The sequence below is a fragment of the Cuculus canorus genome, chromosome 1 (genome assembly GCF_017976375.1).
Source record: "Cuculus canorus isolate bCucCan1 chromosome 1, bCucCan1.pri, whole genome shotgun sequence".
In the NCBI taxonomy this organism is placed as follows: Eukaryota; Metazoa; Chordata; class Aves; order Cuculiformes; family Cuculidae; genus Cuculus; species Cuculus canorus.
This window is the reverse complement of record NC_071401.1, coordinates 49104124-49223041: the sequence shown is the minus strand read 5'-3', so window position 1 is coordinate 49223041 and position 118918 is coordinate 49104124. Positions and strand designations below refer to the sequence as shown.

General features: G+C 38.5%; 2 protein-coding genes and 1 long non-coding RNA gene across 8 annotated transcripts; 1 reads left to right on the top strand and 2 right to left on the bottom strand.

Moving 5' to 3' along the window:
• Nucleotides 1-32568: 32568 nt before the first annotated feature.
• Nucleotides 32569-44720, bottom strand: LOC128850337 (uncharacterized). Its single transcript, XR_008447652.1, has 4 exons — nt 44587-44720; nt 43261-43380; nt 35464-35533; nt 32569-32656 (listed from the first exon to the last, which is right to left on the bottom strand). It is a non-coding gene; the product is annotated as an uncharacterized LOC128850337 (long non-coding RNA).
• A 7222-nt stretch (nt 44721-51942) lies between these two features.
• On the top strand, nt 51943-106653 carry TPP2 (tripeptidyl peptidase 2). Of its 4 annotated transcripts, XR_008449214.1 has the most exons (31): nt 51943-52198; nt 59314-59442; nt 60551-60646; nt 61057-61161; nt 61801-61925; nt 62650-62813; nt 64086-64240; nt 65200-65276; nt 65754-65881; nt 67631-67730; nt 69821-69969; nt 70105-70220; nt 71794-71962; nt 73916-74073; nt 75401-75477; nt 76353-76459; nt 77264-77418; nt 78558-78674; nt 80168-80268; nt 82247-82343; nt 82575-82712; nt 84463-84707; nt 84912-84990; nt 86872-86910; nt 93389-93540; nt 93632-93728; nt 94625-94755; nt 96143-96350; nt 103304-103394; nt 105158-105277; nt 105739-106653. XR_008449214.1 is itself a non-coding variant. In XM_054063157.1 (30 exons), the coding sequence occupies exons 1-30, from the start codon at nt 52037-52039 to the stop codon at nt 105826-105828; spliced, it is 3786 nt and encodes a 1261-aa protein (XP_053919132.1). In that variant the 5' UTR covers nt 51944-52036; the 3' UTR covers nt 105829-106653. The 4 variants fall into 4 exon arrangements, 3 of the variants coding, with proteins under 3 accessions (XP_053919148.1, XP_053919132.1, XP_053919138.1); XM_054063157.1 differs by lacking the exon at nt 103304-103394 and having other exon boundaries at nt 51944-52198; XM_054063163.1 differs by lacking the exons at nt 86872-86910; nt 103304-103394 and having other exon boundaries at nt 51945-52198.
• A 152-nt stretch (nt 106654-106805) lies between these two features.
• On the bottom strand, nt 106806-114387 carry METTL21C (methyltransferase 21C, AARS1 lysine). Of its 3 annotated transcripts, none has more exons than XM_054063197.1 (5): nt 114292-114387; nt 110601-110773; nt 109299-109441; nt 107706-107823; nt 106806-107399 (listed from the first exon to the last, which is right to left on the bottom strand). In XM_054063197.1, exons 2-5 carry the CDS (start codon nt 110761-110763, stop codon nt 107005-107007), a joined length of 819 nt encoding a protein of 272 aa, XP_053919172.1. In that variant the 5' UTR covers nt 110764-110773; nt 114292-114387; the 3' UTR covers nt 106806-107004. The 3 variants fall into 3 exon arrangements, with proteins under 3 accessions (XP_053919172.1, XP_053919157.1, XP_009563405.2); XM_054063182.1 differs by lacking the exon at nt 114292-114387 and adding an exon at nt 114055-114209; XM_009565110.2 differs by lacking the exon at nt 114292-114387 and adding an exon at nt 114055-114208 and having other exon boundaries at nt 110622-110773.
• Between the last annotated feature and the right edge of the window lie 4531 nt (nt 114388-118918).

Sequence of the window (118918 nt, the reverse complement as noted above, 5' to 3'; positions counted from 1 at the left end):
GTCCTCCATGTGCTTTAGCATAGCTTCTAGGAGGATTTGTTCCATGATCTTCCCAGGCACAGAGTTGGGACTGACAGGTCAGTAGTTCTCAAGGTCGTGTTTTCTACCCTTTTTAAAAGGTCATTGAGTCCAACCCCTCCGATCATGGTCAGGGACCTCTTTCACTAAAATCCCATCCAACCCAGGAAACGGGCATCCACAACTAATCTGTGATAGTCTAGGGAGTAAAGTAACCCAGGTAACTAATATTGTGGAGAAGGTATCCAGCTATGGATGCTGAGGGTTAAAACACCGATCAGAGTTGCTTGTGACTAAGCTGGACCTGAATGATACATGAGATTGCTCAGGAACAGAGTTCCTTTGACTTTGACCTTAGTGTTACGAGCTTATTAAGAATCCCCCTTGAAATAAAAGGTTTCCCTTGGGAAGCTTCCAATGCATATAACACAATTGTTCTTGATTCTCTCTGGTTTGCCCTCCCCAGAAGCACCTGTCATGGGCTCTGTCAACCTTCTGATGCTACAGTCATTCACATAAATTGAGTTTCTTATTATTTCGTAGAAAGCTAAATATTGGCGGAGATTGGGGTGATATAATTAAATGTGTACTCTTATGACAAATCATAACCCCATTCATCCCCACATTTTTCCACCCATGTGATTTTTGTGAGTTTCTGCTTCAGGGAAACTAAATTCATTTTTCTCTATGGTCACTCAGAAAAGCAGCAAAATGAGGTATCTTGGAAGTCTGTGTTTTAGCTATGGAGATTATCGCCTGTGTTATCAGCAAATCTGATAAACCTGACCCCAAAGTTTACCTGTGTCCCAGAAGACCCTGGAGAAGTTTGATGAGCTGTATTTAGCCTTCAGCTAGTGCCAGGAAGACAAGTTACTGTTTTCTTATCTGGTATCCTACACAAGAAAAGATAGGTCAGAAACTCAATTTTTTTCTGTCTGTGCTCTATTCTTGTCTCATGGGAGAATGATATTCTCTTCTTTGTCCTCTCCTTACTTTTATGCAGAGTCTTTCTGTCTCAGCAGGTTCTGACACAGATGGAACCTTTACGAGAACAACTGCAAAGTAAATATGTTGAGTCTTCCCTGAGCTGCAAAATTTTTCCTCTTGTTCATCTTTCTGGAAATCACAAGATGATGTAGAATTAACTTTTACTTTTTAAGTTATTGAAAGAAATACTTGTGTGCAACAGCTCTTTTAGGAAATGTTTAGCTCAGACATAAATCCAGAAAGCCCTTAATTCCTTCAGTTACTGGTTCAAAAGTGCCTTCCCTCTGGTCTTCTTGAGAGACTCTTTCCTCTGAGGAAGTGTGTGCATCAGTGGAGGAATCTTCCCTGACTGTCTCCAGCTTTTCCTTTCAGTGCAGGGTCTCCACTCCTGAACTTTTGCCTCTCTACTCAAAAATCTTTTTCCTTCTACAGTTTCCCATATTCTTTCTGAAAACTGAATTTGTTTCTGATACATGCTGCTGTGCCATATGGACAGCGGGAAATGTGCAGAGCAGCTATGTTTTTAAGAGCCTGAAGGTATTCTGACTTGGCTTATGCTGGTATATCATCTCTTAGGTAATGATGTCAAGGATTTGCTCTGGGAAAACAGTATGTACAGTCCCAAAAGAATGCCGTAATGTGGTTTTACAAGAAACAGGACACAGACCTTTTGGATCCATTTGAGGAGGTTTTGAGTGAAGAACTCTTCATTTCTTCACCATCTTCAAAGGAGTGAGCGACAATTTATGTTGATAAAACAAGTTGATAGTGCTTTTGCAAGAAGTCTCACTTCATCATGTGGATTTTCCATTTTTCTTGGAGGACCTGAAGCTTGAGTTGTCTGACACTGGTGAATGTAGAGAATTACCACATGTCATTTCATTTGGGCACTGTTTGACTCCTTACATTCTTAACTTCCCTGACAGCCAGTTCAACAAGCATCAACAAGATATAAAAGAAGTTGGACCCAAACTGTGAATTATTTCAGTTACGTGTCTTTCTATATTTAATAGTATTCAAACTGGAAAAAAGATCCATTTAAGAAGACTGGAGCTTAAAAAAATGCAATGAAGAAGTTATAAATGGCTTAAATGAAACCACGCTTATATGAAACATGAACAGTAGGACATCACATTTTCTGATGAATGAATGAATGAATTTTGATCACTTCATAGTTTTTGCCTTTCCACTAAGAGTATGTGTGTGCATTTTGGCATGAGGCCATCTTCCCTGTTGTAGCTACTGACAGGAACACCAAATCATGCCTTTCTGTGAGTTCAAAAGGAGTGACAACCCTGACTGTCACGTGACCTTCAGAAGGTGGATAGTGGGGAGGAGAAGACAAACTAGAAGGACATAGTTTAGCATTTTGTTTTATTTTACTTATTTAAACTACATTTCTGGCTTCATGGACCAAATTTCTCCAGGGGTAGAGGGGAAAAAAAATAACTGATCCACAACTTTCATATCTTCTGCCTCTGGTGGAATTAACATAGCAATTTGAGTGTTCCAGCCACTGTGACTAACCATAATTCTTTTCTAATGCATTCTTGTATTAGATATTCATTCACTCTTCTTTTGTTTATTCGTTAAAAAATAAACTAAGCCTGAAAATGTTTGAACCAGTTTGATATTGATGTTGGATCAGGCTTCAGTTTTGGTATTTATCATTCATTCAATGAAATGGAACTTTTTAAAGACAGTTAATAGATCACTTTGTCAGCTGAAAAGTGAACCACCAGAAGAAGAATAGGAGTGGTAAAAAGGCTTTTTAAAATACATTGTACATATTCTGTGACTTTCTGTGAAAACTATGGAGGGAACACTTTCAGTCAGTCTCCTTCAAACCATTGCTGCTTGTCCTCTGAAACTTTTTATGTGGCTACAGATTCTAGCACAAAATATATGTGGATATGCCAAGCTGAAAGGTAAACGTGGCTTTTTGTTCTCACTGGTCTATCTGGATAAACCCAGTACATTGTACTGGAAATACCTGCAGGACCCACAGTTCACCTCTACAGATTAGTGTGAAAAGATGTATATATCTTGAACTACCAGAACAATGTGGCATTTCTAACAAATAATGAGTGATATAATGGCCACTTTACTTAAACATTTGTCTACATGCTGAACATTCAAAGGATTAAGTAGCAGTATGAATCTAGAGACTGCCCCTGAGATGGTCATGTAGACCTCATCTGGTCATGCAGGCAGATAATGTGATGACACCAGGGAGTGAGCCAGGACCCCTGAGCTCAGAGGTACACCTGCATCTTCCTGTGTGGGCACAGTTTTGTTCTTACAAGGTCCCCCTTAAGGATTTCTGCACAAGCAAAGCCCAAACTGGATCTTTGCTTAGAACCTAAATATGGACTCCACTCCCTAGTCTAGCCCAGATGCGAGTTTGAATCCTATTGCTCGATTTCTGCTAACGATATCATGATACAGTGATGTAACAGTCTCTCATGAGCGCCTTGAAAACTTAATCCTAAATTTGCATCTCCTCTTGAAGTAAAACACTCCATCTGTGTGAGGAAGCGATTCAGTATGAATTCAATATTATTGCTTAAATTTCCTTATATGACCCAAAATATGCAAATTCAACAGATGCAAATATTGCAAGAGTGTGGAATGTCTTTTGTGACTGTTATTAACCTAAGTAATTACATCATGCAGTGAAGCTAATTTATTCAACATTCACAGTAGTGGACAATGGGTATCTTTTGTGTGTGATGGCTGGTAATGAAGTATAGCGCCTTTAGTAATCAATTTTTTTACATCAGTGACTGGTTTTGAGCATGTGATTGAGTGTGCAATATTCACTTTAGCGTTTTCAGCAATTTGACCCAAAGCCTGATGTTGTTATTTTGTATCAGTTGAAAAAGCAATTTCATTTTACCAAAATTTTTGACAATTACAGGATGTCCAACACATGCAGGACAAAGACAGGACAAAATTAGAACTGTAGCCCTTTTTGGGTACAGGGTTCTTTCAATTGCACTGTCATCAATATTCAGCACTTCAACGTTGTGGTTTGCTTGGTTGTTGTGTTTTGATGACTTTATAAAGCCCAAACTGCACTTTTAAATCCTGAAGGAGGCATCAAACACAGAGCCAACATGAGGAACTTAGTAAGGTTTTGTCAATGCACTCCTGAGTGAGGTATTAGAGCAAAGTGACTCCACTTATTTCTCCACTTCAAGAAGCTGTTTCTGACTACAATCAAGCAGAATTGTGCCAGTTAGTCTTCTTGAAGTCTGGGGCTTATAGACATTCTGGCAGAGGTGTGTGTGTGCTTCATCCCTTTGAGGAGAGTACTGGAGAAAAACATAGATGCTTACAGTCTAATTCTCATTTACAATAAGGCCCCCTCACAATGACATAGCTGTCAATACAGGGCGTTAAAGCATGATGAAGGTACAGCCTTATACCCTGTCATGCCATAAAAATGGAATTTCCAGATCCTTGCCCTGGTGGGCAAATGAATCCAAATAGCATTCACCACACTTGCATGACTAGCCTTGTCATCTCTACAGTAAATCTTCACCCCATAAAGGAAAGGATGGGTTTTAAATTCCACTGAACTTAATACAAAGGTCTCTGTAGAGCATAAAAAGCTAAGGCCCTGATCCTGCAAACATTTCCCTGTTTGGGGCATTTTATTTCATTTATTCCCTTCTATTCTTCATCTGCCACAACAGCTTCTTTTTAGGGTTTTTCACATATCAGTCTCTCACGGGAAAGGCAGGGTCTTGGTTTTGAGACTGCTCAACACAAGCCCAGCTCTCAGATCTTCACTACAATAAACCTTCAGGTATTACACACATCTAGTGTTGCCATTATGGAAACATGGTCAGATGATTCGCACAACTAGAGTGCTGCAATGGATGGCTATAAACTCTTCAGATGGGATAGGCAAGGAAGGACAGGCGGTGAGATAGCTCTGTATGTTACGGAGTGTTTGGATTGTCTGGAGCTTAATGATGGCAATGAAAGGGTTGAGTGTTTATGTGTAAGGATCAGGAGGAAGGCCTACAAGACAGGTATCATGATGGGAGTCTGTTACAGACCACCCAACCAGGATGAGGAGGCAGACAAGTTGTTCTGTAAGCAGCTGGGAGAAATCTTACAATCACCAGTCCTTGTTCTCATGAGGGACTTCAACCTACCAGATGTCTGCTGGAAATACCATACAGCAGAGAGGAAACAGCCTAGGAAGTTCCTTGAATGTGTGGCAGATAACCTCCTGACACAGCTAGTGGATGAGTCAACTAGGGAAGGTGCCCTACTGGATCTGTTTTTTGCACGCATAGAAGGACTGCTGTGGGTGATGTGATGGTTGGATGCTGTCGTGAAAAGATAGTTTTCAATTCTTGGAGAGGTGAGGAGGCAGGTCAGCAGAACTGCCACCTTGGACTACTGGAGGGCAGACTTTGGCCTATTTAGGAACCTTGTAAACAGAGTCCCTTGGGAGGCCGTCCTGAGGGGCAATGGAGTCCAGAAGGGCTGGACATTCTTCAAGGAGGACGTCTTAACAGTGCAGGAGCAGGGCATCCCCATGGGCTAAAAGACAAGCTAGTGGGGAAGAAGACCAGCCTAGCAGAACAGAGTGCTTTGTCTGGAACTCAGGAAAATAAAAGAGAGTTTATGACCTTTGGAAGAAGGGTCAGGCAACTCAGGGGGACTACAAGGATGTTTCAAGCCTATGTAGAAAGAAAACAAGAAGGACCAATGCCCAAACAGAACTTAATCTGGCTATTTCTGTAAAAGACAATAAAAATGTTTCTATAAATGCATTAGTAGTAAAGGACAATTAAAATGTTTCTATAAATATATTAGTAGCAAAAGGAGGGCTGAGGAGAATCTCCATCCTTTATTGGATGTGGGGCAAAACAGAGTGACAAAGAATGAGGAGAAGGCTGACATGCTTAATGCATTCTTTGCCTCAGGCTTTAGTAGTGAGACCAGTTGTTCTCCAGGAACCCAACCCTATGAGCTTGAAAACAGGAATAAGGAGCAGAATGGAGCCCCCATAATCCAAAAGGAAATGGTTAGCAACCTGCCACAACTTAGACACACCAAGTCTATGGCACCGGATGGGATCCACCCAAGGGTACTGTGGGAGCTGGCAGAAGTGCTCACCAAGCACTTTACATCATTTATCAACAGTCCTGGCTAGCTGAGGAGGTCCCAGTTGAATGGAGGTTAGCTTATCTGACAACTATCTACAAGAAGGGCCAGAAGGAGGATCCAGGGAACTACAGACCTGTAAGCCTGACCTCAGTACTAGGGAAGATTATGGGATTGATCATCTTTAGTGCCATCACATGGCACTTAGAGGACAACGAGGTGATCAGACCCGGTCAGCATGGGTTTAGGAAAGGCAGGTCCTACTTGACTAACCTGCAAGGAGACCCTGTCAGTAGATGGGGGAAAGCCTGTGGACGTTGTCTACCTAAACTTTAGTAAAGCCTTTGACACCATTCCCCACAGCATTCTCCTGGAGAAACTGGCTGCTCATGGCTTGATCAGGTGTCCTCTTCTCTGGGCAAGAATCTGTCTGAATGGCGGGGCTCAAAGACTTGTGGTGAGTGGAGTTATATCTTGCTGGTGGCTGGCTACAACTGGTGTCCCCCAGGTCTCAGTTATGGGGCTGGTTCTAGTTAATATCTTTAGCAATGATGCAGATGGGGGTGTCAAGTGCACTCTCAGTAAGTTTGTACACAACACCAGGCTGTGTGGGAGTGCTGATCTGCTTGAGGGAAGGAAAGCTAGATGGGTCGAGGGCAATGGTATGAGGTTCAACAGGGCCAAGTGACCCCATACAGTGCTGCAGGCTTGGGGAAGAGTGCCTGGAAAGCTGCCCAGCAGAAAAGGACCTGGGGGTGCTGGGCAACAGCTGGCTGAACCTGAGCCAGCTGTGTGCCCAGGTGGCATAGAAGGCAAACAACATCCTGGCTTTTATGAGAAATAGTGTGTCCAGCAATACTACAGAAGTGATCGTGCTCCTGTACTCAGCACTGATGGGGCTGCAGCCTGAATACTGTGTTCAGGTTTAGGCCATTCATTACAAGATATTGAGTGCTGGAACATGTCTAAAGAAGGGCAACAAAGCTGGTGAAGGATCTAGAGTACAAGTTTCCTGAGGAGCAGTTGAGGAGATTGGGGGGAGACCTTATTGCTCTCTACAAATACCTGAAAGGCAGTTGTTGCAAGGTGAGTACTGGTCTCTTCTCCCAAGTAACAAGTGATAGGACAAGAGGAAATGGCCTCAGTTTGCACCAAGGGATGTTTAGACTGAGTATTAGGAAAAGTTTCTTCACCAAAAGGGTTGTCAAGCATTGGAGCAGGCTGCCCAGGGAAGTGGCTGAGTCACCATCCCTGGATGTATTTAAAAGATGGGGAGATGTTGTGTCTAGGGGTATGACTTTGTGGTGGATTTGCCAGTGCCAAGTTAATGGTTGTACTCAATGATCTTAAAGGTCTTTTACAACCTAAACAATTCTATGATTCCATGATTCTGTGACCTGGTTTTGCCTTTCTCCGAAGTCCTTGGGAGAGAAAAGTAATGAGCATTCCTACTCACTTATATAAGCGTATGGTCTTCTCCATACATTTTTTCTTTCTCTCTCTGTTCCCTCCAAACTGGTATCAACCATGCTCATTGATTTGTTATGTCAAGTTAGGATGTAAGCTGTTCCAAGCCCATGTGCCAGATTTTGTGCTTATATAACATCTGACTCCAGGATGCCCTGTGCAATGGGTCCCAAATCCATATTAGAGCTACTGATATGTGCTGCTGCATACAGATAATAACAGTATTAGCAATAGTCATAAGAACATATGATTAGTGCTGCATTTTTGTTTGTATACTGTAAACTACACAACTGTGGGTTTTTTCTATGAAAAAGCTGTGTGATTTCAGCAGCAGTGTAGGCTGATTTCATGAGTAGGTAGTACAAGAGCAAATTCACCACAGAGTCCTGATCATCCAGCAAACCTTTTGCTTTTGGTTCCCATGACATGACTCCTTTGTAAGGATATGAATTTTCTAAATACCTGTTTTCAAGGAATAGCTCCTTTTAATGAGGTAAGGCTGATGTGAAAAAATATAATAGTGCGTTATGCAAACACAAAGCTTTAGTCAAGTTTTCAAGTGCATTGTATAGCCTTGATTTCATTCCATATTTCTAGAGCCTGTGTATTCTCCGGAATGCTTCCTCCAACCAAAGAAGTAAGAATAAAAACACTTCCCTTTGGCATTAGTTATTCTATTTCTTTTCAGAAAAGAGCAGTAGTCTTAGTAGTGTTCATGCTCTGCTATTAAGGGCTAAGAAACCTTTTCCTTAATTATATTTTTCAGACAATGCCTTCATTTCACATTTCCCAAGGCAGATAATGCCACGTTGCAACACATCAAATCCTGGCACACCAGCCACATACCTCATTATCCCAGGTCATGGGATGGAATACAAGAAGCCTGGTATAAATGGATGTCGTGAAGCACAATGTAGGATGTCAGGAATGAGTCTTTTGACATGCAGTATTTTCTGCAAAGTGCAGCATCTTCTCTTAACTCTCCAGCATCTAAAGGCAACAAACTGAAAGCACGTGCAAAAGCATAAAGAACTCCAGACCATGCTAACTTTCTCCTTTTTAAAATCTTCAAAATAGAGGTAATTACCTAATTAAAGTTGCTAGCAGAAATGTTTCAATATAATAGGATCTCAGATAATAGGAGTCTCTTTCTGATTCACATCACTCAGGATCCAGGCCATTCAGCTTTGAGAGACATGATCTCTCTCCCTCTGGAAACCATCAAAGTCAATGATGCATCTTAATTGTTTATACAGGAAAATTTGGCCTTACTTCAGGAGGATTACTTTGTTAGACACATAAAACGTATGTACAAGCAAATTGCTAAATTAGGCAGACTTGATACAATCCTCCCTTTTTCTTCTTGCGTTGGAAGCTTCTTGGCCTCATTAATGACTAATTTATTTAATGTATGAAAATAGTTTACTTTTAAAAAATACAAACTCTAAAAAATTATTTTATTATGTAAGAACAGAATCCAATTATTTTAGTAAATTAATCAAGATATCTGTTAGTCATTTTAAAAAAAAAAAAACATAGCTAAAACTTCCTGCAATCTGAATGAAAGCAGGAATTCATTTTGCAACCAGAATCCATTTTAAGCATTTACACAGCCTCTAGCCATTAGGACACACATAACAGGGGGACTGAACTGTAATAAATGAAAATAGCTTATTCTTTGGGAAACAGAAAAGCTATTAGCTTTACCAGGAAAAAAAAAATGAAGTAGGGCTCCTCCATCTCATGTTCTATTCATCAGCCTTTCATCACCTCTAGCATTCTTGGGGCATATTTCTATGGTGTTGTCCCCAGACTTGAAATGCGTCCTAATATTTTGACTGTACATGTAATATTCTGTATCCTGTAAACAGTATTTATTCTTGCAAGGAGATGCAATTCAGGGGCAGGAGGTTTTTTTAATTATACCAACAAAACTGAGGAAGAAAAGGATCACCCAGAGTGTGATCCTACTCTAAGTGTAAAAGTATTTTGCACAAGAACCTCCAAAGTGCCATTTCAGCTTGAATGGGCTTATATTTTTTAAGCTGTTTCACTGGAGCCTGAAGTACACAAATGGAAGCAAATTTTAAAATACTTTTGCTTTTCAGCCTTTTATGTAGCTATTACATGAATTATTTAAATCTTTTCGGTAAAATGGAGGAGAGTGGAGAGGGTTCACTTGCTGTTTCATCCTCTCCGTTGAAGGGAGATGAAACCCCCTCCCAAAACAAAAGTGCAGTCTTTTTGCAGATGTGTGACAGACAAATGTAAAGCTCAGTAAATGCTGCAGTTACATGCCCATTTGCATGCTGTTTTGTCCTGAAACAAACACATTTGAGCTGCTTTAAGTCTGCTTCATCTTGCAAGGTCAGAATCCATGCAGGCAGTGATGCTCTTGGCAATCACTATACTGATTCTAGTGCCACATTCCCCTCAACCCCAATATGGGAGAAGGGCTTGTGCCTTGTACTCTGGTTCTTCCAGGTTCTTCACTGGGGACTGACCTGAGGTTGGAGGAGCTGTCAGAGCATCTCTGAGCCGTAGCAGGCTCCTGAGCTGCACACAGTGCTCTCTACGTGCAGCACTGAGTCAGGCACTTCGGGATTACGAAGTATTATATCAATAGAAGAGGACTGTGTGCACACAGTATGAGTCTGTTTGTCTCCCTTAAGATTTACTGGTGTGACTCATGATTGGCTTTCTCTGTGCCATAAACGGGATAATTGAAGTACTTTTCCAGTGGTCAATTTAACATACTTTATATCCAACAGCAAGATGACAAGAATGGCAATTATACTCCCACATACATTTTATAATTTTTAATCTCCATGGGCAGAATATATGCTCGTTTTCTAAATGTATGGCAGTTTACAAGTGCGTACCACAATGCTGCGCTTTCCCCATGGCTCACATAGGATTTCAGTGGTTGGAATGAGTTCAACTCTGCCTCTGCGTTTCTTGAGCCACGTTGGCAGAGAGTTAAGGTAAGTAAAGAAAAGAAACAGCAGTAGAGTAAGTGACATGAAGGGACATATGGAAAGAAAATGTTATTATTGACAAAGCAAGAGAAAAAGATAAAGTGCAGAATGTTACTTGGTGGATAGCTGAAAGATCTGAACCTGAGATGAGGGATAAGTGATGAGGACAGACAGATGAAGTGCAAGACAGTGAAGTCAACTACTTGGGCTGGTGCAGAGAAGAAATGAGAGGGCATTGTGAAGCATGTGCTGTGCAGAAATGAAAGGCTGAAGGTGTCCTGCCACCTTCCTTTTCATTACGTTACTTGTTGCAGAGGACCAGCCTCACAGGAGATGCAAGCAATAGTCCTCACTCCAGAATTGGGCAGCCCCAGTCAGACCTACAGGCATTCTCACAGCAGAACAGTGTTCACTGTCTTTGTGAGAGGTCTCAGCAGCCAAATTTGTAGTGATGACAACACACTTGGGGGTCAGTCAGCCTTGTCACATAGAAGGTGTATCTGATGATTGAGATGTTGCTTTAGGTCCCTGCTAAGAAAGTAAAAGGGGAAAGAGCAACAGCCCTTGTTGTAAGAGTAAGACTTATAGCTGTGTAAGGAATTGTGTAGAAGGACTGTCTGTTGGAAATGCAAGGCTCTGTCAGATCCTCAGGAAAATGAAGAGGATAAGAGGAGTCAAGCTGCTGTACAAGCAGAAACAGCCATGGGTCACATTGCTGCTTTAGACAGAGATGGTATGACCACTCAAAAATTACATGCTCACAAAATGCCTAACAAGGGACTTACAGCTTCCATGGAAGAGAAGTAGTAGGCTATCAATGAAAAATTTGTATAAAAAAAGATATTTTTTTATACTAGACTATGTTACATGAGCCACTGTTCAAAGTGAAAGATCATGTCTGACTGCCCGAAGGATGTCTGCTGATGGCCAAAGAGAGTGGGCAGAAAAATTTTAGAGTAAACATCCTGGGAAAACAGCACAGCCATCAGGGAGTGGCAACATCCTCTTCTTTACCACATGGCCCCTAAGCTGGACAAAGACCATGGGGATGGGCTCTGAAAGAGAAGTTTCACGCCCTGTGCTGCTAAAGTGCGTGACCAACTGCTGCAAGCTGTCGCACTGATTGCCTGAAGAGAGTAACTCTTTGTCATTTAGGGAATAACCTCAGTTTCTGCAGCAGGGACATGACTGTGACACCATCTGAGACTAAAAGCATCTAGAAATAAAACTTTTTTCAGGGGTGACTTCCCTCCCTAGTGTTAACTTGCTGCTTAAGTTACAAACACTGCAGTCTATAAAGTACAATTCTGATATAACTCAGTTTGAGCGAGACTACACAAAATGTGAGAGGGACTTGAATTTGAACTGATTCCTTTGGGTCGCTGATAAAAGAATCAGATCTGGGCTTGCCTTTTTCCACAGTTTTTCAACATTGCCCAGTGAAACAACACACACATGCACTTTAAACTCTTCTCAAAACTGTTATTTGGGTACAGAAAATGGCAGTTTACCCTAGTGGAGTGGTGTGCTGGTGTAGGCATACAGCTTTGGCTTGAATGAGAGTCCATTGAGACCCAGATCCAGACTCTGTGCAGAACAAACTTTCTGTGACTGCCAAATCTTCCTCCCAAAAAAGGGTCTGTCCTGTGTCAGCACAATTCACATGAAGCATGGATGTTAATGAGAGTTTTATACAGGAGCTTCGCCCAGTGGCATTATGGCAGCTTGCTCATTATGTATTAAAATAAGGACAGAGGACTTTTATTTTAGAAGTGTATATTAATATCCTTTGAAATACCTAACTAGAAAATATTTTTTTACAGCTAGATGGAGTGATTATAGTACTTTAAAAATCAATCACTGTTCCCCTTTTAAAAGGTTCTTTGCATTTACTAAACTGATGAATAGCCTAATTAAATTCAAACGAAGTAAGAAAAAAAACAAGTTCAGAAACTGAAGCATGCTGAAGTGCTATTTTGGGGAACACAAAATATGACTATGTCAAAAGCCTGTTTGGTAAAGCAGCATGTGATGAAAATTGTTTTACTCAAATGAGGCTGTTCCCTTTCTAGATGTCATAAAGATTTTGAATGAAGAACAGTAGTGCTGTTCTTTCCAGTTTGGAGTTCCTGTCACCTTTTTCACTTTCAGTAGTGATGTAAAACAGGAGGAAATTATAAATTCAGTAGTACTGCTTTTCATTTTTATGGAATTATGGATGCATAATTATCTTACCGTCCAGGCAGAGCAGAATTCTGTTGTGCATGGCACTGTGCAGAGCATAAAAAGGGCTGAGTTACTTTACTGTGTAAAACAGGCATGACAAAAAGAAAAAAATTCTTCTCCTCCCTTGAACTGGGAGATTTAAGGAATACAACTACATAGCTACAACTAAGATATTTTAATTTTTGTATCGTTAATTGCATAATAATGTATATTTATTATCTATTAATATTTATATCTATGATATAACAGAAGGGTATTACATTTGCTTATTCTAAACTTCTGGCAAAGTCTTCTTTTAGTTTCTTAGGCTTATTTACTTTTTAAATACTACAGCAGGAGTTAATATTTCCTTAAAGATAGTCAGTGGAGTGAATACTTCCTAAAAGATGGTCAATGAATCTTCTGTATGAGAAGTTGCTTCATCTGGTCCTTGGACATTGGAGAACCAAACGCTCTTTTCTTCAAAAGGATCTGTTGTTTGCCCATCCTCCATGCGAGGGTAGTAGGGATCAGTTGTGCTCAAAATTTTGAACTGTTCTCTCAGTTTAAGTGAAGTAAAAGAAACACAAGAGACAAAGAGTATTAGGGCTGTTATTTTTATCCAAAATTTGAAAAGGCTGGCTGCAAAAGAAGAGTTTTAGGGAGAGGTAATGATAGAGAAGAAAATATGATTGTAATTAGAAAAAACGTACCAAGCAGGCAAATAGAGAAAAGGTCCAGAAAGAAGCTTGAGTAGGTGAGAGATGGAGTTGAACTAGGGCTCAGGGGCAAGTGAAAAGGTGAAAGAAATAGGAAGCAGCATATAACTCAGAATAAGGGAAGGAAGTCAAAGGACTGGAAAAAATGAGAACTGCAGACAGACATGAAGTGCCATGTCTAAGAAACATAGAGAGGGAATTGCTAGCAATGAGCTTATCAAAGCAGCCCAATGAGAGAGAAAGGGAGGAAATAGCAGGCATGGAAGAGGAAAATCCTGCTCTATGCTGGCCCTAAGTGTGGAGTACTGCCATTCAAAGTGTAACTGCAAAAACAGGAAAAGAAGGGGTAGGTGGCAGCTAATGTGAGGAAAGGGACAAAGCAATAGAGGAGGACACTGAGCTACAGTGATCAATCTGTGTTTTTTAAACACTGTGCTCATTGAAATGTAGGTTGAGTTTTCTTCAAACTGTCAGGTTTTGAGGTATGTTCAGGCTTACCCTTTGCCTTAGAGAAGAAAGAATGAGAGATTACTCTGATTTTCTAGTTATAGATCAATGCTTTAGAGAAATTGATAGAAGAATTTCAAGTAAAAAGAAAACTACCAGCAGCGGCTTTACTTGTTTGGATTTCCTTTTTCTAGTACATACTGGAATTTGACATTACTTTCTCTTTTCTTCCAGATGCCTTAGGACACCCTTTTTTTACAATAGTGTCACCAGAAGGTTTGGATTGACTCCTGCTACTGACTAAATTGGAAAATGAAGGCTTCTGGGGTAGATAAGCTTATAAGTAGCTCCATAAAATTTCTACTTGTCTCTTTTTTTCTATTATATGGAGGTTATCAGACAGCCAAAGTTCAGTCACTCCCGAGTGCAGTTCACAGCTCAAGAATATACAGGTGCCAGAAGAATTTATTGTGGAGCGGCACAGCCTGATTTCAGTGTAAGAATAGTCCATCCGATGAAAAATTCATAGCATAAAAGTTCAAGTTTCTGAAAAACCTCTCACAATGAAAAGTTGAAACTTGTGATAAATTTAATAGGTAGGTTTGCTAACATTTTTGTTTTGTGAAATAATTTGTCTGGAAAAAATACCAGTCTATTCATCATTTTATTTAGACATTACAGTTATAAGTTAAAATCTCCTTTTTCTTCTTCTTAGGCTAGTGCTAACGCATCCTTCTACCACTAACTCCTGGCAAATGGCCATTAAGTAGTAAGGACAATTGCATGTTTGGTCATCTGAATGCTGGAAAACTTTAGAATCTGGTTTTGCTCCTGTATGCTGAGCCGGGGTTTGCAAAGCAGTAACAGGATGATTATCATTGCCTAATACTGCTTTGTGCTGATCCCTCAGGGTGCCTCAAGTATGTGCAAGCAAAATATATGTTCTGCTTTTCCATGTTTAACTTTAAAAGGTATGTCCTGGTTGGCAAAACTGATTCTGTGTTCCTATGCTTTCCTTTTCTTTTGGCTTGCTTCATTTGTAAAATCTCTGTGAATAAGACATAAGTGCTTCAGTTTCAGGCATATGAAGGTATCACCCAAGGTGCCCAGTTCCATCACAACACTTATTCAGCCCTCGAATGGAAAGAGCCTCATCCCTCTTGACTCCCTTGAACTGCACACTGCTGGGAGCAACAGCATAGAACTGCAAAACCATCTAGCAGCGATGTTTCATTGGATATTTGTCTGGATATTTGGACCTCTAGGTTTCTGAATGTTCGTTACTACTTTACCTTGTATTGAATGTAATTTTATTTTTTTAAAAAAACAAGGCTATGTTTAAACACTACTATAGCTACCAAACAACCATCTTGATGCAGGTGGGAGAGTTTACATACTGATGGTATGTTCTGTTATTTGTACCAGAGCTGGACCTGTGCCAGGGGACAAGCAGGGGAGGCAGGAGCAAAGGGCGACAGTGGGGCAGGACCCAGACCCACCCAGACAGACCCACAGCACCCAAAAAAGAGGAGCAGACTGGGTCCAAAGATGATCACGTGGGTCAGCTGAGAATCTTGATGGCCAGTACAGTTCACAGGAACAAGGCAGTGCTAAGGTCAAGATGGGAAGCCAAGCCAGCACAGAAAGGCCAGGCTTAAAGCAGTACAAGACTGAGCACTACCTCTCCTGTTGCGTAGCTGAGGAAGGGATGGGGGACTGAACTTAAAGCTTAGCTTAAGCCTGGGTTTAAAAGCAAGTGCCAAGTTAAGGGACACATAGGACCAACCTCTCTGACCCAGCTTTTTCCCAGCCATCAGCTCCCGGGTGACAGACCTGGGCCTTACTAAGGCTGACTTGAGTATGGGCAGCCAAACCCAAGGCAGATAAGAAGAGAAGGTGGAAGAAGTTGCAAAGAGTATTCATGCCTGCAGGGCCATGAGTTAGATAATGATTCAGAGAAGCTCCCTAACTGCCTAAATCAAGGAAAGTACTGTGGCATCCTGCGATTCCTGCCCTGCCTTTTCTTCCAGTGGAAACCAGCCTGTGGGCAGGGAATGGAGGAAACCCAGCCAGAACAGTACAGACATGGCTGGGATAAGGGACCATCCTCCAGGAGCTCGAGGACAACTGGCCTTTATTGCTTAGGCATAGATATCAACAAGAAAAGTGGTATAAGTGTCCACTAATTTTAGTGCCCAGCCTAAGACAACCAGATTTTTTTATTTCAAATTTATTACTGTTTTGCAGCCCATGCCACACAGGTATTGGGGCCAGTTTTATAAGAGTTAATGTGAGCATCTTTTGGAAAGAGTTCGGAGTGCTAGCACCACAGTGCCTGTTTTGGGATCTCAATCCAGCATCTGTTTCTAAAGTGAAGCCATCACACTCATTTTGGGGGACTCAGAGAATCCTGCAGTTCCATCTAACCAGCACTTAGCACAGATCACATCTTCAGTCACTGCAATGATCAAACTCTATTGTCTCTGCTGTAAAACTGAGCATGTTTGGTAATTTTCTAAATCGTTTTGTGCAGATCCTCATGGGAGAGAAAAGGTAAACCCTGCCAGTAAACTCGAAGCTTCTTCTTTATAGAGCTCTTCAAGAAAATGCTTTTAATAGTGTAAAGACAAAGAGCTTGTACACAGTCTCATTTTTACCTGAAATCTTGTAAGAAACTACAAATTCCCACCCTGGGAAAAACATTAGCCTAGAAGTTTGGTTGATCTTTGGCAATGTTTCAAATAACTGGAAACGGTCATCTAATGAAATGTGTCAAGCAAATTGAACTATAGGAGGGACTGTCAGCTCTGCCTACGATTTCTTATACTCATCTCCTATTGGAGATATCACTATATAAAAATCTTAAAATGTGATTAGCATGAACACTGCACCCTTCCTAATAGTTTTCCTTATCTGAGCCTGATAATTGTCCATTACATCATCATTACTGCAGTTAATCATACCTACCTTTCTTCACAGGTTTGCTTTCTTTTCAGCTAAGTTTTACCTCAAGTAACAGCTCTCTTTAGTGGTGTTGCCTTGAAGAACATCCTACTTTGCTTCTGGCTTCTTGGGAGATGCATATAACATAGAGGTATTGAACTAAATCCAGGAGGAAATGCAGTAAGAGCATTTACCACTACTTGAGTTACCCTTCTGCAGGTACCTAGCTTTTAAGTGTCTGAAGATAGATGAAATTAATCCCATCCCAGCTGGAGTTATTCACTACTACCCTTCTTACTATCAGATGAAGGACAACAAGACCAAGCAATTCCTAAAATCTTCACCTTTATTTCCAAGTGTCATTTGTCATTCTCCAAGAGCAGTGAGGATACTATCCTGAACTCAAATTCAAAGTAGGCAAATTCGAATCTGTGCAATCAAATAAACAGAAGATTAATAGTCCAGTCATATCTGCCAACTCTGGCGTCTAACCAAGTCTGAATGGTATGTTGACATGCAAGGTCATAGCATCACCTATTTTTTATTTAGAATCCTCTTGAAAAATTAAGGTTGTGGTTTCCCTCTAATTCAGTCTAAGAATTTCTCATTTTTTATCACTTTACAGAACCAAACCTTGTGGCTCTGAGGAAATATCAGCTGTCCGCTTCTCAACATGTTACGTATGGATTCTTATAAAGTTGTTGGCTCTTGTCCCCACTGGAGAAACCCTTCACTTGCATTCTTCAGGAAGAGTCTGATAAATAACAGAAAGTGCTTCTATCCCATCAGCTCTTCCAACTGCTTCAAGCCGTATGAAGCATTCTCCTTCTGTTTCTCCCACCTTTGATTTTGGAAACACTAAACTATTTATTGTTCAGCAAGAAGCCACAGCTTGTCTTCATCTTCTGATCCTTTTTTCTGTATCTCATGCTGCTATAAATAGTTCCAGACTGTCAGTGTGACTCTTCTTCAAAGCTTCTCCAAGCTTATGGAGGATGATTCTGACACAAGTTTTGTCAGTTGCTCAGTTGTCTCCAGGGATCCTAGCATTACCACTGCCCACAGCAATTCCAGGGTTATCAATTCATTTTATTCTAAAATAGACACCTAGGACACATAAAAATGCCAAGGACCTCATTCAACTATAACACTTGGGAAAGCTGGAAGCAGCAGCAGAGGCACTGGCAGCTGTAGGCTCATAACCTCTAGGAAGACAACATTGTTCCAGTAATTCTTGCTTCATATTCAGAGGGTTTTCATCTAAACCATACAGGCTCAAGCTGTTGATTTTTATATCGATATTTAAATAAAGTTACAATTCTAGAGAATTTTATAGCCTTGTTTGGAAGAACTGAAGTCAGAAAGGAGCTGTTTCGTCAAGTCTTACATATTTAGTGGCTGACATCTACTATATTTAGCTTGTGTACTGAAGAGCAGATAGCTGATTATACAACAAATTGAACATTTGGGGGCCTCTTTGCAATGAGCAGGGCATTCAGCACCCTGATTACAACCGTAAACAGTTAATAATTATTGTAATAAGGACTGTTGTCATTAATCTAGCATTAAACTTCTGAGATTTTGAAAGCATTTTACAAAATAATAGAGACTTGTAACACTGCTGTGAGTTAATTAAGACCTGACATCCTTTTTTTTTTTTCTGAACTGAGGATTAAGTGCCCCATCTGGAAAGGAATATAGATGATACTGGCTCAGGTTTCCATTTTAGCATTAATAATATTGATAACATTTAATTAAGTGTTTAAACTTGTGTAAAATTACGTGCTTTAATATCATAGCTGCAAAGTTATACTAAGGTACTGTTGGTCAGACTTTTCCAGAGCCTTCTCTTGCTATTTATACTGAAGGCACAAATAACTCAAGTATTAATGAACTTATAAATCCTGCTAGTGTAACATCTGTTACATGTAAATGTGTGAGAAAAAAAAAAGGAAGGTTGAGAGAAAAATTCATGCAACAGAAAGCCATTCTTTTTTTCAATCCCTAGTTAATGTTGAACCAGCAATGTAAGTATCAGGCATAAGGAATTTTTTTTAGGAATTGTATTTTTGTCAGTGTTTACTTTCATGTCGTTGGTACTTTCCAAAGATTACTGAGAAAATGGATGGCACCAGGACTTCGAGATCTGAAGAAATTTTCCCAAATACACAGGCCTTTCATCTCCCAGCACTCTCCTCTAAAAGTTAAACCCTCTCCCTCCAATGAGAGAATGAAACAGATTTCTGAAGATTCATGACTGTGCTATATAACTCCACAAGTAAATCAGGAAAGATGCTGCACGAGAAATAAACATCTTATACTTTCTTGTTTTCCCCGAAGTGCTAATTATGACTTCTATTTGTTCTTCTTTTTGTGATTAATCTTCTCATCATTTAATAAGTTGCCATGGTATAAGAATGACTTTGACTGGTTAACTGTTCAGTAAATTGGCTGTTGTTAGTCAGCAGCATTTCTTAATACTATGTTTGTGCACATAGCTGTAGGTGAATTGCCAAAGTCATACAAGTCAACAGGAAAACCTGCAGTTCTTCTTCCTAATTTCACCAAAAAAAAAAAAACACCAGTATTCAGGTTTTAAATAGAGTAAAATTCAACAAAAATGTCTGTAGCTGATTCTATTGACTTGTTGTTTGGTTCATTCATGCTTATGCCATGTGTGGGCATAGTCATGATAAGCCTTCCAATGTTCACCCATTTAAAAAACACAAAAATTACTGTTGGTTAATTAATATATATTTCATCATCTGCTGAATTGACAGCTCTCAGGAGCTGGCTTAGTTTATATTCTGTGTTCCCTAGGGGATCACACATAACCTATGCATTAACACATATTGGATGCAACAAAGCAGGTTGTTTTTATCTGAAACAAGCTGTGTTTGGCATAGCGTATGCAAAATAAATTGATTAGTTTTGTTTTTCTTCTGAAAAAAAGATGAAGTTTCACTTACTTTCTCTGATGTATTGGTATTTTGATGGAACTTTTAATGTATTACTTTATACATTCTTTTCTCTTTTAATAAACACACTGACATTCTAACAACTGTGACAAACAATAAATTCAGATTTAGTAGAACTTCAATTGTTTCTTCTTCAAACACTGATATTCCATGATTTTGTTGCAAGCCACCCTTCCAAAGGAAAATTATATCAGAGCTAAAGAGTGATAAAGAGAACTGCCTAGTTTCCACGTGATGCTATCCCACCTTAACTCAAGCACATAACATCACCTTACTGGGCAGTAAGAGGCAAAGGCATTGTCCACCAAATGAATGATAAACCACTACAGAACTCCTGTCCCTTCAGCTTTCCAGTCTCATTCAGTCTCAAAGAAAAAGAGGTTCTTTTCTTTCCTTCTGTAGCTGTTTCTACACTTTGGTTGGTAGAGTGTGCATTTTTCCCTAATAGCAGCTCTTGGGATTTGGAGAATGATGGACTAGTTCACCGATTAGTTTCCTCAGCTTTAATATCTGTGTTTTCCCTGATTAGCCAAGGGAAGGCAGCAGATACAATGGCTGAAATCCTGACTGCTGTGTGATGCTAATTGTGAAGTTGACATAGACACCAGCTCAGATCAGAAACATGTACTGAAGTGTTGGTCTCCACGCTCAGATTCAGCCAGACACTGTAACTGTCTGATGGCTCAGCTGATGATGAGCGTGATGCAATACGATTTAACTTGGCCCACTGTGAAGAAGGATAGCAGCAAGTTGTTTCCCATGCAGTCGTCACGGTCTAGGAACATATGCAGCAATTGGATCCTATGTCTAAGCCTGGTGAAGAAAGTCAAGAAGAAAGTTCTAACATAGAACAGCTTGGCTATAGGGAGCTGGGGAGGGAAGAGAGAATATTTTGTTGCAGTCACAATGTGTTTGGAGTATTGTTAGAAGTGTTTGGCATTCCACACTTGGCTTCTGATCCACGTCGTCCCAAATATGTTCAAAGGCTTAAAAGTTTTAGTTAAACCCTTTAATTTAAATTACTGAGCACTGAGAGTGTTAAGAATTACTGAGTGACGACTCTATCGCTTATGATGGACTGGTCAGTTACCAGTTAGTGATAGCAAGAGATTTATATTGCACCAGTATATAAGTTAGCTAGAAAACCATGGATTATCATATCAATCCATTTGAGAAGTCACTATCTCTGAGTCTTGCTGAAATTAAAACTCGGCTTTGCATAGCCATCTGGCATATAAGCACCAACAGATCCATAAACTTTCCTTGTTTCTGGATTACTTTTATTAGTCAATTCTTAGGCTCTTAGAGATCTCTCAACACACATGTTAATTAAGACAGATTACCACAGTTTAGTATCTTCTCACTCATCCTTCCATTTTTCATCTAGTAGGTCTGTTACGAAAAGAACTATATTACTTTTAATCTTTTGTTCTATTTTAACCTAGCACAACCCACTGCCTTTTGTTCACACGTGTGGCAGAATGTCACTATGGTAATAACTGTGCTATTTTTTTAAGCTTTTTAATGGTATGCTAACATTTGTTAGAAGCTAGAGATTTCGTTGGGGTAATATTTCTCACATCTGCAGCATATTGTCCACTGAGGTTTGTACTGTTTATTCAATTTCTGATTATAATTCCAGACCTAAATTTTATTTGTTCTCCTTGGCTTTCACTGAATGAACTAAATTTGTGTGTTTGTATTCTTTATGTATAATTTTCCTTAAGACACTCTGTGAAAATCACTATGTAAGCACAATTTGTGCTGCATGGTGTTATTAAGTATTCTCTTTTAAGTTGTACAGTGAAAGAACTGTATAATTCATTTTGTTGTTGCTTCCCAAACAAATATATTTTGCTAAAATATTTTTGATCAAAAATAGATGCGTCATGTAGCTACTTCCCACTGATTTTAAACTGAACACAAACAGCATAGGCTAGAGGATTTTCGAAAGAGGTGTTCATCTAGTGTATTTTCTTTGGGTTGAATCTAAAAAGGTTTCCACTGGTAAAACACTGTTTCAAAGCTACCACATGTAATTTCCTATGCCAGCATTCCTATAAAGGTCTTAATGTCAGATTATCAATAACAGAATCATAGAATCACTAGGTTGGAAGGGACCCACTGGATCGTCGAGTCCAACCATAATAAGAATGTATACTTCACAGCTGAGATATGCAAATCAATCTCCATTCTTTCACTTTGAATTTTAATATAATACAGATCATCGTATAGAGAACCACGGTATTCAGTAGTGCCTAAAAAAATTCTGCTGGTGAGAAGGCAATATGAGAACTGCTATTTAAAATTTAAAAAATCCCATTTTTACATGAGCCCAGGAGGTAATTATGCACTGCTACTTCACAGTTCACCACAACAGTCGTGAATAGTGAATGTCTGCCTCTGACTGTGGCTGAGTTTCTATGCAGATTTTAACCAACCTGCTCTTCCACAGTAATCATCATTGGGGCAATAGACAGAGAGATTTGCTGTACCGGTATATTTCATGGTGTAAAACATTGTGGTTTGTTTGGAGGACAGTTTTTACAGAAGTGCCTTTAATGCTCTGCAGAAGGGTAGCTTTATTTATGGAGATGCAGCCAAATTTTACTCTCAAATCTACATTACAAGCTTCAATTTAATTTCATAGTATTCACAAATGCATATACAATCTGGTCTAATTTCATAATGCCATAGCTTACATTGACAAAAAAAAAAAAGTTCCAATTCAAATAAATCCTATTCATTCCCTTCTTTAATAAGTATTAAATTTGAATCAAAACAACACTGAAACAGAAAATTTGATGTGGAGTTGAGTTCCACTGGATGAGATAAAGGTGCTGAGTCAAATCCAAATGGAAATACCCTTCAAAGCTGACAAGTGAAATTTAGAACTAGATCTGAGTTTATGTGACTCAAACCAGTCTTTAACAGTTGAATTACCAAGTTACAACGGTTCTTTAGTTATTCACGTATCCAGGGCACAGCAAAACTTGAGAACATTTCCTAAGCTCTACGATAGTCCAATTTTGATATGTCTTTAAAGGAATCATCATCTTTCTAAGTCACTGAGGTACAATAGCATTTCTTCTGCTCTTGTCACTGGCTCTTTATGTCAGTTTCTCTCTGGCTCACCACTCTTCAATGTCCTACCCTGCCTACTCTGCAGACTTTGCTTTCCTCAGTCAACATACTGCTGGCATATATGTTTATTTTTCTTGCTTTTCTGGAACATCCCTTCCTGAGAGACCTCTTTTGCCCAGTATTCTCTGTAAACACTCTGTTATATACTTGTAGCTTCTTAAACTTACATCTAATCTCCTACACAAATATTGGGGGGGGGGGGGGGGGGGGGGCGGGGAGGCTGGTAAGATGGGCAGAGATTTAGGCTAAGTAACTCAGAAACCAGACTTGTGCTTTAAATGTCTGTTCCTAGTTCATCACTCCTTGTAAATTGGGTAAGTCTCCTGTATAGCTAATGGAGTGAAGAGTGTGCTTTTGAAAACCTTTAGTGGGAGTCCCTATCTGCCTAAATTTTAAGTGCAAGTAAAAAGCCTAAATTAGGCACACTATATATTACATACTGTGACTCCCTGGATGCAGAGATGAGATATTGTTTGGGTCTGTACTTCCTTAGCTTAAGGATACTAAAATTGAATTTTCTTTCTTCCTATCTCATTTTTATGTTATTGTCATTGACATTTCAGATGTACTTGCAGTAATTCAGATTTCCAGCTGCACAGTTCCCTGACCTCTCTTATAATGCTTGTGGGCAGCTTTATTTTTCTAACATCCTTCAAAATCCATCCTTTTCTTTACATCTCAACCAGCAAAATCTTGTCATTTTTTTTTTTTTCATTTTTGCCAAGGTTAAAGGATCCTGCTTATCCTCCAGTCTCTCTCATTGAACATTTCCTTCTTAAAATTTTTCAGCTTGCAACACTCATTCAATTCTGCTCTAAATTACAACTTACATGAGTTCTAAGATCCTCAGCTGAGTCCTTATCTGTTGCAAAATCAAGCATTAACTCTGCTTTCTGCTGTTGGGAGAACCCATGCTAAGTTGATGCATGACTGTGGTTCTTCTCTTTTGAGTATCCTTCTGCCCTTGTACTCCCTCTCTGTTCTCTGTCCATTTTCCTTTTTTGTTTCTTTCTTTGCCTCTTCTCCCTCATTTGGAGGTTTTTGATGTAGCTCTGGCTTAAGGTGGTAGAGGTGGGGACAATGCAGAACATATGACAGTAGGTTCCTGTTCTCAGTTGGCCTCTTCCTCTTCCCATTGATTATGGAAGGAGGCAATGACAGCAAGCCTCTTGGGCCAGTGATCTGCACTTTTTTCTCCTACACGCTTGCCTCTGCCTAGTGATTTTCTTGTAATGAATTAAGGAACACCTGTCCTCATAACTCCTTCTTATCCAAAGCCTATTTCTCTTGTCTTCAGTCTTCCAATGCAACAATGATTCCCTTGGTTATTGCCTAGTGGATTGAGGCAATGGTATCTTCAGGCTGTATTGCTATGGAGAGCAGAAGAATTTATCCTTTTCAGTCTGAAGGATATTGGCAACTGTGGCACTTGTACAAAATGTTCTCATGTGCAGGGAGTGCTTGCTTCAAATTATATTTTTCACATAGCTTTTATTTTTTCAAGTAAAATTTATTTTTAATATCAAAACATTCATGTCAGGAGATGGGTTTTAACCCTCCTTGGTTTTATGTTTAAATTGCACTGAGAGTAATATTTCAATTAAAATATTCATCTTAGACTTGAATGACAGAGAAAATATTAATGAGGGATTCTGCACCACAGAGACTGAAACAATCTTTACAGAACACATTTTTTGTCCTGCTCACTTGAACAGTGAATGGTTATGCTACCTGTCTGCGAACTGCACTTTTTGTCCTAATTATACTTTGAGTTCCCACAGGACAGAAGACATCCATTCATTCTAGCATGTGCCAGTTGTAGTGGACTTCCATTCCACATGAAATAGTATGAGCTGATCAGTCATTTTCCCACAGAAATTCATTGGACTTCTATGCATCTACTACCATGTCTCACAGACCAAAAATTCTGGCCTTGTTAAATTTGTATTCTGTCTAGAATACTTTTGACAGGAAAAAGCAGTAGAAGACTAGTTACCTGCTTCTTCCTTTCCATTCACAAAAATCACCACTTTCTCTCTACAGATGTGTATCACTAGCTCAATAGGGAGAAAGAGGTCAATCCAGTGTTTATATTCAAGGTTAAAGGTTAACATAAAAAGAACAAGACAGGGGACAGCTTGTGGATGTGGTGGGCTCCATGATGTCAGACTGTTGAGAGGACTCGGGGAAGGATCAGAGAGCAGATGCCTAACTGTACAAAAGCAGGTAGTTTTTAACAGTCCTGTCTCCCTGCAAGACAGTTTTAAGGCCAACATAGTCTGTGCATCTTCATGTCCTGAAGATGCTCTTGGAAATCATCCTACAAGATGTCACAGATACAGCTCATACAGTTCTCCTTCACTATTTCACCTTTAAATAAATGTCTTTCTCCTCAGAAGTAAAATCTGGTGGAGTCTAAATATTTTGAATTTTGATGCTATGCAAATGTAACTGAATGCTTTTTCCATACTTACAGATCAGTTCTTAGGAGAAGATGCTATGTATCCTCACAGAGGAAAAGTATGTCTGTCTACAGTCAAGCAAAGAAGAGGGAAAATAAAGCAATAAGCAACTTTTGTTCCTGCCATGCGGAGTTGTTTCAGATGTCAATCAGCAATCAGTTACTGCTCTCCAGTTAGGGCACTTGTGGTTGAAGAAGTTTTAACCTTAGACTTTACAATTAAAAGAAACTAAAAGCCAACAGTGCTACTCAAATTTTGTTTCAGAACAAGTAACTTGACAGTCAAATTTGTTTTTTAGGGAACTGATGCAGCTATAGTCAAAACCTGACAGAAAAGTTTGTTACACTCAGATTTTATAACATGCTAGAGTACACAGGATTTTGACTGGCAGCTTCTCAGGGAGTCAGTCTTACCATCCTTGTACAGTGAAAAGCATGTTAGCAGCAGGGCACAGTAAATGGTACATGAGCCAATATGCAATAAAACCTGTTCAGAATTGTTGATGCTACTTGAAAACAGGTGATGTAAAAACAGCTTCAGCTTTTCTTTGTTTGATTGATTTATAAGAACATTAGACCTAACTTAGAACGTTAAACCTACTTAGAGTATCTAAATTCTATTAAACTATAACTATAAACTATATAAATTCTATATATTATATTATAACTAAACTATATATTATAACTATATATTATAACTATATATTAAAACTATATATTATATATTAAAACTATATATTATAACTATAAACTATATAAATTCTATTAAACTAAAATCTATTAAACTATAATAACTTTTTTCCTGAGATGTTAAATTTTCATTACTTTTTCTGATTTTCAGTTTAACATATCTTTGATTTTGTAATGTTTTGTCTTGTAGAAGCCTCATATTTCTTCTGCTTTATTGTCACTTTTTTGACTGTTTGTACTTCAGGTACATCCAACAAAATATCTATGCTATACTGAGGAGGCCAGAATTCGGCACAGTATTCATGCTAGGGACCTACTACTATTCAAAATAACATAGTTTTTAATGCATATTTTTCTGTGTTCTTCTGCATACTGGCCCTTATATCTTTACACAGGCAAGTTAGTCTTTTCCGAGCAGTGTACTTTGCAAAATGACAAATAGTCAGACCTTTCTATTCATCACCGAACTGGCACCACTTTAACGCATAGGTTCTGTAGTTGAATGTAATTAAGATATGCATTATTGATGTGTCTCTGCAAGAAAAGAAGCAGCAGAAATGTATCTTTGTCATCAGGATCAATCTGAATATGATGGCATCTGTGGTTGTTAGTTTTATCTCATATCTTATGAGAGCAGTTCTGTTTTAATTAGCTATCTGAGGTAGCTCCTTCTTCTGTTCATTTAACAGACTTCTCTGGTTTCCCTACTAGGATTTCTGTGTTCACTTTTCTCATTAATCTCCCTTTACGTAATCTAATAGTAACTTCATTTTCTCTCCATGAATTACCACAGTCTTTCTCTGTTCATTTAAACTTAATGTAGTCTACTTTCCTTTATTCATTTTTTAACTATGAGCTCTTAATTACTGTTTCCTTAAAACCATGCTCCTCCTTTCCTAACAGCTACAACTCTGATATTTCCAGAACTTTTACCTTGTGAAACATCTGGAAAGCTAGGTCATTCCATATTTGAAGGCTTCCAGCTGCAGGCTGACAGCTTCCTTTCTTTGCTTTCTCAAGCACTTCAGGACTACCTAGAAGACTATGCTGGTCTCAAGGCTCATTGCAATCCATAATCCATTCTACCAGTAACATAAACGTCATGATGTCGAAGACCATTGCCTTTCAATGAAGAACTGAGATGCAGAAATGACAGCCTGTTCATGCAAGTTCATGGCAGAACTTGGAGACAGCAGGCAATGTAATGCCTTTACCACCAAACCACCTCAGCCCTGTAGCTGGTAATACTGAGTCATGGTTATCAGTCACAGAGGAGTACAGATGATTCAGAGGTTCATTAATGAAGAACTCTGACGTAGTCAGAGGCTGTACTAATTAGGTTCAGCATTACAGCAAGAAGATTAAAGAATCTTGTTGTTTCCTTTTGTTTGCTTGTATTATAATTGCTGCTCTGCACTACAGCAGCTTTCCATGCAAAGAGATTAATTTCTAGGTGCTACCACCTATTACATTACCCTTTAATGTAACTCTCCAGTGACATTTTTAAAAGATTTATACACATTTTATATGTACCAGCTTATTTTTCAAATGGAAGATGTAGAGGAAAATCTTAAAAGACACATCTGTACTGGCAGCCTTGCAGAAGACATTGTATTTGAGGAGTCGGTGATCTTGAACCGGCCACATCTGCTCTGTTAGGGCTTCTACTTAGAAGCCCCTTATGTTATTAATACAATCTGCAACTTATAACATAGGTTCAGGACAGGTAAACTGTATGTGGATCAAGGGGTAGTATGTATTGATCCTGAGTAGGAGAGCGCTGTTCGTTGAGGAGAAAGTGAGCCGCATCACGGTTAATCTGAGCAGGCACATGCCAGTCCTGCTCTGGGCTGCGCATCCAGCATTGCCTTCAGGCTGTGTTGTGCTGCATATGCCCGTTGGCGGCAGAGTAAGTTCAGCCAGCTCATCCTATCAGGAGACCGTACAGGCAACTCCTACCTGATGCCAGCCATCATACCAGCTGCCTGGCCTTGACTTCATCTGAAAGAGTAGCAAGAAGTTCTCATGTAAGTATCCTTTAGGAATAGAGCTGTTTTCTTGTATACAGTATAATTCTTCTACTGTACAATAGCTCGAACGGCCATAAAAGTGAGAGCTGATTTCCACAGACAGGAACTGCTCTGAGCAGTAGTCCAAAGGAAAATCCATCTGGGCTAGGTCTAACACTTCACAAATGCAGGTGCACAGCATCTGAAGGGACATAACATTTACTCACTATCTATATTGCTCTTCTTATTTTGTTTTACTAAAGCAGTTATCTTATTAAGACTTTTGTTGTCAGACTTTCTTATTGAGATCCAGGAAGACCCCTACACAGAGGCTCACCCTCTCTCACACCCTCCCCCAGAACAACCACTCCATGACTCCCCTTACTGCTCCTGCACTGTGCAAAGTCACTAAGGCTATCAATTACTAACCTGATTTTTAAAAGGTAGCTGAAGAGTGAAAGCTGAAAGAAAAAAAAAAGAAGAGAGTGAAGCAGTTTCCAGTACCTGAATTCAGTACTTCTCTCAGAATTACGTATTGTTTTCTATGGTCACTGTCTATAAAAAACAGTGTTTTCATTCATATGGCTTAATAACAGGGGACAAAGTGATACAGGGGAGGAAATAAAATTTATGATATTTTTATTGCTAACATATTACTCGGAGCTTGGAAAACCAGCACCTGAGAACTTCTAATTCTTAGGCAAGAAATTTAGTGGGGTGTCTATATGCTTCGAATAACATTTAGATTTCTCATGCAAAAAGTCAGATGATGACATGATTAAATCATGGAAGCATAAATCAGGATTCTCATCCAGGTGACTTTCATAAGAAACTTTAATTAAACTTTGATTAGATGTAGATTCAAGAGAAGTATTTTTGTCTTGTCAATACACTTCTATGTTCAACTGTTTGCTTACTGTCTAATCATTTTTGAACTTACCAGTCAATTTCAAATTTGACAGACTGGTCGAGGTCTTAAATATATCAGGCATAAGGCAAAGCAATGACCGAGTAGAAGAGGGTCCCAACTGAGCACTGCCATGAAAGGCAAGAGCTCAGACTAAGCTAGGAGTATAGTCTGCTGCAGTGAGGGATGGGAGGACAAAAGCTGAGGTGAGAAAAATAGAGCTCTTGTTTCTTCGTAGAATTGAGAAAACCAGAATGCACAAGTTCTGCTGCTAAGAGAACTATTTGCTTTTTCCTCTCTCTTTTTTTTTTAATCATTATGTTGTATAAGAGATGGAAATGTTTCTGTCCATTTTAATCAGTCCATAAAGTCAGTTAAGTTGTATCCTGTTTTCAGCAGCTGTTGGAACAAGAAAAGCATTTTTACAATTACAGAATTACCCATCCACAGTGGGACCCCTATTCCCATATCTTCTCAGTTAATAGCTGTAGCTTGGCCTGAACATGGCTTTCACATCTCTTCTCTTTTCTTGGTTGGCTTTCTGGAAGCTAAAGGAATTCACTACTACTCTGAGTACCTGCTTGTGTGTGCAGGTGTGTCACATGCCCACGAAGAACCATCGAACCCACTGGCTGTTTTTAGCAAAACCTGAAAAAATAGGAGAATTGTGATAAACTGTGAAAATTGGTAGTTCTGGAAAGGGACTTAAATTAATGTTCCCACTGAGACAAGGTCTGGCAAAATTCAGCTGCAATACAGCCAGTTCGGCAACAGTCCCGGAGCCAGCCTGCGCACAGAGTGGTACAGTAGTGTTGCCTCTGGCAAATCAGCATCCTGGGCTGAGGAGTTAGGGCTAGGGTATATTGGGGAAAAGCAGATAAGGGGACAAAGGATACAGTAAATCGGATGGATTACTGCTTACAATCAACTTGCTTCAGAGTCAATTGCTTCCATAATAAGAATAAAAAAGTACAGAAGACTCATAATTTTCATGACAGTCTCCTCATGTTAGCTATTCTGGGGGGAAGGAAGAAAAAGCTCCCTGGCATCAGGAGAAAGTTTGTACAGAATATTTACAGGGTGTGACTTCATTGTACTAGAAGAAGCTTTAACCAAAATGACTGAAGTATTTATGAATTTTTTAATGCATGTAAACCAGAGTAGTTTAATTACATATAAAAAAAGGATTGCATAACCTCCATAAAGTGTTGAATATTTAATCTCAGGCTAAGGAAACTAGAGTGCTCCATTAGTTGAAAAAGCGCTTGAGAATGTGTGAAAGTGGTATGTGAGAGTGTCTGTATGTATGTTAGGTCAGGAATGCATGCATACATTTATACATACATGTGTAAATATATGTAGGAGAGGAGAGAAAATAGCTATAGGCAGTATAATATTGGGAGGAGTAGGTTGTATCTTACTGAGAGGAAAGAGGTATTTATAGAGAAACATACTATCAACTTTCATTATAAAATCTTATTTTAATAGTATACTAATTTTGACTTGAAGTATTGTTTTGCCTTCAGTCTTGCCTTTGATTTCCTTTGAAGAAAAAAGGGAACGCTTATGTAAAGACTGAATAACATTCATAAATTCTTATCTGAATATCAGGATGTTAAACAATACCCTGTTTGTAATATTTGGCATTTGCCTAAGATGTCTTTGTTTTTATGCAATCAGCTTGCTGCTGAATGTTCAAACTCCTTGTGGCTATTGGAAGAAAACAAGATTTAATTTAGCGAAGTACTTATTGTTAATTTGTTAGATAATTTGGTCTCCAAAGATACTATTCACTCAGTCGTTTATTTTGCTCCTGGCTTCTGCAAAAGCACACTATAAAACATATGACTTCTCCTAATTACAGTTCAGAGACAGCATATACTACATTCCCTGCACCTCAGGATTACAGGTTCACACCTTCCAGAGAGCAGGGATCTGAAATGAGTTCAGCCCCCATGTTGGGTAAAGGTAAGTTTGACTGTTCAGCCACAGTTGGTGAAGCAAGAATGTCCCTCTCTCAGTAGGTACTGAAAACTGCAGTTAATACATTAGTTTTATTCATTTGTCCTTGCCGTGTCACAGAATCACAGAATCACAGAATCACAAGGTTGGAAAGGACCCATTGGATCATCGAGTCCAACCATTCCTAACACTCCCTAAACCATGTCCCTAAGTACTTCATCCACCCGTTCCTTAAACACCTCCAGGGAAGGCGACTCGACCACCTCCCTGGGCAGCCTGTTCCAGTACCCAATGACTCTTACTGTGAAGAATTTTTTTCTGATATCCAACCTGAACCTCCCCTGACAGAGCTTCAGGCCATTCCCTCTAGTCCTGTCCCCTGTCACTTGGACACCTAGGTTATCTCATTAACAGCATGTAAGGGTTTAATCATTTAAAGCAATTCCATATCTAGCCCTTAGAAAGTATAACACTGCTTTTCTCACCTGTCACAGACCTGGAGCCAAGGTCAGCTCTGAGATAGATAGCAGCATTTTAGTGAGGTCCAGAAACAAAGGGACAATGTTCCTTGTAGGCACCCGGTCCAGAAGACAAGAAAGATCTGCCCAGGCACAAAGATCACTGCTGCAATGTGGCAGAGGAGAGCTGGTAAGGAAGATGTTCAGCACTGTTGTTGCTTACAAGGCAAACTGCAGTTTGTTTCCTCTGTCCAACCACCTAATAAACCCATCTGTTCTCCCATGTATCTTCCCTTAATGGCAGAGCAACTTATGGGGTAGGAGCCTGGGACAAGTTTCATGCTACAGGCAATGAAAAATCTCTCTCCAGGAGCCATGTGGCCAAAAAAAAATCAGTTTCATAAAAAAAAAAAAAAAAAAAAGACATTTTTAACTAGAGGTCTGTAAATATCCAGGGAAAGGATTAAGACAATAAACAGTTGGTCTTTGACATTTCCCTGTGAACATAAAGAGGTCTGACAAGCAGCCGCTCTCCTCTTCCTCTGGCAAATCACACTGCTGCTTTTGCTGTCTCCTCTTTGATTTAGTCTGAGCTGTGCACAGTGCTCCTTCACATGCTCTTCAGTCGTATGCCACCAGCTGTTTGCTGTCCTGAGCTCCTCACTTGGAAGGCTTGAGGCTGACCTGCCCGTCCCGTGTTAGTGTGTGACATTTCCTCCACTGTGAGTGGGATGAACAGCAAGCAGGCCCAGTTGAGCCCACTAAGCCCATCCATTTCACACTGCAGGAAAGCCCATGCTAAGCAGCAGTAGAGGCCCAAGCTTTCCCCTTTAACATGCCTCAAAACTCCTCAAAATCCTGAGCCTTCAAGTCATGTTGGCATGGTGCAGATGCAAGACAGGCTCAGGTCCAAAATGATGTAAAGCCACATTGAAACACAGGATCAACTTAACCTTGTAATCCAGTATGAGTTTTATTTCATTTGACAAGTTTAAAGAAGGTTTTTAATGAATTTTGGCATGGGACTTAGTCACAGAGGCAAACTTTTACAAGGTAATCCAGTAAGCCATCAGTGTACTTGAGCAGCAGAAACTTGCTTTTCTTCCTTGGTGAGACAGCAGGAATTGTAGCTTTCAGGGCTCTTGTTCAGCACCTGCCATATAAACACACCGGACATCTCAGCAACAACAGTATCTCATTTGTCTTCAGTGGTTCACCCCTGTGTTATGGTGCGCAGACAGTTGCCCTGGATATAATGACTTGTCACCACCAAAAAGGAGAAGATTTGCTTCTCTGTCCTTCTCCCTTCCCACAATAATAAAAAAACCCAACCCAAAACAACCAGAAATAAAAAAAAAAAAACCCTCTAGTTTTTCTTGTGCTGGAATAACAAACCAAATTAGTTTCCAAAAGCTCAGCAGGAGTATGTATGCAGGAGAAGGCAGCAAGGCAGCAAGAAAAAGAAGCTAAACCTCTGATTTGACGGCAGTGGATTTTAAATTTGTTCACCCCATCCTATGAAAACTAAGTTGTGAATGTAGAGAGGTGAGTAGCTTCTACCCTAGTGACTTTAAAATGGATCTTACCTAGCTAGAGTCCAAGGCAAATCAACCAACAATTCACTGCATTCATTTAAAAAGCTTATTGATATTGCTCAAGGCAAAGTGCATCCACACTTCAGGACTGGTTTGTTAGTGCCTCACCCTATAGAATCATAGAATAGTTTGGGTTAGAAGGGATCTTAAAGACCATCTAGTTCCAAGCCCTCTGCCATGGGCAGGGACATCCCACAAAATCAGGCTGCCCAAGGCCCCATCCAACCTGGCCTTGAACACCCCCAGGGATGGGGCAGCCACATCTTCCCTTGGCAACCTGTTCCAGCCCCTCACCACTCTCATGGTGAAGAAATTCTTCCTAATGTCTAGTCTAAATCTGCCCCTCTCCAGTTTACACCTGTTCCCCCTCATCCTGTCACCACAAGCCTTTATGAATAGCCCTTCCCCAACTTTCCTGTAGGCCCCCTTCAGGTATTGGAAGGTCGCTATAAGGACTCCTCAAAGCCTTCTCAGCCTGTCCTTGTAGGGAAGGTGCTCCAGCCCTCCGATCAACTTTGTAGCCCTCCTCTGGACCCGTTCCAACAGCTCCATATCCTTCTTACATTAAGAATTCCAGAACCAGGACGTGGTATTCCAGATGAGGTCTCACAAGAGAGGAATAGGGAGGCAGAATCACCTCCCTCGCCCTGCTGGCCACGCTTCTTTTGATGCAGCCCAGGATACAGTTGGCCTTCTGGGCTGTGAGCGCACATTGGCAGCTCATGTCAAGCTTCTCATTGACCAGCACCCCCAAGTCCTTCTCTGCAGGGCTGCTCTCAATCACATCATGCCCTATTCGGGAGTTGAATTGAATTTGGGGATTGCCCTGACCCAGGTACAGGACCTTACATGTGGCCTTGTTGAACCTCAAGAGGTTCTCACAGGCCCACTTCTCCAGTCTGTCCAGGTCCCTCTGGATCACATCCCGTCCTTCCGGTGTGGCAACTGCACCACTCATCTTGGTGTCATCTGCATGAGGAATACACCCTCAACATCATTTCTCCAAAATGGATGCTTTTAACTCTGTTTTTGTTAGGAAAAATATAGCTTTATCAATCCTGCTTATCACCTAGAAGATATAATTTCACTCAATGGATTTTAGCTGTTCCCACAACTTCTCTAGTCAGATTTTCAAGAGATTTTCCATCTTTGTTTACTTACTGTCCTCTTTCTCCTAATCCTTTTCTTTGCTGTCATATAACAAGGCAGAATGCTATCAGTTAGTCAAATTGCAGTTCAGATGACACTCTACCAGCCAGAAGAAAGAAGAGGAATTAGAGGCTGGTCCAGACGCATGCCAATACCTAATTAATTAATATCCTGTGAAATGCTGTGAGATTTTTGGAGAGTAAGGGTAGAGAGCAGAAGGGAGGGTGCTAATATATGTCAGTGATCATTTTTTCCAATAGTATCCGAAGGAAGTTACTGATGCTCCTGTATTTGAGTATTTTGAAAACTGTTACGGGTAGAGCATTTTTCTGTCTCTAAGCATTTTCCATTTCTATGACACTGCCAGGAAACACTTCAAAGTTAATTAGAGAATATTTGTAAAACGCTTTGAATATTCAAGTGCTGTGGTACCAAGGTATTATTGACTATAATCCTGATGAATTAGGGAGGAAGTTTAGACTGCAGCAGCACCAAGCAGGCATTAGTGCCAGGCTGGCTTACAGATCTGGGTGGGGAGAAGATGGATTCAGAGCTGTATTTCGAATTCACCTGAGACAGGTGAGAAGCAAGAAGAGGAGCTGGCAATCCTAGACATGCCAAACCAGCAGTTGCTGGAATGGCTCACAGATATAATTCTCCCTGACTACAGATTCCTAAACAGAAATCTTTGCAGCACAGCATTGTTAGTTACCAGTTCCTAATTGAGAGGAACAACCATCAGCATCCTCTTTGCTACACTGTTCCACTCCCTTTTCATATAGAGGATGAAGAACTTAGACCTTTTGGTGTATGACACTTTCCCACTGACTCTTGAATGTTACATACAGAGCACCTCACACATTCCCAGCCTGAAGGGAATGGCTTCTCTCCTGGGGATTCTGTTGAGTTGAGCTTTTCAGCTCAGTCTTGTTTCTTACCTTTCCACAAGCACAAGACTGGAAGTGACAAGAACTCTGTAATGTTTTTGATGTTTTCTTGATAATTTGCCATCATCCTGAGTTACATGAATAAAACTCAGCAATGGGCTGCAACTCACTGAGAGAAAGAAACTGGAAGGCTTCTGGGTGGATGCATTCCCAGTATTATTCCTCCCTGGTTGTGCTGCTAAGCTGGGCTACGTAAGTTTGAAGGAGCTGAAATTGAGACTGGGGGAAAAGCAGTTTCTTATAGCAGTCTGCTGGTCAATAATGTTCACCTTTCCCAAAAGACATGGTTCCTTTGAAATCCCTCCAGCTTGGTATGGCTTGGACTGGAGATCTGGTGACCTGCAACATTAAATTTTGAAAAACAGTTGATTTCTGTCATTTCCTTTTATTCTTAAAAGAACCGGGGAGATTCTTCATTCACTTGGAGTATTCTGTGAAAATAGTGATTGGTAGCTAACACCAGCCTGCACAAATGTGTCTTACTATGTGTATAATAGACTCACAATCCATGGGAGTTTTGACTGGCTTGCAGTTTTTAAAATCAGGCCTTTTCTTTTCAGTGAACACAAAATACATAACTTTAGGTGTCAAATGACAGTACGTAGAAATCCATTTTACTGCACAGCTTGATGTAATTTTCTAGCCCTTCTTATCCTCTGCCATTGATCTCATCAATTTCTGGAAAATTCAGAGAAGCTTCTCTTAAAGCACCTTAAAGACATCAGAGGCAATTGTATATTTTATATAAACAATGAGACAAGGTGAAAAGAACAAGCAAGGCTGAACACTGTTAACATCAGGACAATTGCCACTAGTTTTCATGGTATATGAAGTTACCTAGACTCTTGTAGGTGATGAGCATTGCCAAAATTTTCATGCTTAATATTAAAAGACAACAAATTGAATATTACATATGCCAGAGTGACTGAAAAAGAATCACACCAGAGGTCTGAAGGTTAGGGAACATGCATTTAACATCTGTTAGTTAATTCTACAAGTTTTCTCAGGGCGCAGGCAAGCAGAATGCCCACACTGATCTCTGGCAGGCTCCACTTGACTAAGAGGCATCATGACTGTATGGTGCAAGCTGGACAGCTGCTACATGCCCATGCTTCAGCTTTGAGCCATGAATCCACAGGCTGAAATCTGAGTGTTTGAACAGGAAAGTTGCAGTTCTTAGGCTCTACAACGCAGACGGTCAGTGCTTTGTTTTAATTCCTGAGCTGCTTCAACTGACTGCTGAAGTTTTACTGCTCCATGTAATGAGCCCTGGATATTGTAAATGACCACCAGTTGTTGAATAATTCATTCAGGCCTTTTGACACTGTTCACAGATAGGAAGCTGTCCTGGGTGGCAAATCACTTTAGTTTCAGTAGGGCTTCAAAAGGTTTACTCATAGGACTGAGAAATACTACGGGAAGTGCTGGCAGTGAAACTTGAACTTGCTGGCAGGAAAGGAAAAAATCCCAATTCGGCAGCAGACTTCACAGCACACAGGGCTGGAAGATCTTCAACAGGACACTTGGGGGGAAAAAAAAAAAGAAAGCAGCTTCAAGCAAGCTCATAAAATGGAGAAAGAAACTATTGATTTTATCAACAGGTGAATAACAGCATTTCTTTTTCGTCCACATTTCTGCTCAGCAGTGAACACTAAGACCTTGTATCATGCAGAAAGGAGTGACTCCTTCCCCTCTAGGGTACAGCTGTTGCAATGTAACTACTTATCTCTCCTGCAGGATGCTATTTAACCCTATGAATGTCAGGGTTTCATTTTTAGACAACTAAGAATACCAACGCAACAGTAGCTCAAGCTGCCAGCCAGAATCCTGTCAGATCGAATTGCACCACATAGGAAATAACTTGAATGAGTTTACACAAAGGGGTTTGCATCAACGGTACTTTCATTGGAGGATGTATATAGGAAAGAGAAGGCAGGCAAACCTACTGTAGCGTGAGCCTAGGAAACCCAAAGCATTATTATTCCAAGAGACTGCTGCTCTCATCTCTTGACAGAAGGTGGAAACCATCCCTTCTCTTCAGTCTTTTACTTTGTTGTAAATTGTTGTTGAATCACCAGATACTACCCTTCTCCATGCTTATACTCACTGAAACTTGGACCCCAAATATGGGGAAGCTCTGTCTATCATCCATGCCTAATGGACAACATGTCAGGGCCTGAATACCTTCCTGGGAAGGTCTGGTGTCTGTTGTGGCTCTACCACACTGTAGGGATTCCCACCACGAGGTTTCCTGGAGTAAGTGGCAGTGGTCCCATTCAACAACAATTTCTGTCACCACCAGTTTATTGCTGGTTGCTGCCTGTGGAACTCCAGTTGCCAGAACTCTCTTCTTTGTCAGTGGCATCACCTACAAAAGCCATCACTTTCCAAATTCTTTCATTTTATTTTAGAAAGAAATAACTGCAAGAACCTCCTGCCTGCATCTTTGCCACAAAAAGGGAGATAGCCTTTGATAGCCTATTTTTGCTCCACTGCACTTTCAAGGCCACAGCAACTATTTCCAGGGTCTCCCTCCCCTAGACATATTTACCATAATTCTCTCATTCAGATATTTCCAAATAATGATAGAAAAGTCATACAATAGTGTGACTTGTCACCATATGTATGTATGTATGAGAACATAGTTATATATATAAACTTGTATCTATAAATGGTGTATACATTTAATATATATACGTATATACATATGGGGCATACTTTAGGAAAATGTCCTAAACTATTACTTAAGTCTATGGCAAGTAAGTCCTAGGCAACCCAGTCAACAAAACTTCTCAGGTAAAGGCAGATTATTGCATTCTTCCCTACCTGAAGTTTATCAGGAGTTTAAAAGAACAGCTGGACACCTTCCTCCTTCCCAAAGGAAAATGAATGGTAACCTACTCTGCAAAGAGTCACATTACAGTCTTACATCTGCTTCAGAAAGAGAGCCTCATATTTCACTATTTGATGCCAAGAGTCCACCAAAAAGTTCGAAACTTCTATTAAAGCTGTAATGAAATTGACACTGAGAACGCTGCACTCCCGGAGCAATGAGGAAAAGTGAAATCTAGGGTTTTTTTCATGTTTATCTCTCTGTTTTCATTAATACACTAATTTGTCACAATCTATTCCAGTAACCTTCTCATGAATTACTATTGACACATTGAGCCATGTGTATACATACATATATTTTTAATGACAAAACTACCATAATGACTCAAATATTTTCAGCATGCTAGTAATGGTTTCACTATTTAATCACACTCCATTTCATATCAAATAACCTGTTAGTATAATTTTATAAGAAGCATAAATAACAAACGTATAGCTTAAAGAAAAACCTGGGCCAAACATGAGTGTTTCTGAGACTGTTAGACTAAAACTCTCTTTTTCTTTGTGTGAAAAAACAGTAGAATTATATATTTTCCAGTAAGGGGTCTTGCAAATCATTTTGGGAGCCATGTTCTAGTATGTAATCTGTGACATCTACCACTCTGCATTGCAATCTTCCAGATTGCTACACAAATACTAATTCTAAGGCAGTCAGTTGATCTATATTTTAGTCTTTTGAAAATTATTAAGAAATAGGCATGTATCAAACTAGCAATTACTTGCCCTTATGATACTTACATCCTACTTTTTAAGCTTATTTGTACTGTACAATTTTATTTGTTACATAAATGTTATTATTTTGTTTAATGCCATTTTACAAGGCTTTCAATAGTAAGATAAGCAATACACTTTTTAATTTGACTGGAGCAGGCTGTATAAACAGAACTTCTTCTTCATTCCTTCATATTACGTATACTGGTTAAAATGACAAACTAAGAGCAGCCACGCTGGCTTAGGTCACTTCAGCCCATCACTTGTCCATGGCAGTAAGTAGGAGAGGATCCTCAAGGAAGCATCTAGGAATGGGACAAACATTTAGGATGCTTCCCCTGTTCAATATGCTCTCCAACTTTTTGTGTCTTTTACACTTAGTGGTTTGTAAGCATTTAATAACTGCCACTTGGATAAGAACGAACCCATACATTTTTAGTAGCCACAACATCTCATGAAAATGGATCTTACAGTTTAATTACACTGTGTGTAAAGATATACATCCAGTTTCATCTGCTGTCAGCTAGGTTTCGTACTGGAAGATACAGTAATTCCTATTCACATCATCATGCTACTCCATTTAGACTTCTAACTTATCACCTTCATTTCACTCTTTTCCAGATTACAACCAGAGTCCCGCTTTGCTGAGAAATCCATGAATTTGCTCTCCTTTTAGCTCTTCTCTGAACTTTTTCCAGTTCTGCTTTCTCATTTCTCGTGTCTGGATGCTTTTTGTGTTCTTCCCTTTTTGAGAGTAAGCATGTAGAACTGCATGTAATGAACCATGAAGTTGTGGCATAATGATGTTCTCTCTTATTCTCTCTATCTTCTGCTAATAACTCTTAATATTTAATTTGGGGTTTTTTTTTCAGAGATTCATAGAATAGTTTGGGTTGGAAGGGACCTGAAAGCCCATCCAGTTCCAACACCCCTGCCATGGGTAGGGACTCCTCCCACCAGATCAGGCTGCCCAAGGCCCCATCCAATCTGGCCTTGAACACCTCCAGGGATGGGGCAGCCACAACTTCCCTGGGCAACCTGTGCCAGTGCCTCACCATCCTCATAGTGGAGAAATTCTTCCTTTGACCTCTGTCAGCTTGAGTATTGACCTCTGTATATGTATAAATATGTATCTTTATATAAGATAAAACCTTCTTTTGCCCTCATTTCCCTGAATGATTAAGTATTATTTGAAAACTTTTACATTGCCACATCCTCTTCACCAGGCATATGCACATGTCCCAGCACAGATTGATGCAGAAATCACTTATGACTCCCCATCATTTAAAGAGCTGAAAACTTATTTCTGTGTTGTGTTTCCTACTCCAACCAATTACTTGAACCCAAGCCATCAGCATCCCCCGAGATGGCCACCAGCACCCAAGGTTGCATCAGCAGGAGCACAGCTGGGAGATCAGGTATGCATTGGTCAGCCCCCTCTCCTCAGAACTCACTAGACAACACCTAGATACTGTGGCCAGTTTGGGCCTCCTCAGAACACGATAGACATTGATAAACTGCAGCAAGTTCAGCAGTGGTCAGGGCTGGAGCAGCGCCCTCGAGAAAATCCTGGAGCAGGGGGCTTATCCAGGCTCAGGCAGAGACGGCTTTGGGGACTTCAGACAGAGGTGCAATTTTTAAAAGAAATGCTGAATATTCAATGTATGGAATTAGGGACACAATACTAGAAACCTGTAGTGTTATTCCACATCATTTTTAATGGACTAAAACTATCAGCAATGAATGATGTTCCAATTGTGTTTACATAGAGCAATAGTCACATCTAGTGGTCATAAAGTTAATTATTTCTATATACTTAGCGTAGCTAATCTGAAAGCATTTTGTACATTTGTACATTTTGTACTATTATTTTCTATTTAAATTGTATGCATCTTAATAAGATTTGAAATATCCACCTAAGGAAGATGCACATGCATCTGTGTTAAAATATATACTTGATAATTCTGAATGATGATAGAGCAAAAATGCTACACTAACACGCAGAAGAAGAAGAAATACAGAAGGCATTTAAAGATATTCATAAGGGTAAGGAAAAATTTTTAGTTAGGCATGGGATGATGCTATTTATGAATCCAGTCAAGCGTGATGTAAAATAGTAATATAATCAGAAATATCAAGGACTTGAGGTTTTTATACCTTTGAAAGCAAAAGCACCATCTTGAGGCTTGCTGTATATGACAGCAAGCAGACAATGTTTTATTAAACTAGCCCTTCAGAGCACATTAGAACATATGGACGAAAACCTTTCTTCTCTTGTCTAGCCTGGATAAGTTGCTCATCTTGGGAAGAGAGATCTACCTGGGAAAAGAAGAGCTAACCTTCCTTCCTGAAGATCAGATAGGGGCTCCATTGCCACCACTCGAAAGTACTTCAGAGAAGCCATACTGATTTCCCCAGCTCCCTCAGTCCAGCCACCTTCCATAGTACCCAGCCTTCCTGACTCCTCCATGCAGGGTCACCAGTGCCTTAATTCCCAACGAGGAATGATCAGCAGCATCCAGTCCTTGAGTTCATCAACCAAAAGATAGAATAGGGCACTAGGTATGGAAAAGGGATAGCTCTGCTCCCAGCTGACACAGTTGCTAACAAGAGTCAGCCAACCCAGAAAGTGATGGGGGTAAGTCCAGCCATACAGATACATGGAGCATGGAATCATTTGCTCTCTCACCAACCTGGATGCAGTTTACCCTGCACACCACACAGAACAACACTGCATGGTCAGGTCTCCTTCCTAAGCCTGAGGACAGACCTTCCAGGAAAGGTCTGTGATGCCCACTGGCTTTCACATCAGCATAAGTTGAATTCTTTTGGACTACATCATGTGTCTTGAGACTCCTTTCCCTACCTTTCCTCTGCCTTATGATGAACTGATCAGTATCACCACAAATGGAGAACGTAAGTATGTGTAAACTACTTGAGGATTTGGATAATGCATCCAGAGTACATGTTCATGCTACAACACTGCAAGTACTCCTGTAGGGTGCAGTTCCATACAAACCAGCTACCTCACACTGAGAATGCTATCCTGCTCTTCTGGCAGCTGGAAATAAACCATTGAATGAGCATAAGGCAATCAAAGTCCTTCCACTGTTCCTGGGATCTCTGCTTTACTCCACAAGTTTGAGGAGAGGCTTACTTTATGGGTCAAAAACAAAGAGAAAAGTTATGAATCACAGAGTATCTATTAATAAGATCGATGTAGAAATAAAATGAGACATGCCAATGTGCATTTGCCAGCACTAAAGGCACCCAGACTTGTCTAATTTACTTTTTTATCTAGCTTCATTCAAAGATTACATAGAAGTAATTGCCATCTTCAGTAGCAAGTATGGCACTAGTTCAATCTGTTGTTGATAGCTCTTTTCTTAACAAAAGATTGAGGAAAGAAAGGTTGTTCTTTTTAGGCTTGCTGAATTTGATACAACAATTAAGAGAGTTTGCCACTGTTGGCATCAATACAAGAAGCAGATGTGCGTTGAGGTGCAGAGATACTTCCTGAAACCTGCTGCAGGCCTACTGACCGCTGTAATTACTTGTATTTATTTATTCTGTGACATAAGACTGCACTGAAGAATAAAGCCACATGGGATACACACAAACAAGGCAGGCTCAGCAAGTAGTTTTTGCTGTATTGTTTGTAGTTGTTTCTTTTTCTCTGTTTGAAGGCATAGCACTACATCCATGATAAAGACACAGTGGACGGAATACAGCCAGAGATGTCATTTGTCTTGACTTTTCCTGTGTGAATATGGTCATGAATCACAACAGCTGTCTAAGGCACTTGAGCTTTTCACAGTCTTTGGTTGAGCTCCACTATTATGAAGCCATATTTAAAAAGTTCATTTTACACTTTATTACACAGGACTGACGCTAGCTGAAACAATGCATAGAAAAAGAAAACTGCTTAATTTTTTTAAGGATGTCCAACATTTTTTTACCTGATCTTACAAAGAGTGGAGAGGCTATGAGGTGTAGGATATATTTCTGCCTCTCAGTTATTTTGTCCTTGGTTTATAAGGTGAAGCCTTGGCTTCATACACTGTATTTTTCAGTTCAGCTTTCAGGCTTTGTCCTTTCCTATAAGAGCTGCACACCTGTACTCTGAGCCATGAAGGCCAACAAACAAGTTGATCCTGGCTATCTCAAATTCAGGATATTCTTTACCACAGCATTAAGAAACACAAACAATTTCTAGGTCTGAATATCTGCTGCCCTCAAGAGGAGAACTTTAACAAATACCTAATTCTTGACATTCCTGTATTAAAAGCAATAACTGAGGAGGTGAGGAGTGGGGTTTTTTTATGTTTTGCAAAACGAAAACACATCCCAGTCAATATATGTTCAGCTGACTGTCTTTAAAGAGTTTGAAGAGTCTGAAACACTTAGCTTTAAAGCTATTTCTATTATTAAATTAGATAAAAGAAAACTCATATACTACGTACCTGTAACCCCACCACTGCCAACATATAGTTCCAAGTGGAGAGTAAATGGGTGTTTGGAAGGCAGATCCATGTACGGCTACTAAATAGACAAGCCCCATCAGGTTCAGGAAGTTCTCTGAGCTGAAAATCGTAGAAATTTAGGATATTACTACAAATATCATTTGTGTTTGCCTAGATCTTACTCCTCTCTTGGTGTCTGCTAATGGGCCTCACTGTGAAATCGAAAACTGGATTGGATAGATTCATCAGTCACTCAGGTTCTGAAATCTAGTCTTCAGGTATTGCTTAAGTAACCTAGAGAATGTCTCTGAGGAGCCCAGTGTCCTCATTGTCTCCTGGAAAGATCTGTGCAGCTCTTCAAAAAAGGTGTTTCCTGGAAGCATTCAAAAGTGTTCCAGTACATTCTCAGTGGCTTGTTCTTTTAGCAAAACTCTAGCAATAGATTTACAAATGTATTTGAAATTCCTGTTTAGGCATACCTTTGTCTTTCTGGGAAAACTGAAGAGTAACAACAAATGAAAAAGAAACCAACCCTGAATTAGACAGCAACTTAAGAAAAATGAAGTGAAAAAAGGGATAGTTCGATTATTTAAGCTTAAAAACAGTCTAAATAGTTTCAGGTATCATTCAAGCCCTCTTTTGCAAAATATTTTCCTTAATTGCTACATGTTCTTTTAGTGTTGTACTGCTCAAGAAATTATATTAAAGGCTCATATACCATACACAGTTGTACAGAGATTGTGCCTGTGATACTGTTTAACTAATGGGAACCTTAACAGAATATGTTGTACCAGATGTCTGCACCTGTGTACGAAACACTGGAGGTTCAGACAACAGTATCATAAAAGTCAAGAACAGTATAGGTTATGCTATTGTCACCCACTGGAAAACAGAAAACAAAAGGCCATTATCTTGTACATGACCTTGTCATTTTCTCCTGTGCTTCCTTTTCTCTTGTCAAACCAGGTTGTCACGTAACTGTCTGAATGACCCTGAAGAGAGAACAGCAATATCCTTGCTGAAGGTTAGTAATGTGTTCAAGTAGCCATCAAATAAAAAAATTCAGGAAATTACTTACAAGATATAAAAAGTTGCTACATGTTGTAACTAGCTTGTAAGAGGATAGTAGCTGCCTCTGGTCTAAAATGGAAGTGAAATTCTACTGGGTATTTGCACCACTACATAGTGCACAACAACAAAGAAAGATTTAAGTGGAGGATATATATGGCCATCACTATCCTCAAGGCAAGAGCTGTTCCTGCTCAGAGAGATTTCTCACAAAAGACACCTCTTACATCAGAGGAAATTCAAAGTTACTTCTCTTACCTTAATGCAGATTTCTTTTTCTTTTCTTTCTGCCAATGGGAAGTATTGAATTGATTCCTTGTTTTGCTTTGCTTGTGTGCAACGGCTTTTGCTTTACCTATTACACTGTTTTTATCTCAGTTCACCGTTTTTCTCTTTCACCCTTCTGATTCTCTCTCCCAATCCAGCAGGGGGAGATGAGCCAGCAGCTCTGTCATGCTTAGTTGCCAGGCAGGGTTAAACCAGGTCAAAGTACAACTTGCACAAGAGTATTAGAATTCATAAATTTAAAAAGAAACAAAGCTGTGGTGTCTTACAAAATTCGACTAATTAAAAGCCTAAAAACCCCAAAGAGATCTTCATCTAACAAAATAAACACTGTTGCAATGCTGACTGCTTTGGCAATCACCCTATTAATGCAGTAGTCCTGTGATTGCAGAAATTTAATACAGCAAAACGTGGTGTGAAACGACATGGTAAAAGACGGTGATACTTACATTAAACAAAACCAGGTTTTGTCATTTACATTCGTTATCTCGTAGATTGTTCTCCTGCACTCACACGTTTACCTGCAGCAAGGTGTGTGTGTCCCAGTGGTCTGGCCAATTTAATTTATATATGACACGGTGGACAAGGGACATCAGCTATCAGCTCCTAACTAAGCCCCTTGGATTCCTCTGGCTAAGAATGGGGTTTAGACGTAAGTTTAATTAGGTTTCATATTTCATACTAGATTTCCTGATTTGTAGATACTTTATTATACAGGATTTTGATTTAGCAGAGTGATAAAGCAATGTACTAAAATCACAAGTGCACTATAGCAATTGCAATACACAGTTGGACCACAACACAAACCCAATTGCCATTACCAGTCCCTATATGCTCAGTGGTATGACACTGGGCATCCCAGTCTCCAGGGAGGAATACGTGAGTTGAAAACAGCTCATGACATTTGCTCTCTTCATAGTTCATTTTCTTGATTGTTCAGCTTTTATACTTCTAGGTTCAGCTGAGTCGCCTACACACTTCCCCACCCATGCTGTTTCTCTGCCCTAATTACCCCAGGCAAGGCTGTTTACACAACTGAAAACCCCACTGGTGCAGCTGGATATCTAAAACAAAGGTCACTCTCAAAACCCTTTGTGTTGAGATAAGATCAGCTTGCCTTATGATAGTTGGTGGTCCTTCCTTATATTATTCCTTGAGCTCACCATCACCCATCTCCTCTGAGCTTTCCTTGTGTCTGTTGTCACAGAGTGCAATTCCCTTCTTTATTTCTTCCTACACCAAACAAAAGCAAACTTGGAAGACATTTGTTAGTTACATCAAACATGAAAGGTATGCCATTTGTGTTTGTGCCTCTGTTCTGAAGGAAAGACATCTTAAAAAAAACAACCCTGCTAATAATTTTGCCAGAGAATAATACTAGATGCTTCATCTTTAACCAGTAGTGAACTTCAGCTGCAACTTTTGCTGAGGCCAGTGTCTTGCTAAGTGAATCCTACCTTCTTAAATTTTCAGGGCTAATGAGTTCTTTTGAGCAGCATTATTGAGAAAGTGTTTAAAGTGATAAAAGAACAACAGTCCATATGGATATAATTTCAGACAATTTTTAGCAATTTTGTAAATGACAGCATAGTCTAAAACCATCAGCTGGGCCTCAAGAGTCTGTGGCAGAAAACAATAAGAACTTATTAATTTTAGCTTCTGCTGACTCTGACAGGCATATTTGAAATGTGATTATGTTGGAGACTAGCAGCCAGCTGTTGTTGACTAATGATCTCATAATTTTATATGTATCAAATGATCTTATTTTATATTTATCAAGGGAGGAACATGGCAAACTGACCCAGCCAGGCACATAACTTTATAAAGACAAAGCTGGAGATACACTTTCCAGGAAGGAAGATTCATTATGAAAACTAAAAGATGAGTATGTGTTTTTCTCTGTATGAAGAAAGAGTGTCAAGATGCTCACTGCACAGATCTGATAACTTTATCCACGCTGAAGTGTTTTGTACTAATGACAGAAAAAAGCATTAGGATTGAATCTTCTCTGAAAATCTTTGTGAAATGGATCCACAAAAAAAAAAATTTGCTTTTAGCTCCCCAGGCACTTTGTGGAAGTCTTAGTACAGGACCTGGTAACCAAAATGTAAATCCAGATGCCCTGCGAGATCGTGCTGTGTACCATGTGAAGAGGCCAGGGCTCCCCGGGCAGCACCACAGACCCATGACCTGTTTAACCAGGGAGTGCCATGCTGTGAAGGACAATCTCCACTCTGCACCAGCACAAGCATGACAAAGGTTGCACAGGAACCTATCTCAGACAAAAGTTCCCAGCTGCTCTCATGGGATAGTTTTCAATCAGATTTATTCCTTGATGTGCTCCACCATGAAGCCACACCAGTACAAGTGACTGGGGAAGCAGAAGAACAAAAATGAGTGGCCAAGGATCAGGCTGGGAAGGAGTAGAAAACTGTTCCTTCTGGAGGACTTGTGTTGATTCACACTTACATGAGAATGAGAGCCAGTGCGAATGGAAGGGAGAGACACAGCAATGGCAGGAATTAGACACATCTTGATGTCCACTTCATTCAAGGATCACCTATCCCCATTATAACCTACCAGTTAAATACCAAAGCTAGACCCCTCTTACAAGAGTGGGAATAAAGAGGAGTTTCTAAAGAACACCCCAGTAACTAATGAAATCACTCAGAATACTGAAGTGCCTCCCATGCCTAACGTGATTTGATCAAACACCTCCTCTCCTGGTCTAACTGGTAGGCTCATTCCTCCTCTCAACATGTTGTAACTGAGGCAGGGTTGAAAGAAGACATGAGTGGGTGAAATCTGTAACCTGGTGACTAAGGTAATTGCTTGCAACTGAAATTTAAGAAGTTCTTGTGCTCAACTCCAACTGATACTTTGCATAGAATAATTTGGTGTTAATTAAAGAAAGAATGAAATCACTAGTACTTCTCCATCCATGCCAGTGCCTGCGCTAGTAAGATATTAGTTCATGTTGTCTCCTGTTCATTTTGGGATGCTTCCATGCAAAACAGAAAAGCCTGACTCAGAGAGAACCCTGCAGCAGCTAGAGCATTTAGTTTCCAGAAAGATGCAAGCTCAGACAGAAGAGAGATTTGAATCCCAGCATCCGACTTTGGGTGTAAGGAGGGAAGATGGAGCAAGTATCCTCAACCTTCTTATCTGAAGTGTATTAGGGCTGCACGTGAAATCAAAGGGGATTGTCAGCTCGGCTCTGCATCCTGACAAGCCTGTTATAAGCAAGGTGGGGAATTGCACAGCGCTGTCAAGACTGAAGCAGCCTTGCTGGTTCTCAGAAGCAGACCTAGAAGCACATCCGCTTTTGGAGTATCTAGAGCTCAATCCAGGTGGAGCATCTTATGACCATGGAAATCTAGCCACCTGTAGACATTTAGATGTTGCCAGGCCTAAAGTGTACTTCACAGGAGAGGAGTGATTGTTAGGGAAGATGAGCAGCCCTGGTTTGAAAATCAGAGTCCTGAGACACGGCAGCAGTGGCTTACTCTTCCTTTGGCTCAGTCCCAAGATTCAGATACAAACAGCTGAAATGGTTCATAACATGGAGATGTGAATCTACTCAACACAGCAAACCTAAATGCACTGCTGTACAAATTTAAGATCCCAGGAGAGGCTAAATCATTACTGTAATGAGCAAACTATATTGTCTCATGAAGTTTTGTGACAAATTCTTCTGAGTTTTCCAGATGGCAACTTCACTTTTGCCTTTACTTTTGTGGAACAGCAATAGTATTCCTCAGAGAAAAATAAAGCTTTATTTATTGCAACTCAGAAACTTAGACATGGTAAGGAAAATCAACATTGGAACATGCATATTATCATTATAAAATAAATACATTATGGATTTGTTGTAACAAGCTCTATTATCAAACTAAAAGTGAGAAATCTGAGAAGCTCAGAATTAAATGTAGAATTCCACACATTTCAATGTCTTCAGATCTGCTAAGGCTCGGTAAGATGCACAACCTTAACCTTAACCCTGTATCCTAACATGACAATTATACCCATATAATTAATACAATAGGGTTATGTTTCAAAGACTGTAACTGAAATTAGGTTTTCTTTCTTCTCTCATGGTATTGCTTTAAAGTCTGTTAAAAGATGTTTGGCACACCTTCCTCAAATCCTGATTTTTCCTGCAGAACCTGCCTTGCAACTTGGCAGTGCACACCACTGAGTTATACGTATCTGTATAATTAATATACCTTCTAATGAGATGAATTGCTTGTGGTATAACTCTTAAAACCAACGCAACAGAGCAGAGCAGAACTTTTCAGGGTCAGTAATAAATGTTTCCAAATTGGAATATACAGCTTGTTTATTGAATGGGATGCAAAACATTTTGAGAATATGATGTAGTTTAATGTCTTAAAATATACTAGGAATAGGATATATTAGAATTCTGTTGATCTGAGCGTGCTACCAGAAATGCAGGCATCTCCCACTGAGATGCATTGGCAGTTTAGGAAAACTAAACTCAAATGGGCAGTGAATTCGATATTAAACAAGATATTAATCAAGACCATGTTGGACGAGGCCTTGAGCAATGTGATCTAGCAGAAGGTGTCCCTGCCCGTGGTAGAGGGTTTTGAACTAGATGATCTTTAAGGTCCATTCTAACCTAAACCACCCTATGATTCTACAAAGTGGATAAACACCTTGTCAGAATAATTCTCTCCCCTGTAGTAAAACAAGTCAAGGCTTTACACAATTCTAAAAAATGTGAATATGTCTGTCAGACACCAGTGGTATTCTAAGAAAGTTAAGCACATGGTATCTAAACATCAATACGTAAAATTTTGACTGATGATTGAAAGCGAAAGAGGGAAGCAGCTTGAGTTATACAGTAAGCACGTATGGTTCAGCTTTGGCTTTTTTTTTTATATAATATGCATTTTTAAGGCAGTGCTCTTCAGATTTATTTTGATACTTCACTTGCATAAAAAAATCTCTAGATCTCTAAAGCCGCTGATGAGCCAATGGTAGCTCCCAAAATGAGGAAAATGCATAATGTATCAGTATTTGCCAGCACACCCCCTCCCCTTTCTCCTAAGAAAGATCAAATGCCAGATTTCATTCAATGAAGATCAATGTGGGACAAACATTGAGTAAATAATCTCATCAGACCTATGAAACAAATAAATTAGAAAATAGAAATAAAAATTATCAAAATCTGAAAATAGAAAAATTCTCAAAATTCAAACAAAACCCTTGCATTACAGTGACTATGTTAATGGATCCAGACAAATTTTACCTTTTTTCCCCACAATGTAACTCTCTGAACAGAAACTTGCCTGAAGAAAGCAAAGTCATGCCCAAGTGACTAAGCAGTCTGTACCCACACCGCCGGTTAAAATGCCTAAAAAGCCATGCGTCAGACACTGCATAAACAAGACAACTTTGTACATGAAGCTCTCCATATATTTGGTTTCAGATATTCCACAGTTTGGCACTCTTTGCAAGATTGTATGTGACCACAAAGGCTAGAAAAAAACTTTAAAACCTCTCTTTTCCTTTAACTGCTTCACCACAAATTTTATTTGGAGCTCCCCATAGCCTTCATAGAATCGCAGTTTGTCCCGAGTTGGAAGGGACTCCAAGGACCATGGAGTCCAACTCCTATCCCTGCATAAGACAACCCCAACATTCCCACCATGTGTCTGAGGATGTTGTCCAAATGCTTCTTGACTATTGTCAGGCTTGGCACCATGACTACTTCCCTGGGGAGCCTGTTCTAGTGCTCCACCACCATGTGGACGAAGACCCTTTTGCTAATATTCAACCTAACACATCCCCATCCCTGAAAATCTTCCCGCCATTCCCTCGGGTCCTCTCAGTGGTCATCAGAGAGAAGGGATCAGCACAAGCTCCTCCTCCTCCCCTCGTGAGGGCTTCATATTTTTTCCCTTTGCTGAACAGCTGCGTGAGCATCAAACCACTATGCAGCTCATTACAAAAGCCACAGTGATGGAGGTACAAGGCTTCCGCAGCCACTGCACCCACACAAGGCATTTTCATTCCAGACAATGAATCGGCAAATTAATAAATAGACACTAAAATAGAATCATAGAATGGTTTGGGTCGGAAGGGAACTTAGAAGTTCCAACCCTCCTGCCATGGGCAGGGACACCTCCCACTAGACCAGGCTGCTCAAGGCCCCATCTAAACTGGCCTTGAACACCCCCAGGGATGGGGCATCCACAACTTCCCCTGGCAACCTGTGCCAGTGCCTCATCACCCTCATCGTGAAGAATTTCTTCCTAATGTCTAGTTTAAATCCTCCCCCTTCCAATTTATAGCCATCCTCCCTCAACTTATCACTACATTCCCTTGTAAAAAGTCCCTCCCCAGGTTCCCTATAGCCCCTTCAGGTACTGGAAGCTCGCTATAGGTTCTCCTCCGAGCCTTCTCCAGGCTGAACAACCCCAACTCTCTCAGCCTGTCCTCGTAGCAGAGGTGCTCCAGCCCTCTGACCATCTTCATGGCCTCCTCTGGACCCGTTCTAACAGCTCCATATCCTTCTTAGGCTGAGGATTCCAGAACTGGACCCAATACGGCAGGTGGGGTCTCACAAGAGCGGAGCAGAGAGGCAGAATCGTCTCCCTTGACCCTCTGAGAAGTAAAGAAATACAAAATATTTAATATTTAAACTTCTAAAATATTAGAAGTAAACATCCACACATCGTTTCTCTTTATTATTTGGAAGATTTGGTGCACACCCATGCTGCAGCACTGGCATGTTCACCCAGCCATGCCTGAGAAAGGAAGGGATGGAGGAGAGGAGGGAGGGAAGGAGGGAGGGAGGAAAAGAAGAAAAGAGAAGAAAGGAGAGAGGAAAAGAGGAAAGGGGGAGGAAAAGAGGAGAGGAAGGAGGGAAAGCAGAAAGGGGAAGAAGGAAGGGAAGAAGGAAAAGGGGAAGGGGGAGGGAAGGGGGAGGGAAGGGGGGGAAGGGGGAGGGAAGGAGGGAGGAAAGAGGAAGGGAGGAAAGAGGAAGGGAGGAAAGAGGAAGGGAGGAAAGAGGAAGGGAGGAAAGACGGGAGAGAGGAAAGGGGGAGGAAAGGAGAGTAAGAAGGGGGAAAGAAGGAGAAAAGGAGGTAAAGAAGGAGAAAAGGAGGGAAAGAGGGAGAAAAGGAAGGAAAGAAGGCGGGAGGGAGGGAAAGAGGGAGGAGAGGAGCGTGTCTCGGCACGCCTCCCCGCGTGCCGCCCCCGCCGCGCGCCCCGTGCCCGTGCTGCCCGGCGGCAGCCTCCGGCGCCGCGGGAGGGGGCGCGCACGGCGCATGCGCTTGCCCTCGGCCACGCCCACCCCCACCGTCCCCTGCTAACCCCCCCCCGCCCTCGTGCGGGAGCAGCCGGTCGCGCTCTGGTCTCGCGCGGCCCCGCGCTCCCCCTGCCCTGCCCCGCCATGGCGGCCGCCGCTGAGGAGCCTTTCCCTTTGCATGGCCTCCTGCCCAAGAAGGAGACCGGCGCCGCCGCTTTCCTCGCCCGCTTTCCCGACTACGACGGGCGGGGGGTGCTGCTGGCCGTGCTGGATACCGGCGTGGACCCGGGAGCGCCGGGCATGCAGGTAACAGGCGGTGGGGAGGCCCTGAGTCACGGCCTTGGGCCCTCAGGCGGGGGCTGGGCCCTGCTGGGCTGCCCCGTGGCGGGACGGGGGAGAGGAAGCTCTCGGAATGGGTCCAGAGGAGGCTACAGGGGTGATCAGAGGGCTGGAGCACCTCCCATATGAGGACAGGCTGAGAGAGTTGGGCTTGCTCATCCTGGAGAAGAGAACGCTCTGAGGAGACCTTCCAGTACCTGAAGGGGCTACTGGAAAGCTGGAGAGGAACTTTACAATGGCATGTAGTGATAAGATGAGGGGGAATGGTTTTTAATTAGAAGGAAGAAGTTTTAGATTAGACATTAAGAAGAAAGAAATTTTTCATGATGAGAGTGGTGAGGCACTGGCACAGGTTGCCCAGGGAAGTTGTGGTTGCCTCATCCCTGGAGGTGTTCAAGGCCAGGTTGGATGGGGCCTTGGGCAGCCTGATCTGGTGGTAGGTGCCCCTGCCCATGGCAGGGGAGTTGGAACTGGATGATTTTTAAGGTCCCTTCCAACCCAAACCATTCTATGACTCTTACCAATGTGAGGCCAGGGCAATTGTGTGATAGTGGCCACGGCCCCCAGCGGCCCGAGGTGTTGGCAAGAGGAGAGAAGGCCTCGAATGGCTGTCCTGCGGAGTTGGCGTTGTGCCTGTGTCTGTTTGGTTATCGTTCCCGCTGGGTGCACTGTCAACGTGAGTGTCGACTCCAGCGCAGAAGGACAGGGGGTACTCCGGTAGGCAGGGGTTCCACATCAGTCATCTTGGGTGTTTATAATAGAACCGCTATCTTAGAAAAGACCTTTGAGATCATCAAGTCCAACGTACTTGTTCACTACTTAACCATATCCCTATGCACTTCATCTCCCCATCTTTTAAATACCTCCAGGTATGGTGACTCAGTCACTCTCCTTGGGCAGCCTGTGGCAGTGCCTCATAACCCTTTCGGTGAGGAAAGTTTTATTGATGTCCAATCGGAATCTGGCATATCTCCCAGGCTATTCCCTCTCGTCCTATCGCCTATCACTTTGGAGAAGAGACCAATGCCCACCTCACTGAAGTCTCCTTTCAGCTAGTTATAGATTGTGATGAGATTCCCCTCAGCCTCTTTTTCTCGAGGCTAAACAACTCCAGTTCCCTCAGCCACTCCTTACAAGTCTTGTTCTACAGCCCCTTCACCATCTTCATTGCTCTTCTCTGGACACCTCCAGGACCTCAGTGTCTGTCTTATCTGCTTTTAAGCTGTTTACAGACACTTTATGGCACTTAAATCTGTCTTCATTGGTGTAGAACTTATTATGAAAGGATACTTTGTGGTTTTGTTAAACTATGGCATTACCTCAGCTAAGTAGCTAGGGGCTACAAACAGCCGCTTATGTCTTTTACATGAGAAGTGTATTTCTGGCAAAATTTGCATACCTCTCTCAGTGTGCTTTTCCTGTCTTGTATTGCAATAACAATCTGTATCAAACTTGGTTCTGCCAGCTTTTTCTTAATCAGCTGACCTAGTGATTACTATTACAGTCTTGATCTCAGTGTTGTAGACTTCTGTGTCTTGTCTCTTAATGTTTCTTTATCATGCAAGTTTATTTGGCCTTTCATGTCACTACTGTTTCCAATTCGTTGACAATGACATGTTTTCTCTGAGATGTGGCAAAGGAAGCCTTGAGAAATGATTCCGTGTGTTGTATGCAACTCACTTGGATACAGCATGTTTTATTTTTTTAACCAAGCAGGACAAGTGTTGGTTTCTGCCCTTTCTTTAGCAGAGATTTTACTCCTAGGTGACCTAGTTCAGGGACCTAATTCTGGTAGATGTTTACTTCGGTGTTCTGAAGTGACTCCTTATGTGGGGTTCAGGTGAGTGAAAGGATAAGTGAATAGGACAAGTAGAGTTGAAGAAGGGACTGGGCAGCCGTAACTTCAGTTTATTTAAGCTGTAATGAAACTGGCACTTTTTGCAAAAAGTTCTGGGTAGGTGGAGTAGTAATTAGGAAGCTAAAAGAAAGCTAGCCAGAAAGCAAACAGGAGAAAAACACGGGCAGACCAGAAAGTAGTAAAAGATAATTGGAAAGATATGAGTATAAATGGCACGTGCGTAGATCTGAAGCTTCACATATGAAAGCAAAACCCTAAATCTCTGGAGGTTGTACATGAAGAGTGGTCAACTAAAATCCATGAGTTTATGGGCAATAGAGGGAGGCTTTGTTTTGAGATACGTAACGCAAAGCTCGTAAGGGGGTACTTATGAACCCTCACAGTCTCAATGTTGGCTGTACCAATTTTCTCTATGTGGAGGATAAGATTTCAAATAGTGAAGTAAAAGATCTTTAGATAACTTTTTGGGGAAAAAAGTCATCTTGCTGTGGGTGAAAGTGAGTTAGCAGGAATGTTCGAAAAACCTGTAAAGAAGCTGCGTTGTCTTTCAACACTGTCTACTTGAAACACCTGGCCAATGCTACTACAGTATGGGGTGGCTTATTGCACAGAGAGCAGGGAATTATAAAGGAGGCATAGGCAGTGCATGGTCTGTAGAATAGCTTTGTAAGCATTTTTTCAGCAAGTGGTTTTCCTCACTCTGGAGCATTGGGCAGCTTACATTTTGCCTCCATGGAATAAGACAGTGTCCTGGACGTAGACAGCATAGCTGTACTGTGAGAAAGTAGTTGGGAGATTTTTTTTTTTAATTTTTTGTTTTTCATGCCCTGGTTGTCTTTGCTGCTGCCTTTTCTGACTGTCAGTCCTCACTCCGGCAAGGAACTGAGAACTGAGTCAGTTGCTTAGAGGGACAAGAAGATGTTGTATGTGGCAAGGTCAATAGGTATTACACGTTTGGCTTCATTTTGATGTCAATGATCATTACAGGCCAAAATGAGCTATCCTGTTTTGAATATAGTGGGGTTTTTAGTCAACATAAACCAGCTTATGTTTTGTTGCTCTTTAGTGTCTCATTCTTGGCTAGGGTTCCTTTGCTTGTTGATGCAGTACTTTGGTTGGTAAACACTGATACCCTAACTTTATGGCATACGATCACTTTCTGAGGGACAGAAAGATTTGGGGACAGAGTATAACAGGGAAGTACCATTATGTTTATATTCTTCCCTGGACACTTGCTGCTATAGAGGGGGTAGTTATTGAGCTTAGCAAGCTTTCTTACATCAATTTCATTTTTGTATTGGTTAGCTTGCTTTGCCACAGAAAATACTAATCGAACTTGTACTTACTTTCCTTTTCTTCCTGAATCTTTTGTAGCCATTGCCCTCAAGGGTACTCTTCTCACCTCATCTTCCATTACTTTGCACTCCACATGTTTATGCCTACTGTTAAGTTCAGTTTGGCTGCTTCTTTCCTAATTTTTCCCCACCTCAGCCCTCCTAGGTTTACAAATAGAATTTATTTCCTGTTGTTATCTGCCAAGTCACAGCTTGTAATTCCTCATAAGGCATTGCACCTGGTGGAATTTTAGGTGGGCAGATAAGGTAGGTTTAATGGAGCATTTTGGTTGTGTATGTATGGTCTTTTATTCAACCCCACCCTGGCCTTTCCAGGTTGCCTATGTCCCTTCTTGTTATGTTTCATGGTAGATAAGTTGTTTCATCTGCTTCTTTCTTGCAATTTTGTTCGGTTTGTGAGGTGCCTGTTGGGATTATTATTTAATAAAATTAGTTTTTACTTTCCTAAGGCAACGTTTTAGCAGTAGCAGCCAGTGTGGTTTGCCTTACATTTTAGCACAAAGTTAAAAAAAAAATACTTGAAAATTATTTTATTTGTGATGGTGATCGGCTGTTTTGTGACAAGCTGATGGACCTGTTCGTCCCTTGTTGCCACAGTAGCTGTCAGTTGGTATTGGTAACATTGTATGGTCTGGCAAAATCATGCTCAAATGCATCTGGCTTTGTCTTTTAATTTGGGATTGTCACAGGTACTATTGCTCCTCTACTTCTTTTATACTGATCAGATGCCAGCATTATGCAGATAGATTATTTTTAATGTTTCCCATTTACTAATTTATTTCTTTTATAGTCAGAGCTTTGAGCAACCTGATCTAGTGGAAGGTGTCTCTGCCCATGGCAGAAGATTGGAACTAGGTGATCTTTAAGGTCCCTTCTAACCCAAACTCTTCTATGATTCTATGGATCTATGATAGTACATTTTTTTCAAAGTATAAACTAAAACATATAAACAACAAAGTAATTTTCAGTTATAAACTAGTAACTTGTTTTATTTGTTTTTTTCAAATGACTGTAGGCAAACCATGATATTAAAGGTAGAATTGGGGACTTTGTTGAAGTATACTATAGAATATTTTAAATTGTAAAAAATTCTTTGTTTTTTGAATATTAATATGAAAGATACTAAAATGTAACTTCTGTCTGTAGTAAATTCATTACTTCAGGATTTTCTGGCTCACACAAGAGAATTGATCAAGTTCACTTGATTATTTTATTATTATTCTTTCCTCAGAATTGCAGGACTTGAGAAGGAAATCCGAGTTGAACTCTGAGTTTCACTGTAGCATTACTGCTGGTGGGTAGTAGGCCAAACAACACTTCACGTCAGCAGAAGCAGCCATATCAGTTACTTGCATGAAATGACTGTGAACCTGTCTGGATTGCTGCCATTTGGCATTGAACCTTGGACCTTTGCACAGAAACTCCTAGTTTCTTGTGTCTGACTGAAGGGCTCTGATTTGTTGATTCTACTTGTACAAATTCACGTGCATGTGTGGACCTGCTATTCAGCTAGCAGGCAAAGAGCTGTATAGTGTAGGAGTTGCACATTGTCTTCTTGTCTGGGAAGCAACTTTTAAGACTACCCAAGCTTGCTATGGCATAAATCTGTGTTCTGGCCACCTGTTGCAATATAACTTGTGTGCTTCAAACAAAGTCAGGAGCAGCTCTTGACTTTTCTGTGAGTGAGGATTTGCATTTAAAGGCATTAATTACAAAAGCTAGAAGAATGTGTGGTGTGACTGCCTATGCACTGTTTCCCACATAAATTTGCACTACTGTGTAACTGTTGTGCAGTAGATATTTTAACAGGTTAACATGCTTTAAGAGTTTTTTTAACTTAATGTGAATTTCTGTGAACAGAATAACAATGTTGGCTTCTGTAGGGGAAGTTCTTCCTTAGCACCAGCCTCTTCAAAAGCAGTATTAGTTATCTTCTGGGAAATGGTAATGAGTGTCCTTTTTATGCTTGCTATGGGTTTGGGATTTGGGTTTTTTGGTTGTTTGGTTGGTTTTTTGTTTGTTTGGTTTTTTTTCCAAAAAGTTTAAACTTGTTTTCATTAGGAGGGAAGGTTGCTTGTTATTTTTCATTTGTTTGGGAGCTTTTTTGTTGAGCTTTTTTGGGTGCTTTTGTTCTAAACCATGAGAATTTGAAACCTTGTAAGTATTTATCCTTATGTGTTGAGGTATGATAAAAGTTTGATCCTTGTCTTTTGGGCAGCACCAGAATAACTTTTATGAAACAGGTCAATTGTGTTAATTTCCAGCAGCTGAATTCACAATTCCAGAGCATGATTGGAACAAACTACCTGCCCTCTGTTATGTCTAGAATCAAAATTATTGTTAGACAATAAAGGCTAAAATACCAAATATTTAAATGGTAGAAAACAACAAATATTGCTGCTTTTCTGAACAAGAAGCTTTTGCTTTCAGTGTAGTTAGTGTGTAGGAGATGTTGAGAAGATGATTGATTTCTTTTTTTTTATTTTTTTACACCAGCCTTTAATGTAGAACTGTAAAAATAGGTAGATATGGCCAATTCATAGAATCATAGGACAGTTTGTGTTAGAAGAGACCTTTAAAGGTCATTTGGTCCAACCCCCCTGCAGTAAGCAGCAACATCTTCAACTAGATCAGGTTGCTCAGAACTCTGTTCAACTTGACCTTCAGTGTTACCAGGGGTGGGGCATCTCTGTTCCAATGTTTCACCACCCTCACCATACGAAGTTTCTTACTTACATCTAGTCTAAATCTACCCTCTTTTTATTTAAAACCTTTACCCTTGATCTTTTTGCTACAGGCCCTGCCAAAAGATCTGTCCCTGTCTTTCTTATAAACCCCCTTTAAGAACTGAAAGGCTGCCGTAAGGCCTCCCAGAGCCTTTTCTTTTCCCAGCTGAACAACTCCAGCTGTCTCAGCCTTTCCTCGTAGGAGAGGTTTTCCAGCCTTCTGAACTAATATTGCCCCTTAAGAAAATACTATTACGTATGGAGTGTAGTTTATTTGCTGAATAAACTGATATGGTACCTACTAGATGAAGCATGTTATTACAAGAAGAGAACAATAAATATATTTTTTTAATGTTAAATATATTAATCATAATCTTGTTAATTGTGTAGAAGATTCCTCTAGATGAAAGGAACTTTAGATAGCTTGGGGGGGCTATGTTGTTTAGTTGCCTGCAACTAGTGTGAAGTCCATCAGGGGTAGTTTTAATTTAATTTGAGGAGGCTTTAAATGTATGCTTGAAAACTCTTCTTAGCTAGTCAGCTCCTCACCCTGGTAAAAAATGCTCCTTGCATTATTAGGTGTATATAGCTGTAGCTCCTAGCACATCAGTTTGATTAAAACAAAGCAGAATCCTTGAAAAGGGAAAATAAGGTTATGGTAACTTGTTTTCCTTTTAGGTTTCAGCTCGGCTGAGAGACTCAAGCTTGTTGCTGCACGTACTTCAGCATCTTTAATTTTATTAGAGTTGTGCACTTATTACTCTACAATTTGGCCAGAATGTTGGGATGGAAGCAATGCAGCAAATCATTTGAACACTAATGGTAGTTTTTGCAAGTGGCTTTCCAAATTTAGGTTTAGGTTTAAATTGAGGCTCTTTTACTGAATTGATATAATTTTTTAACTTGTCTCTCTTATAAGTCCTTCTTAGAAATGAGTTAGTGATTTTGTATAAATTGGAAAGATGGACGTGTTGCTTTTAGTTCATTGAAAATGTCACTGATTTCAAGTTGGTCCCTCATTTAAAGGTTAGATGCTTAAGAAACTTGGATGCTGTTTTTAGTAACAAAAAATAAAAGCTTCCTGGATTGTATGCTAAAGGATTATCAGCTACATTTTCGTTTTTTCTGTGCTCATATTTTCAGATTACAACTGATGGGAAACCCAAGATAATTGATATAATTGATACAACGGGCAGTGGTGATGTAACTACATGTACCATTGTAGAACCTAAAGATGGGGAAATTATTGGCCTTTCTGGAAGAACTTTAAAGGTGAGTATTTGGTGGTACGGAGATACTGCTGGGCATTTTTTTTTCTTGTTTAACAACAGATTTAGGACCCATTTTGATTTCTGTAGAACTTCCTTTTAACTAGATCTTATCCAAAACTAATACTGCATTTGTTCATCTTCATACAGATTGCTTGTTCATATGGATTTTTTTTTTACTGTTCATTGGTCTTTATATTGAATATTTTTTATAGTTGAATGGGGATTATGTACAGAGTTTTGTCAGGAGAGGGGAGATAATTACTGTGTTCAGTTTTAGAAGTGGGCTGAAGAAGACATGCTAACATGCTTTAAAAATATCTGACATGGTTTTGCAATGTATAATCTACAAGAGGAATCATGTTAGGTTCGTGGTAAATAGCCTTAGAGGCTGAAAAATCTATGAGGACTTTGTTATAGTCTCACTGCATTTTTAATAGGAATAGAACAAAAATCGTGTAGGGTTTTCAAAAAGGATATGGTGAGATCTAGTTCAGACTTTGGCTGCGTAGATCTGCTGATGTTACTGATGTGTTCTTAATTGGCTAGTTAGATTGATCAGGTGGTATGGGGACATACCAGGTTTTTTGATCTCTTCATGCTCTCAGCTTTCTTCTGATTTTTGCACAGAATATGATCGTAAGGGTGAATCTGTCACTTTCTTTTGCTCTTGTTACTGGGAATAGTGGATCTTATCTACTGAGACTCTAAATTATAGCACAAAAGGAAATCAGACATTCAGATCTTTGTCATGACTTCTTACCATCATACAGCTTCATGCTAGGGTGCATCTTTTTGTTTATAGTGCTATTATTTCCCCAGACCTCTACCCAAAGAAGTCACTGCTGGGGCTGTATGTTTTAAAAGTAGAGTATTAGGGCAACTGAATCTTATAAATGTTCAATGTCAATCTCACATGAATTGGTACTAATTTCTTTGGAACAAGATTGAAATTGCCATATTATATTGTTGAAACTTAGTGCAGTAGTTACTATTGTGGAGACAGGGAATTAAATTGGCTATATTTGCAAGTCCTTTCTGCTAAGCCTCTTTACATAGTTTATTTTTTTGATGCCACTAGTTAACCTATGTCTGAATATACTTTTCTATAGATTCCAGCAAACTGGGTAAATCCTTCATGCAAATATCATATTGGCATAAAAAACGGCTATGATATATATCCTAAAGCTCTTAAGGAGAGGATTCAGGTAAGGAATTAAATTTTGCTTCTGGTGTATAGTCATATTTCACTGTTCTGATTCTTAAGTTTTTCCAGGAAACTATAGTACGTGATTTGCTAAAACGGCTAGGCTGCTAGCCAGAGCTATTCTCTCACTGATTTTTGTTTGGTTTTGACATGGTCTATTTCTTCTGTGATATTTTAGTACAGGAGATGGCCCAGTGGTGGTCCTCACAGCCATTCGTTACAGCAAAAGACTTAGAAATTGCTGATACCTCCTGTGTGTGCGTGCGTAACAATTGTTGCTTGTTGATAGTATCGTTTTGAACTTTTTTAGCCATTGCATTTCTAATCAGAATTTTCAAGTTATTCTTGTGGTCTTCATACTTTGACGTACGTGATTGTCAATATATTGAGGAACTTGATTTTATTTTACAGAAAGAACGCAAGGAAAAGCTCTGGGATCCTGTACATAGACTGGCTTTAGCAGAGGCTTGTAGGAAACAAGAAGAATTTGATGCTGCTCATAGCTCTCCCTCACAGGTTTGTATAAATCTAAATAAATTTGTGAACTTGTTGTTGGCATCAATATGGTGCTGCTTGAGAAGATTAAAATATTTTATTGCATAAATGAAGGAAAGATACTTATGATTGTTTGGCAGTTATTGCTGTATCTTCTGATTACTTTCAAAAGTCTGTATATCGATGGTTGTTTGATTTGCTTTGTTGTTGACTTTCTAAACTTGTTGGTTGTGAAAAGGGTATTACTTGAAATACTTAGTAGCGTATTTTTAGTAAATTTTATTTTTAATTTAATATGCTTTGTTTTGAGGCTGTCATCCTTGCTGTGCTTAGAGTTGGAATCTTCTAAGCATATCCTTTCTTTTCTAAACTAAGTACTATTTGAGTGAAGCATCAAAAATGCCTCAGGCTGCTTCTGTATTGTTAAGCAGTCTGTGAAAAAGTTGAGGGCTTTAAATGTTACAATTACATTAAATTAATTTAGCTGAAAATAGTTATACATAATAGGCAAAAAATATAATGGACCATTGAACTTCTAGGATAGTCTTACCTTCTTGATGAAGTAATGGAATAAATGTATAGCATCAGAAAGGTATATAGGAATACCTCTCTTGTAATAATTTCAGAAATTCTGCTACTGTATTTTTGTTCCCTTATTAGGTAAATAAGCTACTAAAGGAAGAACTTCAAAATCAAGTGGAACTGTTGAATTCTTTTGAGAAAAAATATAGTGATCCTGGCCCAGTATATGATTGTGTAGTATGGAATGATGGTGAGACCTGGAGGTAAATGCCCACACTTGTCAAAATGTCTTGTTCCATGCATGAAACAACAGCTTGCATTGAAGACTGTGTTAACTTTTAAATCTGTTCTTTTTTATAAAGGTCTTAAATATTATTTGCTTTAAAATAATCCTGCTATATCACTTGAGTTTGATGACAAAGTTTTGATCCCAAATGAATATGGGGTACAATGAAGTCTTTTTAAAGACAGCATGATATAAAATGTAAGCTTGTGGGATTTTCCCCCCGAGAAAGAGTAGAATTGCTTTCAGTATCCTCTGGTGGCAGGAAAAAAAAAAAAAAGAAATAGAAAGAACGAACCAGGAGACTTTGCACAAAGAATATGTCACTTTTGTTGACTGACAGTGTGCATCTTACAAAACAGTGGGTAGCACTTCAAGTGTTTGTGTGCCAGCACTGCACAGCTAGCTTTAGTAAAATTTGCTTGAAGAAATTGCGTGAATATCTAAAGATGTATTTATTTGAATTGAGAAGCATTTGAAAAATCAGTTTATTTTGTCGGTTTCTTGTTTGTTTTTTATTATTCATTTGTAGTTTCTGAATGTAAATATGACCAGCAGGGTTTAAAAATATTGACTTAAAGAAGTGAGATACCATAAACACAGAACCAGGCTTCTTGAAGTGTTTGTGATAATTTGCTGGGGAGTAGGGAGATAACTGAAAGTTTACAGCAACTGGAAAATCACCTTTTTTTTTTAATCAACAGAGCCTGCATAGATACAAGCGAGAGTGGTGACTTAAGTAGCTGTACAGTGCTGAGGACATACAAAGAGGCTCAGGAATATGGATCTTTTGGAACATCTGAGATGTTGAATTATTCCATTAATATATATGATGATGGAAACCTTCTTTCCATTGTGACAAGTGGAGGTAAATGAAACTAATCTATAGAAAATCTTGCTGCCAAGTAGGTATCATGAGAAACAATGATTTGTATTAGGTCCTGATTCTGATACTTGGGATGGCTCAAAGCAGCTGTCTTAATACAGCATTCGTTACTATTTCCCGATGTGTTTCCTGAACCTGCTTTGTTTTCTTATGCATGCATATATATATAATTTATAATACAGGTACTATTTAAGTTATTCTTGCATCTTGAAGCCTAAAATAGAGGGAACCATCCTTACAGAGAGTACCTTTTCTGTTTTGTTTCTTAAATATAGGGTGGTGGTTGTTCATTTTTTGGTTTTTTTCTTAATTGCTGCCCTTTGTGCTTGTATAACTTAAGAATCTTGAGTAAGATGCCAATGAGCAAAAGGAGTATTGTTCTTTATTTTGGTTTATCCGAAACTTTTAGTGATGACAGGTGTCACTAAAAGCTATAGCTCCAACCATTCTGAACCCATATTTGTGTATTCTTCATAGAATCATGTTTTGTTTTGGAAGCATCCTGTGATTCAGGTAGTATGGGTGTATTTGATTTGAAAAGTGCTCTTAAGTCTCATGAAACTGTCCTATCACTACAGCTAAAGAAGCAGTTCTGGTATCTAAATTGATAGTAACTTTTTGAGAGACTCCTTTTTGTACTTCTGTGCAGTTTTGTTTCTAATTCTTTTCTTAATCAGCTTCTGTTAGTGGAATTAACTTAATACATCCTTTCTCTCTGTGTACTACCTCCTTTCTCAGCTTAAAAAGCTATTTGTCTGCTTGATCACCTGGGCACACTGCTGGCTCATTTAGCTGGCTATGGACTAACACCCCAAGGTCCTTTTCTGCTGGGTAGGTTTCCAGCCGCTCTTCCCAAGCCTGTAGTGTTGCATGGGTTTGTTGTTGCCCAAGTGCAGGACCCAACACTTAACCTTGTTGAACCCTATACAGTTGGCCTTAGCCCCTCGATCCAGCCCATCCAGATCCTTTTGTAGAGGCTTTCTTCCCTCAATCAGGTCAGCACTGCTGCCCAACTTGGTGTCAGCTGCAAACTTACTGAGGATGCACTTGATTACCTCATCCAGATCATTGATAAAGATGTTAAGCAGAACTGGCTCCAGTACTGAGCTCTGGGAAATACCGCTTGTGACTGGCCACGAACTGGATTTATGTCCTTACAGCTCAATAAGTAAAAATCGATTGAGCTGTAATATATTAAATTGGTATAAATGAAGTTCAGTAAACATACAGTGATGTAATTTTTCATTTGCATAGGAGCTCATGGAACACACGTGGCTAGTATTGCAGCCGGATACTTCCCAGAAGAACCAGAACGAAACGGGGTAGCTCCTGGAGCTCAAATTCTTGCAATCAAGATTGGCGATACAAGACTAAGTACAATGGAAACTGGCACTGGTCTAATAAGAGCTGTGAGTATTTCACTGAATAAATGATTAATCTCAGCAGTATGACCTAATGATAGAACACTGTGAAATACTTTCTGTTCTACTTTTATTGTGGGGTTTTTATGTGTTTCCAATAAACTCCCACCGCCAAAGACCCTTTCTCAGAGGGGGGGGAAAAAAAAAACAAACAAACAAAATCAAAAATAAATAACCCAACCAGAAAAAACTCGCAAAACCAACCAGGGTATGTTTTCAAACATATCGTAAGATTACTATTTAATATAAAGTAATTCCTCTGTTGCATAGTGACTGATAGAGTTAGTGTGTCTGACTAGTTTGGCACATGGGCTAAGTTATTTGTTTGCTTGTTTAAAGTTTCTTATTCAGCAGTATGTTGGGTTTTTTTTATAGTTGCTTAGATAACTATAGAATACTTAAATAAACTGTTTCTTAAGAATGATGAAAAATACCATTCCATTTTAATGATGAAAGGCCTAAGGCCTTTTCCATACAGTGAGTTGATGGGGAAAAATTTTACACAAGAGAAGGAACTGAAAATAGAAAATTATATTTGTGGCCTTTAGAATATCTTGCTATATCAACATGAAGGTGTACGGTAATGTTTTTCTGACTTTTTTGGGATTTAACCAAACTGCAGGAAAGGAGAATTTTAAGTTATTAAGGACAGAAATTTAAGATGATACTAATGATGTTTGCAGTTTTCTCTTAGGTAAATGTCTTAATTTGTAGCTTGAAGCGTGACAAGAATAAGACTGTTCAGGGAGTGGAGTTCTTATTCTGTTGTTTCAGTGGAAAAATACCACTTAAATAACTGATTGAATTGAAGTAAATTATTTTCTTTGGTAGAGTCAAAATGGATTCTTACATCTAACCGATAAGTTTAAGCAGTTACTTTTTGCCATTCGTCAAGTGATTTATTCTATGACTAGTATGTATTTTATTTTTTATTTTTACTTTATCAGATGATAGAAGCAATAAAATACAAATGTGATCTTGTCAACTATAGCTATGGAGAGGCAACACATTGGCCAAATTCTGGGTGAGTACTGCTGTGGTTAGGAAACTTTTAGTGTCACAGAAGTGGAATTACATTCCTTTAGCTTTGCATAAATGAACTGTTGGTAAAAATTAATTGTCCAGGCCCAAATGATTCATATGCATTAAACTGTTGCAGTTTACATTTTTAAATAAACCTGCCAAAAGGGCTACAGAATTATAATACAAGGAATAATTATAGAATAATAAAGATTTATTTGTAGCTGGAATACCACATAATCTGGGGACGGGGTTAAGACCTAGTATTGCTACATAACTGTTACACCTTTTTAAAACTAGAAGGTTTTTCTTTGTGATCAGTTTCTTTACTGGAACTGCCTCTGCTAGGTGTGGGAAGCAGTATGCGTATTCCTTCTTCTGTGACTGTTCATAGAAATTCTACTAGAAATGGGAGTTTTGCCCTGTGGGAAGAAAGCAATGTTGTTGATTAAATGACTTTTTTTTTTTAATTTCACATAAGGAGAATTTGTGAGGTGATTAATGAAGCAGTATGGAAACACAACGTAATCTATGTGTCAAGCGCAGGAAATAATGGCCCTTGCCTTTCTACAGTAGGATGTCCTGGTGGAACTACATCTAGTGTAATAGGTAAATAATTTGTTTTCAAAAAAAAAAGTGGCAGTATTCAACTTCTGTCTTTTCAGGCTTTGTACTTGTGTTACATGTTTGAGATCGCTAGTTGATTGGTGAGCTAAGCCTGAAAAAAGTTAGACTGCTGAGCTACAAGGTAAATTCTGAGGACAGCACTTGCTGTATGCTTAGGTATAAAAATTTAGATTATCTTCTTACAGTTGAAAGCCTTATGTAGAAAATGGAGGTGGGAGGCGGATGGTCTTGATTTGATGTGGCTTCTTATAAAATTTGCAAAATAAGTCTTTAATCTGGCCTACTTGATTCTAAGATCATTTTAACCTTAACTATCTGAGCACGCCACTTCACTCGGTTAATTAGCTGCTGGTAAATGCAACTTGTAAAAAAAATATAAACAAACTGGATTCTAATTCATGTTCTGATAGGTTTTACAGTGCATTCTGAGTTGTCAAACTCACGGTTTTGGGTTGTCAGTCTTCATCAGATTCCTGTTTGTAGTGAAACAAAACTTCTTAATTTGGATATAAAATAATTCCATTACATGACTTAGACATGTTCTTCTAGGGGGAGAATTCTTTCAGCTGCAGTGCCACTTCTGTGAGAGTCTATTACTGGCATAAGAATTGGCTTTTCTGATGGGCTAGTGTACGTTTTTGATATTTTAGTAAAAGACTGTGGTATAAGATTTATCAAAATGTCTAACTTCCCTAATCTTAATTTTCATATAAATCCTCTGATGCTGCTTTACTGTATTACAAGCTTCTTATTAAATCTCAGAAGTCTCATGTAAGGAGATGAGCGCATAGACTTGAAAGGTGAAGGCACCTGTATTTCAGGACAGCTAGTGCAATTAATGCTTATTACTTTTTTAAAGTCAATCTGCAATTACTCCTCTACTGAGACTGGAGGTTGGAACTGGAACTAACAAGCTTTTTTTTGAGTCTGCAGTGCTTTGTTCCTAAAGTGCATCTACTCTGTCAATTCAGCTTACTTGTGTTAGTCTAGAAACCGAGTGGCCATTCACTCTGCGTGCAAAGTAGTTTGCTCCGTGTCCTCCACCTGGTGTGAACCGGATAAGGGTTTTTTTTTTTTTTATGAGGGTAAAGCAGTTGACAGGCTGGCTCAGTTCACACAGACAGCATGAACTTTAACACTGCCAAGTTGGTCAGTGCAGTATGGTAGTGTTCTACTATCCTGGTAGTGTTTATGCCATAAAAAATAAGGGACTGTATGCTGTAGACTAGGTACGCAGCATGGATGCAGTGTGTATCTTCACGCAGTGTTCTAAAAATACAACTTTAGCAGGCTTTGACTTAGTCATTTAGATGTTCTGGCCACTTTGAACTGATATACAGTAAAGTAATGACTATCTCATCACTCTGTGTGAGTAGTGTGGATATGGCCATCTGTTCCAGGTGGCGTAGCTCTGAGCCTTGTGAACATGACCCAATTCACACAGACTGCTTTGAGGTATGGTTAATGTAGTTTGTGACAGTGTAAACACATCCAAAAGGGTGCAGGAGAGATTGAAGATGTGTAAAAGTGATCCATTGTGAAAGAAATGTAGAAGGTGACTGCATTCTATTCCAGTTGAATAAAAATGAAACTTTGAATTTTAAATGAGAGTTTAATATTATACGGTGTGACTGTCAGCATTTTTACTGTTCTTCTCATATAAAACTCAGAAATATTTTACTTTTCTTTAAAATTCATTGTACATCTAAAATGCTTTCATGTTTTTTACAGGTGTTGGTGCCTATGTATCACCTGACATGATGGTTGCTGAATACTCTTTAAGAGAAAAGCTGCCAGCAAATCAGTACACTTGGTCATCCAGAGGGCCTAGGTAGGCCTATTCTAAGTACAAATCCATTGCTTTGGGGTGCCAGTTATGTAATATAAAAATCTACAAATTGGTCATTAATACTAGAATAAAAATATTACTTTCCCATGGAAAGAGCATTGGTAGCCTGCTGTTCCCAGAAGGCCTTTGTGTATTGAGCTCAAGAACTTCTGGGAGAGGGGGAAGACAACTGAACACTGAACTGCCCGAGCACAACCTGTACCTTTCATGACAGAGTATTTGATAAACATAGACCTATTTGGAGATGATCATTTGTTGAAAAGTTGGTCACAAATTTGTTCTTTTTCTGAAATTTTTCTTTCAGAGGATTTTTCCCATAGCATTTCTTTCCTTAAAGTAGCACTCCGAAGTTAAGTGTTAGGTTAGTGTTGAAGAGTAAAAGAAATATTGCTACTGCAGTGGTGTTACTACTAGCTTCAGTCCAGTAGAGGTGTGAGTGGGCAGAAAAAATGCTTTTCAACCTTGCAGTATAAAAATTTATCTTGATCTATAAAAGAAAATTTAAAGGCAATGAAAACTTCAATTTTCATTTCATGTCTCGGAAGCATTTCATAGTAATGTCATAGCTGAAAGAATTCAAGAATATAGTCTCTTCCCAAGTTCTTGCCTGTGTTTAGACTTGAAATTGTTCTTGTGAGTCATGGCATAATTGTATACTGTCTTTTATAGTTTAGCTTGCGATATTATTCGTGGATGGAAAACAAAAAACATAGCTTGAGGCTGATTCTTAGTTTATTTGCTGGTTATGTAGCAAATGCCTCCCTGTTAGTGTTGATCTTTAAAGTTAGCTGTCATGGTGTTTTTATTTTTACAGGTAAGCATATTGTTCTAAGAACCTTATTGTGTAGAAGTGTCACGTTTCATGTAAGGAAAAGAGAAATGTAGTCTCAGCTGAAAAAAGGAGAAAGATTTGTAATTAATATTGATATACATATACACACACCTGTGAAAACTAGGGTTTGTGTGCTTTGTTACTTTACATTGTAAGATAGTCAGAATGAGCATGTCAGCCAAAAGGCCCATGTCTTGCCAAAGGAGGATTCCCCCAGTATAGGGTGCAACATGCAGATGACTGGAGAGTTCCTCAAGTTTTGCTACAGCAGGCCTGGGTAAGTGATCAGGCTGGTGCAGCATTAGAGGCTTTCAGGCAGATATTCTGTGCACTGCTTGGCCAGAAGTGTCATGTTACAGAACCTGTTTGTATAGACGTGTCATAAAATCTATCCAAACATTGTATTACTGTGTCATACTGCATGTACTCTGGTTTGAAACAGACTGTAGGCATGTGCGGCTGTTAGCATAGGATATAAACACCCTAAAATACCCTGCCTCTCCGTAGAACTTAGTAGTACAGACACTCGGGCATAGTGCTGTCCTTATTCAAGTGATGCAGTTTTTGTTTACCCGGAACAAGGAAGACAATGTATCTTGCCCATACAGTTGCAAAGTAGATGCTGCATTAACTGTGCTACAGGTACCCACTCCATTCCTTAATATGCTTGGGCAAGAAAGAAAGGCGGCTTAGGCCCAGTTGATCCCTCTCCACCTGTTGACATTCCTTGTTTTGTCTTCTCCCCTTGCCCTCAGTTTCTTAATGTAATTAAAAATTTGACCTTGTAGTGAAATGACAACGTGCAGAATTAGAGAAGATCCAAAATCGAGATCTCTAGTCTTCTTCTCTCCTTTACTATTTCACTTCAGAAGTAATAAATAAGCTATGTAAAATACTAATGTACATGCTGAATTATTTAATAGGTTTATTTTCCTTCATTTTCTACTTCAAATCCCAGAAGATACTTGGCTAACTAAACTGAAGACTGGCGTAGAGTATTGAAGGGGGGAAAGTATAGAAAACTCGCTGTAAAACAGGCATAGCTGATGATTAATATCACATTTTAAATTACTACTTAGTAGCATGCTTTTTCTTGGGTTTAATGGGTTAATGGATTTAGTGAAGTAATATACTTGGGAATGTTCCCTAAAGTGTTCCCTTTTTAAAAGCATGGATAAGTTCAAGATGAAGTGTGCAAAATAGAAACGTTTATTTTCCAACCATTCTGTTTTAACCTTAGCACTGATGGAGCCCTAGGAGTAAGTATCAGTGCCCCAGGAGGAGCTATTGCTTCTGTTCCAAACTGGACTCTGCGAGGAACGCAACTCATGAATGGCACATCCATGTCTTCTCCCAATGCGTGTGGAGGCATTGCATTAGTATTGTCAGGTAATGTGCAACTGTGTTAAATATAGATGCATAGTCTAAAAGAGATTAGATAACTTTTCCTCCTAAAAAAAAAAAAAGCTTTAACTTTCAAACTTTTTTATTTTATCCAGTAATACTCTTTATTTTTAATTTCAGGACTCAAAGCTAATGATATTCATTACAGTGTTCATTCTGTCAGAAGAGCTTTAGAAAATACTGCAGTGAAAGCTGAAAACATAGAAGTATTTGCACAAGGACATGGTATTATTCAGGTACTTGCTTGCAAAAAAAACCAACATAATATAAATAACTATAATTGGAAAACTAACCCACAAAAAAAGAGCAGCTTTCTAGATGATTCTTGGTTCTCATCTGATTGAGGGAGAAGGGAATGTAGTGGGAGGGGATAAGGAATGAGACAGTTCTTTCAATTTCAGCATGCAATTACTGTAGGATAAATGTGTTAACTAGACACATTTTTAGACTGATCAAAAAGGTTTGTGGACATAAAAGTGGGATGTGGATTTTTATCACCCACACATGGACTTGGATGCCTAAATTCTGTCCCTAATGTTCAAAAATGTTTTATGCTCTTGTCAGAGCTGAACTTATTTTGTGCAGACAAAAGCTGGAACAGTCAGTTCTGGGCAGTGAAAATAAATACCCACACTGGTTCACAAAGAATACAGCTGCAGTTGTGGGATAACTGCTCTGGGCCTGTCTTGAAAGATCTGAGTGTTCATTGTATCCTTTGGACTTCCAAGCAGCTTGGAAATCTGTGATGTGATCCTTTGCATGATAAAGGCTTAGTGATCTACAGTCTCCCTGTGCATAACCTTAGGTTCTGAAAGAGCTGCTGCTATTCTTTGCCTGCAGTTATGCCCATCCTAGCCAAACAGAGGCACTGAGATTTTTGCTGTCATGCTGAAGATGCTGGGTGTTAAATGATTAGCCCTAAACTTAAATTCTGGAGATGCTAGAACCCAGTAGGAAACGTCCACTAAGCGCATCTCTAAAACAGAGTTTGATTCAGAAGGCAACAGTGGTGGTAGACATATCAAATAAACATTGCCACAGGAAAATGAAATGTGCTAGTCATGTCTTATGATTTAGTAGTTTGTGATTAAAGTATGTGTTAAAACTGGTCTGAGAGACTGAGGCTGTTGTGTGTCCACTTGTCTTAAAGGAGAGTGCCCTAATCTTCGCTGGTGATGGTAGGTCATTTTAAAGGAGAAGAGAATGTAAGATTTTTTTAATTGTTTTTTTTAATCCATGGAGTAGAAAGCGAGATAGAAGGGTGTCTTTTTAAAATGAAAAAGTGAACTTGTCACATGAGTTTACTGTGACAGCTCATTGACTTAAATCTAGGGCTGGATTTCATGATCCGATTCTCTTATTTCATCTCAATATATAAAATGTTTATGGGCATCCCATATTGCTTGTTTCTTCCAAATTGCTCAACTTCTTGTATAAAAGGTTTAAACACTTAACTAGTGTTGCTCTGCAGAAAAGGGCACCTAAATTAGTGTAGTAGGCCTTGGCCTTTGAAGTCTTCTTTGTCTTTGAAGTCAACTCTGAAAACTTTTGTTATGCATCTTTTGATGGATTTATAGCAGAGGAGATATGTATGTTTTCTTTTTTTATAATGTTCTTGACTTTCTGTGCTCTATGTGGCTGTTGAAGACTGGCAGTGTTACCTCATATTCTATACTGAGTATCACGCAAGGTGCAATCAGTGAGTTACTTCACTGTTGCTGTGCTTGCTGAACACTTCATATTGAAGGTAATGTGTATAAATTAATATTAATTTGAAATTTAATTTACAATGTGTTTATTTTCCAAAAGGTTGATAAAGCCTATGACTACCTCATTCAGAATTCATCATTCACAAGTAACATAGGCTTTACAGTTACTGTTGGCAGCAACCGTGGAATCTACCTCAGAGATGCTGCCCAGATAGCTGCACCTTCTGATCATGGGGTTGGCATAGAACCTGTCTTTCCTGAAAATACAGGTAGGAAAGAACTTTTGTGTGGTGAGGGTGGTGTATGGGGTAAAGTGTGAACTTTAAACAAAAGACCTGTGATAATGAGGAATGATAGGAATCTGTACTGTAAAGGGGTAACTGCAACTCTAAATTTCATGGTAAATGAAGGCATACAGCTAAACAACTTTTCCATTCTAACTTCTGGCTTATAACTTTAGGAATTCCATGGTTTTGGGGAGTCTTTTGCTTTGTGCTTTCTTTCACTGAGAAAAGGGATTTCTTTCTTCTGAAAAAAATTAAAGCGGAGTTGTGGGGCTAGGGAAAAATATGGGAAGATAATGAAATATACCTTATATTTCATGAAATTGTAGAACTTCAGGGATTTTTTTGTAAATAACTCTTGACGAAGAACAGTTACTGTTCTAAACTTGAAAGAAATTGCCCAGAAATTAATTGCTCGGTTATTTGATGTCTGTAAATTCTAGATTTGGATGACTTGTCAGATTTTGGAAACCTGGATAAATCTTTTTTTAACAGACTAGACTTGCATTCAGTAGCTAATAATGGATAAACATAAATATATCTAAAGGCAATAATAGAATTTATACAGGACTTAGTTACTTCTTAACTGTAAAAGTAACTTGCTTAAATCAAAATAAGGTTTGACATCTTCACCTTTTCTGCTTTATTAAATACTAATTGGAACTCACTGAAGTGAGATCGAATTATGTTGTATTAAAAATATGATTCACGTGAGAGTTTGCTATGGGCTTAATTGCTTTTCTAAAACCCCAAGAAAGTCGGCAAGTGACAAAAGGGTCAGCTTATTTAGGGGAAGAAACAGTAAAAATCAGGAGAGGTTACTGACTTAGTGTAACTTGTAGTTGTTTGATAGGTTACATTGCGACTGGTGCTTCTTAAATTTGCTGTGTGACAGTGACAAATAAAATAATAGTATGTTCAATGCTTCTGCATGAAGCAAATAATGTGAAAACATAGCTAGACATTCGTAATGGGTGACTGGTTTATAGCATGATGATGTTTTTCTAGCACCCATCCAATTGTTTCTGTGCTGTCTGCTGTCTTCAACAAGACTGAGTTTGAGAAACTCCAGTGAGAAGTTAAGGAAGGCTGATCCGTCTGTCTGTCTGAAGTTCTCTTTGAACTTTTGTTACTTCTCGTGTACCTATGAAGGAATTGCATATGGCAATAAAGTGCTTTTTTCTCTGCTTAACAAAAATTTGAAGAAATGTCTGAAAACTAAGCTATCGTTAACTAGGACTAGGAAACATGCAATTGTTTTTTTTCAAAGTAATTAATCATTAGAGCAGGAGAACTGATTTTTAGTCACAAACATTTCAGCTAGGGAGGAGTGCTTTTCTGGAAGCTGTGCTTGAACACATAGGGTTTTTGACATGGAAGATAATTTGTGAAATCGGCTAAATTTACTGCGGATTCAGACTAGATTATTATGGTGATTTTTTTAATAGACTTCACCTCTCAGAGGTGAACTTAGGTTGCTCTGTAATGTAATTTGCTAATTAACATAACCTTTAGAATCAGTGTAATTGCTTTTTATTGTATTTCTCTGCATTAGGCAAGGGATTGTGTGTGTGCGTGTATATATATATATATAAGAAAGTTTATACCTGCTTCCAGACTATGTAGTAAGTAACTGGAGCATTGCAGCCTACCTCTGACTTTGTCAGATATGACTGTTGAGGAGGAAGGGGAGGGATTTCAAAGTTGGGTACAACCTTTATTTTACTGTATACTGCTGCTATTCTGCTTTTCTGAAGTTAAAAGAAATAATATAGAACATTGTCCTTTGTGGAGAATCTGGCATCTAGAACCCTTAGGAATTGGTTCCTATTATATTTTATCGAAGTCTACATTTTAATGGGAAGTGCTGTGTCATATTTTAGTAGAATATGAGCGCATATTCGTGCTATTGAACTGGTTTTTAATCTGTCTTGACAGAAAACACTGAAAGAATATCACTCCAGCTTCATTTAGCTTTAACTTCAAATGCACCATGGGTCCAGTGTCCTAGTCATTTAGAGCTTATGAACCAGTGTCGACACATAAATATTCGTGTGGATCCACGTGGCCTGAGAGAAGGAGTACATTATACGGAGGTGAAGTATTGGTGTTCTAAGCAAGATTGTGTGGCCTTTCCTTTTCATGTGGTCTCTATCAACTTTTTATAGAAGTAGTGTTTAAGGAAATAAAAGCTGTGTACTGTACAGACCAGGAAATACTGCCAACACTCCATTTCACTATACAAGCTGAATCCAAGATTCAGCAGTAGTTATGCTATAGAATGTTGTATAGCACATGCCACGGGGACTTGGATTATTTGTGTTTAAAAAATAGAACATATAGGAAATATAAATCAAACATAACCATTCATTAAGGTGTTTTCCTCTGGGTATGTTTTCACATTTGACTGTCTGGCTCAATGATATCAAAGATAGAGATTTGTGGGTTTGAATACTAAATATTCATTTCTTTGTATGGTGGCTAAGGACTGGTCTAGCTCTTGTGTTGCCGTGGAGTCTTATACGGACCCAAGATTTTGCTTTAGCTTGACAAGTTGCTTGGGTACAGTGATGCAACCTATTTTCTGGTTTCCTCACTTCTGCTCCGCTTTGGAAAGGGAAGGAGAAATATGTATGATGAAGGCTGTGTACAGCAGAAGTATTTTGCTGACATTGGGTGGCTACATTCAAGTTTGGACAAGTATAATATTAAAGCCACTGTATTGCTTATTTTCTCTCCCAACCATACTCTTTCACTCCTGCAGTGAAATCCTACCAGGAAAAAATATTTTTCAGCCTTCTCCATCTTTATCTCAAAACTTATATTAACATGGAAATGTTTCTATTGAATTATAGTTGATCATAATGAAGATGATGATGTCAGTGTGCTTTTTAGAAGCGACTTGCCTAAGGTGCTTAGAGTTGCAAGTCTTCTGTGGTATCACTGAGAATATTTTGAAGTGATGAAGGAACAAATTTTCGAAAGAGATAGTAGTTAAGGCTTGGCTGTGAAAGGCATGGTAAATCAAACAGTATTTTTTCAAACATAGTCCTGGAAAACAAGGAATAAAGTATTTTTAATACAACAAAAATAGCTGAAATAAAATAATAAGGCTGTATGAGAAATTGTGAGTTAAAACTAGTTTGAGCTTTTGGTATAGGGACTATCAAATGTGACTTGAAAGCTTGAAAACTTCTAAGGAAAGACTAAAATAAGTATAAGCGTGAAAACTAAGCTTTTCTTTCTTCTTGGTGAATGTTACTCCTTTACTATTTCTAGGGTGAAAGTGGTCAAATTAAGATCTTTTTTTTCCTTAGTGATAACTACAAAGATTCAAAATACTCTGCAAATTTAAGTTTATTGTTGTCTTCTATAATTTCATTTTGACCAAAGATTTTATGTGGCTATATTTTATTTTGTTAGGTGTGTGGATATGACATAGCAATGCCTAATGCAGGCCCTCTGTTCAGAGTTCCAATAACTGTTGTTATACCAACAAGGTCAGTAAACCCAGGCTTTATCTGCAATTTAAGTTCAGTTTAGTTTTCTGTACCCGCTTGTCATTTATTTCAACATTTTTTTTCCTCTAGAAGTTCTTGAACCTAGTACTAAGAGTGAGGGAGCAGAGATCTGAAAAGATTATTTCAACAGACTTATACAGTGGTGGCTTTTTTGTGGTTTTGGTCCTGGCAGCCACGAGGCAAGGTGTTCTGGTGGGCTTAGCCACAGATGCAGCAGCTTCCTGGTCTATCAGAATACAGATAACTTCTGACTTGTTGACCAAAGTATTGATCAATGTACTAATAGGTGTAAGTCAGCTGGAGTTTGGTTTTTCATTTCTAACTGATGGACTAGAGTACATAAAGGCAGGGGGCATTATTTGGCCAATGTAAACATTGGAATAAGCTTCCATCATTACTTTAATACAGCAAATTCAGAGACTTAGTATTATGCCCATGGTTGATTTAAACATATGACTTCAGAGATGTTTGTAAGGAAAGAAATTATCTTATTAACCCTACTTAGTGGACAATCTGCTCTGGGAAAACTAACATAACTTTTCTCTAATTTGTAGAAATGTTACTTCTTGCATACTTTAGCTCACTTTAGTGGAAAGTCATTCAGACAGAAAAAGCAGATCTACTGAAAACTAGGATTTTGTGATACTTATGTTTAAGCATAGTAATTTTAGGGAGGTGAGGATGGCATCTACATAATGTGGTGGAGCTGGTATTTTAAATCTCTTAGATATATTTGGCTGTAACATTCTGTACGTGTTCAGATTAAAATACTTGATTCTGAGGACAGTTAAAAATACTTTTAAAAGTGCTTCACAGCTTCTTTGATTACTGTTTGTTTCCTTTTTGACATACAGAGTAGAGGAATCATCAAGCTATGACCTGACATATACAGATGTTCATTTCAAGCCTGGTCAAATCCGAAGGCACTTCATTGATGTTCCACAGGGAGCTACGTGGGCTGGTAAGGAAAGCAACATGTTAATTAAATAAAAAAAATCGCATCTGTCAGACTTGACAAAATTGTTATGAAGTCATTTTGAGTTCTGCCTGAATAAGAACTCAAGGATTTGACCCATGAATACACAAAATATTTGTTTGGTTTTAAGCTGTTAGAGGAGTGATATTTTTTTTTTTTTTTGTTATCTCATGGTTTCTGGTGTAGTGGAATCCTGCTTCCATTCATCTAGAAAGCCGCAAATAACACCTGAAGTGATTCCACTTAACTGGATTACCCATCTTTATAGAAAAGTATTACTGTCTGAGGTTTGCCTAGTTTTTTTAAGGTGTTGTGATGTAGTGTTGAAAATGCGATTTTTTTGTAAAGGGAAAGTTAGCTCACAGTTTTGTAAGGAGGAAAAAAAAAAGGAGTGTTTCTCTCATCTTTCTGCTTGACTTTCTTGAAATGATTATTATTTAGTAATCTTTCATTTAGAGTGAAGCTAGTGATAAGACTCTTAGTTTGGAATTCAGTAGCAGTCTGTCCTGTACAGATTGTACATCTGTATTATCTGATTAATTTTCAACATTTGTTTCAGCCATGTTTCTCTTAACTGATTTCTGAACTCAGCTAGTTTTTCTTAATCTGAATCAGTCTTTGTGAATAACTGATATAAGTGTTATTCACACATGGAGCCACTTGGGGTACTGCATAACTTAATAAATCACAAATTACTTGTGAAACTAGTGTTCTTCTGGTGAATCTTTGCTTTCCTTCTAAAATTCTTGGCTCTGGAAACTAAACTTTTTTTTTTTTTCTTTAATCTAGAAGTGACAGTATGTTCATGTTCAGCTGATGTGACTGCCAAGTTTGTGCTTCATGCCGTTCAGCTAGTGAAACAAAAAGCATATAGAAGTCATGAGTTCTACAAATTTTCGTCCTTACCAGAAAAAGGATCAGTGACTGAAGCATTTCCTGTCTTAGTAAGTTACCTTAGGGTGGCATTGGGAAAGACAGAGAAAATAATATATCAGTGCAGTATAACATAACTCATTTTGGATTTTGTCCCCAAAGAAGAACTCCAAACTCAAAAAATCATGTTTGTTACAGTAGTGAATGCATCTCGTTGTTAGTTTTGAAAAGATCTCTTAACAGTTTACTAGTGTTTCTTAATTATTTGGCAGTGCCCTTAAAATATGTGTTAATCTCTTCAGTTTGTTGGTGCTTTTTTATACAAACCTTTGTTTCCCTTTCAGATAGGGTCTGTGACTTGTTGGGTAGATGTAAGTCAGTGTATTTTGCCTTTAGTGCTTAATGTTGTAATCTGGGACATCACTAATACTGAAGCCAGGTGATAACTGACTGGCTCACATTCGTGCTGCTTAGGTACAGCAGGCTTAGCTTGAAAACTGCTAGCTCAAGATCCTGAAACAGTGGCAGGAAGGGAGCTAGTAGTTCAGGATGGCGGAGTCCACTTGTCAAGTTTGTCCCCTGCCTTGCTTAATTTAGTCGTATAGTTTTAAACCTTAAGAGTGGTTATGATTTCTGTGCTATTCAGTCCCTTGCCCTCTGTGAAAATGTCAAGTGGGGGACTCTAAGCTGATTTTGTCTCACTGGCATATTGTGAATTTTATCATTTTAGTTTAAAAAAAAAAACAAACCAAAATAAACCCAACAAAACCCAAACCAAACAGTGACAACAAAAACAAACCTCCCACCCTTCTAGTTTTATTTTGACAGAGAGTGGGATCTCTTTTTTCCAATACGCATTTTGTAGGGCATGTAACTTAAACTCATCTGTGACCTAACCTGTTTGCATGGTTTGAAGCATAGGAAAGGAAGATGTAACAATTAAGGGCTGTACCTTTCTCTGTAGCGTATGCCCTGGCACTCTTGGTTTTGATGCAGTCATTGCTCTTACTGTTTTGTTGAAGCTGTCTTGCTTTCTGGACCAAGTATGATGTCTTATTTGGTACTGTACAAACTTATACAGTTGGAGTAAACTGGACATAAGTCTGTTTTGATCTATACTACAATTCTTTTGGCCTGGGATGAGGGAGGCAGGAGTGAATAGAAGGGTGGAGATGGGAGCTTGAGTCTAACTTTGCGTTTTTGTTACCAGGCTGGAAAAACACTTGAATTTTGTGTTGCTCGATGGTGGGCAAGCCTTAGCGATGTTAGCATTAATTACACAATTTCTTTCCATGGTGTACTTTGTGCTACTCCTCAGCTAAACATGGTAAGTTTACCAGAGTGTTTATTTTGAATTTTTTTGAACTCCTGTGGTATCTCAGAATAAAAAAAAAAACTTTTCACTCTTTGTATACATCAAATGTTTGTGCTTTTTTCTTAAAAATAGGTAAATAGGAGTTCATTCCCACATAAATGCCCATTACCATTATTTACAGGGGTTTTTTTTTTCCTACACCTTTGCATTTTAAATCAGGGGCAGGGGGAGAAAAGAACAATCCAAACACAACACCAATAGAAAGGACATAGTGAAAGAGTGAAATTGTAATTGTACTTGCACCAACAAGTGTTTGCATGAATAAACTTTACTGGAACCACAATTCTTGAACTTGAATATCTAGACAAGCATTACTAAAAGACAATTCTTTGAATACCATTTTCCGAATAAAATGTCATTAATATTTAGTTTCTGATCAGTGTTATTATTGCGATGTGCTGATTGACTTGATAGTCATCATTTAAAGAAGTTGAAGGCACAGTAAATGGACAGCATCATGATTCTTAAGGCTCTGTGATACTAAAGGATTACCTTGCTAAAAACATCGATATCATAGTCTTTACAGTACTTTTGGTTTTCCTGCTATGTTCTTTGCTGTCCTGTGCAACCTGATTTGGCTTGACTTTGAAGCAGCACCATGCTAATTAATCCTGGCTCGTCCCTTTTTTCAGCTAAGAGTCAGAGCAAATTATAGCTGTACCACAGGTGAATTTGGATGTATTCAGGTTCTAAGAGTGTAATAAACTGGGGAAAAAAGTGTGTGTATTGTGCTAAGATACCAGGTCTTGAACTAGCAGAGGAGGAGAAGAAAGAGCTGGTGGTGTTGGTGTGCACAGCGGCTTCCCTGACCTCAGTAGGATTACATCAACTCCAGTAATGGAGAGTTAAAAATGAAAGAATTACAATTAGTTTTGTCCTTCCTTTGTGATCACTTGTAACTTTCATAAAATAAATTTTAATAATGATGATATACTGGTGGCTTTGTGATGGGATACTGCTAGAAAAAGTTTCCAAATTATTTTGCCCATCGCTAGCCTCTGTATGTACTGTCTTTTGTTTCACAAAGTTAAACTATTGTGTAATGATAATCCAAAGCAGAACCACCATAAAATACTTGTTTTGAGACTCTAAATAAATAATATTTGTATTTATTGAATTATATATTCAAAGGAAGTCGTCACAGATGCACAAACGAAACCCGGCTGTGCCCACGGTGTGACTTGTGCAGTTCTGTAAAAAGTACTTAAATTATTAAGGTGAAAAATGTAAGGCTTTAGCTCCAATTGCAAAAGTTCCGCAAGGCCTGCTATATCTGCTATTGTAAAATAGAGTTAAGCTTGTGACACTTTCACATTCCACAGTGTTACTACTTAACAGTATGATACGTACGAAACTTGTGTTGTTTTTTCGAGGGACTTAGCAGATGGTCCACGTCTGATGTTGTAAGTGCACAGAAGCATAACTGTTATATACTCTTTCTTTAGCATGCTTCAGAAGGCATCGTACGATTTGATGTTCAGTCTCTCTTGAAGTATGAAGATATTGCTCCATGCATAAATCTGAAAAGCTGGGTTCAAACGCTCAGGTAGAGTTTCTGGGGAACTGTATTGGAAAAGTGGGAAACCATTCCTATATAGTTAAAACAGTAACAAGTTAGCTTTAGGATAACAACAATATTCTTGTCAAATTTTAGGTAGCTTTCGAAGCCTCAATTAATAAAATTTTACAGCATTCCCTGTTTTGGTTCCTTTTATCTTTGACAGAATTTGAAAACTATGGTGACTTTCCATACAAATTATTTTCCTTAAGCTAATTTTTGTAAATGTTTTTCTTACAAAAATTCTGCAACTTCTGGAGGAGGCACTTAAAATTAGGGGGACCTTAATAGCTAAAGAAACAAATTGTGTAGTTATTTGGTACTACTGTTTGTTGTTTTGGTGGGTTTTTTTAAGCAATATTTACCTGGGAAGACTGTCTTCTCTTTCTTGCTTGATTGGAAGTGTTTTGCAGATTTTTGTGTGGAAATTTGTGTTTATCTTGTCAGTTTGACATGTGCTGATTTGAACGAAAAGCTTTGTTGGAAAGTTCCTAAATAGTGCAGCAGTTATTAAAGTTGGTCACTCACGGTGGGGGAAGAACTGTCATAGAGTTTAAGCAGTACTTTTAAGACTTGGGCCAGACAATTTAACAGTGGTCAGTAATCCAAAATTTTACGCTATTTAGGCCTCTCAGTGAGGCCTTTGTTCTCTGTCTCCAGCTTCTGGATAGTTGTAACTGGACTTGAGGTCACTAGGAGTTCATTGTTTATTGAACTTACTACATAATATTATATTCAGAAATACCCAATTTGATACACCTTAACTGAGGAAATAAAACAGTCCCTCAATACATCTTTGCCTCATTATTGGTTTGTAAATTGGAGATGTTTTTATCTCCTTGTAATATTTGAGACACTTGTCTGACAGTAAACAAACTGCAGTTAAGTCAACTAATCAGAAATATTTATGTATTTAAATAAGGCTTGAATAGTGTCTCTTGAGCGAACTAATGAGTCATAACACAGAGGGGAAAAAAGTATCAAATGGCTTCCCATTCAGTCTCTTGAGTTTCAAATGCTTGGAGGCAGAGTGAGTATTACAGAGACGTATCGCGTGGTATTACTTGGTTCTTAGGTCTTCTGTCAGCAGTCTATCTGGTGTCTGCCAGACTAGGACACCTGGGTTAAATGGACCTGTCTCATCTAATCCCCACAGATATGTTACTAAGTGACTAGTCTGTGCACTTGCCAGTGAAAGAGCTGACAGTATTATGGAAAAAATTTGATCATGTAATTAAAGGTTGTCAGAATGAATTAATGAATGAATGAGGTGGAAGCTTAAATGATGCCAGGCCACCCTCATTCTGCTCCTGTTTATTTCTGAAGCTCTGATTTTCTCATATCATTGTTATTTAGCCTATATTCGTTGATACTGAAGGTTTAAAGTGTTTGTGCTGCTCTGAACACTAGCTTGTCCTAACTAGCTGAGTTAATATTCACTACCTATGTAGTGTATGTTAACATTCTAACGTGTTACCACTCTTGATTTCTGTAAACCCTCTTACAGATTCTCTGCTGGTATCATTTTCTATAACAATTATCAACACTTTATTCTAATTACTCTTAATTATTGTACCATTAATCTTTCAGTCTATGAATAGAAGTGCCGCTTTGCAGCGTGGGTACTAGAGATGTAAAGTAATGTAATTTTCTTTTTTCCTAATCTTGGAGTGGGTTCGTTGTTTTTTTTCTTTTATGGCCTTTAATTTTGAGCGTTTAGATGTGCTTTCTAAATTCTGTGGGCTTCTTTGGCAGTCTGTAATGTCACTAAATCTTGGTTTTGCACTGACGTGCATTTCAACTGAGGAATTTATTAGGCCTGGATACTTAAAGTATTCTAAGAACTGTTACTGTTTATGCTGAATTTTGTTGTACTGGTTATGCTTCTGCTTAAGCAAGACAAATTTTCATAGAGGATACATGTTTAAAAGAGCACCTTCTATTGTTGTTTGTTGTTTAACTGCAGACCAGTGAATGCAAAAATAAAACCTTTGGGATCCAGAGATGTTTTACCCAATAATCGTCAACTGTATGAAATGATTTTGACCTATAACTTCCATCAGGTAGGGTTATATATGACTGGTTTTTTAAAAAGCTGTTAATAAATACAGCATGTTTTCTGAAAAGTTTTTAACTGTAACTAGCTTTCTGTCAGCAACAAGGTATGATGTGGTTCTCTTTGGGAGCTGCTGTTGCTTGAAATGGGCTTTAGTTCAGATATCCTTTTGAACATGTGTAATATTGCACTTGTTTTATTCAATGTGGATTAAAAATTTTAACTGTTCTTTTAATAGCCCAAGAGTGGAGAAGTAACTCCAAGCTGTCCGCTTCTTTGTGAATTGTTGTATGAATCTGAATTTGATAGTCAACTGTGGATTATTTTTGACCAGAACAAAAGACAAATGGGTTCAGGAGATGCCTATCCACACCAGGTACAGAATAATGTATTTATTTACCTTCAATTTCTTTGCACAGTGTGAAACTTAATTCTTTTTTACCTCTCAGACCGGCTATTAGCGCCTAACATTTCCTTATGCATAGGTATAATATTCTTGTATCTTCGCAAGACAGTAGGTTTAGTGTTGATATATTTGTATGAAAGAAAGTAATGACAGGTTTGTTTCCATGAAATAGAACAGTGTGATTATTTTCTCTTCCAGAGAAGGCAAGAGTTATGAGGTGTTTTATTCCTCCAAAACACTTAACTTGTGATTTCTTGTGATTTTTGACTGGTACGTTTCAAGAAGTGAATCCAAGCTCTTGTTGTCTTTGTTCGGGTTGTTTATAAAGATGATGCCTTGAGCTTTCCTACTTAAGGTGGAAATGATTCATTATTTTTTTTCTGTAATCTGACTTATGCACTGATAGATCAGAGGCTCCTGCATCAATGAAAGCTGTCTTCTGTGCTATTGATGTTTTCAAACAGCCTTTTAAATACTATAGCTGTGTTTGCTTCCTGCTGCTGTCTTTCGAAGGCATTTTTTTGGACAAGACTTGTAGATACGTGCTCTCTGTGGGAATGTCTTTCTGCTGGAACAAATGACTGTATGTCTGGATTATGTCAGAGAGGAGAAGGAAAAGGGGGAGAGGCACAAAGAAACCTTTTTCTATAGTTTTGGGGTTTGAAACTTATTTACCAATTCCAAATCACAGCTGAACTTCATCAGTCTAAAGTCCATTTTGATAGATTGCTCATTCTGGAAGTGTTCAAAACATGGACTTGTAAGAATGTCTTTTGAATCTTATAAATAAATTTCATAAATTGTTACTTAAACATTTATTCCTTAACTTGCGTTTTTCCTGTGCTATAAAGTCTGAAAATAGCCAAAGTAGTCTGTTACTTGCACCTGGTGGACCACCACCCTGTAAATCTCTGGTATTGTGTACCATAGAATGATTCTAAAGCAATTCAAAATTATTTAATTCAGGAAGAAACAGTAACAGGAAGCATGGCTCCTTAATCCAGGAGAGGGAGATTCTGAGATCTGGCTAGTTCTGAGTTGTTGTGCCTTTCTATTTAGAGCTTCTACTCTAAAAGAAGTGAAAAAAACATATTCAAAAGAATTTAAGAGATGGGGGGCCGGGGGTGGGGGGGGTGAGGTGGTTGTTGGGTATTCTTTTAGGAAGCAGGATGGATTTTTCTTGGTAAGTGGAGATGATATCTGTGTATTCCTAACTGAATATATGAAAAGCTCAGGGCAAAGAGTCTGACGGCGATTTAAACTGCAGCCTTAAATCTCAGAGGAATATTGGGTCCCTCAGTGTGAAAGCTGGTACAGTGAGACAGTAGGTGATGTCCTGTGGTCCACAGAACACCCAGAGTTACATACTAAGCTGGAAGCATCTCAAGGCAAACCTGCTAGAAGTTTTGAACAAAGTTTAGCAAGAATTCTGTTTATTATTTGAGCAGCTAATGTAGTGTTAGAATAGGAACAAATCATATCAGCCTGTTTCTGTCATCTGAAAACTTTTTTTCAGTCAATCCAAAATGGATTTTGGCTACTAGTAAGTCTTGAAAGTGCTCTAGTTTCAGGTAATTCCAAAAATAAGCAGTCTAGCATATTTTTAAAGGCCAAATCTGTATGGATCAAGAATAACATGACAGTCGTCTTATTTCTAGGGGGTTTTTTGTTGATAGTGAAGTATTTAATCTTGACATTTATGAGAACTTCTTTCTTTCAGTATTCTGTGAAACTGGAAAAAGGAGATTACACTATTCGGTTACAAATTCGTCATGAACAGAACAGTGAGCTGGATCGCATCAAAGACCTTCCATTTATTGTTTCTCACAGGTTGTCTAGTACCTTGAGCTTAGATATTTATGAAAACCATAGCCTTGCTCTCTTAGGGAAGAAGAAATCCAACAGTTTGACATTACCACCAAAACACAGTCAACCATTCTTTGTTACATCTCTGCCTGATGACAAGTAAGTTACTGAAGTCCTGTTTCTCTCATCTACATCTAATCAGCTGCCTCTGCACCTAACTAAAGTGATGCTTCGATAGTGTCTACATGTTTAGGCTTGGTAATTCCTCTTGTGTTGCTCTTTCACTGTTTGGTTTCTTTATTGTAGTCCCCATGGAACATTAGTGAACCTGTTTTTAAAACTGGACTTTCTTTCTCTGAATAGAATACCTAAAGGAGCAGGACCAGGATGTTATCTTGCAGGAGCTCTGACACTGTCTAAAACAGAACTTGGAAAGAAAGCTGTGAGTATTTGAAATGGATGACTGCTTCTTTTTCTGAAGCTTTTGAAGCAAGTAAATGGCATGCCAGGAAGTGCTGTATGCTTTTGGTACTTTAAAGAGCACTAAGTTTAGTAACATAACACGTTTTAGATCCAGTTATTTCATTATAAGGTCAGAATAACTTCTAAATAGTCCTGTTTTTATTCTTGTCTTATAATTTAAAATTTAATTGTTTTCTGAATTTTCAATTCTAATTCTTTCTCTGTAAACCCTTTTATTTCCAGAAGCAACTGCTTTTTTGTTTGTATGGCAGCCTTTAAAAATAATTTTGTTTAATTGCCTAGCTTAGTATATCTTTTGAATGAAAAATACGTGCATATACATACTGGTTTGTGCATGTTGGTTCTCTAATAAACAGCTATACTCTCCCTTGCATGCATATCATTTTCAGCAAAAATGTGCTTTCTTAACACCTACATGTTCCTTTTACAAAGTAGTAGGAATTTTGCTGACTCAAATGCATAAGCAGATAGTCTTACCTGTTGCATACTGATGTTGTCAACCACTAATATAACTGTATGCCCAACAGAATAATGTAAGATCTCTGTATGTTAAGGTAGAAAAAACCTGTAAGTTTTTGTTGCTCATAATGCAGAATCCTATAAAAATACTTCATAACTTGTATGAGTGTGTAGTGCAACAGTGAGTATAGTAACCAGATCACTCTTGTATCTAGTGCTAAGGTATTTAGAATATTCCCTTAATTATTTTTAAGATGATTACAAATCTGAGAATAAATTTAAATCAATCCTGGTGATTTTTAGTATTTAGGGGTAGTTGATCTATGTCCATATGTCACTAGATCTGGCTGAGTGACATGTATAAAACCAGAGTACGTTTTTATAGAAACTAAATTTCTATGAGTAGATAGGCACATGTCATGAGATCTTGTTGAGCAGAAAAGTTAAGTTCATTCAATACAATTTGTTTACAGGTAGTACTTTTGAGGCAGATTGCATGTTAACTGCAGGTCAGAGAATTGTCTCTCAGGAGAATTATTTGTATCAGTGAGGAAAAATGCAGCAATAAAGAACTCTAAAATACTTAGTTTTGTATTTTTTTTGATTCCTGCAAGGCTGCAAGTATACTTCGATGTAAATCCATTACAGTAGGTAGCATAGTTTCCCTAACTTGAATTCTGCACTCCTTGAACTGTTCGTTGTAATTCCTGTCTCTCTTATTTAAAAACCAGACTAAGTGGTTATATACAGTGATTTCTGGGATGTGGTGTAGGAGGTAGCTAGGTATTGCTTGTCAAATATCATGTGATGAAGAATACTTAAGAGCATATATGGAGAGAAATTCTAGCCGAGGTGCATCTCGTGTCATAGTCTCAAAGCATTACTGTTATGGTCATATTTCATTGTGAAAAGGATGATATCAAATAGCATTAGCTACTTTCTGCTGCTGTTACTGAACCTCGTTATGCACCAAGAGACAAATGAGGAGGACAAGGCAGCAAAGTTGTCTTTAGGTCAGAGCGTGGGTGCCATGTGAAAGAAAATGTATCTAATTTGTGTATATTTATTATGAACAATGCCACTGAATGGACAAAATCTCAAATTGATACTCTTGAGGCTGAATTTCTGTAATTTATTAATTTAAGCTAAGTGGTTAACAACACTTGCTTGTCTTACAGGAATAACAGACTGTATACGTGATAATGCATTGTTTTATTAATTTTTAAAACCTGACAGAGCATGCTTTAAGAGCATGTTTGATGTGACTCTAAAAGCTTAAAGATCTGTAGGTTGAAAGTATAACCATAATTGTACAGAGAAGGTGTCTCCATCCTGTGTGGTGTGTGCATGTTTTCTTACAGTATGTTATTCTAACTCCCAGGGGCAGTCTGCAGCAAAGCGACAAGGAAAATTTAAAAAGGTACTGAATGTTAGTTTTTGAAAAAGATATACTTAAGTCTTTTTGCATATGACTTAAAGAATTTGTCTACCAGTTTTGGGTTTAAATTTGTTTACCTCATCTGCCTCCTTAGTCCCAATTTATTTACTTCAGCACCTGAAGTATGTCTGCTGGTAGAATGACAAAACACTACTGTCATACAAAGCTGAGGGGCACATGAGCATCTGGATACTTCTTCAATAAGTGCTGTAAAAATGCATGTGGTGATTAGTGGTCTGTAATTTTTCTTCTATGAAATACTTGAGAATCTTCAGTGTTTGTGGTCAAGACTTTCGGTGGCAAGCATTTCTGCCTATTCTGTCTGTAAATTGAGAACTGAACACAACACTTTGATATAGAATTGAATATTTTAACTGTATCCCAAGTCTACTGAATTGACAGCTGGCTTCATTAGTCATAAAAAACACCGTAGAAAGCAGTTTTTTCTTTGGACGGATGGACTTGATTGAAAAGTCTCTCGGTTCATTATTGTGCTCAAATCACGTATAGCTTGTTATAGGCTAGAGTTTATGCAGTGACATGGCAGGTGGTAGAATTTACAGAAAGAATTTTGGAGCATGTATAAGGTATTTCAGGTGGAGGGTGAGTGACTTTTAACATAGCAATGTTTAATATTGTGCTGTCACCTAGTTTTACATTACGTAATTCAATATTCTGCTAGCAGAGACTGAAACAGTTATTAAAAAACTTTTGATAGCCTGTCTTTATAAGGTTAATGTTTTGTTTCTTGTTTTGCTTGTAAGTTGTAAGCCTACTTATATTCTTTTGTTTTCAAGGTACTGTGTTCTGGAGTGACATGCAAATTAGATCAGATTCTTGTTAGAAATAAGGAATGAGAATCGTGAATAACATGGTTTATTGCCATAATCTGTTACTTTAACAGTGAGCTGGTAACTGACCCTGCTGACTTACTCTGGTCTTGGTGTTATAACTGTGTGGGAATCTGATTAGGCTTCACATGGAGGATATTCGTACTGCATCTCAAAATCAGGCAGATCACTTTTAGAAAGGCGATTTGAAAACCTGTGTGAATGTGGGGCTTCCTGGTGAATAGGTTATAAAATCTTCACTTTGCACATCTCTAACAAGGAAGCTAAAACTCTATTCATAATTTAGTTTGCAAAACAAAACCTATTAAACAGATCCAAGAAGTTGCATGTTCTGTTTTTTCTTTAGTTTTTAGAACAGAGATTTATGTTCAGATCTGAGCAATATGCCCATCCAAGCCAAAATCAAAACTGTTCTTCTTGATACTTCCAGCTATTATTCATAAAGAGGCACCCGCATACTAGCAACAAGGAAATAAAATACAGTGTTTCAGAGCATTCATCCGTGAGAGCTCCATTAATGAATATATTTTTCTGAGAGTGTAACTCTAAGGGCTTCCTAGTTGACAAGTGTTGAATTTTTACCATGCCATGTCACATTTACGTGTGTTTATGTGATTATGTATTTTATAATACATAAAATATGTGACTTAGTAAAAAATGTGTGTAGTTTTTTTTTTCCTATTTTCACTGAGAAATCCAAGTCCTCTTGTAGGATTAGGGGTGTTAATTTGCAAATTTTCCCAATTGAATTTCATGTGTGGTGACTAGTCTGGGGAAAGCCTTTTTTGTAAACTTTTTTTTTTTTAGTTGGAGGTCTAGGGAACTTGTTAGATTGTACCTGCGTGCATGATACTACCAGCACTCCAGGGTGGGCGTTTCTGATTGTTTGAAAGTACTTTTATTTTCACAGAATCACAGAATATATGAGTCTGGAACGGAGTTCTGGCAGTTATCTGGTATATCCCCCTTGCTTGAGCGGGGTCTCCTAGAGCTAGTTTCCCAAGACCATGCCCAGACAGCATTTTAGGATCTCTATGTGTGGATATTACACAAAGTCTCTGGGCCACCTGTGCCAATCTTCAGTCACCTACACTGTGGAGAAGTATTCCAATGTCCTTGTGGCCATTGCCTCTTATCCTGTCACTGTGCAGCACTGAAGAGAGTTTGGATTTCTTTTTGCACCCTCCCTACAGATATTTATGCAGATGAGACTTCTTCCTTCCTCTCCACCCTCCCAAATGCCTTCTCTAGGCGAACAGTCCAAGCTTTTTCAGCTTTTCCTTGTAGGAAAGATGCTCTAGTCAATCATCTTCATGGACCATCATTAGACTCCCTCCAGTATGTCCATGTCTGTCTAGTGCAGAGCAGAGAAGGATCACCTTCCTCAGCCTGCTGGTAGTGTGTCAAATGAAACTCAGGATACCGTTTGCCCCCTTTGCTGCAAGGGCATGTTGCTGGCTTGCATTCAAGCCGGTGTCCACCAGGACCTCACATACTTTCCTGCAAAGCTGCTTTCCAGCTGGGTGTCCCCCAGCATGTACTGGCGTGTGGGTTTATTCTTCTCCAGGTGCAAGACTTTATAGTTCTTGTTGAACTCAATGAGGTTTTTGACAGCCCATTTCTGCAGTCTGTTAAGGGCCCTCTGGATGGCAGCATGAACCTCTTGCTGTAGCAGCCACTCCTCCCAGTTTGATGTCGTCTCTAAACTTGCTGGGGGGGTGTTCTGCCCTATCATCCAAGTCATTAATGAAGATGTTGAACAGGTTTGGATCCCGTATTGACCCACTGAGGTATACCACTAGATACTGGACTCCAACTGTGTGCTGCTGATCACCACCCGCTGGACCTGGCCATTCAGCAGGTTTCAATCTATCTTAACTGCTCATCCAGCTGATACTTCGACAGCTTCTCTATTTTGCTTGGAAGCATTTTGTGATTATGCCAGGAAATAGCAACCTGATTTCACAAAGAAGATAATGCTTTTATAAGTGGACAAAAATGTCAATGGGTTTTTTTTCCACAGAAGAAACAAGTGTCTTCTTTTTACTAGACACATACGGCAGAATTGTATGCCTAATCCATAATTTTGTGCTTGAAGGAGAGCACTGAACCCAAAACAAAACCCAAAGCAAAACTGGGCATGGGTTTTTAGTTAATGTCTTCCTGTCTTCAGTGTGTCTGGACTTAAAGAAAAGAGTCCTTGACTACTGAACCTGTCACATGTATGAAGTTCAGATTCAGTGATGTATTTCCTTTGAGCTGATCCCCACTGAAGTAGAGTTGCCCTACTGTCATGCCTTGGGAAACTGATGTACCCTTAGAAGTACCCTTGATCTCTTCGGGGGAGGCACATGATAACCAACCATGTGAAAACCACATTGGCTCTATGTACCTTTCTTTTTTTCATAACCTAACTTTTGTAATGCAGTTAGAAAGTGATTTTTTTTTTTCCCCTTGTCTCCCAAGTCTTGTACTAAGCATCTCTTTTTTTTGTTCTAACTGTCTTCTTCTGGTCTGTAAGAAGTATTTTTTTTGTTGTTTTGCATAATGCAGACCTTGAACAGCAATATGTAACAAGTAAATATGGGTCAGAAAATTTCTACATCTTTTTCCCTACTCTACCATCCTTTCCTCCAATTTGCAGTCTAACATAAAAGTATGGTTCTTTTTGACGATCATGACACTATCTCTGTTCAATCAGGAGGCCTTAAAAAAATTGAATAAAGTACACATCTAATTTAATTTTGTATAAGCGTGGCTGGTGACTTCAAGAAACTTCATTCAATTACGTAAGAGTATTGATGTAAAAATAAGCAACGTTACATAAATTGTATGCATCTTAAAGTAGATACCAGTTTCTTATGTAAATTAATCTCTGTGTGTATGCAGAAGTGCACGTTACGTTCCTTTAAGGAGCTTTTTCCTGTGGTTAGTTGCTGTGGAAATTTTAAAAGTACAAATAACTACAAATAATAGTAGTTCATATATCTTTCCATATGAAATACTGGATGTTGAAACATTGGACAACTATGTAAATTTAAATCTTTAAACAAAGTTAACTGTTACTTAAGCTCTTTTAAGAGATGACTCTTTTGAGGGCATTATGCTTTTTCTGTATGCAGTTTGTAGTTCTATTTAAAAGTAAACACACTGAGGCTCATCAAACTGTGCACAGTGCACACTGACCAAAGTGCATAGCCTATATGCTTCCAGAGTTTTTAATACTCTTAATTTTTATAGAAAATAAACAAAGGGCAACTTTGTCATTAATTTGAAAGTTTCCATCAAGTAATTTTTTCAACCGCTAATACACGTCCTCGCTTCCTTTCTATCTGTAGCACTATTTCTTTTTATAGCTATGTATAAAATTGAATCCAATACACTCCTCAAGCAGTTCTGTTGCTGTGGAACAGTTATAGTGAAATTTGAATAAGAAAACAGACTAAAAGCACTGAATTGTTCAGTTTTCTTTTCTTTAGTCTCTAATGACGAGTGTTCCTGTAATGGCAATGACAGCGTCCTTCTGGGATCTTCTGGTATTGAGGGGGTTGCCAAGCTTTATAAAGAATGCTAGTGTTTGCAGACAAAGTAGAGAGAAGAAAGAAACCTTTAGTCCATCTTGTAGTAGTTTAGTCATATGTGATAAACATCTAAACCTTATTTATCCCATGAAATAAGCTTGCCTCTAAAGAAGAGTACACCTTGTTTTCTGTAAGGCCTTTTGAAAAAGGAGGTTGACTAGGTCTGAAGCTCATTACTTTCAATGGTCATAGCTTGTAATGCTTGCAGAATCTTACGAAACCAAAACTACCTAGTTGAGAGAATGGTGAATTGACATTTTACTGTTTATGGTTTAGCTACGTAGAATAAGTCCATTAAATGAAAATGTTCATCCACATAAGTGGGAATTTGTTAATCTAATTATGCTTGGTTTTAAACTTAAACCATAATGATAGAGTCTTCTCATACAGACAGGTCTTGAGAATGCAGAGGCCGTTTAGGTACTTAAGTCCAAATATATGTTGGACTACACTGGACTACTGCTTCAGACTTTTGTACTGAACTAAGTTTTTAGGCATCTTAAAATGTTTGGTTTGCTGTAATAAGCTACGTTGTTGCTTTCTACCTTTCTAATTGCATTAGCTAGCCCCATACCAGTTCCTGATCCCTGTATCCTCCACTGCATGTGCTTGCCTCCATGACCTGTTTTGTCCTGCTCTGGCCCAAGTCTTGCTGAAGTCTGCATTGGGTGTACTGCCTGGTCATGCACTTCGTACATGAAATACATGTGTGTAGCTACACTTTACTGTGTAAAAAGCTGTGAAAGCTACACTTTAATGTAGGTTACTCACGTAAACTAGACTTTAAAACAAATATGTAAATGTCAATTCCATTGTTCATCTGCAATCACTTATTAAGTAGCTGGAAAAATTGTTTTAAGGGAATACTTTCTTACCAGCATTGTTTTCAATAATCGATAGCAAGCTACTAGTCTGTTTGAACTTTCAGTTCAAATGAAATTGTTCTGCATCAGTGTTCTTGAGTAGTTTCAGGAGCTTTTGTTGAAGTCTGTTACTGCAAGGTTATGCGTAGCAGTTTCTAACTGTCACTTTTTTACTTGTTGTTTATGTAACCTGGAATATATCATATCTTGTGCACAAGACTTCATTTCATTATACAACTTGTTTTAGGATAAACATGCCCACAAACTTGTGCCCTCACTATTTGAGGAGAGGTTTTTTGAAAAACTGCAATGTTAAAACCAACAGAAGGGCCTTTCTCGGCAATTGTAATATTCTAGAAGCAATGACTTAAATCTGATGATGGTTTGTTTGCAAATTTATATGTAAATCATCCCAACAAATGGACTTCAGGGCATAATCTAAGATGAGTTAGGGTTTTCCTTTTAAATAGCTGTAACTGATTTTCTTGTGGTAATTGTTGACTAGTGTAGCTTGAACTCAAACTGTAGTGCTATCTCTGTGCTAACATATAGGGTTTTAAAAAAAAATGCTGCAGTTGTGTTCCTAACTGGAGCACAGAAACAGGTGAAACTGAAAAGTCTGTAGCAGCAACTGGAAAACAGTTGACTGGATGGATCGCCTAATTCAGTAGGCACATGAAAGAAATACTGTCTCAGGAGAAATAAAATTGTGTATCCTGCTGCTGTTGTATTACTGTTTAGAATTTAGTCATCTTTATTCATTTGTTTATTGACAAATTTGTGGGATAGGATCTCTAACTGATTTTTTCCTTTGCCTTTTAACCAAGTTATTTGCTTTTTTTTATAAAAGCAAACAAAGAAGTCCCCACTCTTCTCTAACTAATATTATGTAAAATTATATGATTACAGAGTGTTAAACTTGCTAAATGTTAAGCTTTCTTATCTTATGCCCAGTGTGCTGTTTTAATATCTACATCCTTGTATTCCTTAAAATAAAAATTTAAAGCCATTTCTGAATTCCTAATTACCGGTACCTTTGCTCTCAGAATCCTTTCTCAATATACGGATAGCTCAGAGGTGTTCATTGCTATGATGTAGCTTTTATATAGCATCAGAAAAAAGTTTGCTATATCCTTCTCAGTGTGTGTCTCTTTTCATCCTCCAGGATATCCTTACTGTTCACTATCACCTGATACCATCACCATCAAAGACTAAAAATGGCAGCAAAGAGAAAGAAAAAGAACAGGAGAAAGAGAAGGATGTAAAAGAAGAATTTGCTGAAGCTTTAAGAGATCTAAAAATACAGTGGATGACCAAGTATGTTTACTACCATGACTACACAAGCTTGAAGCACCCATACTAAGAAATACCCAGAATCTGTACTTTCATGCTATGTCCTCTCTTCTAGGCTGGATACCACTGACATGTACAACGAGTTGAAAGAAGCGTTTCCTAATCATCTTCCATTGTACGTTGCGAGGCTTCATCAGCTGGATTCTGAAAAGGTTGTTAACCTTTAACACTTCAAAACTTGATTTGTCTTAAAACATCCTTGTCTCAATACATTCATGCAGCCTAAATGACTGAATCTTTCTTCATACATGTTTGGTCTTAAGGTGACTGACATAGTTGTGCTCAGTATTATAAAGCAGGAATGCCTAGATTGACAGCTGCCTCCCTAACTGACTGTAATTTGCTTAATCCCACAACCAAATGAAAGTAAGCGTGCCTACTTGTAGTATGTTTGCTTATCATTTGCCCCTTGTTAATTTAAACACACTGTAAGTTTCCATACCGGTTTAGGCTACAACAATATTATTCTAAATGGTAGTTACTGAAAAAAGAACACATGCCATTCTGCTCCTTTACTGGACTGGTAATTTTTCTAGAGGAATTGCTCAGACAACTGAGGACAGTAACCCCTTGAAATGACACAGCTAAATCCACCATCTGTCATTGTCCTCAAAAGTGAGAACCATGAATAGAGAAGTTTACATATCTTGAATATAAAACAACCTTGTGTATATGTCAGTAGCTTTAATATTTTTCTGTTTATTTGATTCTCATTTTATATTTATTTCTGAAATCAATAGTTGCTACCATTAGTTAAGAGAATTAATTTGTACTGGAAGGTGGTTTTCTTTCTGTAAACTATGCATTTTACATATACCCACCTCATATTTTCTAGTTTGTTTTCAGTGAAATGAACTACGTATGTAGGAAACTCTGATAATGCGAACTTATCTGTTTTGTTGAATCAAAAATTGGAGACAGTGGAGAAAAAGGCATGTTGAATTACCTAACGTTATGTCTGCATACTGTTGCAATTAACCAATGCTGGTAGAATCAGCAATCAGCTAGCGTGATTTCATAGTGCTAAACGCCTTTTTTATTCTTTTAGGAACGAATGAAAAGACTTGATGAAATTGTTGAAGCTGCAAATACCGTAATATCTCATATTGATCAGACAGCATTAGCAGTATATTTTGCCATGAAGACTGATCCCAGGCCTGATGCAACTACTATAAAAAAGTACCTACCCAGTAAATAATTTTCTTGCATCCTATTTCTGTAATCAATATACTTAATCTCTGCTTATAAGCAATGGAATGACTATAACCTCTTTTAATAACTTGTGTTGTTTTTTGGAGGGGACAGGTCATTTTAAACTTGACTGAAAAATTATTTTGTTCTCTTACTATGTTTCTAGAATGCAGCAACCCTAAAACCTGCTAGTTTCTACTTAAAAATATTAAATAAACAAGGGTGCTTTCAGGATTTAAATATGTCAGAAAAATGGGGTATTAAGTTTTTGTTTCGAGCTTCGTCACAGATCAGAGATGTGTGTGTTTTGAATACTACCTGTCTTTTCATAATATTTTGCAACATTTTGGATATGGTTTTGAAGACAAAACAACAGCAGTCTAGGAAATAACTACTTGCAAAAGATTTCTTTTGTGAAAAGCATGATGACTGTACTTGTGCTTCAGGGCATTTTTGAGACCTGATTTTCCTTCAGTTCTAGATTGTTCCTCTGAATCTTATGTATGTATCCTTAGGGAACAGTTATTTGTAGGTGACACCCTAGTCTGGAGACGGACTGTTAGATTTTGCAGTGTGTGGCATGGTGCTGCTTTAGTTGCAAACAGAGCAACAGATTTGATGATTAGGCCCTTAAAGGGGAGATGCATATTTGTTGATTACTTCAGATAAAATACGAGACTTCAGTTTTAAAACTAGTCTGTCCATTCTAGCTGCCCTGGATATTTGTGTGTAATTCTGTAATTGCTGATATAAAAGCAAGGCTATGACATAATAAACATAATTCTAAACATTTCTTGGCAAGTTGACCCATTGGGTCATAGAGTCATGGAATAGTTAGGGTTGGAAGAGACCTGAAAGATCATCTAGTTCCAACCCCCCTGCCATGGGCAGGAATGTCCCACTAAAGCAGGCTGCCCATGCTGTCATGTGGTTGAACCTAACATCTGAAACTGAACACCAAACTCAATGGTGCTTTAAATGGGTGCAGTTCCTTTGAAGTCAGCAGAATTGTATCTGCTGATGTTAGTGGTGGATTTAACTCTGTGTTTATAGTGCCAACTATAAAGCTATATTTCTTGGTGCTGGCTTATTCAGTTTTAGAATCCTGAGTTGCCCTTGCCTTAAGACACCAAAGTCGTTTTAGACTTAGAAAAATGAACTTGTTTAATAAGTAGTGCCTCTAGAAATTTTTTTACAGTTAGTTTAATTTATAGTAAATATCCACGCTTTTAGAAATTCTTTGTGCTTATTTTCATTTTGGATGTGCTAACTGTTGTAATTTCTTAGCTTAAACTCAGTACAGCACTGATTCTGCTCATAATGAGGTATCTGCAAAAAGTCCTTAATATTTTAATGCTCTTTTTTTTCTTTCTAGTGAAATGGAAAAACAGAAATCAACTTTAGTGGATGCACTTTGCCGAAAAGGAAGTGCATTGGCTGACCAACTGCTTCACCTGCAGGCCCAAGAAGGGGCTGCTTCTAGTGATGCGGAAGGCAAAGATGAGGATCATGAGAGCTGCTCAGAAGCTTTGACAGAGACATTCTGGGAAACAACAAAATGGACTGATCTTTTTGACAGCAAGGTACGCATAGCAGATTTTTTTTTCTTTTGCTTGTTGGATTTTTTGATTTTTTTTTTTTTTGGTAGAATTATGCACCACATTTGTGTGCACAGCCTCATACATTCCTTCCTTCTGCTCTTTCATGCTGTCCCTATATGTTGTGCTTTCTTAATGACCTTTCTTCATGAAGGTTTTGCCAAGGCTGTCAAATCCATGGTAAGCCCACATCTGTGCATGTTAACGTAGAAGTTAAGGGAAAGGTATAGAACAGTACCAGACTTCTGTGAAAAAACTGCCTGCTTTATTGAGTTGCTTCTCTCTGTACCTTTCAGGGAATATTTTTGATTAACCTCTGCTCTGTTCTAGCTGTACACGCACAGAAGTGTGCAGCATCCCTACTGTGTTCAGTCCTGCATTCTGTAGCCTCTTCTACTGTATGGACAAGAGAAGTTTTGTTTTGGTGTCAGTAATGTCTGTAGAGGTAAAGGAAGAAGTTCCTTGGTAATAATTGCATTTACATATTTATTAGCACATATTTCCCTGTCACTTCAAGGTTCCTAATCTTGAGATTAAGTTTTGGTCTGCTTCATTCAAGGCAGCTATTCCAGAAGGGGAAAAAAATGCATTGTAGATTAGTTATGTAGCTTTTAATTTACAGGGTTTAACTTTTGACTTTAACTGTTGAGTTATTGATTATTAATTAATTTCTCTACTTAACTCTTGTGTATGTCTCTGTTTTAGTGGAAGATGAAATTACCAATGCAGTTGTTTATATCAAATTGCCAAAGCACTTCAGATAGTTAAAAAATGAATTTTAAAAATCACTTAATTTCCTTGACAATAAATAATCTTCCTGGTAAGAGCTCCTGCTTTAGCTGGAGGCCTGAACAAGAAGCTTGATGGTGGTTACTCTCACTTCTTTTAATCTATATATTCTTGTGCACCTACATCTTTTCAGCATTCCTATTCTAATCTGTAACTGACTATAACATCCTATGCTAGCAGACTTTGTGCTTTAATCATATTGTCTGTCATATGATTTTCTCACTGTCTTTGCATATACAGTATTGTGTTCCAGTATAGTGACCCCTGGTTTACTTGTCTTTTGATTTTTAAAGCTGATGGGAATAATTTCAGTGGGAAAATTTCCAATAGAGACATCTTATTGGGAGTTTATCACCCTTTGTTACATGTTTTTTTTTCAAGGCAGGTATTGATTCCTGTCACTCTTCTGTGTGCTCTGGGCCTGGAATGGGTAGCTCTAATTTGAATCGTACAGATTAGGGACTGGATCTCTCTCAGACTTATTTAACCATGTATTTGTCTAAATGCATATTCAAGTTTTGCTCTGAAAACTAATGCTTCTGTATTGTTAAATTGGTACTGAAAGACCAACAAAATTTTTTAGATTTTTGTAGCATTTACATGAAAATAATTTCCATCGTCTATAAACAGCATGTTCATCTGCTCTTCCCTCTTGGTTTTACTAGAAAATTGAAATCTAAACTGATTGACTGTCAAGAGCGCTACGCAGCCACTTGCTCACTCTCCCACAGTGGACTGGGGGAGAGAATTGGAAATGTAGCAGTGAGACTGTCTTTATCTCAACCCACAAGTTGTCTAATAGGTAAAATAAAAGGCACACATGCAAGGAAAGTAAAATAAAGAAGTCATTCACCACTTTGCATCAGCAGGCCAGGTGTTCAGCCATTTCCAGGAAAGCAGGGCTCCATCATGTGTAACAGTCACTTGGGAAGACAAATGCTGTGACTCTAAATGTTTCCCCTTCATTCTTCCCTATATCTTTATTTGTGAGCACGATGTCACGTGGTATGGAATATCCCTTTAGTCAGTTGGGATCAGCTGTCCCACCTGTGTCCCCTCCCAGCTTCTTGTGCGCCCCCAAGCCTGCTCACTGGTGGGGTGGCATGAGGAGCAGAAAAGGCCTTGATGGTGTGCAAGCACTGCTCAGCAACAACTAAAACATCCTTGTATTACCAACAACAGTTTTCATCGCAAATCCAAAACCTAGCTGCTAGGAAGAAAATTAATTCTATCCCAATCAAAGAGTTCATTGAGTGTACTTTTAGCCCAGAAACATTGTAGAGTGCTCTGGACATTTTAAAAGGGTGACTTCTGAAAAGGGATAAAACAAGCCTGTCATACTACATCCTAATGACTCCTGGGGTACATCTCTGTCCTGTGCTTTTCTTCAGCCTTTCTGTCCTGTATGCATGCACAACCTTATTTACTCAACCCTGCCTGGCCTGCATACAGTTTATCTTCTGTGTTTTCTTGCTGCTAGATAGATACCCTTAATATCGGTACAGTTATGATAACTACTATAAGTAGTATTACAAAGGCCACAAAGATTAAGGGACTGGAGCAACTGTTCACCCTGGAGAAGAGAAAGTTTTAGGAGATTTTGTCTGTGTGTCCAGATAGGTGTTGTGGGGTGTAAAGATGATAGAACCAGGCTCTCCCCAGTGATTCCCAGGGCAAGAGGCAGTGAGCACAAACTAAAACACAGAAACTTCTACTTTAATAAAAAGTTGGGGGTTGTTTTTTCTATGGGTTGGGGGGGAGGGTGTTACTGTGAAGGCAAACATTTAAATTGGTTTGCCCAGAGTGGTGGTGAAGTCTCAGTGCTTAGAGGTAGCCAAACTTAATCGAACATGATCCAGGGCAACCAGCTATAGGTGGCCTGCTTTGAACTGGGAGGTCAGACTGCACGATGTCCAGACCTCCCTGTTTTATGCTTTAGACCTTCGACTGTTTTAAGCTTCAGTGACTGCTTGGCAAGTAATTTATGTAACTCGCTTGTTTCTGTGGTGGTTTTCTTCATAGCTTTCTGTGATCTAGGAGCGTGTATGCTGGTCATTAATGATGTAGTGATAGTTTTACTAGCTATCAGTTTAATGTGTTTAAAGATCACATGATGTGTCCTCTTGTCTCTTCCATGGTGCTGTTCAGTAATTCCAATCGCAGGAGTACCTATAGATAAAGTAAAAAAAAAAAAAGTTGGAAGGGAAAGAAATACCTGCTGCTACTTAAAGCACTTTTCCATTTGCTTATTGGAACTGAGACTTTTAATTGTTCACATTTATACTTTGAGGTTTTCTTTTTCTGGAAACTCTTTGAAATGGGTGAGGACTGAGAATAATGTGACTTGGGCCTTGATAGGATTGGGAATTTTGCTTTGAAAGGAGGTGATACGACACTAGTGATTTTCCGTGGTAACAGATTTGAAGAAAAGGACTATGATTAGGACAAAGGGAGTTGTTTTTCATCTGAGAAGAAAATATTTATTTTTCCTTTATTGCTTCCTAGAACTTTCATCCTTGTTGCAGTTCATATTCTTTAATTTCCTTTGATAACAGGTGTTATGTCCATCTAGTAGTTTTCTTAGGAACTGGCTGTAGTCAGCAATTACTCCTTTCAGAACAACTGTTTCACTTCTTAGAACTATAGTTTCCAGCTAATAACAGAATGTTCTTTGGTCATTCAAAATCATAGTCACGTAATGAAGATCCAGTTACGATTTATTTAGCTTTTTAAAGGGTCACTATTAATGACTGAGACTACATAATTATGATAAGTTGGGGGTTGTTTTTTCAGTGACAAACTATGATAAGGCCTGATACAAAACAGCAGAAGAAAAGATTTGCAATTCTATTCCTACCGTCTTTGTCGTAAACTGTGAGAATAGCTGTATCTGTGCGTCATGGCCTGCAACTTCTCTTTAAAAAGTAATACTTTACAGTTGCTTCATTCCACCTACCTCTGCTGAACTGCTTCTTTTGTTCAAGCTGTCTGATAAGTATCCATTCATTTCTATTTATGATGGCTGACAAGTTTTGTAAGTGAGATTGTGCTTAGAACTCTCTCGGCTTCCTGTTTGAATAAAAATAAGTGTCTTCTGCACTAGAGATGGGCCAATAGAATGTTTTAAATACCTGCAATGGCCTTTGCTCTTTCTCCTTTGTAGCTTCTTCTGCCTATTTGGAAAAACAGTTGTATTAATCTCCACGTTGGTGTTGCCTGCAATATGCTGTTGTACTTCTAGAAGATTTTCCTATTTTAAAAACAAATTGAATAGCTTAGTGCAAATAACTTTATTTTTCAGGCTCTTAGAGGAAAATTTGACTTTTGATTGCTTAAGGGAACCATACTGTTCATGCAACATGCTTCCTTTGAGATGGGGAGTTGAGGAACAATGCTGAGGACTTAATTTTGTAAAATAGTGTTTAAGGCTTCAAAACAAATTCTGACTAAGAAATAAGTATTTTTGCTAGGATAGGGGCAAAAGCATTGATTATGTTCTTCAGTCCAGCTGACTTTTGCTTGGCAAAACTCACCTTGGTAGAAAACAAGAAATTATGACTTCAGTGGCCTTTCTGTGATCCTTCTCTGAGCTGACTTGGACTGGGCTGATAAAATGAACTGTTGTGACTTCACTCTATCACCTAACCTTGCATGATCCACTTGCCATTTGGAGAACAGAAGAGGTTTGGAAAGAGGAAAGGTAAAGTGGAGTAGTGATGTAGGATCAAGAGCAGACCTTGTGTGAGTGTCCTTCAAATGAGAGTCCTCAAGAGATAGCCAGATTATTCTAAAGCACTGTGTTGGAAATGAAAACATAGAACTTTTCCTGCACATGCACACGGCTTTGTGGCATTGGCATTTGAAAGATAGAAAAACTGGGTGAGAAAGGGTGTAAATAAGGCCCTTGACTACTGCACTGATCATAAGTTAGCAGCTTTAAATAGAAACATTCCTCAAAGTGTTTTTTCTCCTAAGCTTCCTCTAACTCCAAGTTCAACCAGATGTCAATAATTAAAAGTCTAAGTAAATTTTTTTAAAGGAAACCTTGGTCTCTCATTGGTTTTTTGTTGCTTTTAAAGATGAGACAGGAACATTATCACTTTTCTTTATGTTTCATCTCTCTCTCTCTACTAAACCAAGTAATATCACTTGTTTCACGTGTCCTCTGCAAGTGTAGCACCTGTGTTGCCACAAGACATTCTTGAGTTCCTCAAAATTGCCTGTTTTCCATTGAAGTATCATGCTTTTCCTCATACTCTAGCAAGCATGTAGGGAAACTGGTGCTCACTGATAGCAATTGTCCTTGTTCATGCTTTCAGCTATTTTATTTAAATCACTTGTCTTTGAAGGTTTATTTTAAATTAAATGTGACAGAATATTTATGTCCCCAGTGTATGCAAAAGTATTTCAAATAAACTCCAATTGAGACAACTCTATGCAGCATTTGTTTAATTATGCTAACACATTTGTGATAGTGCTTTAAGCTTTTTAGTAATAGAATGTAAATTGTGCGGTTTTTCTTTTACCTAGAACATAGCTTTAAAATGTGTGGGCCAAAATCCCCAATTTTAAACAGAACTGCTACAGGAGAGTATTAAAATGTGGCTTGTTTGTTACTAGGAATGACTCATCTGTAGAATCTAATGCCGCTCAACCTTTAAATTAGCTGTTGGGCATAAGCAAAAAGTCACGTTTAAAAATAAGTTTAAAAACAAATAAAAGGCCCAGACCTTTCCATCCTGTCTTTTAAGCTTCTTTAGCCTGGATTGATTTTCATATTACTGTCTGCACTGTCACATGCAGCTGTCTCTTCCAGCTGATCACATTCAGTCACTGCCAAAATCTTGTTGCTGGATACTTGATTCCCGTAACTCCTTTTGACTTATGAAAATATGAGTCAATTTTTTTATATGAATATTGCTTTTATTTGTAATAAGCCAGTTGATAAAGCAGCAAGGAGTCCACAGGCATAGCTAAGAAGCCTTAGTTATTGCCATAGGTGTATATGAACCTGAAAAAACTCATTTTCTGGTGATTATAAAGATGACAACTTTAGCATTCTTAAAGTGGTTGGAGTGCATTACCTATAAATTATATTGCTTAACTTGGTGTTTTAATTATTTTTAATTGTAGAAATGTTTTATTCAGCTGTTTAAATAATTGATTATACAAGTCTGTTTTCCTTTTCAGTTATCAGTATTAGGATACTAGAAAAGTTTTATTAGGTAGTTTAGTGTTGCTGGATTCAACAAGTGTTCTTTTTTTAAAGACCGTTTTCAGGCTTTTAAAGTACCTTAGCCCTGCAGATGACCTGAGAGGTTGTTTCAGCATTTCACTGTCTTAAATATACATCTTTATGTAGCCAATGACAAGTTAGGCAGTGAATTAGGAAATGGACATCCAACCACTTGCATGGGTCTGGCTCTTAGCATATCGTATTACAGGCCATTAGCTTGGGAAATAATCATCCCAGCATCCTAGAAGTATGGATTGCCTTTTCTTATTACTCTTTGTATATTGCTCTTTGGCCAATTTCTGGGCCATATCGCTTGTTCTGTAAAAGCTAGCCTTAATTATATCTATTGAAATTATGAAATAATATCAGATACTTAAGTCATTCCTATTATTTCATCTAGCAGCTGCTTTGAGATGCTACGGACTGATTTACCTGCTGTTGTCATAGGTTCAGATAGCAGCTGCTTTCTCTGTTACATCTTAATAGCACTTCAGTTTATGTTGTTTACACATATCAAGGAATCAGTCTTCGATTCTGTGATTGTAAAGTTTGCAGTGTTTTAATTATAAGGCTTTATTTGACCAATATGTGTACAGGTTATAAAGTATTCTTTCTTATCTAGCGTTTTTTTGCTTGTAAACCTATTACAATTTTAAAGCATCTCATGCATTATTCTTAACTTCTGAAGTGCTAATGAAATTTTAGCAATTTTACTTAACTTGTATAGTTGATCGGGGTTTTTTTCCAAGCGTTAAGACAGAAGTTGTCTTTTATCAAGAGCTCTTGGAATATTGTTTTCAACCTTTTGGTCCAGCAGAGAATTTTTTTTTCATTTAGAAATACCCGAACTTTTATTTGGCCAGAGCAAGGGTGCTTCGTAAAATGCTTTGTTTTCTTGCCACAAAAACTCTAGGAAGCCCTGTTACGAAAGAAATGCTGTCAAGTGGTTTTCCTCCTGCCTTTATCACTGATGTTCAATAACCATTCAAAACTTACAGGGTCAGGTAAGAGCTTTCTTAATAGAGCAGTGACGTTATTTCTGGTTAGCCTCCAGTATGTTATATTTGCTGAGAGCTCTAATGCATTTTTCATTACATTTTTTTGTTTTGTTTTTGTTCTGTGATTCTATCATCTTTTACGGAAGGGTTTGGTTTTTTTTTTAAGCTTTAGTTTAACAAGCTAAGTCTGCTAATGGATCCACTGAGCAGCTACTCAGAAGTGTTCACTAATGTGTTTTGATTTTAGGAAAATATCCAAAATAATTGGATAGAGAATGCAGCATGCAAAGTGTTTTTCCAATAGCAATATTTGGAAAATCTGTATGTGAATGCTCATTGTTGCATATATGTGTGTGTTTTGAGCTACAACAGATTAAGTGACTACTTCAACACAACAAAATAAATACTTGAAGACAGAAGAAGAATGAGCAACTCTGAGTGTTTGGCATATGCTTCAGAGCTTCAAAACTACACCTTGAATTGCTTGATAATTAAGCTTGTTATTTCTATTTTTTTCAAGCTCAGTCTTTTAAGTTTAGATCCTGCAAAGACTTGGGCGTGCTATTAATATTCAGTGGAAGTGTTCAGGAAGATAAAATTGGGCAGATTCTTCAGTTCTTGCAGGACTTATTCTTCTTAAGAAATATTAAGGTTTTTTCTGTAATGCAAAATATTTATTTCTAAACATCCTTGAAGTGTTTTTCTTAGCTTTTCTTAATGGGATATTTTAAGTGGACTTTGGTAAAATGTAATTTTTTTTTGAGAGTTCGAAGGGAAGGAAAAATATTTTAATGAGTGAAGGGATATGAATAGCAAAGTCTAATATGAGAATGCTTTGCTAGCAACAGAAACAGCACTGTGTTCCCCAACTGTGCTGCTACGTCACTCTTCGGTAAAAAATTTAAAAAACTATTTACTATGAGTGTTCCAAAGGGTATATATGAAACAATGTCGTAGTTGCACTAATTCTTAGTGCTGTAACTGATGAAGTGGTATGAACTATCTTGCAGCACCCTGAATGTCGTCGGTGTTTGGGTGTCAAGAACCTGATTTATTTTACATTAGCTTTTAACTAGGCACACTCATTTGTGCATATTAGTCACAACATTGACAAGTACTGTAAGTTATCTCTTTAGAATTAATATTATCAAGAGGAAGCTTTTTTATGATCTCTTCTTAATAAATTACCAATGGTGAGGAGCTGACCTGAAGCTTGTCTTCATGCTTGCCTGTCTTCATTGCTTGTTTATAATTATGTGCATTTCTCTGTATATGTCTCTGTGGGTATATATATATATATCATTCACTATGTATATTCATATTCGTTTCTGCTCTAAGTTCGTGACTTCCTAGGAATCAAAACTCTCAATTAGGTCTATGTTTCTGTGAGTCAAAAGTATGCCTGCCTGTTTCTTGCTTTTTCTTTTTTTAAATTTTTTTTAGTACTTTACAGTCTCCTCTATAGAATAAAAATCCAAAGAAGATACAAATTAGATGAATAAAAAATTAGAACAGTGACTTCTGTGTTTTGCAAGATGTTCTGAAGTCAAATATGTTCATGAAGTCTGAAATAGTCTCTAGGAAGTTCATGTTTATAACTTCTACTGTGAATCATCTGTTTTACTGCAAAGAAATACGCAAGCTATCTTGTGTAAATGTTTTACTTTGTTTAAATCAGTTCTGCTACCTGAACAGTCTGCTATTATTTCTTAAGCCTTGTAAGATTAAAATATGGAAATATCTAATTTAGTTTTGTTTTCATGTTGTAGGTTTTGACTTTTGCCTATAAGCATGCATTGGTAAATAAATTGTATGGGAGAGGTCTCAAGTTTGCCACAAAACTTGCAGAAGAGAAGCCAACGAAGGACAACTTGAAAAATTGCATTCAGGTAAGCTGTATTTGGTAAAGTAACGGGCCATGTGCATGCTGAGTAAGCTTTTAAAAGTAAGATACAAGTATTTTCGAATTTGAGATTTCTCTTACATTGCAAAACTTGCTAAGCTTAACATCTGAACTTTATCCAGGCTTTTGTGGCTTGGCCTCTATTTTCAATAGTAATTTCTTCTTTCCTTTTCTAGAGTAGTTGGGTAACTGTCACTTTTAGCAGATACTAACGGGGATTACTGTAACTCCTAGGACAAAGGTTTTGCATGTTAAATGGAAAGATCATGTAGAATGGTTTTCTTTTTAGGACTAAGTAATTCAGTGGTCACCAGTTCTCCAATCTGTTACCTTTCTGATAAAAGACATCTTTAAGATGTTGATATCAATGTGGTGTTCATTGGAAGGATTTAGAGAGTAAAATCCTAGAGCTTCTTATTTTTTCTAATGCTTGCTTTTTTTCTTCAGCTAATGAAGCTGCTTGGATGGACTCATTGTGCAACTTTCACTGAAAACTGGCTTCCTGTCATGTATCCACCTGACTATTGTGTATTCTAGAAAACCAACGATTGTAAACTTAGAATGATTTTTATATGGGGCAGGATATGAAAAGATAAGTTTGACTTTTTATCGGAACGCATGTTTTCATTACTGAATGCTGATTATTAAATTGTGTGTATTTATCAGTAAAGGCACCTGGGTACAGCTTAATACCTGGTAACTTAACTCCTATCATCAGGGAGTTTCGGTATTGTGCATCCCATTGCTGGCAATGGATGTGCCAGAACTGCCAACATCAAGGATTTGGAATTAAGCTGGAAAGGCTTCCTGCATGCATGTTACGTTCTTAACTGTTACTTTTAACTGCAAAGCTGTATAAGCTCTGTATTTTTTATGGTAAACTGAATTTTAACATGTTTGATCTTAATTTCAATTGTATGAAGGCCTTAAAGCTACTTCAAGAGTAGCTAAAATCTTATTTATTAGACTAAAGTAACAGGACATCACTACTTGTATTGTTTGCAAGAGTTTACATTTAATTTTTTTTAAGAAAAATTCAACCTCTCAAACTGTTACAATGTGTAACTCAGAATTGCTGATGCATAGGTGCTCTTGTAAATCTTCATTTTGGCATTTGATTCAGGCAAACTTAAAAATCCACGTGAAGTTGAGTATCAGCACAGGCTGATATATGTATAGAAGTGCCAGGCAGTTAAATCTTGGTCAGGTATTGTAAAGCTTTACATACATGTTTAATAATGTTAGAAATGTAAAACACAGCAGAATAAACGTGCAAAGCTGAAGATCAAAAAACACCATGTGCACTCTGATACTTTAAAAGATCGTTTTATAATTAATAAAAACAGATAATGAAGCTGAAAATTGTATTGGTTTCTGGAAGAGTACATAAATGAAACTTTCTGAAAGGAAACACCTTACAAACAACAGACGTTCAGTTCAGCCCAGAAGATCAATGCTTTCTGTTAAAGCCTTTTTACTAACTATTGCTACTAACGTTGTTCATTCAGTGGAGTGAAGTTGGTCTGTTTAAACGTGTCATATATGTCAACCAGAGACAAATTGCTATATCATTTGTCTTGCCAGTTTTTTCATAGCTTGTAATGCAAAACTCAGATACAACTTTACGAACATAATGCACAGAAGGTGCGCTGTAATGCTGCAGAACATTCCAAACGGTAAGGTGCTGCCATTCAATAAAAGTTAGTAATAGTTTTAATTCTCTCTTACTGTGGCTTTAATGAGCTTGACATTTGATTCTGGAAATTCTGCTAGAATGGTTGTATTAAATATATTGCAAAGTTTTTCCAAAAATTCATAGTCAGTACTGAATCTGAATTTATTTGCCCATAGTAATACTGTTCCTGGCTTACAAAATCGCACCATTGTTGCTAGCAGGGGGTCGAGAGCTGTGTGATGGTATACCACATCAGTTGCCAGTAGGAAATCATAATGGTAAGTTGATACAGGAAAGTCTTCATCAAGATCTTCACCCCATACCAGTTTTCTCACTTCAGGTTTATGAATATTCATGTCTTGTGTATTTCTTGAGATATTATATGAGAGATTTTCGAGAACTTCAGGCAAATCAGTAGCTGTAACGTAAGCTCCTAAAAAAAACATTGAATTTCATTCAATTCGTAGGTACGTAGGTGAATCTATATACATATAGGTTTTATGTATATATCTATCTCTCTATAAAAACGTTTATCTACATAACTTCCCCAGCTCTCCCTTCACCAATAACTAGGTCAGTTACTTCATTAACAAAATAGTATTCTACAATAATTTTCATTTTAAAAAAGCAGTGACGGGCAAAGTGTACTTCAACTGTTGCTTCGTTGCCTTAAAAGTGACAGTGGCAGATCTAGATCATCTTTCACAAGAACTCCAAAAGGAAATATGAAAATACTAACCTAAAATACAGGCCACGATGGAAACCAAGCCTGTCCCAGCACCAATTTCCAAAACTTTTTTGTCTTTGAGGTTGAATTGTTCTTGATTTGATTCCAGATACTGAGATAAAGCCAGTGCCTGAAATGGTTAACAAATACTCATAAGGCGGTGACAGGTGAGTTCCACAAAAATCCATTAGATGTTTTTATACAGCGATTTTTTATTAACTAACACTGAAGGCAGTAACATAAAAATGTAATTTGGAAGGAATTACTATATGTCCTGCCTTTATATTTTAAAAAAATATAAACAACTTATTTTTAGTTTCAGGTTTATGATATCATTTTGTTACACATTTCTACATACTGTGAGACCTCTGACAGCTCAAGATAGGCAGTGTTTAGATGTGAACCATACAGTCAGAACAGTAAATGAGGATTAATGATATGCAAAAAGTGATGTTCTAGTTTATTATCATAAATATTTTGGCTAATTATCACTTGTGAAGTAGATTCAGGCTTCAACAGAGTTTTTTTGTGAACAGGTTTGTTTTTTTGTTTTAATTTTTTTCCTAAGGAAATATTAAAAATCTGTTATTTACCAACTTGACACTTGTAGTATAAAACTAAAAAAACCCACAAAACACAAACAAAAAACCCCACACATCTGCACTGTATGGAAGTATTGCTTATCAGACTTTTGTAAAGATCTTATCGATAGAATATAAATTGGCTGTGTGTAAACAACGTAAACAGATGCCAAAGAAACTAACTCCCCCGTTTTGCTTCTTTTCTTTAGTATTGTGTTATTGTTACTGCTTTAACTGTTGTGCTTTCATAATGCAACACTGGCTACCTGCTCTGGGAAAGCTGACAGCTAATGAATCACCAGTCTTAATCTGTGCAACCTCCATTTTCTTGGAGTTTTACCATCTGCATTCTGGCACCTGATTAATGTGAGAATTGATGATGTGACCTGTCAAAATAATTTACTGTTTCACCCACCCATACGCTTTCTTTTTCTCTACTGTTTTGAAATTGTCTGCCATTTTCTGTGAGCTTTTTCAATAAATGTGGATCTGAAAAATTTTGAAATCTGATTTTTCATGTCTTTATCAGTTGACCCTTTCTGCCCTCAGAGGCAGTTTTCTCAGTCCACACAATTCTGTTTTTAAGAGCAACAGGAGGAGAACTGTTTGCAAGTACAGTTTTCCCTACTGCAATGGAACTGTTCCAGACTGTTCTTTAAAAGATGCCTATTTAGTTGTTTTAAACTCCTTTATTTAATCTCTTCTTTTTATGCTGCTAATTGTTTGCTTCCCAGCAGTGACTGATGGGAGTTATGGAAGATGCTGAAAACTTTTCCTGAGTCCCCTTTCTTAATTTTTTCTCAATATCTGCAAATACGTAAGTGCCACAGTTCTTTTGGCATGAATTGTTCAAATTGGCATAAGGTAGAGCTTTCTGCTGAACTGCTTTACAGCTTTCTTATGCAAAGGGAAAACTCCGCTGTCAGAAGTGTCATCTAAAAAAGCTTCCTTAATATTTGTGTCCCGCTGTCGTGGTTTACTCTTCTGTCGTGTCACCTTTCTGGGTACCGTGTCATGTACTTACCCCCGGCCACACCACAGCTCCGAAGTGTTCTATGGACTCTTGAATGATGATCTGGTGGCCTACGTACGTGTAGTGCTCTTTATCGAAGTAGTGTGAAACTCTAGGAACCCAGTTCTGTAGTATTTTAAGAATTACGGGTGAATCTGTTAGAGAAAAGATGAAATCTGTATTTTTATATTCAAGTGGTCGTATGCAACTTGTTAAAGGTTAAATGTATTTTGTGAAAGTAGCATGCAGGCATATTGACTAGAAAAGGTGTTAGGCCATTGGCCTGGAGACTTGATTGCCATCCAGATGAGGATGGTCTGGCTGGCTAGGAAGTAAAAGGAGCAATGGGCTTTACCTGCCATACTGAGTGTTCGCATGGGCAATTTTTGGATAGAAATAAGCCTTTTAGGGAAAAAAGTCTGCTAATTCGAATATATAACTCTTGATAATAACAGCTAGAAGACTTTGGACCAAGTTAGGTTGTATTTTTAGGTATGCTGTATTTTATACTCTGCCAAAATATGCTACGTAGGTGTTTCTGCTGTGGTTTTCATTTGTGAGGCCAACAGATCTAGAACACTAAGCTTCTTTTTACAGAAGAAATCATGAATCCTTATCTCTTACATTGAAGAAAGCGTAGTTCTTTTTAGTGGTTATGTTTTAACCATTCTTCCCGTAAAAGAGGATTGTAAGATACTTTTAAAGTGTATGTTGACATATACTGTGATGTTCCGTGAGTGTCACCGCTACAGTCGTGTTAGTGTGTCTCATCATAGCAAGTAGGCTTATAGGTGAGATTTTTTTTCAGGAGACCTCTGCTGAACTGCTCCATCTGATCTCACCGAAAACAAAGATGCTGTTCTGAATGACTGCACTGTTCTTGGAAGCCTATTGGCAGGGTGTGCATTCATGATACAAAATTAACTGCAAAGAAAAATTTTGCTCAGGCTTATGTGGATTTTAATTGATACCTGCCTGGAAACCTTGGTAGGTTTTTGAACAGTTTAGCCTATTGAAATTGGTAATGCTACACCTTCAACAGTGCCAGCCCAATTAATGCATATTTTAATCACATCTCTGATTGCAATTGTGAAATAATTCTTAATGTCTAAATAAAATCCAGAGAACCTTTTTAAAAACACATCTTAATTTCAGAGAGAGTTGTTTTTGTAGATTTGGTCTGATAATAGATATGAACGTAAAGGGAAATGGTTACAAAAATGGAGATCAAAAGGAAAAGTGACATGGTGGCCTGTACTTTTTGGAGGCTCAGAAAAGTGAAAGTATGAAATACTAGCATGCCATAGTACTTGCAGCATTTAAATTGGGTTAAACCTGCTGTTGATGATGAACAATTGGAGCTCCAAGTACAGTCATCGGAGTCGCATTGCTTTTCACAGGTTTCTGCTTCCTCTGTTTGGCAGTCCATTATTCCTTGAATTTTGTTGGGAAATGGTGGCTGCTGTGCAGAGATCATGCCAGAAGAGCTGAAATGGAAGGGGAAAAATAATGTTTTAAAAGCTTGGGGGCATTCTCTTTGTATGAGATGATTGGAAGAAGATAATTTGGGTAGCCTTTGGTTTGGGGTTATTTTCAATGATGGGATGAAGGAACTGGAGGCTGCAATGAAAGGCAACTTTCTTACTCCACTGGAAATTACTGCAAGCATTTTCTGGTAATGCAGTAATTCTATCAGGTTTTTATAATGTTTATCATATTTATTATTTTATCATGTTTATTTTATCTTAGTGTTATGTCACTAAATGGATGCCACTAATGAGTCTGAAAAGTAAGCTATTTGCTTCAACTGGTACCAGTAACATGCAACAGCTGAGAAAGATGAACTGTCTTTTAATGTTTATGACTTTCATCTGTGTAATTTACTGTTTCACAAAGAACTCTGGATTTGACGTTCCTGTGATAAAACTGGTTAATTTGCCTCAGACAGTACTCTTGAGTTTTTTCTTCTTGTATACAGTTGCCTTCTCTTCTCTGTCTTTTCCCATTAAACAGCTAATTGAATTATCCTCAAATGTAGTGAGCTGCAGGGTATGCAGGTTATAGTCAGGAAATAATTGCAGTGGGAATTTTAGAATAGTAAACTTCCTTTTTGGAAAATGAGGGATGAGGGGTTGTTATAAGTGACTCTGCATCTTCAGTGTACAGGGCAGCACCCAACATCAGAAAGAACTGCTTGATATCAGCTAATGAGCACTAAAAACAGGACTAGGACTGGATCTGCATTTGCCTGAGGGGAAATCTGGCAGTGAAACTTTTTGCTTAACTGGAGTTTTCTGCAATGATAACGCCTATGTACCTTTTGTATCTACATGTATGCATATATGTATAAAGAGAAAAAAAACATAGTTCATAAGTTCCTCTGACCAGAGGCTGTACAAGTTCACCTTTCCCACATATCGTGATGGCTGTGCTGCGTCTTTATTCATGATTGGTCTTATGCATTCTCAAGAATGAACAGAGTATTTGTTGGCTCTCTCCAGCAATACATGCTGTGAAGTTTTCTGTGATTTGGGTTGTATCATACTGACGGAGGCTGTTCAGGATATCCTGGCCAGAAGCGGGAGAGGTTTGGTAGCAGCCAGGAGGTTCTGTAATGCCTGCAGGTATTTTTTTTTAAGGAGCAGTGTTGACCACTGACTTCTGTGGGTGGTTTATTTGCACACATGATATTGACACCGTTGCAGCTTTACTGATACACGATATATGCCTTATTGCTAGTCTGTTCATTCACAAGGACGGGATTTGTGTTCTGACTCCTATAACTCTGCATTAGTTCAGTTATTTCAGTGATTTTTGTATTGTTTCAGAAAAGAGAGTGCTTTGAAGTAAACTGATTTCTGCAGATGATGGTTTTTTATATTTTCCCCGTAGAGGGCCTCTGTCTAACTAGTAACAAGTTCTGGTTATGCACCCTTTGTGTATAACTTGAGTTATGATCATAGCAGATAAGAGACTGAAGATAATGCTGCAGTTAGAGCATTTGCTGGCATGTGAGTGAAAGCATTGTTCACATTTCACATGTGAATGTGTACCTCCTTAAAACAGCAGTGGTTTCTGTTCAATCTCATGTAATCCAAAGTACGCTTCCAGTTTTCAGCAATGCCTCTTTTTTATATCTTGAGTTAGAATAAAATCTGGTTGCGTTTTAACATTTTAGGAAATCGCTGGGAAAAATACATTAAGACTTCTGTAATTGGCAAGGTGTGTAATGAAAAGAGGAGAATGTCAGAACTGGTGATGACTACAGACAGAAAACACTTGAAGACCTAGTCTTCTGGACATTTCATGTTGAAACATGCAAAATGACTTAAACAGGCACTGCATTTTCAAAGTCTTTTATGGTGTTTTTTTTTATTTGGTAAGGGTCTTGTAGCATGTACTACTTAAGTGGAAGGCCAAACCTGAAATTAAAAAGTAAGGTGCTTTTGTTTTAGCTGCAAACTACAGGACAAATTTAGTCTTACAATTTCAGTGTTTCAGGTATATTAGTATCTTGGCCTTAGTGATGCACAGGTTTATTTCATCATTTTAAATGACAAACTGTACCATGAAGACTATAGACACAAGTGGGTATTAAGTAAGCTATTTGCAGATAGGTCGTGTTTGCATTATTACATACCCTATGTATAATACGGTCAAGTTGCTGTTGTGCTTTTAGAATAATAAATACTGATGTTTCCTATTATTTTGACATTTTTTGATCCATATTTCACTGAAAATGGTATGTCTATAAAAGCATTTTGATTTCATATAATAATGTTGCAAAAGAAATCTGTTCCCTTAGAAAATGTTGGCTCTTTCTGAATGTTAGCAGCTGATATTATGCAAAATGATTCTCATGGGAAATTATCTTCTAAATTCTGTTCTTTCCAAAGCTTTCACACATTTTGAATTTGTTAATAGTCTCAAACTGTTGTGAACAAAACAACTTACAAAATCACATTTGATTTCTTCAGAACCTAAGGAAGAGAGAATAATTTACAAAATTATATCTATTTTCTGATGCCACGTAAAATTAACAAGATAATTAAAACCTGAAAAGGAAACTGTAAGATGATGATAAACCTTAAGGTAACGGCTCATCCCCTATAAGAATAGACTTTGTGCCTCTGAACTTACAAAATCCAGTGCTTGGAAAGTGCTTTTCAAATCTAGTTATATGGGCAAAAGAAAAAAAAAAAGTAGGTTAGTGGGTGCTGCTGCATCACTGGGTCTTCACACTCTGCTGAAAAGTGTTTCTCTCACCTCTGCACAAAGTTGCACAACGTAGTCTGGTTTAGTCTGATATATTTGGGCAAAAGCCAGTTCCGTTTGCTGACATGGGAAATGCAGCTGGAGTGTGTTCTTTGTGAGACAGAGCTTAGCAATATGTTCATACCAAACACAAACATCCATATTTCTTAGAGCTCAGGCAATTTTCTCATGTTCTTATGCACTGAATTAAATATTCATATATTTGTAAAAAGGTGAATATAAATGCTAGGAAATAAAGGAAATGTCAGTGATTGGAACCATCACTATGGTAAACCTATATGATATTTGATTCCACAAGTTAAATGCATCCAAATACCGAAAACCAGCAAAGATAGACACTCCTTGAGTAACAGTAAGGGTTAGGTTAGCTGCGTTTAATTAATAGCTCAGGTGACCTGAAATATAAGAATTCAGACAAACGTATTTCCTTTGTTAGTTAGCAGAGAACACAAAGGCGTGTCAGACAAGGTTAGCTGCACAGCTGCTTGGTTACCTGCTGTGACAGAAGGTGCTCAAGTTTCCTGTGGACAGATGCACACTCCAGAGGTTTTTATATACAGGCATGCACCTGGAAGGAATAGCTCTCTGCTCTGACCAGTCAGCTTGCAGGCTATTTAGAGTAACATTACCAGGCAGTGCTCGAAGAACTTACTATGTCACATTAAACTCTTCCACATTTGCCATGCAAAACGAAAACACTCTTGAGTTTTGAAGTCCTGAGTGTACTAACCTTCAGAAATAAAATATCTACTTCCTCCAAGCTCTGTTTTTGCAAATTAAGTGTTCCCTGTGTTTGCAACTAAGCAGACTTGAATTAAACAAGGCGCTTACTGTGGGCAAATTAGCACATAAATAACGTGTGTGGCCGCTTGGCAGTAGTCCAAATGCAGAGAAAAGTTCACCAGGCTCCTGCTGCCAGGAAAAGGTCAAGTCTTCCTTTGCCCCACTGAGCATTCGGCTGGTGAAGCTCTGCATACCCAGCCCTGCCTTGAGTCACAGAGAGCGCAGGGAATCGACGGTCCTGAGGAAATAAAAGCTTTCCCATCATCTTTATTGCAGGCTGTAACCAAAGGAAATATCATCTCTGCTGAAAGAGATGGTGCAAACATGGAAGTTACACCTTAATCGGAAAATCCTGTATTTGCTTGTTTCAAAACAGATATTGTAGATGTTGGAGATAAACCAAATATGTATTCCTTATACATTTCAATAATTTGAGAGTTTTATATGCACTTTGTTCATCTTCTGCCCTCCCCTCTCCTTCTTGGAAAAGGTTCTGTAGAAAGAAATTCAACTAGAGGGCAGAAAAAATTAAAGGAAACTTCTAAAGTCATAGAGCCAGAAAACATCCCCCAACTAATTAGTGGACAGTTGAAGGCTGGCAATCGAAATGGCGGAGCTGGGTGAGTGTACATCTTCTAATTCAGTTTATAGCTGTTTGCATCTTTGCAAGAACAGCTTTTGAATATTCAAGTAATTCTCTCTTGAAGAATCAGAATCATAGGATAGTTTGGGTTGGAAGGGACCTTAAAGCCCATCTAATTCCAAACCCCTGCCACTAGATCAGGCTGCCCACGACCCGTGCAACCTGACCTTGAACACCTGCAGGGTTGGGACAGCTACAATTTCCCTGGGCAACCTGTGCCAGTGCCTCACCACTCTCATGGTGAAGAGATTCCTGCTTATGTCTAGTCTAAATCTGCCCCTCTCCAGTTTATACCCATTCCCCCTTGTCCTATGACTACAAGCCTTTGTGAACACCCCAGCGTTCTTGTAGCCCCTTTCAGGTACTGGAAGAGTGGCAAACTTAAATAGCCTTTCTGTTCATGGTGGCTGTGTTATTTCACACGATAGCCACTGCGTGTCTCCAATAGTCACAGCTTAGACCTTCACTCAAATGCTCACCCATTTCTTTTCCCTGAAATTTGATAGTTAAGACACGTTTATGTATATAAATATGTATATAAATATGTATATAAATATTATGTATGTATATATATATAAAAAATATATATAAATATGTATATAAAAATATACATATATAAATATGTATATATATTTGGGACCTAGTATTAAGATATTAACTGCATTAAGTCGATATAGTAAACATCGCATTTCACAGGCCCACCTGACTTTGCAAGTAGTGCAAGTGAGCAGTCCTGAGCTAGGTCAGTAGCTGTTATTAGAAAGAAAAAGGCTGATATGTTGTTGTTGGAATGACTGCCATACCTTTTTTTAAGACATGGTCTTTTTAGCAGGCACGTTCTCTGCTGACATATTTATTGTATTTGTCACCAGGGATGAATGTAGCTCAGACTGCTGCTGCTGTTGAAATTCTGTCCTAAGCTTTGGCATTGGGGTTAATACTGAACATAAACAGTTTATTTTATTTTTCAAACCAAATCAGAGGGGTTGGCTTACTTTATATCGTATCTCTTGTCTAACCAAGTAAAAAGTACAATAACCGTAGGAACAGCGTTACAACTTATTTACAAATCGTGCAGATATGGCTTTATTTCTTAAGTTATCCAAATGAACCCTAATTATCTGAAATCTAGCTGCTGACATATATCTACTATACCATTTCTGTAACTGCTTCTTTTTGCTGCCATCTATCTCCAAACATTTCTTGTTTAAGATTGAAAATAAGTGCTGTCTGGAGGTGTAGCCTCTTGGAATTAAAATTTCTCCAGACTTCTCGGGATAGGCAGGCTGAGGGGGGTGCAGCACCTTAGTTCTGTGTGTAAAAGGGTGAGGGGAGTGCAGCACCTTAGTTCTATGTGTAAAAGGGTGGTTTTCAGTTATTAACTCCCAATTCCACAAAACTCTGAATGACTTGGTTAGCTTTTCCTGTTTTGTAAACACTCATGGGAATTTGCTATTTAGACCATTTGTGGAACACAAAACACAACAGGCTGCCAAGTGCTAGTAATGAAGTAAATGAAGCTCTTCAAATATTTTTAGAATGTATTTCCTTTTCATCTGAGTTGAGTGACTTGGGTTTCAGAGAGGTTTAAGTCTGGTTATATGAAAACTAATTGGTGGGTCTTTTTCCTTTTTATTGTTGTCAAACTAACAGGAAAACTGGGAAGAGTAGTCTTCCTAACTGTCTGTCACTGAACTCAGCAGTAGCATTCTCCTCCGTGTAGAGGCAGAGTAGAATGATGTTCATATTATTGCATTATGGATCAGAATGATTTAAATTTAAAACAAGTTTTCAAGTTTCTCTGCTGTTAATAGTAGCAAGTTCAGTGAAGAAAAAAATGATGTAAAATTGTTAAAACCTTAATTAAAAGATTGTGAGAAATAGGTATGAAAATGTTAAGGTCTTCTCTGAACCCGTCATGAGGAACAAGAAGATTGCCAGATTTGTGCCAAAAGGCAGCGTTAAAGATACTTGTATCGATGAAATTGACAGTCACGAATCACCAGGGCCAAACAATAATTACCCGGAACTCTACTGTGAAATTACCAGCCCCAAACAAAAGGGTGGGGTACCTGCTGGTTAAATTAGGCTTCATATTAAAGTACAGGAAATTGTACAAATGTGAGGCATATTTCTGAGATGGTCTTGAAGGGATTTAGGGAACAGTGGGCCACTAAGTCTGACATCTGTGCTAGTTAAACTGAGTGGAACGGTAGCGTAGGTCTTGGCTGATAAATAATAAGTCAGAGTGTGGAAAAGGCAGAAGGTTTCACATGTTCTTGGGAAGGAAGTGTCTACTACAACCATGTAGATTGAGGTCCTCCAGTTGACACAGCACACATGGATTTCCACAAGCTTTTGATAAAGTCACTCACTAATGATCCTTATTGAAATTAACTCCCCCTTCTTATCTCAAAGCTTATCATCTGTTTTAATAATTTGTGAAGAGTAGGAGGCAAGAAATGTTCAGGTTTATAATGTCCCATGGAGAGCTGTGCTATTGAGTGTATTCCTAAAAGCTAACGGGAAATGAAGAAAATAGCGTGGTGACAGTCATGCAGAATTATTCAAGATAGTGAAAGCAAAAATAAGCTGGAGAGTTCCAAAAGGATCTCTGACATGTTGTGAGAAGTGATAATATGATAAATGAAATTCAGTGCTGACAAGCATAGTACACAGGGCATTAACTCAGGACCACCTAGGAAAAAGATCTTAATGGCAGCAGAGGCAGCTATATAAAAATACCTTTCCAAAATGTATTAGTAACCAAAACCATCAAGGGATGGTTGTGTTTCCATAAGGAGAAAAAAAAACCAAACCAAACCAAACAAACACAAAGCAACAAAAAAAGGAATGCTGTTTTTCCACTCTAAGAATTCAGAGTTTGTCTCACTTTCAGTGCGTGACTTGAAGTTCTCAACTAAAACATTCAGGGTTTTACACCTCTCGCAGGATTTGCTCAGAGGTCCTAGGTTGGCCTGGTGAATGACTAACAAAGAAAGGAACACTTCCAGTTCTAGAGCAGATTCTCCTCTTCCTTATTGCTGTAGGGATCTGCTGGACTTTTCTGCATGTGGAAAGCATGTTTGCATTCTCCAAATCCCAGGGACTTCTTAGCTGCTGTCAGCAGCCAGCTAAATGTCTGCAGCCTGGTGTTGACAGGGCCTGTGCTTTTGCTGAAGTACAAACAACTGCAGGGTGAAATTTGTTCCAGGGTAGCATCTTCAGTGGTTTGCATGTTTTTCTGTTTCTATGGCTGTGGGATGAACCCCCAGCTTAAGGTCGCTAACAGCCCAAGGTAATACCGATGGCCTTTCTGAACAGGGGCAGCCAGAAGTGCAGAGCAACACAGAATGTGATCCTCAAACCAAACACACTGTTTTCATTATTTTTATAATGAGAAATCCTTTCTCGTTGTACAGCTCTTCTTTTGCTTCCCTGGCTGGGGGGGAGTGGCTTCCTTAATGCAAAGGGACAGATGTGGCTTCTTAAGGGCTCTCAATATTTTGACTACAACAGGAGTCAGAAGAATACAATTTCCAGTTCTTGCCTAAATTCTTGACCTGGATGTAAACTGTTACAAATCTCACCACTTTCATTTCGCACAGTGTGTTATATACCTAAATACAGCACTCCAGAATAAATTGCTTTGGGAACTTATTTCTGTGTGTATTGTCCAATTTTTCGCATGGTATCCTTCATAAATAACAATTTATTATTTGCATCAATGCATATAAAAGTGCTGACTTTATTGGGAGGGCAGAATTGTTAGTGAATATAAAGCAGGGTGCCCAGAAAGGGCTGGGTTTATAGAAGTTTATTTGTGTGTGTTCGGTTTCATAGCAAGGCCAAGCATACAAGCAGGTGAGTTATTGAAGAGGGTCTATACCCTGATGTAAATACCTGCTCATGTTTACAACTTTTAAAATCT

Coding starts and splice junctions, on each gene's coding strand:
- METTL21C (XM_054063182.1), bottom strand. CDS start 114,125: ATGCCTGTATATAAAAACCTCTGGAGTGTGCATCTGTCCACAGGAAAC. Junction 110,774..114,054: donor AGCACCTTCTGTCACAGCAG/GTAACCAAGCAG, acceptor CTTCCATTTCAG/CTCTTCTGGCATGATCTCTG. Junction 109,442..110,600: donor TTTAACCCAATTTAAATGCT/GCAAGTACTATG, acceptor TTTCTCTAACAG/ATTCACCCGTAATTCTTAAA.
- TPP2 (XM_054063157.1), top strand. CDS start 52,037: ATGGCGGCCGCCGCTGAGGAGCCTTTCCCTTTGCATGGCCTCCTGCCC. Junction 78,675..80,167: donor CTACTCCTCAGCTAAACATG/GTAAGTTTACCA, acceptor CTCTTTCTTTAG/CATGCTTCAGAAGGCATCGT. Junction 86,911..93,388: donor GACAAGGAAAATTTAAAAAG/GTACTGAATGTT, acceptor TTCATCCTCCAG/GATATCCTTACTGTTCACTA.